Here is a 144,179-nt window from a genome sequence, read left to right on the forward strand (position 1 = left end):
GCACTCTACAGCGAACGTGCGTACAACGCACTGACTCCGTGCGTTTTTTGAAATTTTCCCACCGTCACTTGCTCGGCTGACTGCACACGTAGCACGTACGTGTTGAGCACGTAATAAGTGCGCAGCCCGTGTTTATTCGACACTTCCCTGAGTTCAACTGTTCCATAGAGCACGCAGTCTGTACCGAACTTGCCGAATAAGCACCTGCTCCGCACTTAAAACGTAAGTTGTGCGCAGTGATCTCTGCAAGGTACACGAACCGAGCCGACGGACGAGTATCATCATTTTCGTCTCCAAGATGTCATGATGATGGCAATTATACATTCATACTGTTCTATTTCACCTACCGGGCAGAAATTCCCTGTAAGGATTATAGGATCGAAAAAATCGCATACACAGTAAAATGATTGTTATATCACTTGAAAAGGCTTTCAAAACTCTTTCGAATTGTGTCACAAATTGAAATAATTATGTTATAGGACCCTTCTGCATGGTAGGCGATTAGTAATATATCTATATATATGTATATACACACACTTGTATACACTTGTACCATATTTTGTGGCACATAAAACAAAGTAAAAAAACTTCTTGAAGAAGCAAAACATATAGAAATCTTGAGCTCTGAATGGTCAATGCATGAAGTGACAGGATTTTTGGAGTTTAAAAAAAAATACATTTAAGATCTGCACAAGCGTGGTTAAAAGGCATTGATCATCATTGTATATGCAGAACAGTGATAAAGTCAGTACCATTCTCTGAAATTGAGAATGTGTATATTTTGAAATTAAGGAAGGAAGAATTTTTTATGACAGTATTACCTTATATAGGACCTTAATTGCAAACGTGACACCTTTTAGTCTCAGATGAAACTGCAAACTCATAGGCCTACATTCATTGTTCTATTAATATGCTGATAAATCTAGCTAAAAATGCCTCCATGTCTGAAATGCCACCACCTCTGAAACTGGGTATAAAGATGGCAGACTTAATAACAGCAAATTATACGCATCTCACCTCAAGTGCCAATGTGTTAGGATGTTTTTATCCAAATAATGTTATACAATGTCATTGTATACCTGATATTGACATTAGCCTATTAGCCTACATCAGGTATACAATGCCATTTTATACGTGATGTAACCTAGGTCCTATACATAGAGCTGTACAGCTCTTTGGTCCTATACCTGATATAGCCTATTAACCCTTTCTCTGTCAATCAGTCAAATATGCACACATTCCACATATTTCACTTAGTTTATTTATTTCAATCTCATTTCTTTCAACAGAATATATAAAAACCTATAGACATGAAATGAATATGACACACAGAAGGTTAAACTACTATACATCCATGGAGAAGAAGTATGATTATACATCTGAAGAACCTTGGAAGGTGATCCTATAATTAGGCCTACCCTAGTAGCATCTGACGGGGAGAAAAAAAATCATCGCACTTGCACGCACTTACATCATGCGACAGAGTAGGGATACCTTACGTGAGCAGCACGTGTAATTACAGCCTCCGCAAGAGAACGTAGCAATCTCACGCAGATTGTAAGTTGTAAGCACGTACAACTCACTTACCACGTGCACAACGTACGATGCACGTAACCCCTCATTGCCAGGCGTGGCGTGCGGGCAACGTACTTACATCCTGCGCAACCGTGCGAGTGTCGTGCGTTGACGTACTTCCTCCCTGCGCTAGTCACTTCCTCCCCACGTTTTTAGAAAAAACGTGAACGCCGTGGCCTCCGCCAAGGACGTACGGACGAAAAGCACGCACGGCGAATTGTGACCAGGGCTTAACCCGTTGAGGACGGTTTGATTTTGCTACAACACGCATTTCCCATAGACACCTGCCCGAGTATACTCGGGACTCGTCCTCAACGGGACGCATTCTATCGAGCGTGACATCGTGTACGTTCATCATCTTTATAGGCAGAATGAGAAAAATTCTTCCAAACTGAATTTATTCATAATAATTTTATGTGTGTGTTGGAGGCGCATGTTAACATTATGTTTCACTCGCGTAAGAGGTTGCAGTCAGAAACAAAGATCCTATAATAGGAGATGCCCACAAATGTAGATCAAATGTCGTTAGACTGTTCCGAATCCAGTCCAGCGCAGACGCCAGATATTATGTTGGAATTTGCTTATTCATCACAACAATTTTGCTACCTACCTTCCTTTACCATAGTAAATCTGAGTATATAGGCATCGAAGGAATGATACATTGTGGGTTATTAACCTAATACAGAAAAAAAAAAAACCTTGTGAACAAAACCATGAATGCGCCATTGTTTAGTCCTCTTATTCACGAAACTTACATCTCCATCTTTCGACTCGTCCGCGCTATAACTGCCAATAAACATCTGAACATTGAGCAAGAGTTATTGTGTGACATTGCCTGAAGGTAATGAAACGCTAGGTGGCGCCATTTTGTTATTCCTACATTGACCTCCTTCGGAGAGGTCGACTGATGAACGCGAAGACGCAACTGCCGCTCTAATGTTGAGTACATGACACTGACGTCAGTGGTCCATCCACACGCATCACTTCTCCATCCACACGCATCAGTTCCTGGCCTGGAACTCGAATTTTCTGACATCTATGAGCTTTGGACCTCGGACCCCTATGTCAAGGGTCAGATTGCATTTATCTCGTCTCGGTTCCACGGCGGCGTATACTTACTCCTCGTTGAGTTTCCTGACGAGTTCGATGGGGTTCTGGAACAGACGGGCGAGAGCCGTAAGGTAGTTGAGAGGCCACGGGATCTTGATGGGCCCAGGAGGGAGGTTCAGCTGTTTCGATCGCGTCTGCTGCGGCATGATCAGCATGAGGAGGAGACTGACTACCACGCCCAAGAGTATGCTGCTGTATCCAACGTCGGAAGCGACGTCGACGAAGAAGCTGGCCATGATGTTGACAATGATTTCAAGGTTCAGTGGATGCCTGTTATAACTACTTTAGGTAGTCGCTGGAATCAACATAGACAGATTGCAAATACATGAATATAGAGATATCAACTTATAAACAGCAGCAACAGAGAGTTATTAATACACATCGATATATATTTTATCTTGGAATCTGAGGGTGAACGGAAAAGATTTAGAGAGTGAGAAGGAAGGACAAAAAAAAAAACACCGTAAGTATAGACTATAGGTTTAGAAAGGTCAGCAACATCTTCACCGCTATTATCTTCAGCTCCCTGGATAAAAATAGACAAATAATCGAGAGGGCGCTATGACATAGTGGATACGACTCACTACTCCTAATCCGGGGACCCGAGTTCGAATCCCGCCCAGTGCTTACGTCCTTGGACAAGATGTTTTTACGCACAATGTCTCTCTCGACCAAGGTGTATAGATGGGTACCTGGCAACGCTCTAGGATAATAATAACTGCAGGGCCCTCTGGTAGAGCAGTGGCAACACTGAAGAGGCTACCCAGGATAAAGAAGACCTTATTAATATCAATACGAGGACTATTGGGGGGGGGGAGGGTGGGGACGGGAACTTAGGCCATTGAAGGAATGCATCCCCTAATCTTTCTTCTTTTTTTCTTTTTTTTGATATTCCAGCATAATCGTCCTCCGCTTTACTCTCTTTCACTCCATTAGTTTGTGTTAATGCATCTCAAACGAGATTTGTGAAATTTCATGGATTTTCTTGTGAGAGAAACCTAGATTATAAACAAGTAATCAATATTACCAATGAAGAGTTTGTTTGCAAAAACCGATAAGTCCATTTTTGAAGATTTTGAAGTAAGATCTCTGTCATAAAGTACAAAATAATACCTTTTAAATGATATATTGGTCACTACATATAAAGGTACATTTTTGAAGTTATGCTCTAAAGAAGCAAAAAAAAAATCTTATTATTCTCTTTATTTTTCTTGACCTTTAATCGCAAATATCTCCATTTGGCAAATATGGACTTATCGGTTTTTGCAAACAAACTCTTCAAATATTCTATAGTATCCTTAAACATATATATCTTTTTTCTTATTGTTAAAGTGTAGAAGTAGTCATTATCATAAGTACTAACACTGGTTACCAGGAAAGACCAGCTGGTGTAGCCGAATAATAGCTATCCAACAATCTTTTACAGATGGAAAATGAAATCAAAACTTACATCATTGCAGATATTTGCATTAGTTTTACTGAAGCAAGAATAGTTCTCTTTAGCCGTATGGTTTACCATTGGCATGATTGGGAGGAGTGATCTAAGAAATTTGATAAAATATTAGGAGATATCACTATTTTTGTCAATAAACCATAACTGGAGACGGTTTATCTTAGAAACAATTTCTATTGTTCACATTTTGTATATCTTAAATACTTAACATCGATTATACTGATTAATATTGTACATTGGTTGTTTCATCCCTAACTCACATTTTAGGGCTAGTTTGAAGCACTATAATACCATTATGGTATACAGCTGGGTTTTTGTTTCATGTGTAAATGGTAAATAGTGCCTTTTGCTTCATAATAATGGTGGTGCGTTTGTTTCGAAATGACGACTTAGGGTGCTCCGAGAGTGTGTGTGCGTGTGTGTGTGTATGTGTGTACGTAGTTATTGCGGTCAACTACCAGCATATTGTACATATTGTAAGTTTGGGATCCCGCCCATTGTTAAAGGGATGGCACAGTATTGGTGTAGATGAGAATTGGGCTTTTAACTTTTTGTGAGATACCAATAAAACATTTATGATATAGTACAGAGCATATTATTTTAAGTAGTGTTAAGAGGAATACAAAGTTTATTTGATGAAAATCTGGTTTGGAATGACTGAAACATCCAAAGACAAAGTAAAACAAAGCGATCGTAATAAAGTGTGGGTCCCACACTTTATTAGAATCGCTCTTTTTTGGATATCTCAGCCATTTCAAAATCAATTTTCATCAAATAAATGTTAAATTCCTCATAGAATTACATGCTCTTTCATATTATTTCATAAGAAGTTTCTCATTATCTCACCAAAAAATGTTAGAAACCTGAAATTAAGTCTCTACCAAAACTATACGATCCCTCTAACAACAAGCTTCAAGAAGAGAATGGGGTCGTAGCATCAAGCGTATCAGTACAGTATTTGAACTTGTTAATATTCGGGTGTCACGCGCGCAATATTACTTCGCTCAATGAGCATGAACAATACCTTCGTATGATGCAGGCACTGCCACGTCATTTGACAACCGAACCCCGCCACGCTTTTATGACAGTCGCTGCATACCAGATGCCAATTAAACTTAGAGGCAGCGAAATTTTTTATTTGATCAATCGGCTATTAAACTGTAAAAAACAAAGTATTCGTGTCTGTTAGCTTCCCTTCATTAGTACCTGGTAAACAAAACATCGTCATCTTGACTTAAAGGCCCGGTCCCACTGCACTTACGGATGCAAAGAGGATGTTAAGCGTACAAAAAAATCTTGCCATCCGTTGGAAAACGCTACGAATCCGCTGTGTACCCATCGCATACGTGTTTCATCCGCTCTATCCATCGAGCATCCGTCCACTGTGATTTCATCCGCGCAAAAAGTTTTAAGCTGCTTAAAACTTTTAGAACGGATGAACTTTCCGCTGTGTACGATGTAAATCCGCGACATACGAGCAACAAACGTTGTATGTCCGTGCGGCATCCCTTAAACATCCGCTGCATCCTCTCTGCATCCTCTGGGCATCCTCGCAACTCACATCCGCTGCAGCTAAAAACGGAAAGAGGGAGGAAAGATATGGTACATGGAACGTCTTTACATCGTTAATAGCACGGAAATAGAAAGGATGTAAGCGTATGCATCTCGTATATAAAGCATTTCGAAAGCATCCGCTCTGCATCCGCTCTGCATTCGCTCTGCATCCACTCTGCATCCGCTTTTTCCACTATGGTGACTATGCGTCCGTTTCGCAATTATCCCCGGTAACCCCTTCGGAGCTGTCATCCCCTTCCATCCGCTTTTATCCGCTAGGCTTCCGATGAACATCCGTTTAACATCCCCGCTACATACTACCAACGCCCGTTCTATTTCCGTTCTGTTACCGCCAATTTTCGCCAATTTTGTCAATTTCTGGAGCGGATGAAAGCGGATGAAGCCATCCCCAAAATTTTGCTCGTCCGCTGTGTCCTTTCTGCATACGCTTTGTGTCCGTCGGCCAGTGGGACCGGGCCTTAGGCTAAAAGCACATAGACAATAAAATCTCCCAAGTAAAGAGATTCTTTTCCTATTCTCTTTGATTATTTTGTAGTTTGTCAGTTGTTGTTTTTGTGTTTGTTTGTTTTTTTCGATTTGTTTGCGCGGGTACATAAAGACTGTGCAGTCTTACAATCCGTACGTTTGCAGCATGGCCTGTAATATTCCCGGATCGGAGCAATCCTTCACCATGTTTACAGGAGCAAAGAAATCCTTAATTTCACTGGATGAAAGACTTCGCTTCTTATCAAAGGCACCGTTACACTAAGCGTATCGAGCCAACGAATGACCAAAGAATTAAAAAAGAAAGGAAGGAAGAAAGAAAGAAAGAAAGAATGTGAATATACATTCACATCCGTTGCTAATACATCGTATACTACAATAGTTCGTGATGTCTTCGACTACAGCTATTCATATGGATTCGCAGAGATAGGAGCCGAGTTATTATTTTGAACCTGTTTATTAGTGGACTGTCATTTCTGATAAGGCTCACCAATAAACGCTGAAATTGCACTAAATCTCGGCCCCTAAACAAATAAGAAATCAGTTTTTAATTAAAAAACAAAGCCACGAACTACAATGTATGCTCCAATATGAGCATCAAGTTTTCTCGTGTAGTTTCAAACATTGTATTATCTTGAATCAAGGCAACGGATGCATAATAGATATCATGCGCAAAACAGAACTTAGAAACCGAAACACATAGCACATTGGTCCTGCAAATGCATTTGAAGGTTTCAAGTCAACGTGGGGACAAGCATTATAATTTGTGACATTATAGTGTCTTTTCCAAAGGGTAAACAGCGCTTTATATGATAGGTGCTTATTATGACAATCACTATAGGCATGATCACACTTATACAACATACAAGATAGAAACAAACAGAAATAACATTGTGAAATATATGATATTTATACCCAAATAACTGGGATTTCAAATGCTTTGGCGCAGTTATTGGATGATTTATTCACTAATGAGGGGGTAATGAATAATTCCGAAGTTTGGGAGCAATGTATACGAAAACTATCCCGAGCTTATTTTTGGGTCTCCTGAACAGTCTGCTGAAGGATTTAGGAAATTCTATGAGAAGATTGTATAAGCATACGTACGTTCATGACAATGGATCACTTTATTAAAGGGAAGATAAACCCTAAGAGCAATGTGGGTTGAGTGAAAGCAGCAACATTAGTAGAACGCATCAGTGAAAGTTTGAAGAAAATCGGACAATCGATGCAAAAGTTACGGATTTTTAAAGTTTTGGTGTTGGAACCGCTGGATGAGGAGACTACTAGAAGCTATGACGTATGAGTGGACAACAATACAAAGAAAATATAAAGAAAATTCTACAAAAATCCATTTTTCACGAAAATTACAAATTCCGTCAACTTGATACTGACATATAATTAAGGGTAGCAATTATTCCCCATGCTTTCTGAAAGCGGTTAGTCAAGTGCTCTTTCATAATGCTAGAAAAATGAATTTTTGTTGAATTTCCTGTATATTTTCTTCGTATTGTTGTCCTCTCATACGTCATAACCTCTAGTAGTCTCCTATTCCAGCGGTTCCAACACCAAAACTTTAAAAATTCATAACTTTTGCATCGATTGTCCGATTTTTCTCAAACTTTCACTGATGTGTTCTACTAATGATGCTGCTTTCACTCAATCCACATTGCTCTTAGGGTTTACCTTCCCTTTAATGCATTGGTGGTCTCTTTAATTAGGATAGATTTGAAAGTAAAGCGTTAGGTCCAAACATGAATTTTTCGGGGGATTCTCAGTATAACCGAGCAATACTGAGGGGAGATGGTGTGTTTCAGAAGTCATGTATAGACAAGTCTGGGTAGATTTGGTTTGCAGGGATTGAAGGCGAACCATGTATGTTCTTATTTGTGATGTCATTGAGAAAAGATACTGTATCTAAAAATGATGTGCTGCAGTAATAGCTAAGGCCGAATAGCAGGTGACTTTATTGATATGAAGCCATATTACTCTCAAATTGCGGAATAGATGAAAGGAGTGACAGATATATTGATGTAAAATCTTCATCCATATTCTTAAACTCATTAAGAAAATAAACTACACAAGATTTCGTACAAAGCGTGATGGGTGAATATAACTGTATTTGGGTCAATACCTATAGATTATAGCATTATGTTGCTAAAATAAACCGACGACCATTATGAGGATAAGGAGATAATATCAATAAAAATTCAGTCTGCTCCTGAGTTATGTTGAAGTTTATTGATAAACACTTTTTGTTGGAATACGCTATATAGAAATACAGTCTTTCAGTTCGGCTAGAACTGATACTGAATTTTCTGGAATTTGAGGGTGGAAAGGAATGTACATATTTGAAGGGGTCTAGGGCAATTACCCCCTGGGCAATTACCCCAGACCCTTCCCCTGACCCTAACCCTAATCCTAAACCTAAAACTAACCCAAACTGTAACCCGAATGCTAACCCTAAACCTAATCTTTACTCTAACCTTATTATCACTAACCAGTATTTAGCCAGGGAGGGGGGGGGGGGGGGGAATTGCCCTGATACGATTTGAAGTTCACTGGCATACACGTGGAACTTCACGCCATGCTTTCCCATATCACCGATTGGCATATGCATAACGAGTTAGAGCGGTCATATGACCACAAATCTATCCTTCAAGATCATAGTCTTAGCTTTTATACAACCACACATATTATATGGTATTGAAGTATGGGGCAGTACTTATAAATCTCACTTAAATTGTATACATATTTCTCAAAAAATGGCTCTGAGAGCTATAACATTTTCGACTTTACGAACACATTCAGAACCATTGTTCCAACGATTCAAACTTCTAGATGTTGTTAGGTTACATAAGTTCTCAGTTTTAACATTTATGTACGATCTCTGCAATGGAACTATTCCGCACCCTCTGTATGACTATTGCCAAATTGTGCATCATACTTACAGGACAAGAACAAATGAAAAAAGAATGTTGTACTTACCAAAATTTAGAACCACACAGGGACAATTTTCAATTTCTTACTTAGGACCAAAACTTTGGAACACATTGCCAGGAGAAATGCGTGAACAAAGCAAAAGATCTACATTTCGTAAATGCCTTGCAGATTTCCTTCTCTAATAGATATTGTATCAAGTATAATTAGTTTTCTATGTTAGAAAATATATGATGTACGTTGTATTTAAATATTAACAGCCATTTCAACCAACCATGTAATAATTTTTCGTTTGTGTTTAGCTTTTAGTATGAAGATCAAGGTGACCAATCTCGACTAGCACGTGTGCTAACTTTTGGTTTCCTTGTTAACAACAACTTTGTAGAATTACGCTACATGTATCACATTTAAATCTCAAATGTCTTCATTTAATCATGTTATTGTAAAGGAGTAATAGATAAGTATTTTTTTTCATATATGTATGTAAATACAATTGTATAATGATTGAAAATGTACATGATCAAATGTTGTTGCTAATAAAAACTTCAAACTTCAAACTTCAAAAACTTCAAACTTCTATTCAGGCTCCACTTCGAGGAAAACAATAAACACTAGTAGCGTGAGCTACCTGTGGACACGTTGCAGCGAAAAGGAACAGTGCGCTCAACTTTAGCTACAGGTGCAATATTTACCACTCAGTGAATAGGGCCTATACACTTTAAATAACGCATCCCCATTCGTGAGTCAAATATCGAATGTTATTTCGTCAACCATGACGTTAACAACAAGACTCTTGTTGCAACGGTGATTAATGGTCCATATTAAGCGCCGTCAAGTGTCGTACCCTTTAATAATTGAAACAGACACACCAGCATCTATTCTAAGTCTGGTAAGATGGGAACCTCTTTGGATGAATGTGTTTGAAGTGCGCTAGCTACACAGTGGTGCTCACACCCTAAATACGCATGCTGATTGTTTACATTAATAATTGCGCTTCTTTCCATGCCATCAATGTGAATTGCGGTACGTTGAATTAGGATAGAAGCCATAGAGATCTATATAGCTGCGAAGACTTGGTAATCAAATGGTGAATAATACTGTATATGTACGATAAATGCGAGTCGTGTGCTTCTATGCTGACGCGTGCGCTGCGGCTGTATCATAAATGATTGTATAGTCACACTGTGAAGCTACCGTGTTGTAGCTCCATATCATGATAATTTTATGGACCTTGGAGTCGCACCTGTTACATGGTCTCTTATACGTATCCAATCTTCTGTGTTTAAGGACAGATAAAAGGAAAGAGTGAGCAGTGTCACATTTTCCTTCTATGATGATATCTTGATGTTAGAATTGATTGCCACCCACAATACAGATCATCCACAAGCTCTTACATGAAAGACTTACCATTAGTGACTGAGGCAGGAATTGTGTTCTTATTATTAAAACGCACAATATAGGACCAGCATCTGCAGTGACCACTGTCTCGCTTCTGACTGTACAGATCAGCTCATCGGTGATAACAACGTAGGACCCGAATGCGAAGCTATTCACGCGTGCAGATCCTTATAATCAAGATAATAGGCTCTGTTTGTCGAAGTCATGTGCCTCCTCGCCCAAGTAAGGTAACAAATGAGGAAAAAAATCATCGATCCCTACCCGCGGGGGATTGTTTGGGCGTCACTCTGATTATTCGGAAGTATAACGCCTGAGATGGCGCCAGGTGAGGAATGGATTTGGGGTGATTTGGTGGTGGGGAGGAGAGTTGGAGGATTGCAGGAAAGTTACTATTTTGGAACATCGTCTTTTGCCTTTCACTGCCCTCTCTTTTCATTATATATTGATAAAGATCTGTCCTTAGTTATTGTCGCCCGGCATGGACCTACAGTGTATACCTCTTGCCCCCATTTCTCTCTTGCTGGCTGAACATACGCCACAAAATTCGCCAAAAAGAACTTTTCTCAATTTTTATCCAGAATGTTATGATGTAAAAAAGAAATAGCTATGTATAGATTAAAGGGAAGATAAACCCCAAGATTAATGTGGATTGAGTGAAAGCAGCAACATTAGTAGAACATATCAGTGAAAGTTTGAAGAAAATCAGACAATCGATGCAAAAGTTATGAATTTTTAAAGTTTTGGTGTTGGAACCGCTGGATGAGGAGACTACTAGCGGTTATGACGTATGAGTGGACTACAATATCAAGAAAATATAAAGAAAATACCACAAAATTCATTTTTCATGAAAATTACAAATTCCATCAACTTGATATTGACAAATGTTAAGGGTAGCAATTATTCCCCCTGCTTTCTGAAAGCGGTTGGTCCACTGCTCTTTCATAATTCCAGAAAAGTGAATTTTTGTTGAATATCCTTTATATTTTCTTTGTATTGTTGTCCACTCATACGTCATATCCTCTAGTAGTCTCCTCATCCAGCGGTTCCAACACCAAAACTTTAAAAATTCATAACTTTTGCATCGATTGTCCGATTTTCTTCAAACTTTCACTGATGTGTTCTACTAATGTTGCTGCTTTCACTCAATCCACATTGCTCTTTGGGTTTACCTTCCCTTTAAGAGATTTCGGCAGTGCGCGACTTATAACAAAAGCAAACACACACACACACACACACACACAAACACAGTACTATAACAGTTAATAAATTTATATCAAGGCTCGACACTATTTACATTGTAGTGGAATATATGAATATTGATATATCATATATCAATTTCATATATATATATATATATATATATATATATATATATATATATATACGTGTGTGTGTGTGTGTGTGTGTGTGTGTGTGCATGGTCATATACCGAGAGAGAGAGAGAGAGAGAGAGAGAGAGGGAGGGAGGGAGGGAGGGAGGGAGAGAGCAAGAAGAAAAAAGGAGAGAGATTAAGAGAGAAGTAGGAATTCAATTAACTTCATGATATCGGATACTTTATCACTCTATAGGCATTGACCTCGTAATATATCTGTATTGTTGCGTAATATATCTATAACGTCACGTCTATCAATAGCTTTTCCGTATGCACGTACCAAGTCTAGTGACAAACTGCATTCTTTTGTCATGCATGACGACGACCTGTTCATACATTAAGGTATTTCGTGCATTCACGATGACGTATTTTCGCGTGATGTTTGCATTCAACCAGTCTGCAAACAGTCAATCACGAGACAACATGCGACAAAAGGCTTGCGAGGGAGAAGCGGGGGTGGGGGGTGGGGAGTGGTGAAGGGGTAGGGCCTACTAGTTTTGTTGGATGAGGTGGGGTGTAATATGAATGGGTATATGGGGTGACAACGGACTCAGCTTCTTCCTTATTTGGCATCTACCATAACATAATATTTATACGCATATCCTATCAAGTTCTCTTTTTTTTTTTTTTTAGCATGTCTACGCACACACACATCACATACACGCACACATACAGTCATGTATATTATACACATAAACACGGTATAGTACATCGCCGGACACAGAAGATGGACTAAACAAAAAATAACACAGAATTATCTAGGTCCGTATTTTTGCTGCAGCTAGCTATTGTGTACAAGAACAAAAGGGGCCCAGAAACGGATCGATCGGGGATGATCCAAAAAAGAAAAAAGAAAAAAAAAAGTGCAAGACGTCTGTAACAAAGGATCAATGCCGGGTCTGTGAAACACTTCCCTCAAATAACCCTCGACCAGGGAGGTGACGCTATCACCTCCCTGCCTCGACGTTGGCAAAGTAATTTGACAAGGGTCCTTATTCCCACCTCCCTGTTCACGACTGATGCCATTTACATTCGGCGTTAGAGCCTCGCAAACTACACACTCATTCAATCACACCTGCAGAACACTGGCATATTAATGTACATTACGTATATACTCAGATCGTTAAACCGTATCTTCATTAAATAGCACCTCACAACCGTGACAGTGTGCACTGTTGTTCCTATTGATCGCTGTTTAAAGCTGAGCCCATCCGAGAAACGATACGCTTAAAAATAGCAGGGGTTCATCTTGGAACGTTGAGGAAAAAAAGGGGCTTTATTCAACAGTCGGTGAGTAGCAACTGCATACCCGTCAAATGTATTATACGTATCGCACATTTACAACTGACGTGCATGCTTTGTATTCTAGTAAGGGTGAACGCTGGTGAACTTGGTTGGGCTGTTAATACGCGTTGCATGTGCATTTGGTGTGTATAGGCCTTGTGGTGGTTCAGATTCAGAACATGATGCATTGTGTGGCTCTAAAACCTTTACCGCTATGTATAGTGCCATCACCACCACCAGTATCCTAATTATCGTCAGTACTCACAAGAAGTACACCTGCCTGCATGCGGAAGACAGCCTGCTCCCAGGGCAAGGCTGAGATCCTCGTGTGAATAAAGCAGGTCATTATAATAGCCACAGTACTGGCTAATTTTCGATCTCTCGATGGGGATGGGGTGTCTATACTACAGCAATACCCTTCTTTTTCCTTGTATAACGTTTATTAGCTAGATGTAGATGAAGATTAGATGAAAATGGAAGAGAGAGCACTCTTACACAAAACACACACGTACACAAATGCATTATGATGCCCGCATGCGCAATATGCACTTTGTGTATGTAGGCATAAAATACTTCACATAATTACATACATCTACGGCCGGGATCTACGGTCTATTATACTCTGTATAATCATGCATGGTTGTATGACTATGTGGGTGTATATTTTTATGCCAATAGTGGCACCGCTGTTTGCATTGATAGGTCTAATCACAATTGTTTTTCCTGTGCAATGTACCGTACATCACCACGATCAACCTTGAATGGAGATTCTTTCCAGTGACGTAACCTGTCTAAATGTAGCGACTTTGTTAATAATCATAGCTGGTTCGGGCGTGTAGTATAGCGCGTGAGTTCATTACAGTTGTATTTTCTATTACACCACGTATTGATGGTCTACTCGTGCCATGAATCAGAACAATCACGTGATAAAGAGTGGGAGCAAAGACCGGAAAGCAGGTCAAAGGTTCGAGTTTTTTTTTTTCATCATACATCCGTTTCCGGTTTTTCTTTCCGCTTTTTGTATGTTTTCTTTATCTTTCTGGTTTTTCTTTTTTCATGCTTAAGCATTTCTCATTTTCTTTCATGATTTATTGTCTCTCAAACATGCCTCACCACCCTAAGTGCTGATAAAGTAACAAACTGTTAAGTGCAGGGCACTAATGCATCTTATACAAATCAGAATAAGTAGAGTGCGTAAGTCGTATTCTAAATTTCTAATACTGATGTAAATAATCCTGTACGCTTTTTTTTAATTCCGTGATTAATTGTAATAAAGAAAACAATATCCGTATCTTCAATGGATTTTTTTTCTGTGTCTCTGCTTTGCTCATGAGTATACAGTAAAAGACGAAAACTATGCGATGAGTGGATATTCAAGAGAAATTCAGGGAAATAACAAAAGAGCCAGATAGTATGAAAAAAAAATGAGCCAAGTCCGATGATCAGTAAAGTTACTGGGATGTGGATATCGAATCAGCCAATTCTAGCTGAGTTGCCAATGATAAACATAGTAACAAGTATTCAATGTGTGTGAATGGGCCTGGGCAATTACCCCAGACTCTTCTGACACTAACCCTAATCCTAATCCTGAACCCAATCCTTACCCTCACCCAAACTCTAACCCCAAACCTAACCCTAAACCCTAATCTTCACTCTAACCTTATCACTAACCAGTATTTAGCCGGGGGTAATTGTCCTTGGGGAATAATTGCTATGATGCGATGTGAATGTTTCATTTTCAGATTTCATGTCACCGGGTCCCGTTTCATAAGGCTTGTTATCAGTAATAACTGCCACATTTCTATGGCAAATTTGCTCTCAGCCAATCAGACGCAATGATTTCAGTAGCTTATAACAACTATCGTAACTTGTTATTGATAACAAGTTTTATGAAACGGGGCCCTAGGATTTTCTCATATCACTTGGTCAGATTCATCCGTTCATGACAGATTTTCGCAGGACTGACGAACTGCCCATAAGGTATAAACAATATGGCGGCGACGTTGCTGAGTTTGGTCCAGTACGTCGGCCTCGTCAATCTTGTGACCGCCGTGACCATCTGCCTGGCGATCTTCTGGTTTCTGAGGTCAAACCGGAAGTCGTACTACAACCTTCCTCCCGGACCTCCAGCCATACCTTACCCGTTTGATGCTCTGATGGCGCTTTTCCCGTCCAAGAATCGCTTCGGGCGTGTGGTCATGGTCAACAGGAGGTAAGGGCTGCAATAAACCGGCTCGTAATTCCACTTTGCGCATGAGCAGAAAAAAGGTCGTTTGTACCAACAGGCACTTTGGTTTGTTAATTCACTGAAATATGCATCTGTGATGTGACGATCATTCATGCGAGCCTTACATTAACATAATGTAATATAATGTAATATAATGTAATATAATATAATGTAATATAATATAATATGATATAATATAATATAATATAATATACACTCTGATATAATATATCATATCATATTTGTACATAATATCATGTAAATGGAAGATTTTGTATCCTTGATGTCAGGTATGGCGATCTGGCCTGCCTCCAAGTGGGAAAGCGAGTCCTGATCTTCATCGCCAGTCCTGCTCTGGTCAAGGACCTGATAGTCAAGCAGGCTGACGTGACGTCGAATCGTGAGATCCCGCCCTTTTTCAGCCTTATGGGATACACAGGTAGGGCAAAAATCGGGCTTGCTTCTGTCGCCCTTCTCTGGAAGCTTTAGGCCACCGCAGACTATACGACTTTCGGTCGCACGACTGATCGACTTTGGATCTGAATTAAGCAAGCGTATTCATTCTGACGCTATTGTGATTTATGTCGGATCCAAAGTCGGTCATTCGTGCGACCGAAAGTCGTATAATGTGCGGTGGCACTTTACCGGTTACTGCTCGGCTTCTGTTATCAATGATGTTATTGTCAACATTGAGCGTTTGTATCATGCTTTTGTATCCATCGTCCATATAGCAAGTCAGCATGGTCTGGCAGTTGCGATTATTATAATGATGTTGAATGGGGAAAAAATCGTTGCAAGCTTTTGCTGTTTGTCGTGGAGCAATACCAAAGCATGAAGATTAACAACAACAACAACAACAACAACAACAACAAAAATTAACCCACACAGAGAATAAGAGAGGACGGACACCAGTCCTTTTGAGAAACAGTGAAAAAAGTTCCATGTGTGCACCTGTGCAAATTACTTTAAAAGAATTATTTCACCAAAGACGAAAACTTGTGATGCAGTTAACGGTTTGTATGGTTGGGCGTGACACAACACCGGTTTATATTGGCCAAGGTACGGGACGCTTACATGAGACAATATTAACTTTTTTTCTCTGCAAGCAGATGATAAACTATTACACTTAAAGCTGCAATGTCATACGAATCAATGAAAGGAAACTCAAGTGCATTTGTTATAATTAAGGGGGTGAAATAAGGGTATAACTTCTGAAATTATCACGCATAGCAATCTCATCTTTGTTAGTATGTTCACGTCAGTGCCTGGAATCGTATGTGAACACATAACGTATCGTCTTCAGGTGGAATCATATTCAGCGATGGGGAGCCGTGGCAGGAGATACGGCGGTTCACTCTCTCCGCCCTCCGCAACTTCGGCATGGGCAAGCGTGGCATCGAAGAACGCATCGTTGAGGAAGCCGACATGCTGTGCGAAGCGTTCGACGCTCTCGACGGCAAGCCTTTCGACGCCGTCGCACTGCTGAACTCCGCCGTCTCCAACATCATCTGCGCCGTCACCTTCGGCAGGAGGTTCGACTACGACGACCCCGTCTTCCAGGACATGATCAAGAGGCTCCGGAAGATGACCTCCGGCTCGGATATCAATCCGATCATCAGGGAACTCTTGGGGAGGATTCCGGCCGTCATGAAGACATCATTCTTTCGTGAGCCAAGAGACAACGTGATTGGCATCAAGGTCAGTGGACGTTAACGATAAAGTGCGTCATTCAACGAACGAGTTTTCTCTTCAAAATATCTACTTTTAGACATGCTTTTAACATAAAAACAAAACAAAACAAGGATAAAAAACAGACTGACAGGAAAAAACCACGGACGAAAGAGCAGCCTCACCACAAAAGGTTGAAGTGTGGAGTGTCTAGCGGCTGAACATGATTATCAATTGATGATCGACTTCTCACTTTCAGTTGCTAAGTCGTCCTGATTTTCCTGCGTAGTTATGTTTCTATGTGATCTGTGTGCCTGCTTATGACCCCAAACCAGAATTTTATCAACAAGGAGCTCGACGAGCACCGTGCGACCTTTGACCCCACCGACATTCGTGACATCATCGACACCTACCTGGCCGAGATTCAACGGGAGAAGAAAGTGGGCGAGAAATGCCACCTGGACGACGACTACGTGTGGACGTGCGTCTTCGATCTCTTCCTGGCGGGCACGGAGACGACGTCGTCGTCGCTGCTGTGGTTGCTGCTTTGCTTGGCGGGAAATCCCGACATCCAACAGCGGGTAAGCTGAAGTAGATTGAGCTTTGATCTTTCGAGGGAGCTGGCACCGAACGGCACGAGAAATCATATTGAGCGCAAATGAACCTTGCGCGTATACCACGAAGTATCGCTGGTTCTGTGGCAAAAATTGTACCTTGTGATTTGGCGCCTGACAATCACAACTATATATTTTTTGTTCAAAATCTCTTCGATCTTTTCAAAAATTATTTGTCTTTCAGTTTGTTTTTTTTTTACTGTGATACTAAGCAAAATTGCAAGGATGCTTTTTCTATCTTCGAGATCTGAAGAAATTTGTTGGGTGACAGGCATGATTCTCGATATCATCCTATAATGAAGTGAATTTCTTCTGATAGCTTCAGAGGTTTGAATGAAATGATACCTTGTACACTTATTAATTCTGCCACAGTCCAAAACTATCTGGGAATATTGATTATCTGTCACAGTTTATTTGAGTAGATGATGAGATATATATCTCTTTAGGAAGTTGATCTTGGGAAACATGCATATAGATTAGGTTTTCCATAGATGAGTATGACCTACACACTTAGTCATAATTAAACGTATGCTACAGGATTCGATTTGCTATTTAATATGCTCGAGTATTAAGTCAAACATAAGGGTATCTTCTTTCGTTTGCCATACAGCGAAAGGATTGTTACGTCATAGAAGTATACTAATCATCCATATCAACAAGCTCCGCCTGTTTTAAATATGCATATTGATTGTCACTCACTCAATGGTTCATCTTGACGTCACAGATGACCGACGAAATTGACGCCGTCATTGGACGAGAGAGAGCGCCGCGCTTCTCGGACAAGAAGGACATGCCCTACACTGACGCGACGCTGCTGGAGGTACTTCGCTTTCGTCCTGTCGCACCGGTGGGGGTGCCCCACATAAACGCCACAGATATCCAGGTCAGAGGTCATACGATACCCAAAAACTCTGAGATGATGATCAACATCCTGGCAATTCACCATGACCCGACACTCTGGGACGACCCGGAAGCGTTTAATCCCAAGCGCTTCCTGAATGAGAGCGAGACTGAGGTTATTAAGGCTGATGCTTTTACAGTTTTCGGAGCAGGTGAGTTCTGCTACAAGTCTTCATCCACATTTTGCTTATAATTTGGTGACTGCTAAAAACTGAAACGCGATCCTAATTTTGACAGCTTGAACAGATCAAAAAGGGAGATACAGAGAGTTAGTTAAGTGGTTACAACGAAAAACAGAAGAAAAAACATAGAAACAAGCACGACTATAGTTACCTGGCGTTACTCATCAATCTGTGATCAGCTTTTGACTGGAGGCAGCGCATTCTTCATTCAAAATAGATTGTTGCATATTCATTTATTTCACTGCAAACGAGATACATACATGTAGTGTACATTGTCCCACCTCATCCTCTTCCGAGCGCTTACGTGTGCATTTGTTATCTGCATGTACAGTGGTGTATTTCGTTTTATTCCTCTCTGTTACCAGGGCGACGAGTTTGCCTCGGAGAGCAGCTGGCCCGGATGGAGTTTTTCCTCTTTGCTACCACGCTCCTTCAGCGCTTCAAGTTCAGAATGCCAGACGGCCAGACTGCCGATTACAGCTGGGACCACTGCCTCGGCACTCTGACGCCAAAGCTGTTCAAAGTGATCGCCGATAGGCGATAGTGCCACGTAGTGGGCCTACTTCGTGATTTCGATATTGGAATAGAAATATCGATATTCACGCAAGGAATCGGGGATGGGCGATGAACGAACTATGGTTTAACCATAGAGCTGTATATAATCCAACTCTATGGGTTTAACTTACAAGCTTCACCATAGTTCGAGAACACTGCTGAGAATATTTTAACACTGCCCATAATCCTGAAATATTTCGTTCTGAAAATACTTTAGCAAGAATGCGAATATAACATTAAGAATGATTACATTTAAAGTCGCAGGATCCCTTATTCATTTATTGATGATAAATGAGGAAGGTTACATGTATGACTTATCACTAAAGAAGCTTTACTGAATACGATTTCGAAAATTCCAAGCCAGGTAATGCTTTCCTTGTCTGTAATTGCAAGTGTGTTACCACCCGTCTCTTAGCTAATACGTTTGCTCCAATTTCGAAGCTATTCCTCTAATACGCTTTGTAGTCCAACGTTACTTCATTTTAACATCCAAACCATAATAGCTCTAAGGAGATATTTGTGGATGGTTTTGAGATTATGCAACTATTTTTTTTTTCTGAAACGTCACAATGCCAAAGTAAAATCATGATTCAATGGCATTTACCCCATCTTTCCAATTTACACAGACAATGCAGACTATATCAATTCCTCTTTACAAGCATTATAACCTTTGCTTGGGTACATTTTTTAAAGGAAAAGTATGGTACCATTTTAAATACTTAGTAGAGTCACGCCGTGTCTAGATGGCGTCATTCTACTGTAGCATTTGAGCTGAACAGTAGACACAGTTGTGTGCCTTTTCATTCATTACTGTTACTACCTGCTCTTGCAATAGCATCATGTGCTATTTTTCATGCTAATATTTTTGACACATTTTTGACGTAGCAACAAATAGTATATGATGCATAATTATGTTTATGAAGTATCTAGTGATATGGCTATGCAAACACCAAAAAGGCATCAATAGAGGTCAATATCTACACTTAGATTGTAGGGGCATTTTAACAGTTTAGCAAGTTAGGGCCTGGAAGAAGATTGATATCTGCACTTTAATGACCAGAGACTGTGAAAACTTAGAGACTGGTACAATAACGAAGTCTAGGGCAAAGTGTGCTTCCGCGTCTCAAGTTCAGGCTGAAATTTTAGTATATAGTCAGTTTATCACGTCATAACTGTCGAGACAAATGAAATTTTTATGTGATGATGGTGGCGTTTGGCTCTCCATAAATATTTGAGCTACAGAGCTAGGTTATTTTCATTGACAAGGATTAGTCCAGCGGGAATGGATTTATGAAGGCAGCCGTTACGAAACTAAGTGAATTCTATTTTAAGAGTAGTCGATTCTACGGCAAAAGATGTAAGAGGGGACCTTAAGTTGCATCATTCTCGGCACATCCGATCATGTAATTTGCAATGGAAGCGATGAACATTGTTATCATTTTTCTCTAGAAAATGCTGCAGACATGAATGGGAGCAATGTTTAGGATGGAGATACACTATGCATAATGTATGATATTGATTCATTGTGGAATTTGCACTAAGTTTTCTGGATCTAATGGATCTGGACATTTATCATATTTTGTTGCTGTTGATTTTATGCGTTCTTGTCTCTATTTTTCTGTATCTGTTGCTGCAGGATAGTATTTGAACACAATGGAGCACCGATGAGGCATACCTGTTCTAGGCCTATTGTTATTGCATTTTTATGATTTCTTAAAAGTAAAGCGCGCAAGCTGAAAAAGCGTCAGATATTTTTGGTAGGAAATAAATATCGTTTTCATGCGTTATAAACGATTAAATGTGTGAGTAAAGCTTTAATTTTATGATTCTTGCATTTGACTCTGTGGGCATCTTGTGTGCGATAGAGTGGCGATGATGGATTCATTGCAATGATTCATATCATTTCGTGACTTGTCGACTGGTTTCCATCACATTATCCTTTGCAGGTTTCCATGGTGAGGAAACGTTGTTGTTGTTGTTGCTGTTGTTGATGATGATGTTGTTGTTGTTGTTGTTGTTGCTGCTGCTGCTGGGTTTGTTTGTTTTTTTTTCCTCTGGAACCCAAGTTCCTCGGATCCCTCCTGAGTGTGTTACAGCCTACCATTTCCACCTACCATTCATTTTTCGGAGGGTGGTAAGACCACTCAATACCGGAACGTCGAGAATGAGTAGGTCCTGGGGGTGTTTCATAAAGCTGTTCGTAGAGTTACGAACAACTTAAGAACGACTGGTGATCAGTTCTTGTGCTGAATTATGGAAATTCTGATAAGTATAGCACATCAGATCTGATCACCAGTCGTTCTTAAGTCGTTCGTAACTTTACGAACAGCTTTATGAAACAGGACCCTGCCGTCAGCATCATGTGCACTCTCACATCCGAGAATATAATGATGTATATACCTTGAAACCACAATGACAATGACAAGAAGAGGAACAGAAGATGAAGAAAACGAAGAAAAAGAAGAAGAAAAACAACAACAAGAGCTGGACACGTGGACTGACGATAAAGTTTCGCTATCAACAAAAAGAAAAGAAAAGAATAACATAGTACAGCAATGGGAGAACACAGATCTCCTCCATATAAGGAGCTTATTTCCACCCATATTGTGATTCACATCCTATAATCCTGCACTCATATCATCTGCATTATCAGATTCCATGACCATCAAAACATACCCTTAACATTTGGAATCATATCGATATCATTCCTAATTCAATAGCCTTTCGCAAGATCCTTCAAAAATTTTAAGAGCATTCCTGGATAAAGACGGTATTTCGGATCGCTACCAAAATCTAATCATCGGTTTCCTGTATCTATTTATTAACCTTCCTGAAAAGTTCATCCAAATCCGTTCATAACTATTTCTAAAAGATATTTTGCGAACAGACACCAGTGAGAGCAACATATTTGGCTGTTTTGACGTCACTCCAGCTATTTAGCAAACCCGACCACGACCAAACTTGGACGGCATTACTGTGGACGTATCGAGATGGATGACGAACGGCGAAGGAGGAAAAAATAGTGTCTTGCTAATCACATCACTCCCCAGTCATGGTCAGATTGATCTCTAATTGTATACTTAGGCCCATAAACATTTTCTTTGAATACCAGGGGAGCCTATTTTAGTCATTGAGTAATGCAGTCGCGGCACAGCCTGTGTATATAGGGATCAACTTGAATGAGATTGTGGTCACATCATCCAAAAGATTTGTTGTTGTTTTTTTCCATACTTTTTTTCATGACTAACTCTTGCTTTGTGTAGCTAAAGGTATAAGCAAGGAGGCATGTCACGTACCTCTTCGGGGTATAGCATTATAGGCATACAAATCACAGAGCCAGACAGCAAATATCGGAGCATAAATGTTTGGTCACCCCAAACGAAACCTTGCCCCTCCTCCTGACAAGACACTGGAGGCGCAGTTGCTGTTTGTGAGAGCATGATTTATCAGTGATATTCCTAAACAATTTTCAATCAATATCTTGGTTGTCTGCCGCCTCTTCGTTCTACGTGTTCTATGACATTCCGTTTCTACCAAAGATATCAGATTACTGAAATCGATAGGATTAGACTGTCGATTTCATGTAGTTTTGGGTGTTGTTTTTTTTTTTTGGGGGGGTGGTTTTTTTTGTGTGTTTTTTTTTTTTTTTGGTTTGTATTTTTGTGTTTTTTGTGTTTTTTGTGTGTGTTTTTTTTTTTTTTTTGGGGGGGGAAGGGGGTGGGTTGTCTTTGTAATCAAGCCAACAACAAAAGATGAGGCTATTAAAGTCATCACGTGACTTCATGTGTTTGATAGAGCATATAGTTTTCTGCCGAAAGTGTGCGCGAACTTTGGATATCTCCTCATGGAAATGTGCTATTTGCCTTTGCAATGTATTTGCTATCACATTTTCCCCATTTATTCTCATATCGTTCTAGCAAACATGATGGCTAGAATGATATTCCCAGTGGGTTTAAATATGCACACGACAACCGCCATAGCAAATAGATCTAGGCGATTTTATACCTGGAGTTGTAATTTGTCTTCAGTGTCTCTGTATTAGACATACACACAAATGTGGTACGATATGATAGCATTATGGTGACAAGACGATAATATGATAATTTGTATGATAAGAAAATCGTTGTAAATCCATTACTATTGGACCCCTCCCTGCGTCCGCAGTCCCCCCCCCCACCTGAAAAACGTTCCACAAACCCTGCATATCAACTGTAGTTTGCAACATAAACATGATGAAAATTGATTATAACTTATGACTTGAAGGAACCATTATTTTGGTAGCACATTGCAAAATGTGCGTTGGCACTAAAGTTTCTAGTTCATTCATTTTTTTTTCTGTCTGATTATGTGTTTGTTTGCTTGTTTGTTGTTGTTGTTGCTGCTGTTGTTTAATTTTCACTCCCTGTATGTTTCTTCATTTATTTTGTTATTGCTGACGTCATAATACTGACAGGTTGACAATCAAAAGCTGAACTACCATGCTACCTAATTCCTCCTGTCGGTTTACTCTTCTACCGAAGAATTTTTGGGGGATGTTCCTATATCAACATCTTCCTTTAAAAGTTTGCGTGACCTTTGATCACGTCATGTTCCGCCAAAATCATTCCCATATAAGGTTCCAATATGTTTGCTCGTATGATTGGCAACAAAACAAAACGAAGCAATACGAAAGATTCTCAAACTTTGAAAACCCGATCATTGGTGAACATAATGCGTTTGGTGGTCTACAACAAACGTGACTCAAGAGCAAGCCTCTTACCCTTGTTCAATTTGTTCAAGGCAAAGCAAAAATGACGCGATGTATGGCATGATGCAATAACGCCCCATGTGACAAGCATTCGATAACTTGTTATCATAACGACCATAGCCTGAAAAAACATACAATGTTTGGTGATGAGACAATGAACCAAAATCTCATAGAGATAAAACATGTATGATAGATTCTCGTCTTCTCATTCTGCCGGATTTGCGCGTTTTGTTGAGAAATAAAAACTCGTGTATATACACATACATGGGCACCTCTCTGCGTGCCAATCAGAGCATAGCTAGAACAGCTCTCATGTTGTAAGTACAAATTGCATCTTCATCATTGTATCAAACCTTACCCTAGGATGGTTTACGTCAGCAATAAATAATCTGCAGTATTTCTGTGGTCCTTAATGACTGTATAGGGTACGAGATTGTCCACCATTAATGAATAAGTGAATTGTTGTTTTGTCATTTTTTTAAGAGAAGAAGAATCGACTTAAGCGATTTTCATCGATTTTCATCGTCAGAGAATGATAATAACATTGTCACACATGTCTGTAGGCAGGGAAAACGATGAGACGTCTGCTATCTATTAAGTGGTCTGAGCAGGTGTCTTTACAAATATTTATTCAGTCTGGTTAGAAAAATCAAACTGTTTGCTCACAATGCATGAATTTAAAAAGCAAAAACGAGAGTGTTCATCAAGAGTTAGAAATCACAAATCTTGTGTTTTGCGTCGAAATATCTTCAGAAAAGCCCCCCTTGTCAGCATGATCAGTTTGGATGAATTTAATTTGACGCGGACAAAGCGATGATGAATGTAGAACTATGAATGGTCTGATTTTGCCTAACTAATTACTGCAAATCATTCTAATATGTAATCGGTTTTGTATTTTATCTATGATTGTTTTCCAATTTCGTACTCGGGGCCCTGCGCCCGCGATGCGTTTGCGTAAGTTCTCGATAGGTAATATGGTACGACCTATACTATTAGATTACCATGGAAATCCCATGAAACAACGCATCATTATCTCTCAGTTTATTGGTTGTCGTCTCCGATCCTGATATCGCTTGTGTAGCTTCCACAAATTCTAAACTATTTGCACTCTATCTAATATTTTTTGTGCAATATGAAAGCTCTGCGTCATAGTCCAATGCCTACAGTTTTGACACGATTTATGCGAACGGAAAATCAAGAACATCGGAGAGGTTTGTATATTGGTTGTGATTATAATTCCATGCTGTATTATATTGTTCATTTTTCTTTACTCAAGTTGTGCAAGTTGTGGAAATAAAGGAAATGAAAAGAAAACGGATTTCCCTTTTAAATCCCTCAAAAAGCAGTACAAATCTTAACTTTTAGAAAGGTTTATTGCTACGTGTGAACGCAGGTTCAAACTTCACTATTAGCCGCATGTTTAAATGGGTCTATTGTCCGCTTTACGGATACACACGGGGACTGGGAGCGTTATAGTATCAATCATCCATTTTATACATACTCACACACATATAGAGCCAAAACAGTCCCTAATATGGACTGGAAATGAACTCTGAACCTGAATCCCACGAGCTGGATAATCCATAACGCTTTATAACCCTTTCTGTACCAGATACTTTGGACACCGTGTACATTGCTATGGGGTTTTCCTGTGCCAATCAGCGCTCAAAACACACAAACAGGTAATAGCATAACCTGCACCGGGTTCCACTATACTTTCTTCAGTGCCTCGAGTGGTTCTGTGAGATCATCATTGGCACCATTCTCAAAGCCCGTCTTGCAGCCTAGATGCCTCTCAGCTTTTACAGCAGTCTTCGTCTCACCTGAAGTGAGTACATGTAGGCCTACTAGTATTAGATTACAAATACACGCACTCTCATAAATTGCTTAAGTCACTGATATAGGATCGTTTCTCTAGTAAGTTTTGTTATCGAGGCTCTGTGTTTGCAATGTTTAAAAAGTAGGGACCTTTTGCAAGTGCATCTCGGTAGGCCTTAATTATTACAATGGCTATTGCTACAGAAGATGACCATCTCATTTCGAGAAATGCCTAGAACATGAATGTTTATTTTTTCCCCCTTCCACAGGGTTCCTTTATTGAATAATATCATGCACACAAATATATACAAAAAGAGATATGTATGTACATGCAGATTTAACACATGATATTCTTGGCCATTCTAAATACAATAAGAACAGCAAACAGTTACAAAAATCAATTACAAATTGCAAATTCTTTTCAAAGTGTCAGAAAATTACCTGACAAATCATTTCATACGAAAACACAATCAGAAACATTTAGTAAAATGTAACCACTTTTTTATAAATTTCTTTTCTTTCAGATTTGTTTTACATATATACTTTTCCATATCATAATAACTTTTTATCGCTGACTTGATTTGTTCAAAAACTGGCAAACAATTTTTGCATTTGGCTGTAAAAATTTCTTTCCTTACTATAATCATAATGCAATTGAGGGCACTGTTATTACGTCCATAAAAACCAAATAATTTATTTTGATTTGTAAGCTTAATATGAATAGCATTACGGGACAGCCAAAGCTCAAGTTTTGACCATATCTCGTTTGAATATGTACAAGAACAAAATATATGCATAATTGTTTCTTCGCTGTTATTACAAAAAGAACATAAGTTATCTGTTACTAATTTAAATCTCAATAAATCGTCTTTCATATAAAGAATTCTATTTAGCATCTTGAACTGAAACCATCTCATGTTTACAGTTGAATAAAAGGGAATTTGGTAATAAAAACTCCAAATGATATTGTCAAAATCAAACTCCTGTTTCCATTTTATAAGACTTTTACATTCCTTTGTCTTATGTTTCAAGAAAGCCTGATAGATATGTGCACAACCTTTTTTCACTTTCAGTATTAAAAACAATGTTTCAGGGATAATACATGTAGGTTCCATAATCTTAGGTATGACATTTTTATTATAACCAAATCGAATAGCATTACACAAACCATAATATTGAAGAAAGTTTACTTGTACATTGTATTTACGTTGAAAATCAAAATATGAAAGAAATTTTCCATCTGTTTCTAGAACATCATTAACAAAACGTACCCCCTTAGCACACCATGACTTATAATAAATTACATTATTATTAACTTGTATTATAGGATTGTTCCAAAAGGGTTGACATGCGATATTATCTACAATGGACTGAGTTAAATCTGAAAAGGCTAATAATATCTCTTTCCAAAATGGGTTGCGCATTGAAATGGCTAATTCTTTGTAATGTTCAGCCCCCATGAATAAGTGGAGAGATGTGTATGATGGAGGCAAGAATGATTGGAACATATGTAAAATGAAATTTTCGTTACTTGGATAACAAAGGAATCTTCTTATCCATGATATTCTGAGTGATTTAGAATGTATAAAAATATCTGTCATTTTAACCCCACCATCACTGTATAATTGGCACATCTGTTTCCTACTTATTTTATCAGGTTTATCGTGCCATATAAATTTATAAAAAGATCGGTTAACATCATTCATAATTTCTAATTTTGGTTCTGGAAGAGATAAAAGCAAATAATTCAGTTTGGGTATCAATAAAGATTTTACTATCGTTACTCTCCCTAAGGGAGTCAATGTTCTTTTCAGCCATATCGCTATCTGACGTTTTATATCTTTAACCTTTTCTTGATAATTGTGATTAACCATTTCAGATAATTTAATTGAAAAATCAATGCCCAGGTACCTGAAATATCCTTCAGATATCCAGTTTAATTTGTACTCGTGTAAAATCTCTTTTTTGAAAGTTCTGTTCTTCCCAATCCATATTACTTGAGTTTTAGTTACGTTAATTTTGAGGTTGGACATATTTGCAAATTCATTAAGTATTGTAAGAGCACTTTGTAAATCAGGGGTTGAACCGTTGAGTGTCAAAAGGGTATCATCTGCATATTGCAAAAGTTTAAGCGATTTCCCATTCATATGCAATCCAACTAAAGAATCCGAGTGTCGTATTAGGATACCAAGTATTTCACTGACTAACAAAAAGAGGTAGGGGGACAAAGGATCTCCCTGGCGACACCCTCGTCCTATTTCAAATCTATCTGTACAGTATCCGTTAACTAATACACAAGAGGATGCATTTGCATAGAATAACTTGATCCATTTCTTTACAGATGGACCGAAGTGAAAAAAATCCAGGACCTTGAATAGAAAAGTATGCGATACGGAATCGAAAGCTTTTTCGAAATCGACAACAAGAAGCATGCCTGCTATATCATTTAATTCAGTATAAAGTAGCGTGTCATATAATAGACGTATATTTTCGCCAATGAAGCGACCACTCAAAAATCCTGTTTGATTTTCATGTATTAAAAAAGACAAAACGCCCTTGAGTCTATTTGCAATACAACCGGATGCCAATTTGTAAACTACATTCAGTAAAGTGATCGGGCGCCAATTTTTTAACAAATGTCTAGGTTTATTTCCTTTAGGAATCAAAGTTATTATTCCCATTTTTTGTGAGTTTGACAATTGTCCTGAAAAATACGCATAATTCAGTGATCTTACCAGAAAGTATTTAATATCTTCCCAAAAGTAACGATAAAATTCTACAGTAAAACCATCCTGTCCGGGAGATTTATTATTTTTCATGAGTTTTAAAGTGGAATAGACCTCATCAACACTAAGTGGACCTTCCAATAAAGAGGACAATTGTGAAGACAACTTAGGAATGTCAGAATGATTTAATAACATTTCCAAATTAATTTCATCAGTTTCTTTTTCTGCATAAAGATTAGAGTAAAAATCAAACACTTCCTTAAGTATGTCATTTTGTCTATCTAAAATATCACCATTTTCAGTCGATAACTGACGTATTTCTTTATTGATATTATTTTGCTTTTCCAAATTTAAAAAGAATTTAGAAGGTTTTTCTCCAAACTCCATCCACTTTATCCGAGATCTAATCACACTTCCTTCATTTGATTTTAAACGGAAAGCTTCCAGTTCTAATTTCAATTTATCAATTTCCTCTAATATGGAATTCTTATCATTTAAAATTGTCAATTTTCTTTCTAACTCTTCAATTTTCTTTTCTAAATCCTTTTCACTATTCACACTTTGTTTTTTAACGAAAGAAGCATATGATATTGCTTCTCCCCGTATTATCATCATTAAAGTTTCAAAAAATAACTGATCATTTACAATGAATTCACAGTCACCCACTATGCAATCATTTTGATCGAACTGTACTCCGTCTTTTGCATAAAACAGAATAGTATCTTTTATTTTTTTCTTAATATGTGAAACAAAACCTTCGTTTTTTAACAAAGAATTATTAAATTTCCAAAAGCCAGGGCCTCGCTGTAAGTGATTCAAACTGAGACTTAAAAGAATTAAAGAATGATCTGTTCGATAACCTGGAAGAATATCAACCTTATGCACTAATGAAAGAAGTTCTGAGGATATCAAAAAGAAATCTAATCTACTCTGTTTAAAAGGGGTAGGTTGTCGCCATGTATAATATTTTTTATCTGCAAATCTAATTCTCCAAGGATCACATAAATCTAATTCATCTTTTATGTTATTTACTTGTTGTTTTGCTTGCGGGTTATTAACATGCAAGTAGTTATATGTATCAAGGTTTGAATCTTGTACTAAATTCCAGTCTCCACAAACAATACCATGTGGGTTCTCAAAATCTAGTATAATTTGTTGAAGATCTGCAAAAAATGTTGGGTTGTCTGTATTTGGCCCATACAACGACGCGATAGTAATATTATATTCGTACAGAGTTACATCTAAAACCACAAAGTTCCCTGCATTATCTACTTTAAATTTATTTATATTTACTGGGACAGCGTTCTTAAAAAGAATTGATACTCCTCTTGAGTTGGACGTATTGAAAGAGAAAAAACATTTACCTTCCCATTCCCTACGTATATCGGTCTCTATTTCCCGAGTAAAGTGTGTATCCTGAATACAACAAACATCATATTGTTTAGCTTTTAAATACAAGAAAACATCTTGTCTTTTGCGACTATCTCCTAGGCAGCGACAATTCATTGAAATAAACGTAACGTTATCCTGCATCATGTACGAAAAGAATGAAGGAAAGAAAAGAGGAACAACCTGTGGAAGTTTTCATTTTATGTACACAAACAGTAACGACACAAACAAGACTGTACTGTGACGAAAACATTACAATACACACAACACAAAACAAAACACACAAACGTTTGGACGCAACGCAACGCATCAGAGCTGACTGACGACAGCTGCGAATAGCAGATCAACCCCCATAATTTCCGGATCAATGTATGGAAATCAGTCCGAAAAAAATCTATGCCCCAGACCATCACTGTCTAAAGGTAAATATTCATGAATGTAACCGTGAAAAAAAAAATGTCTATAACAAACAAGCAAAATGTTTTTAAAGTCAAGAAGTATGACTATTAAACACGATGACCATTTCGCACCAAATGTTCGTTCAAAATGAATGTCTATAGTCAGTCTCTCCTCTGGATCATACTTATTCTCTCATTTTCGTTTGCGAATTGACAAGCTCCATAATTATGTCAAAAATTAACTAAAACATTTCACTTCCCGTGATTTAAGCTCTTTTTTTCCTCTCTCTCTCTATTTTTCTTTTTTTAATTTTTTTTTTTTTTTTACAAACGAGATATATAAAAAACAAAGATCGTGTAAGGATTTTAGCACATCAAACGGTGATAAAATATCACGGATGTAAAAATCGCCACTCAAAAAAGTCCAAAATAAGGCGTCTTATGATAATTCACTTCACGTGAGATCAAGGTTCAAAGCTTTCCATTTTGATTCATCCAAATGAAGAAGATTTACATCATTCAATCAATAGCAATACACCATGCTGACGGAGATCCTTCTCCCTCTGCACTCTAGATGCAGATTTACACCATTTAACTTGATTTTGTAGATTTGCTTTTTTTTTTCTCACCATATTTCTAATCTTGGACCCAGTAGAAGCACTTCCAAGAAGTGTACATTAGAATTATCCATATACATGTATAGAATTCGTTATATGCACTTTTGAAAATTCAGAACAAGTGCTCAGGCATTAATGATAAGAATTGTGAAAAAAAAAAACAAACAACCAACATGTCGCGTAGGTTATGACCTCGCTTAAGATAGATACTCTTTTCACTGCATATAGTGATAACCCTGACTTTACTAAACCAATTTAGGTCGCACATTTCTGTGGTCATGACATAGTTATTTCACACATTGAACCAATCTGAAAAATATTCTTTAATTTCAATTTTGTGATTACAAACTAGCTATAAGTTTTACGATAAAATGGTTTGGTGGTGTTTTCCCACTTTTGGCTGTTTCTTGTTACAAACCACACACACACACACACACACACACACAAATTACTCCGTCTTGAGTTACTACATTTGAAAAACTGAACTATACAAAACGCCATATAATTATGTCCTTATACAGGTAGTATCATAGGAACTGATTTGTATCATTAAAAACAATAAACTTTTGTCCAATCCAACAAACTCGTTTAACAAAACCCAAAACATTTTTCTTTGTCGAAAGTATTTTTCTTTCCTTTTTTTTCTCTCTCCTAATGATGTATAATAATCAAATATCTATTATCTCTGCTGAACAGTCTCTTTTTTTTTTTCAAATCCGTAAATGAAAGTTTTAACAGTTTCTGAGAGATCTCAGTATCAATTTCTTTTCATCACATTTCAATTATGTCTTCTTTTTTACCTCTATGGTTTTCTAACAACAGATCTTAAAGAGACACGATTCATACATTCGCTTGATCAATATGCACATTTGCATCTTTCTCGATCACGGGCAAAAAGCGATGATCGCGTAAGGGTTTTAACACATCAACTGCGATAAGATAACATACTGTAGACTCGACCACCAGAATCAGAAAAAAAAAAGCGTTTTATAATAATCAACTTCGGGACTGGTGACGTGTACATTCAAAGCTTTACATTTTTGATTCAACCAACTGTAGAAGCTTTAGATTACTCAATCAGTGACAATACGCCATGCTGACGAAGATCCCTTCTCCCTACACTCTAGATGCAGATTTACACCATTCAACTTGATTCTTGCGGATTTGTTCTCATTTTTTCTCATCTGATACGCTTTTTGCTCGAGTAAGAAACGCTTCCTCTTCAGTGGTGCAGGTAAGTCGGTCACAATGCGGAAAGCGTGACGGACACCAGTTTGACCTTCAGAGGTCATCGGACGTACTTGCGCTCGTAGGTATGTATTTAAGACGGCATCTCTATCCAACATGGCGCCAAACCGTACAATGATTGGATTGTGACCACGCCTACTCTGCTCATTTCCGGGTATAACACGTCGTGGAAGCCGGTGTGCGTTAGCAATGAACATACTCTGCGCCTCCTCCTTCGAGAAACCCAACTTCTGAATTATGTTTCTCACAACTTCTACAACTCTTTCATCTTTCTTTTTCTCCACTCCATATATCAACAGATTCATTTTTCGGTCATGTATTTCCATAGCCATTATCATTTGCTTCAATTCATTTTCGAGATTTTCGTTCGTTTTTTGCATCTTAGGCAAAACATCGTCTTCAATCGCAGTGAGTCTTGCACTAGAATCTGCAACTGCGGCTTGTAAATCCGACATTTCTGCCCGCATTTCCGAGACTTCAGTGTTTAATGTTCCGGGAGATAAACTAATGTTTATCTCCCGGAAGACAAGCATTCATAGATATCTCCGTATGAAATGTATGCACAGAGACTATATCAACAAAGCGGTGATAATTTCTCAAAGATAACAATCTATACAGCATTTTGAAAGCTATGTTTAAGTTCGTGACGTTCTTGAGCATACCGTTCGATGGCCGCCGCAAGATTTGGTCATGTGACTGTTTTTCGTGCTGATGTCCATTATTTGTTTTATGAATGAATAGGTAATGGATGTCTTTTTTATACATTTTTTTCAATGGGCATTATTATATATCTTTTTATTCTGCATAATGATATACGGCGAATATTATTGCCAGTACATTTATAATTACAATGTATTGTATAGTAGATCATTTTTCTTCTGTTTTAAGACTTAAAAGGTAAATGATATCTACACTCTGCATACCATAATTATGCTCCTACTTCTAGCCGCATGATTCGAAACCGGAATGATCCATGGGAACCTGGACAAATTCACTTCCTAATAGGACAGGGCTTTTAAAGAATCTTTTGCAGAAACAATGTTCCAACCTTGAAGGACAGGGGCATTTTGTCTATTTTGATGACGCAACTCCTTGCGTCACACACGTTTGCAATAATGAATTTCTTTGCCACCGATGACAGTTCTGATCAAGTCATCGATATGTCAGCGATGCCGCTGAATTTGATCCAATACGTCGGCGTTGTCAATCTCGTGACCGCCGTGACCGTCTGCCTGGGGATCTTCTGGTTCCTGAGGTCCAACCGGAAGTCGTACTCCAACCTGTCTCCAGGTCGCGTGTTTTTTTTAGACGGCACAGATTGGGGAAACTAAAAATCTATCGGTGACCCTATCCCTAAACCTAACCCTAATCCTAATCCTAACCCTAACCATCAAACCCTAACCCTAACCCTAACCCTAACCCCAACCCTAACCCTAACCCTAACCATAACCATAACCAAAAACCATAACCCAACGTTTTTCCCATAGGTTTAACACGCGCCATGCCCCAATCTGTGCCGTCTTAAAAAAAAAAAAAAACGCCTCCAGGTCCACCGGCCATACCTTACCCACTTGATTCGTTGATGGCGCTGTTCCCGAGCAAGAATAGATTCGGGCGCCTTGTAATGATCACCAGGAGGTATTGTGCCTTATCTTTATTATTAAAACAAAAAAAAAAAAAAAACCTCAGTGGAGAATAGAAACCACTGTGGAAACATCAAAGGTTAATAACTATACATTAAACGGGACGGATACTAAAATCTTGTCGATAATTGTTGTTGTTTTGATATATTCCTTTTCGTAATGCATCGTTGGTAGCATTTAAACTCATTTGGTTATTTACCGGAAATGCCGTATGAACTAAGAGAACAGTATATACACGAAAGAATTTCAGAGGGAGGGCAATATTTATATAATATTGACTGGCCTCGAGGGAAATACCAGAAAATATTGCCCAAACTGAAAGAATATTACCCGAGTCGAAGACGAGGGCAATATCCTTTCAGTGCGGGCAATACTTATCTGGTATCTCCCTCAAGGCCAGTCAATATCATAATTATTACCTATCCCCTAGGTAAATTAGGAAAATACGTGAATACGGCTATACACTATGAGATAGATCAAGCCACATTTGACTACCTGTAGATCATCACCAACATGTCGAATAATTGAAAAATTGTTCATCAATGTATATCATTCAACTCCAACTTCACAGATACATATGTAGTTGTAACATGCGAACTTCAAACATCTGAACGCTTTTACACTTTATTTTTGCTTCTGTTTCAATTTGGAGAGTTGTAAGAACTGATGGTCACTGTTCAGATATTGAGCACAAATGGACTAGTCATTGTTTGACGCGTAGTGCTGCTGGAAGTGATCTACCTTGTACGAGTTGATTTATCGGCGTTCTTCTGCGGTGCGTGTAACCGACACACAACGGCGTCCTTGAATATTTTCTCTTCGTGGTCGATCGGAATGTTTACATGTAAAGTGAATGGCGAAACCCGGAAGAAGCAAAATACCAACGAATATTGACCGCTGACCTACATAACCCTGCAAAATACCAACTGCAATTGCCTCGCAAAACTACCTCGTATAGGTAATAATATACAGATATTGACTTGACTGAGGTGGAATATAACATTTGAGATGCTCGCGGGAATTATATTTTTGTCGAGGATTATTATATTTTTCCGAAGCGCGTAGCGCTGAGGAAAAATATAGTATTCCGAGACAAAAATATAATTCCCCAAGAGAATGAAAATGTTTTATTGCTACCGAAGGAAAAAGTCAATATCTGTTATATTATATGATCTTCACCTTCACAGAATAAAGGGTGGCAAAAAGCGAATACGAAGCGACTGTCGGGTTTCCGAGCCAGCCCACACGGCCAGTACGCGCGTAACGCGCAGTAAGTCAGTGAATGCGCAATCGAGCCGGCCACACTGCTACAAAGTGTAACGTGAATCTGCAATTATACATGTATCAAACATCGTATAGCTTGATTGGAAAGAGAGCATCAAGAGATAACTCTACCTCTGATCGATGAACAGGCTCTGTCCTCCACCATCGTTCCGGAAAAGTAAAGTAAGTAAGATCTAACACGTTACACCTGAGCTCAGATCTAGGGCCTATACTATGATGCAAACCAATGTTAAAAAAAGAAAAATGCAGAAAAATGTACAGAAAATACTTGTGAAAACTTACCATTGACATTGTAGATTATGCAGATTGCTGTTAGACCCATTGATCATCAGTGTCAGAATACTCAGATGTTAAGAAATCCAACAAGTTTTGCAACGTTTTTCAGCTGGTAAACAAACACTCCAAACGCATAGAAGTTTCTGTAAATCCAAATTCCAATGTCGACTTTGCGATGACCGTCGCAGTAAGGTGAAATCCAAGTAAGAAAATAGTCCACTTGAAGTTGATGTCAATTTGAATTCCAACTCCACAGTGAAAAAATCGAATTGTAACGTTAATACGAACAGTTGAAATAGGAAAATGCTGAAAATCTGACCACCGTCAAGTAGACCATCAACGTTGTGTAACAGTTAGAAGCATAGCGTTGGGATGTTTAGGCCTACAGCTAACAGACAAGTCTCTGTAATTATTAATGCAGACCTAACGTAACGTTAGATGATAGAGTTCTAGATCTAACGGTTAACAGTTCTGTAACTTATTACGATCTACAACAACGTCAGATCTAACCTTAGATCTAACATTAGACATATAATATAGGTCTGTCTAGACCTAGATTGACCACCGATATTTTGTCATGACCCTGTAAACGTTAATTGTAAAAGTTTACCGTACAATGATAAAAATTGTACTGCCGCTTCTTGTCTAAGGCGAGCTTGTTTGACACAACATTGATTTGTGGGGATGACTGAGTCTGACTCTGCTGAGATTGAGAGCTCTGCGACAAAGCAGTCTCTTCTGCATGTTGTATATACTGATACGAGAGCTGTTGATCCTTGTCCCGCGCTAGTAGACAGTGTAGAACTAGAACTAGGCTTATTGCTAGGAGGAATTAAAGTACTAGTCGAAGGTGCCTCATCACTTACTGATGAAAGGCATCTACTCATCCGTCTTTTTTTTTTGCTTCATCGACGTAGGCATAGTGTTTGATGCTACTTTCGGACTTGTGTCCGGATACTGACATAATGTGTCTGGCCTCGAATCCACTGCTGGCGTCTAGGACATGAATCGATGTTGCGCGTAGGCAGTGATTCGTGTAGATTTTTGATGTTTGTGCTTCAAGGGATATTTTCCTCATTTTGTCACCCAAAGTGTTCTTACCGACGGGAGCATTGCAGTACCACACTTGCTCGTCACTTTCCGCGTTCACTTTTGGACGTTGAAAAAAATCGTCATTACCTGGATTGAGATGGGAAACATAAACTTGAAATGCTTCAACTGGACAGTCTGGTTTGTGGGTTTCATACATTCTTCCTTGCTGACTACGGGAGTCATCCAGTGATTCTCCACGATGATTTTTAGTCAGTTTGTCACTAGCAAGGTAAACGTATCTCTCATTTGTTGAATCAGTCGCGATGTCAAAATCTGTTTTTGAAAAAATTGCGTAAGTTTTCTCTACCGCGATTGCAAAGGTGCAACATTATGTCAACGAACACTTTGTTCTGAAGGCCTCTGGGAGTACTCACATCCAGTGCTGATGACGATTTGATTTTCAACATGTCCTCCTGTGTAATAGGATCTTTGTGCACCACAGATCCTTTGCCTTCCTTCTTTAGTTTAACGAGAATTGCATGAAACATTTCATTTGCCTCCTTGAATTGAGGGTCATTTACAACATCGAAAGCACTCACTTTCTTGAAATGTCTCTGTAGTCCATATCGCAGAGTTATCATCGATCTCTTACTGTAGAATTCCCCATTCGATCTGCGAACTTCAGCGTAAAATGAACGGAGAAACTTATTCAGTTCTTGCGCTGTTATCGTCTCGGAAATGCTTAATCCTTTGGCTTCTGTGTAAGCTTTCAAAATATTCTCCGCTAAGTTGATGACTCTTTTAGTAGATTTGGAGTCTTTTTCATCTATTAATTGGTCCAGATCATCCTCTCCAAGAGATGCGAAACGATTTGTCGAACACGCCATTTTGGCGAAAACAAATCGTCGGTCGCATTACGAACCGGCGAATGTTCGAATTTGCGCGGAAACACGATTACGAGATAATCGCGTTTAAAGAATCGGGACTTCTTTAAACGTATAAAAACGTGTCTTATAACCGCACATTGATGATGATATTAAGAGAGTGATGAAAGCGGAATTTTCTGCTTTGTCTGATACTAAATATTATTTTGTAGCTGCACCTGGGGCTCTGTGGTAGTGATGCAAAGTGCGTTTGCCGGTTCGTAAAACCCCCCATTTCAGCGTTTTACGTACATCGCGTACTAAAGAGAGGGCATTACGAACCGGCAAATGTATACATTTGCCGGTTCGTAAAGCCCATGCTCAATACGTGTGGACGTAGCGAGTGCGCATTACGAACCGGCAAATGTAACATAAAATGGCGCGTATCATCACACATTCCACACGCTTAGGTGGTACGCGCACAGTGTAATGTATACATTCGCCGCTCTAGGTAGTGGGATTGTGATTCATTCATGTTCATTCATGTTACCTGTAGTTGTATCATAATCATGGATATTAGGAAAGTGTAACAAACACCACAGTTATTTTCTCAAACTATACAACCTACATGGTACCTGTACTTTTACACATTAATTGTTGATGCGAGTAATGTTATCAAACTGTGCAATGGGTTTTTGATTGGATGAGTACCGTTCTATTAAAGCGTGCCTGGTAGTCACTCACTATCTATAAATATTACAAGTTTAAGTCATTATCAGTATTGAGAGAATATAATTACACCCATACAAACACAAACATACACAAACACACATACACGCACATATTATACCAGTAAACACACTCGAACCCACACACACAACCTACTTTCTGACACATTAATTGTTGATGCCAGTAATGTTATCAAACTGTGCAATGGGTTTTTATTGACTACTGGATGAGTACTAAAAGTGCGCCTGGTAGTCACTGTCTATAAAAAAAGTGTAAATTCATTATTGAGAGAATATAATTACACCCATGCAAACACAAACATACACAAACACACACTATACATGCACATACCAGTACACACACTCGAACAAACACACACACACACATACCCTCTTACAAAGCAGTCATAATCACCTTGTTCTCCCAATTCTAGGTATCTGTGTCTCTCTCACTCCTCTTTTTTTTCTTTTGTTCTTTTTTTTTCTATTCACCAGTCCCCAAGTTTGTGAAGAATTCTGCATTTTATTAATTCAAAATGCACCATTCCACATGTGTGTTCATAATTACATACAGTAACTACAAAACAAAGCATTCTTCTCAAACTTCCAGATATAACCTGTAAATTCAGAGAGTGATTTTTTTTTTTTTTCATTTTCGACAGCTCACAATAATTACACTGCACACTATTATTACAATACATTAAATTACAATTGATACAAAATAAATGTGACATTCTCCATGATACTTCACTATGTAATCTCACTTGGAATGAGAAGTTAGGCATTTGTTGCATTTCAGAATTGTGTTCTGACCACCATAAAAGTGGTGCAATAACATGTACAAAATACAAAATTCTCCCAACACTTCACGAGGTAATCTGACCTGTAAATTGGTGAGAAGTTCTGCATTTCCTTGACTTTAATGTATTACAGTAGTATGCGTGTTAGTCACAAATAGTGCAATAACATGATCAAGTGTACCATTCTCCTCACACTTCACAAGGTAATTTTGCCCAGGGTTGAATTAATGAAAGTGATATCCAATGTGTTTATAAACACGAGTCTACAAACTTTAACAGTCTGCCAACTACTGGACTGCTGGGAGGAGAGTAGTGTACGTCATTTGTCTCTTTTTGCTGTCCTTAGGATGGGGGACAACATGACAACATGTTAATAACATGTCTGGCTAGCCATTCTCTTTCTAGGACCAGAATTTTCAAGGCATGATAATATTGTCTGATAGACATTCTGCCATTTTCACTGAGGCAATCATAGCCAAAAGATTGATATGGTTACGTGTTAAATCACATCTTTGATGGTTAAAATGTGTTCTACCATCTACAAATATTTCTGACTTTTTGTAGGCTTCCCCACTGTTCAGCTTTTTTTTTGACAATTCTGTTTTAGATTCCATTAATTTTTTCATGACAACTGAAGATCTATCAGGAATAGAACTGATGTCAGTACCTACATATTCTTCCACATGAAAATCTTCTGGCTTTGCACTGACATCTATCTTCCACTCCCTCAAAAGCCTCAATGGCAGTAGTTTCCAAATTTGCAATGAAGAGACAATAAATTGAATACATACTGGAACACTACACTTTATTTCTATTGTTTCTTTTATATTTGAATAAGGTCCTCCCGAAGTGATAAAAATTGGTCGATTTGTGTGAAACTGTGTTGAAATTATTGAAAGCATGTAGCAAATATGTAACACTGAAGATAAAATAATTACCAGAAAGTATTACAAACTTGATCATGCATCAAGTCTATATTTGTACAAGGCACTATGAGCAAGAAATTCACCAATAATTCCCTTTCCTTTCCTTACAAGAAACATGTACAATAGTTTGCCTAAATGGTCTTTATTTTAGGAAAGTTGGTCAACAGTTAGTGCACTACATATAATAATGTAAATACAACCAGATGTATACCAACAAGACTAGATAAAGGGCGGTATAGAATACATACAGCATAATATGAATATGCTGTACTTCCATTACACTTCACAAACAGTTTTCTATTGCTTTCCTGTGTCCGGTTACCATCAAAATCGGTTCTTCAATGTCTGACAGGGACATTGCTTTCTCGAGATTTAACAGTTTTCCATCATCCAGCAAGGTTCAGTATTCTTTGTTATCTGAAATAAGAGTGGAGGACTTAGTCTGCTTTCAAATTGAAATCAGGTACACCTAATGCAAGGAAAACAAATACATAATTTGATGAAACTGCCAAGTCTGGTTGAATAATTGTTACTTCATTTACTGTTTTTTTTTTGAACTATTCTTTGCAGAAGACAAACTATTTTCTTTAAATTTTACAGGTTGCCTGCCACAAACTTTTTCTTACAAGAGTGAAGGATAAAAGAAAAAAAAAAGATAATCAAAGTATTTATCACATGTTTAAATTATTTTACATTTGTTATTGGAAAATTAAGTTTTGGCTCATAATTGCTTTTTTAGGAATTTGCACTACACAGATAGATAATGCAAGAAATACAAACAACAGTTATACAATGCCCTGAACTTCTCAACTCCAGTTGAATTACCTTCAGCTTCAAAGGTAACATTGCTGCGTTGTTTCTTAGAATGCGGACACCACAGTTGTTTGTAGAGGCTCTGCTTCTGTTGCTGCTGCTGCTTCTAGCAGTGTTGCTAATGTTCCTGGAAGTGCAGATGCTAAAGTTGCAAGTAGAGGCTCTGCTGCTACAGTGGTAAGTAGAGGCTCAGTTGCTACAGTTGTAAGTAGAGGCTCTACCACTGTTGTCGTACTTAGAGGCTCAGCTGCTAGGGCTGTATGTACAGGCTCCGCCGCTGCTGCTGCTGCTCCTGCTTCAAGCGGTGCTGCTGATGTTTCTGGGGATTCAGCTGTCACAAATCGACGTTGAGGCTCTGCTACTGCTGTCGCAAGTAACGATACTGCTGGGGAAGTTGTAAACAATGCATCAATGAAAAAAATTATGTGACCATCCTGTGGGTAGAATCAACAAGATTTATACTAGATATACTTGCAAACATCTATCATGGACACTAGAATCTACAGTGTATTACATGCACATAAAGCAAATTATCAGTAATTGATTTTGTTTTGGGACTGAGAAGAGACGTTGACATAATAAATTGTAAGTAATAATCAATATCAGACTTTTAAAGAAAGGAAGTGGAAAGCTAACAGTCTTCAGCATCCTACAGTCATTACAAACTGCAATTACGACATTTGTTTTATTCATTACACAGAATTGAACATTTATATTGAAATGGTAATGCAATGAAAGTACATTGTACCTACATGATACTATGCATAAAAATCTCTACATCATTTTAAAATGAAAAAAGACATAATATATCTTGATAAACTTATTGATGTAGAACAAATCAGTAACTATGTATTCAAATTACCTCAGGCAGAAAGAGGAATGCCCTCGTCATCTGACATCCTACGTCCATCCATGGGCATGTTGAAGACTTGAAGCACCCTCCCTTTCCACCAGCCATTTTCACTTCTCATATGTACGCAGGAACCTTGTTTTGGTTTAGTCCGTTGAGCATGATAGAGGTCACTTGAGCTGACAGGATTCATAGAACCATCCCTCTTCCACTTGACAAGAATATCTATGCCTACGGTGGTTCAAAAACACACAAAATTGTATGGACAATTTCAGTGAGAAATTTGACAGTTGTGTCATACACTATGTGATAAAACATTACAAGTACCTGCAGGTTGAAAAATGTGAAGAAGAGTATTTCTTACAGCTAAAGCACAATTTCAGAAGAAAAAACAAAGTAACATAAGGAAATTCTTTACAGGCAATCACCTACGACATTTTGTGAGACAAAATGAAAATAGCTACAGCCAGCATACCTATTTGAAATGCAAAAAAAAATTGTCATCAAAGTCTGCTGATCTCTGAAGGGCATAGTAATTCAGGTGCTATTGGTCGAGCTTTTACACCTTGGGGTTGGCAAAGGTAAATAATGATAACTGCTACACATTCTTTGATTAGAAATGTGATGTCTTTCACATAAAAACCTAACAATCTTATACACAGAAGTGTTAGTGCTTGCTTTTTTCTCTTTTAATACATTGAGTAGCAGTCAACATTGATATACATGTATGAAATAATTACAGTAAGGCCATTAGAAACTTCCCCCAAGTATGCTCAAGCAGGTGCCTAGGGAAGAGCTTGTAATATCAACATGAGCCTGTCCTCACCAGGTTAATATCTGCATAAGATACTTGACAGTAGAGTTAGATAAGTTCGACATTACAGAAAAGGTATGACTACATTACCTAGTACATTCCAGATATCAAAACAGTGATTTCTGTCAAATGACATGGTATTGTTCAATCATCTATTCCACTGAAAGTAATAAATGACCTATTCCATTCACCGTAAACTGAGAAATGTTTGTGAATACCTGGTTCCCGGTACACTTTATGGTCCACAAGTACCGGTACCATAATCACTTGTTACGAATCAAACTTACCATTATAGGCAGAAGGAAAAACATCCTCATCACCACTACTCTCTGCGGTTGTACGTAGAGGCTCTGCTGCTACAGTCTGAAAGGCTCAGCTGCTACAGTTGAAAGTTAGGATCATGCTGCTACAAATGTAGAGTTTTACAGTAGCATACGTAGACGCTCTGTTGCAATAGTACTGTCGGTAGGCCTACTGTAGTACATAGAGGCTTCGCGACTACAATTGTATGGAGAAGTTCAGCTGCTACAGTTGCACTTTACAGGCTCTGCTAATGCTGCTCCTGCGCCGAGAGGTGCTGCTGATGTTCCTGGGATGCTAGCTGCTACAGTTGTAATGATAGCGGTGCTGCCTTTGTTTGTGGGGACTCGGCTCCTGCTTGTAGTGGCCTGCTGCTCCTAGAATTATCCCCAAGATATAAATAAGGAAAATCATGTCAGTGTTATCAGGGCACAAATAGGATACCGCGGTAACTTATATAGAATAAAAATCCCTGGATATAGGCTTATACTTGTACCGGTACATGAGTGTTAAAAAAAACTGTGAGTACCGGTACCGGTAATCAACTTCGTTTAATTTTTCTGAAAGTTCATTGATATCTGTCCCGGTAATCAAAATAAGTAACATACCGGTGAATACAACCTCGATCTAGCCTATAAATTTACTGTTTATGCAGGATTTTAGTTAGACAGTAAAGGCCAGAGCAGCTATTCTTGCATGCTTAAGGAAGCTATATGTAACTATAACTGACTTAACACTGACGCTAAACAGTCTCATCATGCAATTTCATTCTTACTTAGGGCCTAAATACTATTTTTTTTTTTTAATGCAACAACATGAATCTTTGAAAACAATGATAATCATTTATTACTTTGGGCCTATTTTCAGTTCTACCTGGGTATTTGCAATTGCTACACGATATTTTTTTTTTCAGTTTATAGATTCTACTATGCTTTAGTTTAAAAAACAATGCATCCGGGTTGTATGGGAGGATTGCTTTATCTCTGACCAAGAATAATCAAGGACCACCTTCGACAAAAATGGTGGCTAGGTGTACGACTGTGTAGGATCTACAACTACAAGGAAATGAAATACACAGGAAAGCTACTTTTACATGATAATGTCGAGCAATTCTACTTCTCTGATGTAATATTTTATGATTACACATTAACCTGCCCCGATTATCATTACTTTTGTTTTTAAACAGAAGATTAAATAACAAATGAGCAACAAAATGCACCTAGTAGTTACATACCAGCACAATTCCGAGTGCATGGGACTGATGGTGATGACGCGCCCTCGCTCGCGGCCTCGCAAGCTCCTCGATTCGCCCCACATACCTCACGTGTGTTCCGTCTGAACAGGGATTTTACGAACCGGCGTATACGAACATTTGCCGGTTCGTAATGTCACAAATTGCAGCATTTGGACATTTTGAAAATTCGTCACTACCAAAAATACATGTTTTCGTGAATTTTGCGATTTGATATTTTGGGAATAGATAGAGTTTGGTATGGACATTCAAAAAATGGAAAAAAGTGAATTTTGAAAAATTGACCCAAATTCGAACATTCGCCGGTTCGTAATGCGACCGACGAAATGTAACTAACGTATACATGTACAGTAAGTTTCCTTTAGCTTAGGTCCCTATTGCAATTTCATATTTCGCGCTTACGCGCTTATTACATTGGACATTATACTATAGTAATGTGCATGTTACTGTACAATTAGTACATTGTACTGTAAGTTGCAAAGCATCTGCGCGAGAGCAGACGTTTGTTTTTGATTCTATTGTTTACGTCACTTCTCGTGATATAATACGCCTGTTGTTTACATACGGGGTTATATTTCATGATTGTACGTAATTTACGTCATGTTTTGGAAATATAACGCTTCTCATCCTCGTAACCGTGGTCACGTGACAGCATTTTGACCAATCCCGCATTGGTATCTATATAGGTCATATAATATTGAGGTATATTGCCCGCTTCTCCACAGTATGTTTACCGTAAACAATGATTTATCACCCCATGCAAGATACGGTGATGTGGCTTCCATCCGAGTTGGGAAGAGGTTGCTAATGCTTATCGGTAGCCCTAGCTTGGTGAAGGATTTGATCGTCAAGCAGGCAGACGTAACTTCCGGTCGACAGATCCCACCCTATTTTGCCACGACCATGGCCTACAAAGGTACATGGACATCACACGATATGTTATTATCAAACGCTTTTATTTTCCGTCAATGCCAACACGATCATAGAATTGTAGCGTTGACTCGGACGTGATGTCAAGATTCGAAGAGACCCATTGTAACGCATGTGATATTCTTAAAATGACTGTACATATGATGTAAATTATCGGTGGTAACACGATGACCATGATCATTCCAGCGCTTTTATTTCAAAGGTACTGTTTAACCATTGGAAGCAGTATTAAAAAAATGTTTGAGTTATCAAATTTGATGAATAGATGTTTAGGTCAGTTGTATCACAAAAATCCTATTCGCAATAAAAACTAAATTTAAGGAGACATCACTGTGTTTCTCAACTATAAACGGATTATTCTAGAAACAATTTTATTTTAACTCTTGTTCACATTATGTATATTTTACAATATTTAACATTGATTATACTGATCAACTGATCCGATCGACATCTTTGGGTTGGTTGTTTCTATCCCTAACTCACATTTTAAACCTATCTTGAATCACTAAAGCTGGATTTTTGTTTCATCTGCAAATGATAAACAATGTCTTTCATGTGGCAAACTTGGAAAATTGTAAATTTTCGCATATAGGTGCAGATTCCTTTGTTCATGTCTCGTAGTGCCATCTGCCTTTTCCCAGAATTACTCAGCAACGAATCATGTTAATCATACACTAATCCACCTCTCCCTCTTCAATTCATTCTTCTGCCATCTCAATGTATAGGTGGCATCATATTCAGGGAGGGTAAACCATGGCAGGAGATCCGGCGATTCAGCCTCTTGGCTCTCCGCAACTTCGGCATGGGCAAGCGCAGCATTGAAGAACGTATTGTGGAGGAGACCCGCATGCTACGCGAAGCCGTCGCAGGGCTCGCCGGCGAACCGTTCAACGCCGTCGCACTGCTGAACGCCGCCGTCTCCAACATCATCTGCGCCATCACCTTCGGTCGCAGATTCGACTATGGCGACCCTGTCTTCCAGGACTTAATCTCGAGGATCAGGATCCTTACGACGGGGGCTGCCAGAAACAACGTGATCCTTCGGAACCTGGCCCACACATTCCCCTTCCTGTTGAACACGCGGCTGTGCAGCGCGGCAGTGAAGAACATGAGGGGAATACAGGTGGGTATTATCATGCGTCCTCAGGATAAAGGGGTGGGCTTTGATACTAGTCTGCACTAGAACGTCCTCCCTCGTCACGTCTTTCAGGATAAGCAGGCATCAGTCAACCTGGTAGCCTTTTGCCAAGGCCCTCTCGCTGTATGATGGCTATAACGGACGAGCGAAGCGCCCCCAGTCGAGCGCTGTCCAACTCAGCTTAGCTCGCTTCGTTCACGCCCATTCGCTCACCCCATACAGCGCGAGGGCCTTGGCAAAAGCCTACCATTCTGGATGCTGGGAGCGCACAAGATGGCGGTGTGAAGGGAAGAGGGATGTGGCGCTCTGTAAAGAGAAAACTCTCGGTTTTCAGGCGGAAGACCAGATATTGAACCAAGTGAATACGCGCTTGGACAAGACCTTTTTTTTAACCACAATGACGCTATTGTCCCATGTTGATTGGTCCATGGCTAAGCTAAGGTATAGATAACAACGATCATGACGGTCATTGCGTCATTTTATGACTTACCTCCAGTTATGAGATATGTTACCGTATACATGGAAACAAACCAATCCCCTCTTTACCTACTGAATGTCCTGCCGTGTTTCCAATCTAATGCATCACTTTCTAAGAGATACGGAGCATGATGATCGAATAGGGAGGCCAATGAGACATAAACGATGTCTAATTCTCATTACCGATGCTCAATGTTACAATTTCTCTACTGCTCCATGTACAAGACGATGCTAGGAAACGGATTAAATGTTCCTCTCTTTAAGTATATCACACCCATACACACACATACACGCACACTGCATTTATATACACCAACAAACAAAATTGAAGTCTTCATTTATGTCTACATGATATATTATACGTGACAAAACCAGAGTTTAATCAACAAGGAGCTCAGCGAGCATCTTTCGACCTTTGACCCCGCGGACATGCGTGACGTCATCGACACCTATCTGGCCGAGATGCACCGGGAGAAGTCGGCAGACGAGAACGTCTACCTCAACGACGACCAACTGTGGGCGTGTGTCTTCGACCTCTTTCTGGCGGGCACGGAGACCCGGCATTGATCCTTTGTTACGGACGTCTTGCACTTTTTTGTCATCCCCGATCGATCCGTTTCTAGGCTCGTTTCTTTCCTATTCTCTTCGATTATTTTGTAGTTTGTTAATTTGTTTTCCTCGATATTTGCGCGGGTACATAAAGGCTGTGCAGTCTTACAATTCGTATACGTTTGCAACATGGCCTACAATATTCCCGGATCGGAGCAATCCTTCACCACGTTCACTGGATCAAGAAATCCTTAATCTTACCGGATAAAAGACTTCGCTTGTTATCAAAGGTCATGCCAACTAATGAACAACGAATTAAAGAAAAAGAAGAATGTGAATAATTATACATACCCATCCGTTGCTAATACATCGTCCTATAATAATTACGTGACGTGTTCGACTATAGCTATTCATGAGGGATTAGCAGAGATACATTTCAGTTTCAGTTTCAGTTTCAGTTTATTTACACACAATCGTGTGGAGCCGAGTTCTTATTTCGAACATGTTCATTACAGGGGCGGATCCAGGAATTTTGTAAAGGGGTCGCAACTAATATTTCTGGTGCCACTTCCGGGTTTCATTTCATTATTTTTTTTTATTTCTTTTGTTTTTAAAGAAAAATAAAGGGGGCGCAACTAATATTTCTGGTGCCATTTTCGGGTTTCATTTCACTATTTTCTTTCAATATCTTTTGTTTTTAAAGAAAAATAATGGGGGGGGGGGGCGTGTGCCGGTTGCGCCCCCTCTGAATCCGCCACTGTATTAGTAGACTGTCGTTTATGGTAATGCTCACCTATAAACGCTTACATGGCACAAAATGCCGGCACCTAAACAAATAAGAATTCAGTTTTGAATATGATAACAAAGCCACGAACTATGCCCCAATATGAGCATCAAGTTTTCTCGTGTTATTTGCAGACATTGTATTACCTTTAATCAAGGCAACAGATGCATAGATAATTATCATGTGCAAAACAGAACTTTAAAACCGAAACACATACAATATAATTATGTAGCACATTGGTCCTATTGAATGTATATAAAGGGTTTCAAGACACCGCGGGGACAAACATACTTTGTGACATCTTTTCCCAAGGGTACACAGCGCTTTATATGATAGCCGCCAATACATAAATGACGCTCTTACAACATACAAACAGACAGAAATAACAGTGAAACATTATAATTATAGCATTACTCAAATGAATGGAATTTCAAATGCTTTGCCACAATAAGGTTCTTGGATGATTCAACTGGAAGAGTACAGGATAAAGTTTGGGGGCAATGGATGAAAACAATCATTTCCATCCGTTTTACGTGTCTTCGGAATTATCTAGGAAATTCTATGTAGCAGATTGTGTTTTTCAGTATACGTACGTTCATGACTATGGACAAGTCTGTTAATGTATCGTGTGTTTCTTTGTGATAGATTTAAAAACAAAGGTTTACACATGTATTTTACACTGAAATCTTTGGGGGATTCTAAGTCAGTATAGAACTGAGTAATACCGAGCGGGAATGGTGTGTTTCAGAAGTCATGTATAGACAAGTTTGAATAGCTTTGTTTTGCAGGGATTGAAGTCGAACCATGCATGTTCTTTTTTAATTGTGATGCCTTTGAGTGAGATATATAAAATAATGCGATGGCAGCAATAGCTAAGGCCGTGACAGCACGCGTCTTTATTGAATGAAGCTATATAATACACAAATTACGGAAAAGATGACAGGTGTAATAGATATATTGATGTAAAGTCTTCATCCATTTTCATGAACTTATCAAAAATAATCTACACAAGATTTCGTACAAAGGGTGATGGGTGAATATAACTATATATTGGGGTCAATATACGTATAGATTATAGTCTGTTGCTGAAAAAATGACGACATTATCGAGGATTTGGAGATGATAACTTATTATCAATAAGGATTTAGTCTGCTCTTGATTATGTTGAAGTTTATTGATAAACACTTATTGTTGGAATACACTATAGAAGTACAGTCTTTCAGTTCGGCTAGAACAGATTTTGAATTTCTTGGCGTGCTTAGGGTGGAAAGGAATCTATGCATATTTAAAGTTCATTGGCATACACGTGGAACATTACGTCATGCTTTCCCAAAATAACACCTATTGAACGTGCACATACACGAGTTGAAACGGTCCTATAACCAGAAATGTATCCTTCATGACCTTTTTCTCAGCTTTTCCTATTCAGGCTCCCCTTGAGGATGGAAAGCAAACACTAAAGCTCTCTGGACACGTTGCAGCGTATAGGAAAAGCTACAGGTGCAATATATACCACTCAGTAAATAGGGCCTACCCTGTAAATAACGCATCCCCATTCGTGAGTCAAAAATTCACTTGCTATTTCGTCAGCCATGAGCTTACCAAGGCAGACTCTTATTGCAACGGCAATTAATGGTCCATATTAAGCTTAGTCAAGTGTCGTACCGTTTGATGATTGAAACAGACATACAGGTCTATTCAAAATCTACAAAGTGTGCTAGAACTCATGTATAGCTACACAGCGGTGCCCCAGGCCCGTAGCCAGGATTTTTCAAGGGGGGTGCGGTCACTAAAAAAACGGACCTTCGGTACCAATACCAATGATGACACACACACACACACACAATTATATATATATATATATATATATATATATATATATATATATATATATAGCAGCACCCGTGGAAATCCACAGGTCTGAGGGCCTCATATTTTTTTTTTGAATTTATTCATATTATTCGCCGCGTTTTTAGTAGTCAAAAAGAAAGAACTTTACTATTTTCTCCTTTCTTCTTTTGCACCCTCTTCTATATACCCATGGCAATCCCCTCCTAACACCTGAGCTGAGGAGCCGGTCCATGGAATGGGACTTTAAAATAACCCCGCTTGCTGTTATCACAGATCAACTTAGCAGCACCCGTGGAAATTCGAGGATTGTCTTCTTTGCCCAAAGATTCTTCCCGTCGAAGCACGGGGGGGGGGGGGGGTGCCATTGATATTTTGCACTGCATATCTCCCCCTTCCCCATGCCATTCGCCCTCAGTCTCGACGCCCGTTGAAAAAAAAACAGAAACAATTCATGAGCCCTTATCTGTCCCCAACGCACACACATATTTTCTCTTCATGACAAAGCTGAAAAGTGTCGTATGTCATGAATAATATTCATTTTACCACGTACGTCATTTAAAAAAAAAAATACAACCCACACAACGACAATATGTTTACATATCCTCGCCCGTTTATCTGCTTCAGACTGTACATTATCATTATTTTATGAATACTATATTTGTAGCATCATTTAATAAATATTATTTTGGGAGGGGAGATGATATAGTCATTAAAGGTTTAATAAGTAGGCACCCGTGGGTATTTATTCATATTATTTTTCGCCGCGTTTTTAGTAGTCAGAAAGAAAGAACTTTATTATTTTCTCCTTCCTTCTTTTGCACCCTCTTCTACCCATGGCCATCCCCTCGTAACACATGAGCTGAGGAGCCGGTCCATGGAATGGGACTTTAAAATAACCCCGCTTGCTGTTATCACATATCAACTTAGCAGCACCCATGGAAATTCGAGGGTTGTCTTCTTTGCCCAAATATTCTTCCCGTCGAAGCACGGGGGAAGGGGGTGCCATTGACATTTTGCCCTGCATATCTCCCCTCCCCCATGCCATTTATCCTCAGTCTCGACGCCCGTTGGAAAAAAAAAATACATGAGCCCTTTCTGGCCCCAACGCACGTACACATCTTTTCTCTTCATGAAAAAGCTAAAAAATGGCGTATGTCATGAATAATATTTATTTTTTAACACATCGTTTAAAAAAAAAAAACCCACACAACGACAATATGTTTACATAATCCTCACCCGTTTATCTGCTTCAGACTGTACATTATCATTATTGTTATTATTATAAATACTATTATTACATCATCATTTAATAAAATTATTTTGGGAGGGGAGATGATAGTCATTATAGCTTTAATAAGTAGGCATCCGTGGGAATACATGGGTCTCAGGGCCTCGTATTTTTTCTTTAATATTTCTTTTCCCACGTTATGGGAGAAAGAAGAATATTTTTGTCGTCATTTGCTCCCTCCTTCTTATTTCTATCACCAAAACTTGGTTCGATGCACTATAGAATCACCCATTTGATGTCCACTTGTAACTTCAAAAATTGGCGGTCATCAAAGCGAGGGTTTCCCCCGCGTCCGCTCATCTCATGAATATTCATGTTTACAGCAGCCATGAAACTAATGAACAGCGGCGCGTGTACTCTGATATGGAATGGTACGATCGGCAAGGACAAAATTGAAGTGGATATTTAGCCGTCCTGAACAGTCCGAGTACAATGATACCCGACTTGAATGCAAACTAAATGACGTACTTGAGCTGCATAGTATCCTGCAGTTGTGAAAAATACAATAGAATAACAGCATTCGTTGTTTTCATTTGGGCACGCCAGTGGCGAACGTCGCTGTACGTAAATGCCCTTGTACTTGTATTATGACCGCGCCGTGTATACAGTATACCAGTGTCCAGATCACGCGCACGCAGATAATGTTTCGTGTAAACCATCGTCAATACATACACAGGCGCAGGCCACACAATGGCATACCGTACCCGAGAGTACATTGTGTGCGTGCGTTCGTGTCCGCCGGAATATGACAGAGATTTCGCTGCACGCCATCATCTTTTTGACTTCAGTATCCCCACTGTCTCTGCAAGCTAAAAGATGGACGATCGACAAAGGCAGGAGTCCAGCGCAGGATCGATGAATATTAAAACGCTCGGCTCTGTCGTCACGCACAAAAATGCATCATGCATCTATCTAATTAATTTTTCTTCTTCGTCCTCGACGTCGACACGGAGGCGGAGCGCGGACGAAACCCGGTCGAAGGCACGTAAGAGACCCTCCCGCTGCCGACGGCACCGGTCTCGGGGGCCCGGAGCCGACGGCTCGGGAGGAGATAGACAAACCAGCAACGCCGGAATAAAACAGGAAATACATAAGGCCCCGACAACAACAACAACTTCGCCTTTTACTGTTATACTAGCAGCACCCGTGGAAATCCACGGGTCTGAGGGTTTGTTTGTTGTTTTTTTCTAATAGATACGATTTTGCACATTTTTATTGATGAAATAAAAACTAAAAAGACTTTTTTTTTTATCATTCTTTCGTTACTTGTGCTCGATCTCCTCTACCCATGACCATCACCCCCCCACACACACACACATTTCCACCCCCGCAGAACAAAAACAAAACAAAAAAAAAAACACAAAAAACAAAACAAACAAAAAACAAAACAAAACCCAAAAACAAACATTCAGGGAAAAATTACCAAAAACGCTTATGAGATTCTCCGGAAGTTCTGCCCACAGATTCTTCCCGTCGGAATGGGGAGATACTATTGACACTATGACTTTGATATTAATTACACCCCCTCCTCTTGCATCCACGCAGGCACCCGAGGGACTCCACGGCTAGTCTCAAGGCCTAGCATTTTTTTTTTTCATTCCTATTTCTTTTCCCACGTTATGAGAGAAAAATATAATATTTTTGATCGTCTTCAATTGCTCCCTCCTTTTTGTTTTTAATCACCAAAACTTGGTTTGATAGATCATAGAACCATCCGTTTATCTGTTTCAGACTATACATTATCATTATTGTTATTATATTATTATTCTCAGGCCCCTATTGTTATATTGCTATTATAATTATCATTGTTATTTGGGGAGGGGGATCATAGTCATTAGGTTTTATAAGTATTAGGCACCGTGGGAATCCACGGGTCTCAGGGCTTCGTATTTTTTCTTTAATATTCCTTCAACCACGTTATGAGAGAAGAAATACACAAAGAATATTTTCGTCTTCATTTGCTCCCTCATTTCTGTTTTCATAATCATCACTTGGTTTGATGAATCTAGAACCACCCGTTTATCTCATTGATACTGTTCATTGTTTTTATCATCATAATAAATAGCATTATTATTATTATTATTATTATTATTATTATTATTGTTATTGTTATTTTGTGGGAGGGGAGATCATAGTCATTCGGTTTTATTATTATTTTATATTATTCATTGCATGGGGATGAATCAAGGGAATTAAGGAAAAAAGTTTATCGATCAAGGATAGTGAATATCTTTTTTTCCGTCATGTCAAGCTTTCTCTACGACTGATAGACGTTTCAAATAGCTTTATCATCATTGCTATTTCATTTTAAACATCAAAACAATCCAGTACCTGTTTGTGTCTCTTCCGCCCACTCTTAAGTTATGGATCATAGCACCCCCTCCCCATTCATTATTGCATTGGCCTATTGTATTATTATCATTATTTCAGTGTATTATTGTTATTGTTATTATCATTATTATTATTACTAACATTATTATTATTATTTACCGGAGAGGAGAGAGTAGAGTCATAATACAGGGATGATCAACCAAGGGAGGCGGAAATGTTAATTTGTTAGGAATTGTAAAAATCTGTTTCCCCCATTTTTCTGCTCTTGATAAAAAGCATTTCCGAAGACAGTCCTGCGCAAACTGTCCAAAACTGCTTCCCTGCACTAACATACGTAATCTTGTGCTGAGTAGGACTACTTCATATGTAGACCCCTAGTGTTTTTGTAACTATTGTGCTGAGAGAAATAAAATATTTTCGTCTTCGTTTGCTCTCTTCTCTTTGTTTTTATCACCAAACCTTGGTTTGATGGATCATAGAACCACCCGTTTATCTGCTTCAGACTGTACATTTTTATTATCATTATTATCATAATCATTAATGTCCTTCTTAATCTTCTGCTTCAGGCTGTACATTATCATCATTATTGTTATTATTAGTATTATAACTATCACGATTAATATTGTTATTATTATTTTTTATTATTATTATTATTATTATTATTATTATTATTATTATTATTATATCATCATTATAATCATCATTGTCATATTTGGGGAGGGGGAGATCATAGTCATTTGGTTTTAATAAGTAGGCACCCGTGAGAATCCAAGGGTCTCAGGGCCTCGTATTTTTTCTTTAATATTTCTTTTCCCACGTTATGGGAGAAAGAAGAATATTTTTGTCGTCATTTGCTCCCTCTTTTTTATTTTTATCACCAAAACTTGGTTTGATGCACCATAGAACCACACATTTGATGTCCACTTGTAACTTCAAAAATTGGCGGTCAGCAAAGCGAGGGTTTCCCCCGCGTCCGCTCGTCTCATGAATATTCATGTTTACAGCAGCCATGCAGTAAACGAATGAACAGCGGCGCGTGTACTCTGATATGGAAGGGTACGATCGGCAAGGACAAAATTTAAGTAGATATTTAGCCGTCCTGAACAGTCTGAGTGCAATGATACCCGACTTGAGAGTAAACTAAATGACGTACCTGAGCTGCATAGTATCCTGCAGTTGTGCAAAATACAATAAGATAACAGCATTCGTTGTTTTCATTTGGGCACGCGAATGGCGAACGTCGCTGTACGTAAAGCATGCCCTTGTACTAACAATGACCGCGCCGTGTATTGTACCATAATGAGTGTCCATATCACGCGCACGCAGATAGTGTTTCGTGTAACCATCGTCAATACATACACAGGCGCAGGCCACACACTGGCATACCGTACCCGAGAGTACATTGTGTGCGTGCGTGCGTGTCCGCCGGAATATGACAGAGATTTCGCTGCACGCCATCATATTTTTGACTTTAGTATCCCCACTGTCTCTGCAAGCTAAAAGATGGACGATCGAGAAAGGCAGGAGTCCAGCGCAGGATCGGTGAATATTAAAACGCTCGGCTCTGACGTCACGCACAAAAATGCATTATGCATCTATCTAATTAATTTCTCTTTTTCGTCCTCGACGTCGACACGGAGGCGGAGCGCGGACGAAACCCGGTCCAAGGCACGTAGGAGACCCTCCCGCTGCCGACGGCACCGGTCTCGGGGCCCCGGAGCCGACGGCTCGGGAGGAGATAGACAAACCAGCATCGCCGGAATAAAACAGGAAATACATAAGGCCCCGACAACAACAACAACTTCGCCTTTTACTGTTATAGATATATATATATATATATATATATTCTTTGGACGACCGAACTACAAAAGTTGTATAAGAATTTGCGCGCGAAGCGCGCCGCAAATTGTGAATTTTGACTGCTTTAATGACGTTTTAAAGTCTCGAGGAAATTTGTATTTTTGTCTGTTGCATGCAATCGCGTTACGGTATTTCATCTTGGAAATAGTAAAAACTCATTTTGCCAGGAAGTTGCAAAGTCTAATTGTGTTCGAGACTCTGCGCGCGTAGCGCGCCGCAAAATTGAGAATAGTGATTTTCCTGGTGTTGTTTTAACTTTTATTTTTTCTATTGTATACCCGCGTTAGCAGGCCTGAAGCCAGGATTTTTAAAGGAAGGGGGGATTGCGTTAATTAACAAAACGGTCCTTTGATACTGTCCCGGGAGGGGTAGCGACAATTAAAAGGTGGACACCATGCTCATACATGGACTTTCAAAATGGCCCCTATAAACGAGTAATGATCATATGATTTTTTCGGGCCTTAAAAACAAGTATTCCTTAAATGTTTCCTGCACCCTAAAGAAGTACTTCATCATGATTGAACAATATACCATTTTCCCAAATTTCGGCCTTTTTGATATCCTTTGATTATATACGCTCGTACATCACACTTTCCATCTAATCCGTGAGAAAAAAACGACCCCTATTACGCGTTTTCTTTAGCGAGTATGGTCACGGTGTCCACCTTTCAGTTGGAGTTTTCCATCCCATTGGATGCTGTTTGGAAGATGAAACATTCACTTTACTATACAGTATATCAGCCGTTGGTATGCGAGTTTGTCAAAAACGAAAATAAATAAGAAAATTTTTAAAACAAAATTAATTGTAAATGTGAACCATTTATATTTTGCCTCCTTGTGGTAGGATATTTCCAGCATTTCCGAACTTTCAAATAATCATTTTAGATTTAATAATATTAAAGGTAGTAGATCCGATTCGCAAACATCTCCAATATCAGTCAAATGTCATATTAACCATCATGCTAAGAAGGTTTTCTTTGTGAAATTTGGAGGTCAGTGAAATTCAAAAATTAAAATCCGTTAGGCATTGGAAGAAGTTGAGTGCAACTTCAGACCTCAGGCTTAGTGCTCAGATGTTTTCCTATTTGATTTGATCTGTCTTACTGTGCACACTAAGATACATACTTGAATGGTTATTTCTTATTTATTAAATTATAGTAGCATATTTGGTTACTAGCTGTCTCTAGGCATTTTCGAATTTGGGCTGCAAAGAGATCCACTACCTTTAAGTTAGAAGAGAGATAAGTAAATAATGATAAAATAAACAAACAAAAAAGAATGAGTTTCTTTTGTAATACTATCTGACAAACTTTTTACTTTACCATTTTACTTCATAGCTCAGCACTTTCCATTCTCTCTCATACCCTCTTACCCATTACATTTAAATGAAATACAACTAACATGAGTTTGCGTGCCTGCATAATACTCTTTGGAAATTGAGTATATGAATATAAGAACGACCCAAGTCCATGGAAGATCATTTCGAGTAAACTAAAAAAAAACTTCATATCTTTTTTATTTGTCCAATAATATGCTATTTAACTGTGACGGGAAGGCAACATTGTATATACAAATTAGAACATATATTATTATGACAATTAACATTTACATTAATTGTGGAGAGGCCATTTTGTGTGGTGGACTTGGGTCGTTCTTTGATTCATATGGACTTGGGTCGTTCTTTGATTCATATGGACTTGGGTCGTTCTTTGATTCATATACATGATATTCTGCTATAGAGATGGGAGAAGGATGAGAGAGGGCGCTATTATATGAATTTAAGAATGACCCAAGTCCTTCATTCTTACATTAATATAAGATTTAACTCATTCATTTCAGGCACTTCCGGGAGTAATTAGGATTTATCATTTACACACAAGATGAGTCCATGCATAAGCTACAATTTCCCATGTCAAACTAAATTTGGCCAAAAATGGACTTGGGTCGTTCTTATATTCATATACTCAATTATAAGTGAGAATGTTCTTAGGTTTTGGCTCACTTTAAAATGAGAACCAATAGAACTGTCACAACATGAGAAAATGTATAAGTAATAATCAACAGTACATTTCCGAATTTGGCCTGCAAAGAAATCCGCTACCTGTAAGTTAGAAAAGAGATTAGTAAATAATGATAAAATAAACAACAAAACAGAATTCTACAAAGCTGTAAGTGAGAATTGTAATCCAATCCGACTCAATACCTGAGATATTTATGAAAATATATCAATAAAGAATGTAAATTAAATAACGATGCGTCACAATGCAGTCTAACGTTCTCACAATGCTATAGGGTTTTTCACTGACTGTTTTTACTCCGGAGCTCTTGCAATATTCAGGCTTTTGTAATACTATCTGACAAACTTTTTACTTTACCATTTTACTTCATAGCTCAGCACTTTCCATTCTCTCTCATACCCTCTAACCCATTACATTTAAATGAAATACAACTAACATGAGTTTGCGTGCCTGCATAATACTCTTCGGAAATTATAAGTGAGAATCTTCTTAGGTTTTGGCTCACTTTAAAATGAGAACCAATAGAACTGTCACAACATGAGAAAATGTATAAGTAATAATCAACAGTACATTTCCGAATTTGGCCTGCAAAGAAATCCGCTACCTGTAAGTTAGAAAAGAGATTAGTAAATAATGATAAAATAAACAACAAAAAAGAATGAGTTTCTACCGCCGTATCCAAAACAGAGCCTGAAACGGTGCAGGCTCAAGAAATCGTTTGTACTCATACGTCTTGAAGTATTGTGTGATACTGTTGACTCAGACTTCTACAAAGCTGTAAGTGAGAACTTTAACCCAATCCGGCTCATTACCTGTGTTTTTTATGAAAAATATGAATAAAGAATGTAAATTAAATAACGACGCGTCACAATGCAGTCTAACGCTCTCACAATGTTATCATACATAGTGTTTTTTCCTGACCGTTTTTACTCCGGAGCTCTTGCAATATTCAGGCTTTTGTAATACTATCTGACAAACTTTTTACTTTACCATTTTACTTCATAGCTCAGCATTCTCTCTCATACCCTCTTACCCATTACATTTAAATGAAATACAACTAAATTGAGTTTGCGTGCCTGCATAATACTCTTTGGAAATTATAAGTGAGAATGTTCTTAGGTTTTGGCTCACTTCAAAATGAGAACCAATCGAACTGTCACAACATGAGAAAATGTATAACTAATAATCAACAATATATTGAGACAGGCAAGTAATCATCCAAAATAGAAAATGATGATTACATAACAGGAGTAACCTGTGTACAACACGTGTATATAAGCGCCCGATTGCAGACAGCAGGTGGCAAGGTGACCGTTGCAACTACTTACATCATTACCACCTCCGAAGGAAATGCACCAGTCCGACTACAGCCATCATCGAAAAATGAGATGGAATGTGGAATGTATTTGGTCGTTTTTGCTCCCAAACTGAACAGTTATGTTGTCAATAAGGCTGCTACGTATCTAGATAATGTCTCACATACAACTGTATCTGGATATTGCGTTGAAAATGATATTTGGCGAGAAACAAAAGCTTGAAATCACAGGAATTCACACTGCTGACAACGGCAGACAGTGAAGGTCAACGGCTCAAATTTTCGTTGGTAGTCTCGTCACGTGATAGTTCTGTATGGATTGTACACGTTCCCTATGACAGCAATTGTGAATGGGTAGTCCAGGTTTACTCCAAATTTGCGTCAGGACTGCTCAACCAATGGACAAGATTCTTATGTCACAAAAATGGGCAGAACCTCTACTTTCTGAAACCGTGCGCCCCAAGTTTGTGCGATCTTCCGTTCTCGAGATATCCCGTCTGGAAGAATTGCAAGACGGCAAAATATGCTCAAATTCGTCAAATTTGGACTGTTCGCCATAGACAATTCTCATAAGGTACTTTTCTGATCTAATTTGCGTCACTGCTACAAATGTTACAATAAAGATATATACACATAAATAATCCCTAAAGTGTCCACTTTCAGAATCCGGGCGCCCCAAGTTTGCTTCTTAAACAGTTTAAAAGTTATGGCAGATTTTGTGGAAAAATGCGTCGATTTTTGACCCGTTTTACGTGTTGTTAGCGTTCGCAGATGACCGAAAGTTTTCAATATGTAATAGCTCGCACAAATTGATACATAACATTTGTGTTTGTGTGCATGGGGACGATCCGATGGTTCATACAACAAAAGGGTTTCGTACAATTATTTTTAACATTGTTAAACGTACTCTTCCACATTTACGTAGCATATAATGTGTCTTTATATTTATTTGGATTGTTATCTTGAGAATTGCTAAAAACCGTTATTATGAAAAAGTGGACCTTTCAGAATTTGGGGGGGGGGGGAGGTGCGTACGCACCCGACGCACCCCCCCCCCCCCCCCCCCCCCCGGCTACGGGCCTGATACGTGGGCACACTGCATGTCAGTGTGTAATGCTACGAATACAGTCCAGGAAGTGGACTAGCGTTACTCTGGACGAAGTCGTTCGGAAGTACGCCTGAGATGGCGCCAGGCGAGGAATGGATTTTGGGTGATTCGGTGATGGGGAGGGGAGTTGGAGGATTGTAGGGAAAAGTTACTATTTCGGAACATCGCCTTAACTGCAATTCCTTGTCTTCTTTTTTTTATTTCTTTCTTTTTATTTGATAAAAATATTCCCGTATTTATCGTCGCCGGGCATAGACATACCTCCCCCCCCCCCCCCCTCTCTCTCTCTCTCTCTTGCTGGCTAAACATCTTATAACGCCACAAACAATTCGCCAAAAAGATCTTTCCTCAATTTCTAGCCAGAATTTATGTGGAAAAGAAGTAGCTATTATAGTTTAAGAGATTTCGGCTGTGTGCGACTTATAACAAAAGCACACATACACACACACACACACACACACACAAAACACGACTATAATAAGTAATGAATTTATATCAAAGCTCGATACTAGTATTTTAGTATATGTGAATAAATAAATACAAATATATATATTATACATGTATATAAACACATTTAAATGTTCATTATAATAATAGTGTGTGTGTGTGTGTGTGTGTGTGTGTATGTGTATGTGTGTGTGTGTGCGTACATGGCCAAATACCTCGAGAGAGAGAGAGCAAGAAGAAAAAAAGGAGAGAGATTAAGAAAGAAGTGGGAATTCAATCAACTTAATGATATCGAATACTTCATCAAACTAGGCATTGATCTTGTAATGTATATCTGTATTGTTGCTATTACGTCCATTAACCCTATAAAGCCCAAGCTATTTTGACCCCTTCCAGACCCAAGGGGGGGGGGGCACATTGTGCCCCCCCCCCTATATAACTTCTTTATTATATGATGTATGACCGTCATATTTGGCACATGGGTAGAGCAACTCATACTCTACATGAGTCAACTTTTGAAATTTCTCAAGGTCATCCACTGAGGGCGCTATTTACCAAAATATAAAGAAATACATAGGAAATACGCTAAAATCATGTTTTTCCGTTTTATTTCTTTATCCCCAGTATATATGTTTTTTATTTTATATCAATCATTTTCATATTCACCACAAAGGAAAAGCAAGTCAACCTTGACTATTAGTTATGGTTGACATTTCTTAAGGTCAACATGTGGGGGCGCCATTCATTACAATATAAAGAAATATAATGAAACCCATGACTTATTGCTTGGAATGGGTATCTATATTGGTATCACATTCCATATTTCCAAAATATTGAATTTTGAGTTTGCAGATTGATAATATTATAAACAAATGATATTACAGGCGAAGCTTGTGTGAAGATAACACAAAATAAAAGGGTAGTCTTTGAAAAATGCTGTATTTTCGAATATTTCTTTTATATCTATTGTGTATGCCTATGTCATATAAAAATAAAGGAAATAATAAGAAGACCATTTTCGGGTAATTCTCAACCATAATTACATCACATTTTGGTCCTTCAGCAAATTAGAGCCAAGAAAACCCCCATTTCATCCATTATTATGCTGTTAACTAAAATTGGAACAGAAAATCATGCAAAATTTGACGAACATCGTTGTCAGTTTACGGTTGCCATGGCAACCAGCAATATCGGACGTAGCTAAATTATGTATCAAAATGTTCGTAATAAGATTTTAGCAAAAGTCACCAAATTTGGTTGAAATCGGGTAAAGGATGTAGGCATGGCAAACGAAAATATGGTAGGGGCTAGGGGGGCACAATGTGCCCCCCTTGGGCTTTATAGGGTCAATAGCTTGAATTCCGTATGCACGTATCAAGTCCAGTGACAAACTGCACTCTTGTGTCATGACTACGACCTGTTCAAGGATATTTCGTGCATTCACGATGACTTATTTTCGCGTGATGTTTACATTCTGCCAGTCGGCAAACAGTCAACCACGAGACAGCATGCGACAAAAGGCTTGCCAGGGAGAAGGGGGGGGGGGGGGGTGGTGAACGGGTAGGGCCAACTAGTTTTGTTGGATGAGGTGAGGTGTGATATGAATGGGTATATGGGGTGACAATCAGGGGCGGATCCAGGAATTCCGTAAAGAGGGGGCGCGTTTACAAAATTAAAGGGGGCACACGCACCCCCCCCATTTTTTTTTCTTTTTATTTCTTCTGTTTCAACAAAAAAAAAATAGAGGGGGGGGGGGGCGTGCGCAGGTTGCGGTCCTCCCTCGATCCGCCCCTGACAATGGACTCAGCCTCTTCCTAATTTGGCATCTACCGTAACATAATTTTTATACGCATATAGGTCCTATAGTTCTCTCTTTTTGCCTCTCTAAGCACACACACACATCACAACCACGTACACACACATGTATGTTATACTTATTAACACATTGCAGTATAGAGAAGAAGGACTAAACAAAAATTAAAACAGAATTATCTACTAGGTACGTATTTTTTGCTGTTAGCTTTTGCGTACAAGAACAAAACGACCCTTGAAACGGATCGATCGGGGATGACAAAAAAGTGCAAGACGTCCGTAACAAAGGATCAATGCCGGGTCTGTGAAACACGTACTTCCCTCAAATAACCCTAGACGTTAATTGGCAAACCAATTTGGCAAGGGTCACGACTGATGTCATTCTCATTCGGCGTTCGAGCCTCGCAAGCTTCACACTCACTCAATCACACCTGCAGAACATTGGCATATTAACAAACGTATACTTACCCAGATAGTTAAACCGTATCTTCATTAGCACCTCACAACCGTGACAGTGTGCAGTGTTCCTATTGATCGCTATTTAAAGCTGAGCCCAACCGAGAAACGATACGCTTATAAACAGCTGGGGTTCATCATTTAGGAACACTGAGGAAAACAAAGGGCTTTATTCAACAGCCGGTGAGTAGCAACTGCACACCCGTCAAACGTATACATATCGCACATTATACAACTGAAGTGCTTTGTATTCTTCCAGGTGAACGCTGGCAGTGGCGTATCTAGGGAAAACGGCGCCCGGGACAAGCGCGAAAATTGCGCCCCTAATTTCTGCAAAAGACTATTGTTCAACCCCAACCCCATCCCGGTAGGGACTTTAAGTAAAGTCCACATGATATGCTTTTCAAGCCCTTAAAAGGGGTCTTTTGAGGGTGATTTAAATGTAATGAATTTTGCTAAATTTTAGCGAGTGAGCGCAGCGAGCGAGCCGAAAATTTGTGTATTTCAGCTGACAAAACATGGAATTCTTGTCATTTTTTGCTTATCAAATCTTACAATTCTAATCAAGATAGTGACGGCCTTATAGATAACGATTTATCTATACCAACAAACTGAGTACTTTAAAAAGTATTCTGAATCAGAGGGGCATTTCATGAAGCATTTTGTCCGACAACTTGTCGGACAAAATTTGCTTTCAGCCAATCAGAAGCAAGGATTTCTGTAGTTTTTAACAGTTTGCCAGACGAAATATCTGACAAATTGCTTCATGAAATGCCCCCGCCGTGTACGCGCGAGTGAGCCGAAATTTGTACATTTCCGCGTCATCATCACGTTGTGTTCTTATCTCCTTTTTAATTTTGATAAATTTTGGCGAGCGAGCGCAGCGAGCGAGCCGAAAATTTTTGTATTTCAGCTTACAAAACATGGAACTCTTGTCATTTTTTGCTTATCAAATCTTACAAATTCTAATCAAGATATAGTGACGGCCTTACTTTATAGATAACGATTTTTACCAACAAACTGAGGGCTTGAAGAAATATTCTAAATTAGTACGAGCGAGTGAGCCGAAATTTGTATATTTCCACGTCATCATTACGTTTTGTTCTTATCTTGTTTGATTTTTTTGGCGCCCCCCCCCCCCCCCGTATGTTCGAAACCGTTGGCGCCTTCTTTTGATCCAATTGGCGATCGCTTCAGAACGAAAGAAATTGCAGCCGCTGCTCAGTGAAACATTTTGCCTGCTAAATATAAAATGACATGTGTGAACACAATAGACATTGTCATTTTGTCCGCTTCATCATCACATTTTGTTCTTACCTTCTTCTTCTATATAAAATTTAGAGAGCGAGCGCAGCGAGCGAGCCGAAAATTGTATTTCAGCTTACATAACATGGAATTCTTGTGTGAACACAATAAACATTGTCATTTTGTCCGAGTCATCGTTATGTTTTGTTTTTATCTTTTTTTGATTTGGTTTTCTGCCCCCCCCCCCCCCATTCTTCCTCCCCCCCCCCCCTTTCCGGTGAGTTTCTTCTTCTTCTTATTCTTCTTCTTTTCTCTTTTCTTTTTTTTTTCTTCTTCTTCGGTTTTTTTTGCGCCCCCAAGGAGTGGCGCCCGGGGCACGTGCCCCCTTGCCCCCCCCCCCCCTAGATACGCCACTGAACGCTGGTGAACTTGGTTGGGCTGTTAATACGCGTTGAATGTACATGTGATGTAGGCCTTGTGCTTTAGAACGTGCATTGTGTGGCTCTAAAACCTTTAAGGCTAGTAAAGGCCTACCAGTACAACTACCATTATCTTATATCGTCAGTACTTAAAAGAAATACACCTGTATGCGGAAGCAGCCTGCTCCCAGGGGCTACGAAAGAACGGCAGGTCATTGTAATAGCCACAGTATTCTGTAGGCCTACTAATTTTCAGATTTTCAGATGACAAGGGAAGAGAGAGCACACACAAAAACACACACGTACACATAACTATATAATGCATAATGACGTACGCATGCAACGTACAATGCTATTTGTGTATAATGTATATGCTTAATACTTCAAATAATTATCAGCAGCTTCTTTGCTACACATAATTATCACATAATACATCTACGGCCGTTATCTACGGTATACTGGTATACACTGTATGTGCATGACTACATGTATGTGGGTGTATGTTTTTATGCCAATAGTGGCACCGCACCAATAGGCTCTAATCACAATTGTTTTTCCTGCTCATGTGCAAAGTACATCGCAATGATCAACCTTGAATGGGGATTCTTTCCAGTGATGTAACCTGTCTAAATGTAACGACTTTGTAAATAATTCGTTTTTTTTATGTAGTAGCGCCAGGGTTCATTACATTCTATTACGCCACGTGTGGTCTACTCGTGGTATGAATGAGAACAATCACGTGATAAAGAGTGGGAGCAAAGACCGGAAGGCAGGTCAAAGGTTCGAGGGTTTTTTTACATCCATTTCCGGGTTTGTTTTTTTTTTTCTTTCCTTTTTTACGTTTTCTTTATCTTTCTGGTTTTTTTTTTTTCATGCTTAAGCATTTCTCATTTTCTTTCATGACTTATTTGCCCTTAAACATGCCTCACCACCGTAAGTGCTGATAAAGTAGCAAACTGTTAAGTGCAGGGCAGGTATGCGTCTTATACTACTGAGTAATTAGTAGACTGCGTATGTCGTATTCTGATATCAATGGTAACATTACTGCACGCTTTTTTTTTTTTTTTTGTTAAATCCCGTGATTGAATAATAAAGAAAACAATATACATATCTTCACTGGGTTTTTTTTTTTTTTTTTTTGGTGTGTGTGTGTGTGTCTGCTTTACTAATGAGTATACAGTAAAAGACGAAAATTATGCGATGAGTGGATATTCAATAGAAATTCAGGGAACAAAAAAAAGCCAGATATTATGAAAAAAAAAATGAGCCAGGTCCGATGATCAGTAAAGTTACAGGGATGTGGATATCGAATCAGTCAATTCTAGCTGTCTTATACAATGGCAAAGATAGAAGGACATCGTAGGAAGACGATCATTATTCAGTGTGTGTGAATATTCTATTCTCAGATTTCATGTCACTCCAAGATTTTCTCACTATATATATATCACTTTCACAGATTCATCCGTTTATGACGGGTTTTCGCTGGACTGATTATACGAACTATCCATCAGGTATAGATAAGCAATATGGCGGCGACGTTGCCGAGTCTGGTCCAGTACGTGGGGATCTTCAATATCGTGACCGCCGTGACCATCTGCTTGGCAATCTTCTGGTTTCTGAGGTCAAACCGGAAATCGTACTACAACCTTCCTCCCGGACCTCCGGCCATTCCTTACCCGTTTGATGCTCTGATGGCGCTTTTCCCATCCAAGAATCGTTTCGGACGTGTGGTTACGGTCAACAGGAGGTAAGGGCTGCAATAGACCAGCTCGTAATTACCAGTTTGCTCATCAGCAGAAAAGGGTCGTTTGTATACCAACAGGCATTTTGGTTTGTTAATTCACTGAGATAAGCATCTGTGATGTGATGATTATTCATATGAACCTTACGTGAATATAATTGAATATAATATGATGTAATGTAATACAGTATGATATGATATGATATGATATAATATAATGTGAAATATAATATGTGATATCATATTTTTACATAATATATAAAATGGAAGATTTTGTATCCTTGATGTCAGGTATGGCGATCTGGCCTGCCTCCAAGTGGGAAAGCGAGTCCTGATCCTCATCGCCAGTCCTGCTCTGGTCAAGGACCTAATGGTCAAGCAGGCTGACGTGACGTCGAATCGTGAGATCCCGCCCTTTTTCAGCCTCATGGGATACACAGGTAGGGGCAAAAATCGGGCTTGCTTACTGTCACCCTTCTTTGGCAGCTTCAGACCACCTCACACTCTACGACTTTCGGTCGCACGACTGACCGACTTTGGATCTGAATTAAGCAAGCGTATTCATTCTGAGGCTATTGTGATTTATGTCGGATCCAAAGTCGGTCAGTCGTGCGACCAAAAGTCGTATAGAGAGTGAGGTGGCCTTCTACCGGTTGCTGCTCGGCTTCTGTTATTAATGATATTGTCAACATTGAGCGTTTGTATCATGCTTTCGTATCCATCGTCCATATAGCAAGTCAGCTGCAGGGTCTGGCAGCTGTCGAAAGTAAGCAAGTTGTGATGATTACATGATGTTGAATTTGGAAAAAAAAAATTGTTGCAAGCTTTTGCTGTTTGTCGTGGACATGATGGAGCAATGCCGAAGCATGAAGATTAACAGCAACATACAACAACAAATTGACCCACACAGAGAATAAGAGAGGACGGACACCAACCCTTTTGAGAAACAGTGAAAAAAGTTCCATGTGTGCACCTGTGCAAATTAGTTTAAAAGAATTAATTCACCAAAGACGAAAACTTGTGACGAAGTTAACGGTTTGTATGGTTGGGTGTGACACAACATCGATTTATATTGGCCAAGATGTGACGCTTACATAAGACAATACATTGACCTTTTATCTGTGCAAGCATGGCAAGCAGATGATAAACTATTGTACTAAACTATTACAGTTGCAACGTCATACAAATCAATGAAAGGAATCTCAAGTGCACTTGTTATAATGAAGTGGGTGAAATAAGGCCATTGCTTCTGAAACTACGTATATGGCAATCTTATCCTTGTTAGTATGTTCACGTCAGTGCTTTGAATCGTATACGTGAATACATAATGTTCTTCTTAAGGTGGAATCCTATTCAGCGATGGCGAGCCATGGCAGGAGATACGGCGGTTTACTCTCTCCGCCCTCCGCAACTTCGGCATGGGCAAGCGTGGCATCGAGGAACGCATCGTCGAGGAGGCCGACATGCTGTGCGAAGCTGTCGATGCTCTCGACGGCAAACCCTTCGACGCCGTCGCGCTGCTCAACTCCGCTGTCTCCAACATCATCTGCGCCGTCACCTTCGGCCGGAGGTTCGACTACGACGACCCCGTCTTCCAGGACATGATCTTTAGGCTCCGGAAGATGACCTCCGGCTCGGATATCAATCCGATTATCATCGAACTCTTGGGGAGGATTCCGGCCGTCGTGAAGACATCGTTCTTCCGTGAGCCAAGAGACAACGTGATTGGTATCAAGGTCAGTGGACGTTGACGATAAATTGCATCATTCAACAAACGAGTTTTCTCTTCAGAATATCTACTTTTAAGAGAGACATGCTTTTAACATGAAAACAAAACAAAACAAAACAAGGATTAAAAACAAACCAGACTGACAGGAAAAAACCACGGATGAAAGGGCAGCCTCACCTCAAAAGGTTGAAGTGTTGAATTTCTAGCAACTGAACATGATTATCTAAATTTTGATGATCGACGACTCACTCTCAGTTGCAAAGTCGTCCTGATTGTCCTGCGTAGTTATATTTCTATATCACCTGTGTTTCTATCTATGACCCCAACCAGAATTTTATCAACAAGGAGCTCGACGAGCACCGTGCGACCTTTGACCCCAGCGACATTCGCGATATCATCGACACCTACCTGGCCGAGATTCAACGGAGGAAGAAAGCGGGCGAGAAATGTCACCTCGACGACGACTACGTGTGGACGTGCGTCTTCGATCTCTTCTTTGCGGGCACGGAGACGACGTCGTCGTCGCTGATGTGGTTGCTGCTTTGCTTGGCGGGAAATCCCGACATCCAACAGCGGGTAAGCTGAAATAGATTGAGCTTTGATCTTTCGAGGGGGCTGGTACCTAACGGCACGACAAATCAGATTGCGAGCAAACAAAGGGATTTTAGGGTTAATCTCTTTGCGCGCAAATGAACCTTGCGCATCTGTCACTAACTGGCACTGGTTCAGTGCACTGGTTCAGTGATTGTATGTTCTCATATGACGCCTGACGCGTTAAGAAAACTTTTTTTTTCATCTCATACTTATCTTCGATCTTCGAGATCTGAAGAAATCCTACTTGCGAAATTTATTGAGTGACAGGCATAAATGTTGATTCAATCCTGTAATGAAGTGAATTTCTTCGGATAGCTTCAAAGGTGAGAATGAAATGATAGCACGTACACAAATTCTGCCACAGCTCAAAACTATATTTTGGAAAATTGATTATCTGTCACAGTTTATTTGAGTGGATGATGAGATATAATTCTCTTTAGGAAGTTGATCTTTTTGAACATGCATATAGATTTGGTTTTCCATAGATGCATGTGACCTACACACTTAGTCATAATTAAACGTATGCTACAGGATTCGATTTGCTATCTAATATGCTCCAGTATTAAGTCAAGCACAGTATCTTGTTTCGTTTGCCATAAAGCGAAAAGATCGTTATGTCGTATAAGTATATTAGTCATCCATATCAACAAGCTGCGCCTGTTTTAAATATGCATATTGACTGTCACTCACTCAATGGGTCACCTTGACGTCACAGATGACCGACGAAATTGACAGCGTCATTGGACGAGAGAAATCGCCGCGCTTCTCAGATAAGAAGGACATGCCGTACACTGACGCGACGCTGCTGGAGGTACTTCGCTTTCGCCCAGTCGCACCAGTGGGGGTGCCCCACATAAACGCCACAGACATTCAGGTCAGAGGTCATACGATACCCAAAAACTCGGAGATGATGATCAACATCCTGGCAATTCACCATGACCCGACACTCTGGGACGACCCGGAAGCGTTTAATCCCAATCGCTTCCTGAATGAGAGCGAGACTGAGGTTATCAAGACTGATGCTTTTACAGTTTTTGGGGCAGGTGAGTTCCGCTGCAAGTCTTCACCCACACTTTGATTGTAATGTGTTTGGTGACTGCTGAAACCTGAGCAAGTTCTGCAGACAAATCTGTTGGAAGAATCATCACGCAATCCTAAATTTGACAGCTTTCGCAGACTAAAAAAGGGGGAGTTAGAAGAGTGATTGCAATGATAAACAAAACAAAACAAGGAACAAAGAAACAAACATATGAAAGACCCAACAACCATCATAATTACCCAGTGTTAATTATCAATCTGCTCTATCAATCACCTGTGGACCGGACGCAGAGCATTCTTCACTCTAAATAGATTGCTGCATATTCATTTGTTTCACTGCAGACGAGATATGCACTCTGTACATTAACCCACCTCTCCCCTTCCCCAGGGCTAACGTGCATCTGTTATCTGTATAGTGGTGTATTTCGTTTTACTCCTCTTTGTTACCAGGGCGACGAGTTTGCCTTGGAGAGCAACTGGCCCGGATGGAGTTGTTCCTCTTTGCTACCTCTCTCCTTCAGCGCTTCAAGTTCAGAATGCCAGACGGCCAGACTGCCGATTACAGCTGGGACCACTGCATCGGCACTCTGACGCCAAAGCTGTTCAAAGTGATCGCCGATAGGCGATAGCGCCACGTAGTGGGCCTACTTCGTGATTTCGATATTTGAATAGAAATATCGATATTCATGCAAGGAATCGGGGATGGGCGATGAACGAACTATGGTTTAACCATAGAGCTGCATGATCCAACTCTATGGGTTTTACTTACAAGCTTCACCATAGTTCGAGAACACTGCTGAGAATATTTTAACACTGCCCCATAATCCTGAATATTTCGTTCTGAAAATACTTTAGCAAGAATTCGAATATAACATTAAGAATGATTACATTTAAAGTCGCAGGATCCCTTATTCATTTATTGATGATAAACGAGGAAGGTTACATGTATGACTTATCACTGAAGAAGCTTTACTGAATACGATTTCGAAAATTCCAAGCCATGTAATGCTTTCCTTGTCTGTAATTGCAAGTGTTTTACCACCCGTCTCTTAGCTAATACGTTTTCTCCAATTTCGAAGCTATTCCTCTAATACGCTTTGTAGTCCAATGTTATTTCATTTTAACATCCAAACCATAATAGCTCTAAGGAGATGTTTGTGGATAGTTTTAAGATTATACAACTATTTTTTTTTTCTGAAACGTCACAATGGCAAAGTAAAATCATGATTCAATGGCATTTACCCCAATTTTCCAATTTACACAGACTATGCAGACAATATCAATTCCTCTTTACAAACATTGTAACCTTTGCTTGGGTACATTTTTTAAAGGAAAATTATGGGACCATTTTAAATACTTAGTAGAGTCACGTGTCTAGATGGCGTCATTCTCTTGTAGCATTTGAGCTGAACAGTAGACACAGTTGTGTGCCTTTTCATCCATTACTGTTACTACCTGCTCTTGTAATATTGGGTAATTCCATGGGGTTGGGACTGAAATTGTGACATACAAGTTGAAAATTCAAGTTGGGTAAATTGAAATTTTCTTTTTTCCCCCTGATTTGTTACTCCCATTCTTCAACTTATTCCACTGGAAATCTGTTTATTACTTCGCACACTTTCAGTCAGCATGGGTAAACAGGTATGACAAATACCTACGTTACATGGACTTCATTTTGTGACATCCTCAATAATTTTGTGTTCTGAAATGATAACAATGAACATATCCCAGTTTTTTTTTCCACCATAACACATCAACATGTTATCTGACAGGCACATGAGATCATTATTAGTAAGATTGTCCATTCTGATATCAACTGCAAGACACTTTTATTAACATGTTTTTTCTACAAACCATTTGCAATTTTAACAAAAGGTTTAACTTTTTCCTCAAGAGTGACACAATAACAATATTCTTTAAAAAACTACAGTCGAAGCAAGTGAGTTGTATGGACATAAAACATGATTTTATTGTTATCATCAGGGGTTTTCGTACTACAACCTTGTCCACAGTATACTACCTATGTTACACGGACAGTATGTCTTCGTAACATAGGTACATTGCGACATATCAACTGATTTCCTTTGTTGTGGTGTCAGATGTTAAAACCCACACACATAGATTTTATGTATGTTCCCATGAATAACACTAATGTAACAGTTCTTTGGAATTATACCTGCTGTATACCTTTGGAACAATACCTAGGTTACACAGACTTCAATTCTTTGTAACTCTGGTATGAAAGAAGGTAGACTTAATAATAATAATAAGAATGATGTCGAACCTTACACAATTTGACCTTATATACTCTGACTAACAACATCATCAATTGTCAACTCGACTATGAAAACTAATAAAGAGAAATCATACAAGTTTTCTTGTCTTCTCCATGTTCTTTGTTTGAAGTTAATTTCTGCTCTTTTCTACAATGTCCATTTTCCCTCCGTGCAGTTTTCTTTTTGTCTAGTTTGTTATGTTCGCTCTTCTTTGGTGTTGCTTTGTCAGCTTCCTCTCTCTGTTTGTGGAGTGCTGTAGCTGTGCCCTTTTCACTCTTTCACGTAGTTTAATCACGTAGCGGTGGCAGAGGAGGATCAAGAGCCATGACAGATTCATCGACAAACTGGACAAAAGGTGTGAAGAGAAATAAAATGAAAGAATTAACAGAAAATTTGTGTCTGTGTACTCTTTATATTCCTGTTGATGTATCTGTGTATATGAATGGAATTAAATAATTTGGACAATTTTGCTTACCTTTCTACCTCTTGTCATACCAGTTGGCTAGAGTTCCATGTGTACCATCCACCAAAAAAAAAAAAAAAAAAAAAAAATATGGGTTACGCTTAAAATGATGTACAGCTGTAATGTTAATAATAATAATAATAATAATATAGCATGTAAAAAATCATTTTCATATTCTACGCTATTTTTTTTTCAGATGTAATCTAGCAAGGCCAAGGGCAGGGCGCTGCCCCCAGTATCATAGCTAGGGTTAGGGATAGGGTTAGGTTTATGGTTACGGTTCTAAATAGACCTCAAACAAAATACTAGGCCCCCCCCCCCTTCTTTTTTTTTTACTCAATCCCCATCAAATTCAAAATTTTTGCCCTCTTTTAGGATGATAGGATAGACCAATAATAGGCCAATTTTGATTGGGGTACATATGGAACTATTTCCTACCAATTACCCACCCAAAATGAATACGAAACTGGCATTTTAGCTTTGAGACTTTACAGTGGGTGAACGTGGAATGGAAACAGTGAACCCATGTGAAATGTTACGGCTTCATCAGAGCACCGTAAAGCCATCTAACACTATTAACAGGTCAGTGAAATCTTGAAAGGAAAACACTGACATTGTAAATCTGTTCAAGAGAAAGAATCTAACAGCTCTTAATTCCCAAAATATCAACAACAAAATTGGGCAAACTCTTTCTTTAGCTCAGACGCAGTCTGGACGTCTACGTATTCCAACTTCATAGTACCGTACTAACGTTCAGCACATCTACTTGGTAGTTACGAATGACATAAGGTCCAAAATTCACAAGAATCGGGAGGTAAAATAATGTTATATTGCCGTGAAAATACACTGGACATACTTTTGTTCGGTTTTCTAAGAGAGGAATACATGCTCCTTTTGCAGAGACGGGCATAAAAGGGGAAATTTGGCGATCACAATTACGAACATGAACAAGTAACAAATATCTCAGTATGTGGGACTACAGTGTGTTAACAGCATCATCGTCCACCGTATATTTGGCCAGTTCAGTGGTTTTAATATCGTTTTTTCCCTCCAATACAGTATACAAAATGTGACAAAAGTTGTTTACTTCGTAAAATAGCATACAAGCTTACTGATTGACATCGGAAACATTGAAATTCCCGATCGGAAACATCGAAATTCACGTACCGATGCTACACGGACTGCAGCAGAAAAACGGGCTTGCGCCGTCCAGGTAGGTGTGAATGGGCTGTAAGTGGTCTTCCCGCCGTTGGGGAAGAACTGCCAGTGACGTAAATACGATTGCAGAAGTTATAGTAGAGGCTACTATGTAATCCCGTGAGATTTTTGTGCCAAAATTGATTTTTTTCGCTAACTTTGTCAATTTGGGGGTGCTGAATCCAAAAAACTTTGGTTCCATTTTTTCTGACCACGTCTTCAGCCGCCATTTTGAATTTCAAAATGGCCGCCCTAGCAGACTGTATTTTGACACATATTTCATAAAGTGAGCATTGTAGAAGCTTAAAATTTGGTGCAAAATGCATGGGAGTGATGTCAGACACTCTGATAAATCTTTGTCTAATATTGTGGATTGTTTTGATACATATAGGCTGCCATTTTGAATTTCAAAATGGCTGCCATAGCAAGCTGTATTTTTACCCATATCTCATAAAGTGAGCATTGTAGAAACCTCAAACTTGGTGCAAAATACATCGTTATAATGTCAGACACTCTGATATATCATTATCTGATATTGTGGCTTGCTTTGTAAAGTTTGTAGGCTGCCATCTTGAAATTCAAAATGGCCGCCATAGCGTTTTTTTACCCATATCTCAGTTTGCAATTATTGTAGAAGCATCAAATTTTCAAGAATGCACATGTTTGTGGTGTCCAACGGTCCAGTACAGCTGTTTCCTAATTGTGGATCATTAGATAGGCCACCATGTTGAAAATCAAGATGGCCGCCATAGAAAACATTTGTTGTAAGCGCCTTAGATGAATGTGCCAAAATTGTCCTAGTTAGACAGAATTTATTTCCAGTTCACGCAGAATGACAGCCATCTCTCAATTCAAAATGTAAGGATGAGGTTTTAATTACGTCATCAAGAGATGCTGAGGGGCAAAAACTGCGTAAGGGGGGAGGGGGCATACCACTGTCCGATAGTGTGGGCAAGCGTGTAAGCGTTACATCCCGTATAGCCAAAAATCGCTAAAACGATTCGTTTTTGCCTCTCGGGCAACACGCTATTTTGCATTGTGGAACCTCGTTAATGATTATATTTAATCCCAATTAACGAATATTTGTACGAAAGCAAGCATTGATGCAATTGAAGGTGATCCTCAAAAACTTGATGTTGCCTCAAGAGAATGAAGACAAACAAGGAAAAGTCTCGCAATAGCAAGAAATGCTATGGTCACCCTACCAGGCATCCCATTCACAAGCTTGTTTGTTGGCCATAAACTGAAACACCTGAGGTTTGCTTGATATATTTCTGGAATAACACAGAATAAAGAAGGAATAAGCAGGCTTTTTGCTGATTGCCCTTGAGTGAGTCATCTTCAATCATCAAGACTTGAAGATGCTTACTGCTGTACAGCCAATGATTCTAAAACTACAAAGGAGTAATGATAGCTCAGTTCTGTGGTGCTTGCATCCATCAGAATTCCTCCACAACTTGGAAGATCATCACACGAGGGTAATGTAAGAAATTGTCACTGCCTTGAAGCTGATGGATGTGGTGTTTGGCAGTCAGGTATCAGAAACATTCAAGGGAGATACTCTAGAAAGAGATGAAAAGGGCAGTTTTAATGTTCTGTACTAAGAATTTGTATCTGAGAGAATTAGAATATATTAATCTCTGGATTATTGTGAGAAAGGCCAGACATTCATCTCGTGAAAAAAAAAAAAAAAACACACTTTGTAAGATTGGGTCCAAAGTCATTAAGCTTAAGGGATCACCAATTTTTCATAACATTTCTACAGGTTCTACAGCCTGATAAACTTGTCATTATTCAGTCATTTCTGAATGATACAATTATTGAAATGATTGAAGTTCTAAGCAATTCCACAATCACTCTTCATCTCATTGTTTCATGGCCTTCTCGTCATTCCTATCCATGCCTTAGAAACTCACAAAACTGAGCCAAATAATCAGCCTGAAAGTTGAAATACTGAGCAGTAAATTCCATCTGACACAGAGACCACATCATGGAAAGAAGATAAAAGAGTTCATCAAAGATGCCATGGGAGTTACTGTCACCCGTCACTCACAACAGATAGCCTCATACCATTGTATGTATTAGAGCAACGGGAAAATAAGATATATTGATGATTATAACGTAGACTCTAACATTTCAATTATACTGATGGATCTTGGTGGTTTGCTTCACTTTCTGCATTGCATGTTGTCTGCTCCATCACTGGAAAATTAAATGATAAAGGTACTATTGAAATTTTTGAGAGATTATGCTCTGCAGTTTGTTGAGAAAAAAACAGGAACAACTAAAGGTCTGCTTTTTCATGCCTTTCATGGTGCTGTCTGAAGTTGAAAATTTGAGGATGTCTCCAAGAGCAGATGGACCAAGAAGTCTCGTACCTCGAACCTCGTAAACTCTCACAACCTTATTTGTGCCTCTAATACCTATAAATATGATATATTAGATTGTCGATATTTCCAAAGGGTATGCATAAATCGTTCAATTATTATAAAATGCTTCGAGCTTCCTACACCAACGGTAGCCACAAAATTCATTATCATGCTCAAAAGCAAGAAATGCAAAAGTCATTATTTCTGAAAGAATTTTAGAACTGGTTCTCCCCTGTGTACAGCTTTATAGTGCTGTTTCTTTAAAATCACGTGCAGGGAATGAGCCTAGAAAACATTTGATTACAAGTTGTATGTAAGTGACTATCTCACTAATCATTTGAGTATATAGGGCTAATATTGTAAGTTCTTACAACCAAATCGTCTAAATGGGGCAATATTTAGTCAGACACAGTTCTTTTTTTAAAGTAATTTGTTCTTAACATCAAAATCACATGATTTCCCATTCACAAATTTTACCCAAACGCTTTGCTTTTAAAAAATGTTTCACATGGCAGCCTTTTTGCATTTCAACACAACAGTGTACCTACAGGACAGGAAACACTTCCGCTCTCGCAATATTCAATGAAGTGATTGACTTATACATGATCGTTTCACCATGCTTGGGTCATTACAGATCTTACAGCACCAAATATGGTCAAAATACTTCTTGAATTTCAAGAGTGGCGACCAATACAAATAATCCAATATTACAGAATGTATAGGCCCTATGTGTGTGTGTGTTTAAAGAAATGTACACTGTGCGCCATCATAAACACTGATATGTTTAAAGGTTGCTTGTAACCAGAGATATTAGCTGAAAAGCAGTCATTTTGAATTTTAAGAAGGCAGCCTTAATGTGATCTGCAATTTTAGGGAGGGGAAAAGTGCATCTGCATTTTTAACATCATGAGCCCGGTTTATGCCCGAAATATGAACTGTCTGTATTGCGTACAACATGAGATATGGGTCAAAATATACATTCAGTTATGGCGGCCATTTTGAATTTCAAAATGGCCACCTTTGATATCAAAATGAACCATTGTTTCAGAAAAAGATGTTTCAGAATGTCTGACAACATATGCATGCTCTCTGCCCCAAATTAAAACCTTACACAATGCATACAATGTGAGATACCGGTCCAATTACATTTGTTATGGTAGCCATTTTGAAATTCAAGATGGCCGCTAAGGAAAATGATCCATCATTAAATAAAAGAATGTATATATTAGCATGACTGACATCAATGCATGCTTTTTGCCCCAAGTCTATACTCTACAAAATGCCTACAACTTGAGATATGGGTAAAAATGTATTTTAGCTATGGCGGCCATTTTGAATTTCAAGATGGCTGCCTAAAAATTGTATCAAAGCTATGTACAATATTAGAAAATGGTGTATCAGAATGTCTGACATCACAAACATGCTTTTTGCATCAAATCTGAACCTTCTATGATGCTAACATCATGAGAATTGGGGCAAAATATGGTTTGCTATGGCGGCCATTTTGAAATTCAAAATGGCGACTGAAGACGTGGTCGGAAAAAATGGAACCAAAGTTTTTTGGATTCAGCACGCACCCCCAAATTGACCAAGTTAGCTAAAAAAATCAATTTTGGCACGAAAATCTCACGGGACCCAATATTTCGACATATTAGACTGTACAATTAGTAGCTCTTCTTTTTGTCGCGAGATGCGATTTCTTATCCGATGTTACACGAAGAGGCCGGACTTCGGACGGAAGTACGGTAATATGTTCTGTGTTTTTTCTTTTATTTGGAGGATTTTGATGCTGATTTTTGGACAATAATACTCCTAAAATATGAGTCTAATTATAGAAATCAAGTTTCTGATCATATTATGATTATAAGTGTATGTAAAACCATGCAATACCGATGTTACAACAAAAATCGCCGCGGACTTCGTTTGTAACATCGGTATGAGGTTGCTTCAAGATGCTCTGGTGTTCTTATTTTGTGACACATGTTTATGTGCCTTATAGTCTTTGTAGAAGTCACCTTGCCTCTCTTAATTATGATAGGCATAATGCTGAAAGGTTGTGTATTTCTGTATTAGATTGCCATGAAAATGGCATATATTTTTGTCACAACTGGTACCACGAAAAAACAACAACCATGAGACATCAACAATGAAACAGTCACAGACAAAATAAATTTGTACACAGGCTTGTTTTTTATTCATCAAATAATTCTTCACACATCTCTCTCCAAGAATAACCACAAACCACAAGCAATTATTTGATAAAATTTTCAGGATATGACTTTTATTCCCTGCACAACATGAAAATCTAGAGCAGACCCAACCCCATGGAATGACCCTATTTAGCATCACGTGCTATTTTTCATGCTAATATTTTTGACACATTTTTGACGTAGCAACAAATAGTATATGATGCATAATTATGTTCATGAAGTATCTAGTGATATGGCTATGCAAACACCAAAAAGGCATCAATAGAGGTCAATATCTACGCCTATATTGTAGGGGCATTTTAACAGCTTAGCAAGTTAGGGCCTAGAAGAAGATTGATATCTGCACTCTAATGACCAGAGACTGTGAAAACTTAGAGACTGGTACAATAATGAAGTCTAGGGCAAAGTGTGCTTCCGCGTCTCAAGTTCAGGCTGAAATTTTAGCATATAGTCAGTTTATTACGTCATAACTGTCGAGCCAAATGAAATTTGTATGTGATGATGTTGGCGTTTGGCGCTCCATAAATATTTGAGCTATGGAGCTAGGTTATTTTCATTGACAAGGATTAGTCCAGCGGGAATGGATTCATGAAGGCGGCCGTTACGAAACTAAGTGAATTCTGTTTTAAGAGTAGGCGATTCTACGGCGTAAGATGTAAGAAGGGACCTTAAGTTGCATCGTTCTCGGCACATCCGATCATGTAATTTGCAATGGAAGCGATGAACATTGTTATCATTTTTCTCCAGAAAATGCTGCAGACATGAATGGGAGCAATGTTTAGGATGGAGATACACTATGCATAATGTATGATATTGATTCATTGTGGAATTTGCACTAAGTTTTCTGGATCTAATGGATCTGGACATTTATCATAATTTATTGCTGTTGATTTTATGCGTTCTTGTCTCTATTTTTCTGTATCTGTTGCTGAAGGATAGTATTTGAACACAATGGAGTACCGATGAGGCAAACCTGTTCTAGGCCTATTGTTATTGCATTTTTATGATTTCTTAAAAGTAAAGCGCGCAAGCTGAAAAAGCGTCAGATATTTTTGGTAGGAAATAAATATCGTTTTCATGCGTTATAAACGATTAAATGTGTGAGAAAAGCTTTAATTTTATGATTCTTGCATTTGACTCTGTGGACATCTTAAAGTTGTGTGCGATAGAGTGGCGATGATGGATTCATTGCAATGATTCATATCATTTCGTGACTTGTCGACTTTGGTTTCCATCACATTATCCTTTGCAGGTTTCCATGGTGGGGAAACGTTGTTGTTGTTGTTGTTGTTGTTGTTGTTGTTGTTGTTGTTGTTGTTGTTGTTGTTGATGTTGTTGATGATGTTTTTGTTGTTGTTGTTGTTGTTGTTGTTGTTGTTGTTGTTGCTGCTGCTGCTGCTGGGTTTGTTTGTTTTTTCCTCTGGAACCCAAGTTCCTCGGATCGCTCCTGAGTGTATTACAGCCTACCATGTCCACCTACCATTCATTTTCCGGAGGGTGGTAAGACCATTTACCGGAACGTCGAGAATGAGTAGGTCCTGGGGGTGTTTCATAAAGCTGTTTGTAAAGTTACGAAGGAGAAGGAGGAAAAAATAGCGTCTTGCTAATCACATCACTCCCCAGTCATGGTCAGATTGATTTCTAATTGTATACTTAGGCCCATAAACATTTTGTTTGAATACCAGGGGAGCCTATTTTAGTCATTGAGTAATGCAGTCGCGGCACAGCCTGTGTATATAGGGATCAACTTGAATGAGATTGTGGTCACATCATCCAAAAGATTTGTCTTTTTCCATACTTTTTTTGTCACGTACCTCTTCGGGGTATAGCGTTATAGGCATACAAATCATAGAGCCAGACAGCAAATAGCGGAGCATAAATGTTTGGTCACCCCAAACAAAACCTTGCCCCTCCTCCTGACAAGACACTGGAGGCGCAGTTGCTGTTTGTGAGAGCATGATTCATCAGTGATCATTCCTAAACAATTTTCAATTAATATCTTGGTTGTCTGCCGCCTCTTCGTTCTACGTGTTCTATGACATTCCGTTTCTGCCAAAGATATCAGAAATCGATAGGATTAGACTGTCGCTTTCATGTAGTTGTTTGTTTCTTTGTTTTTTGTCTTTTTCATCAAGCCAGCAACAAAAGATGAGGCTAAAGTCATCACGTGACTTCATGTGTTTGATAGAGCGTATTGACCGATTCGGGTTCGTTGAGGGCAGCAGACATTTTACGGCCCAGGGCGCAGCCATAGTGGGTGTATCAGCCGACCCCCCCCCCCCCCCCCCCACTGCTCTCCCCCACCCCGGGGCAACATGTTTATCACGCACTTGTAACAAAGGTTCGCGCACTAAGCAAGCATTCGCGCACTCAGTACGAGACGCCTATTGGCTAAAGCAGTTTTTCATTCTGCGCGCGTGCTAATGTAGGGAGAGGGGTGGGGGAGTGCGGAGGGGGTCGGCTGATACACCCACTATGGCTGCGCCCATGCCAAAAATACACATAGCGCGTCACAGAATCAGTCAATAGTTTTCTGCCGAAAGTGTGCGCGAACTTTGGATATATCCTCATGGAAATGTGCTATTTGCCTTTATAATGTATTTGCTACCACATTTCCCCCATTTATTCTCATATTGTTCTAGCAAACATTATGGCTAGAATGATATTCCCAGTGGGTTGAATATGCACACGACAACCCCCATAGCAAATAGATCTAGGCGATTTTATACCTGGAGTTGTAAATTGTCTTCAGTGTCTTGGTATTGGACGTACAAACAATTGTGGTAAGATATGATAGCATCATGGTGACAAGACGATAACATGATAATTTGTATGATAAGAAACTCGTTGTAAATTCATTACCATTGGATCCCCCTCCCGTCCTCAGCCCCCTGCAGCAACCCTGAAAAACGTTTCGCCGCCCCTGCATATCAACTGCAGTTTGCAACATAAACATGATAAAATCATAACTTATGACTTGGAGAAACCATTAGTTTGGTAGCACATTGCAGAATGTGCGTTGGCACTAAAGTTTCTAATTCATTCATTCTTTCTGTCTGATTATGTGCTTGTTTGCTTGTTTGTTTTTGTTGTTGCTGCTGTATGTTTCTTTATTCATATTGTTATTGCTGACAAGTTGACAATTAATTACTGAACTACCATGCTACCTAATTCCTCCTGTCGGCTTACTTGTTTATATACCGAAGATTTTTTTAGCACTGTTCCTATATCAACACCCTCCCTTAAAAGTTTGCGTGACCTTTGATCACGTCATGCTCCGGCAAACTCATTCCCACGGTTCCATTGTGTTTGCTCGTATGACTGGCACAAAACAAAATGATACGAAAGATTTTCAAAGTTTGAAAACCAGGTCATTGGTAAACCTAATACTTGTAGTGTTCCTTAACAAATATGACTCAAGAGTAAGCGTCTTACTCCAGTTCAAAGTTGTTCAAGGCAAAGCAGAAATGCTTTAGCACGATGCAATGACGCCCTGTGTGACGAACATTCGATAACTGTTCATAATAACAACCATAGCCTGAAAAAAAAGATACATCATTACTATCTATGGTGATGAGACATTGAACCAACATTTCAGAGAGGTAGAATAATTTATGTATATTCTCGTCCTCTTGTTCAGCTGGGTTTGTGCATTTTGTTGAGAGATAAAACTCGCGTATATACATGGGTACCTCTGGGTGTCAATCAGAGCATAGCTAGAACAGTTCTCATGTTGTAAGTACAAATTGCATCTTCATTGTATCAAACCTTAGCCTATGATGGTATACGTCAGCAATTAATAATCTGTAGTATTTCTGTGGTCCTTGATGACTATATAGGGTACGAGACTGTCCACCATTAATGAATAAGTAAACTGTTGTTTTGTCATTTTTAAGAGAAGAAGAATTGAGCGATTTTTTTTTTCATCGTTAGAGAATGATAACATCGTCACACAATCATGTCTGTCTGACACATGTCTGGCAGGGAAAACGTCTTTGCATGAATTAACTATCCTCGCGTGTCTGCTTATGTTTGTGAATATTAGCGTGCGTAAAAGTTGTTGTATTATCATAAGTGTGAGCGCTGCAGGTCTTTATATAATCTATAAGCATCATAAAAGAATCAAATCTAGGCCTACCTCTATATTTGCTCCTTTTCATCACTGAGACATCAGGGCTCCATTTTTTTTAGAAAGCTGTTTTGATGTCAACTCTTGCGGTGATGGCAAGAATATTGGGGAAGTTTCAGTGTGCCACTAATTTCATGCGCCCGTTGGTACAAGAAATTACTCTTTTTTTTTTTAATATACCAGCAGGATTTGTTTTCCTGTCATATTTGGAATAAGATCTATGGCTTCCATTGTTATATACCCGATGTCTGACTTGTCAGTCATGCGGTGTTGCTCCAGTAGAGGCGTGTCAGTATACCACCGTATGGACGCTCATTATCTTACCATTTGTGGTCTGAGCAGGTGTCTTTGCAAATAACATTTACTCAGTCTGGTTGGAAGAAATCAGTTCTTGCTCACAATACATGTACATAAAAAAACAAACAAACGAGAGTGATCATCGCTCAAATCGCTCAGTTTATTGATCATCATCTCCTATCCTGATGTCGCTGGTGTAGCTCCCCTAAATTCAAAACTAATTGCATTTTATTTCATATTATTTGTGCAATATGAAAGCTCTGCGTCATAATAGTTCCGCGATCCCAGTGCTTATAGTTTTGACACGATTTATGCGAACGGAAAATCAAGAATATTAGAGAGATTTTGATTTCATGGTGTATTCTTTTATCTCAAGATGTGCAAGTTGTGGAAATAAATGAAATTAAACAAAAAACGGATCTCTCTTTTAAATCCCTCTAAGAGCAATGACAATCATAACTTTTGGAAAGATTTATGGCCGCGTGTGAACGCAGGTTCAAACTTCACTGTAAGTCGCATGCGTGATTGGGCGCTTCATGGCTATACGGATGCACACGTGCATATATGGACTGGGAGAATAGTATCAATCATTCATTTTATACATACTCACACACATAATAGAGCCAAAACAGTCCCTAATATGGACAGGAAAATAAACTCTGAACCTGAATCCCACGAGCTAGATAATCCATAACGCTTCATAATCCTTTCTATACCAGAGACTTTGGACAGTGTGTACAATGCTGTGGGGTTTCTGTGCCAGTCGATACTCTAAGCATACAAAGGGTTAATAGCATGACCTGCGCCGGGTTCCGCTATACTTTCTGCAGTGCCTCGAGTGATTCTGTGAGATCATTATTGGCACTATTCCCAAAGCCCATATTGCAGCCTAGATGTTTCAGCTTTTAAGGCAGTCTTCGTCTCAGCTAAAGTGAGTACATGATATTGTGGGCCTAGTAGTATTCGACTATAATACACGCACTCTCGCTATAATCACTGATATATGTATAAGGTCGTTTCTCTCGTGTTGTTATCAAGGCTCTGTGTTCAAATGTTTGAAAAGTAGGGACGTTCTGTAAGCATGGTAAGGGTATCTCGATCGGTAGGCCGTAATTATTACATTGGCTATCGCATTTATAGAAGATGACCATTTCATCTCGAGAACTACCTGGAATGTGAACGTTTATCTCGCTGAAGACAAGCATTTATAGATATCTCAAAATGTACGCGGAGAAACTAAATCAACAAAGCGGCGATAATTTCTCAAAGATAACTATCTATACAGCATTTGGAAAGCTATGTTTAAGTTTTGACGTTGTTAAGCATACGATTCAATGACCACCGCAAAAGACAAGTCTCGGTCATGTGACTGTTTTTGTGCTGATGTCCATTATTTGTTTTATGAATGAACAACAAGTAATGGATGTCGTTATACATTTTTTTCGATGGGCATATTTTTTTTTTCTATTCTGCATATGATATACGGCGAATATCATTGCCAGTGTATTTATATAATCATTGCATAGTAAATCCCTTTTCTTCTGTTTTAAGACTTTACAGGAAAATTATACTACATTCTGCAAACCACATGCTCCTGCTTCTAGCCGCCGCGCTGGTTCGAAAACGGAATCATCCATGGGAACCCAGACAAATGCACTTTCTAGTAATACAAGGCGTTTAAAGAATCGTTTGCAGAAACAATTATAATATGATGTTCCAACCTCGAAGGACAAGGGAAGTTGTCCATTTGATGTTGTAACTCCTTGCGTCACACATATTTGCAATAATGAATTTCTTTCCCACCAATCACCGTTCCGATCAAGTCATCGATATGTCGGCGATGCCGCTGAATTTGATCCAATACGTCGGCGTTGTCAATCTCGTGACCGCCATGACCATCTGCCTGGCGATCTTCTGGTTCCTGAGGTCAAACCGGAAGTCGTATTCCAACCTGCCTCCCGGACCACCGGCCATACCTTATCCACTCGATTCGCTGATGACGCTGTTCCCGAGCAAGAATAGATTCGGACGCCTTGTAATGATCACCAGAAGGTATGTCTTATCTTTGTTGAAACCAAAGAGTGGAGAATGGAAACTACTATAAAATGAAAACATCAATTAAAAGTTAATAACTACATTAAACGATATAGTTTAGCTTGGCTTATAGTTGATATAGTTTGCTTGGCTTAATTTACCGTAGGCAACATTTAAAGATAAAAGCTTTGGTACCTCAAAAGTTTCCCTGAATTTCCGTGTTTCAGGTTAAAGTACCTTTCAAATAACTAACACTGTGAGACTTACTCGCCCCAAAGTGCTCTCATTTCTTAGTAATCATGCGATTAACTGCAACCAGCAGCCCATACGCATAGCGTAATGGGGCTTCGCATTGTAGCTTTCAGGATCATGACAGATGTAGTATCGCGGGTAAATATCAACTTAAAATCCAAAAAATTCTTCAATTTGAAGACTTACCAATTAAGTTGAAGTCTTGAAAACAGGCTTCGGGCAACGTTTGGTTCCGCCAATAGTCCCTTTCTGTTCGAATTGATGACTGAATGTGACTCTGTCGAGAGGACCTTGGGAGAGCTACATACACTGATTACTACGGCCAGCGCATACGCACACATTAGTCCATGGGCCAGGCCAGATATTGGTATCATCTGAGGTGGCAATACCTTTTTGGTGTTATTTTGTTTGTCGGGCATAGATATGCTTATCAAGCTATGATAGCATTTCCAAATGAGTAGCTTAGTCATAGTAAATGAATTTTAAACCAATTTGGTTTCGTTGTTATATCCCTGTAGTTCTGAATCGAGACCAACCGCTATACAAAGAAGAGCACTGTCTTCTGTATGTTCACAGGTGTTCTGTTGTAAACGCGGTGCGCTTAGTCTTTATTCAAGGCAGCGAAGGGAATATCCAAGGGTTATGATGTCCACAGCGCTTAGTCTAATATTCAAGAAGGCGAAGGGAATATCCAAAGCTTATGATACAGTGTATATCCCTTTATCTAAAAACAACAACCACAAAAAAGCAATTTCTCGTGAATTTTAGCGTATTTTTCAATTATTTATCATTTTCCGGTGAAAACGCTACGTTGAAAACGCTAATACCACGCCAATGTCGCTTTATTTCCATCCAACAATGAAAGATTATGCAAAAACAATGTACCGGTACACTACAATACATTATAATTAATAATGTTGTAAATGAACAGAGTGATTTTTTGTTTAAAACTGATGCATTTGTTGAGAGGGTGGTATAAAAACAGTATAGATAAACTCTTTTATTAGGAACTTTAGATATGATAACGGTACATTGTTCTAGATAAAGACTAAGCGCACCGCGTGACAGCTGGGGACATCATAACCCTTTGGATATTCCCTTCGCTGCCTTGAATAAAGACTAAGCGCACCGCGTTTACAACAGAACACCTGTGAACATACAGAAGGCAGTGCTCGTATTTGTATAGCGGTTAGTTTCGATCCAGAAGTATAGGGATATAAAAACGAGACCAAATTGGTTAAAAATTCATTTATTATGACTAAGCTACTCATTTGGAAATGCTATCATAGCTTGATAAGCGTATCTATGTCCGACAAACAAAATGACACCAAAAAGGTTTTGCCACCTCGGGTGGTACCAACAACCCATTTTTCGGCTCTTGGCCCATGGACTACATCACATGCGAACAAATTTCAAATCCACGAACGGATAAGATGTTTGTGTGCGCATGCGCTGGCCGTCAATTTAGTGTAGCTCTCCCAAGGTCCTCTCGACCGAGTCACATTCAGTCATCAATTCGAACAGAAAGGGACTATTTGGCAGAACCAAACGTTGCCCTACGCCTGTTTTCAAGACTTCAACTTAATTGATAAGTCTTCAAATTGAAGAATTTTTTTGGATTTTAAGTTGATATTTACCCGCGATACTAAATCTGTCATGATCCTGTAAGCTACAATGCGAAGCCCCATTTAGCTATGCGTATGGGGCTGCTGGTCGCAGTTAGCTACTCAGTATGCGTATGGGGCTGCACGCTGCTGGTCGCAGTTATCATGCAATAATGGTTTCGTACAATACGTGTACTACCTCGCCGCCGTACGGCGGCGGCTCTGGTACGAAACCATTCTTGCATGATTACTAAGACATGAGAGCACTTTGGGGCGAGTAAGTCTCACAGTGTTAGTTATATGAAAGGTACTTTAACCTGAAACACAAACTAAGACAAGGAAATTCAGGGAAACTTTTGAGGTAATACCAAAACTTTATATTATCTTTAAAATTACCGGGAGAATTTACTGGAAATGCTGCAAGAGCTACGAGAACAGTATATACATCATTTCCGGAGGAGGGCAATATTTTCTTATCTCACCAACAACGAGAGTCCGATCAGGCCGTCAGGCCTGTCTTTCATTACCATGATTATGACCACCTTTTTGCTGAAAGTGAAAATAAAGAAACGATGAGGGGAAATATTGAAGTATATTGCCCGCGTCTCCTCAGTATATGTTTACCGTAAAAAAATGATTTATCACCCCATGCAAGATACGGTGATCTGGCTTCCATCCGAGTTGGGAAAAGGTTGCTAATGCTTATCGGTAGCCCTAGCTTGGTGAAGGACTTGATCGTCAAACAGGCAGAGGTAACTTCCGGTCGAAGTATCCCGCCCTATTTTTCCACGACGATGGCTTACAAAGGTACAGGAACATCACACAATCATATCAAACGCTTTCATTTTCCCGTTAAAGCCAACACGATCATAAAATTGTAGCGCTGACCCTGACGTGATGTCAAGATTTGAAGAGACCCATTGTAGTGCATGTAATACACAATATCAGTGGCAAGACGATGATCTGATTATTCCAAAACTTTTATTTTAACGTGGCAAACTTGGGATATTGTAAAATTTTCGCTTATTGTTGCAGATTATAATGTTCATGTCTCGTCGTCGCATCTGCCCTTTCCAGAATTACTCAGCAACGAATCATGTTAATCATAAACAAAGCCCCTTCTCACTCTTCAATTCATTCCGTCGTCATCTCTATAATAGGTGGCATCATATTCAGCGAGGGTAAACCATGGCAGGAGATCCGGCGGTTCAGCCTCTCGGCTCTCCGTAACTTCGGCATGGGCAAGCGCGGCATTGAGGAACGTATTGTGGAGGAGACCCGCATGCTGCGCGAAGCCGTCGCAGAGCTCGCCGGCGAACCGTTCAACGCCGTCGCGCTGCTGAACGCCGCCGTCTCCAACATCATCTGCGCCATCACCTTCGGTCGCAGATTCGACTACGGCGACCCTGTTTTCCAGGACTTAATCTCGAGGATCAGGATCCTTACGACGGGGGCTGCCAGGAACAACGTGATCCTTCGGAACCTGGCCCTCATATTCCCCTTCCTCTTGAACACGCGGTTGTGCAGCGCGGCAGTGAAGAACATGAGGGGAATACAGGTGGGTATTAGATGTATCATGCGTCCTCAGAACTGAAGAGATGGGCTTTATAGTACGACTTTGTACTGGAACGTCCTTCCTCGCCACGTCTTTCAGAATGAACAGGCATCAGCCATCCTGGTCATTACTGGTAGCCTTTTGCCAACGGCCATCCCGCTGTGTGATGGCTAACGGGCGAACGAAGCGACCCCAGCCGAGCGCTGTCCAACTCAGCTGAGCTCGCTTCGTTCGCCCCCATTCGCTCACCACCATAAAGCGAGAGGGCTTTTGGCAAAAGGCTACCGGGATGCTGGGAGCGGGCATGGCGGAGGTGGTAAGGGGGGGGGGGGGATTGAACTCGCTATAAAGAGAACACTCTCGGCTTTCGATCAGGAGGAAAACCGGATTTCGAATTCGGACAAGACGTTTTTTTACCCACAATGACGCTATTGTCCCATGTTGATTGGTTCATGGCTAAGCTAGGGTTTAAGATAACGACGATCATATGACAGTAATTACGTCATTTTATGACATCTTTAGAGTCATGAGAAATGTTGTATACTAGTACATGGAAACAAAAACAAAAATCACTTCTTTACCTACCGAATGTCCTGCCATGTTTCCAATCTAATGCATCCTTTTCTAAGAGATACAGAGCTTGATTATCGAATCGGGAGGTCAATGAGACATAAACGATATCCAGGACTCATTACTGAGGCTCAACGTTACCATTTTCTTGCCGCTCCATGTACAAGACGATGCTACGAAACGTATTCAATGTTTCTCTCTTTAAGTGTATCACACACAAACACTAATACACACCAACAAATTCGAAGTCTTCATTGTCTACATGATATATCATACTTGACAAAGCCAGAGTTTCATCAACAAGGAGCTCAGCGAGCATCGCTCGACCTTTGACCCCGCCGACATACGTGACGTCATCGACACGTACCTGGCCGAGATGCACCGGGAGAAGTCGGCGGACGAGAACGTCTACCTCAACGACGACCAACTGTGGGCGTGCGTCTTCGACCTCTTTCTGGCGGGCACTGAGACGACATCGTCTTCACTTCTCTGGTTTCTTCTCTTCATGGCGGGAAAACCTGACATCCAGCAGAGGGTAATATAAGGGCAAACAATTTGAAAACTTTATGTTCATAGAGAAAACTAATGCGTTGGTAACGCGTTTAGAGCTTAGAATAGAGTGAAAAAAAAAGATGAATAAATCATGCTAAAGTATACAATATGGTATGTATATCAACACTGCGGGGATCAAGAAAGTAGGGATAGGCCCTACTTTTTCTTCAGAGTTCTTGGGATGACAGATTTCTTCAAGGAGTTGTAGAGAAATAAAACAATGGCAAAATGTAAGCAAGGTATATACGTTGGAATGGTTTACCTTATTTTCGTGGCTAATAGGTATAAATGAGGCTTTTACCGTTGTCATTGCAAAGCCGAAGCAGTCTTTTAGTCTGTGAGGGCGTAAAACTTTCCAAGCGGAATAGGCCGGCAATAAAACGTTACAGAGATTACAACGTTGTAGAAAATGAGCCGAAATCCGCGGTAAATCTTAAGTACAAAGCAATAATATAATATTCATTTTAATTGATCGGTTGTGTGGGTGCCAGAGACTGAGCATTGCTTTTAAGTGTACCGTAACTTTTTTTTTCTTTTTTTCTTTTTTTTTTATATATGGTTTTACTTATTTCGAAGGTGCTGAATCCTAATATGCATCATGCATACTAGGATTCAGCACCTTCGAAATAAATGGCCTCCAGAATGGCCTCAAAAATCTGAAATTCCTATATTTTTTCTTATGAATTGGGAAAAATGGAAACAAAAGTGAAGTTATATCCTATTTAAAGGATGGCGAATCCGAATCTGGATGATCCAACTTTTGCATTCTTAAGGATTTTGAGGTATTCAAGATGGCCGCCAAAAATTGAATGTCCATACCTTTTCTTATGAATTATGAAAAATTTGATGATTGCAAGATTTTTCGAGGATGCTGAATCTGAATCTGTATGAGGCAACTGTTGCATCGCTGAGGGTTTTTACATATTCAAGATGGCTGCCAAAAATAAACATTTTAATGTAAATACATATTTCCTTAAATGGAGAATAATTTGAAAATGAACTCACGGTTTACCCTGTTTCGAGAGTGCTGAATACAAATCTAGTTGATGCAACTCTTGCGTCCCTAAGTAAGGTTTTGAAATCTTCTAGATGGTCGCCAAAATGGTTATCCAAAACCTTGAATACTTCAAAATCCTCAAGGATGTAAGTGTTGGATTCGGATTCATCATCCGCGATATACAGTAAAATCATCAAAACTGTCAGGCGGGCGGTTAAACAAGGTTTTGCCCGAAATATGACTTCGGCACCCACACCTTTCTTGTTGATGCCACTGGTAATATTTATTGTAGGTGATAGAAGAAATTGATCGCGTCATTGGACGAGAGAGGGCACCTCGTACATCGGACAGACAGGATATGCCTTTCACAGACGCGACGCTGCTAGAAGTCTTTCGCTGCCGCCCCGTCTTACCGACCGGTGTGCCCCACGTGAACGACAAGCCCATTCAGATCAGGGGCTACACAATCCCGAGCGAGACGGAGCTCCTGATCAACATTCTGGCTATTCACCACGACCCCACACTCTGGGACGACCCGGAGGAGTTCAACCCCGAGCACTTTCTGTCAAATGATGGGAAAACACTCGTCAAGAACGAGGCCCTCACGGTATTCGGAGGAGGTATAAGTCCGCGGTCTCATATCGATCGTATGCATGTCCCATCATCTGTGACTGGTATACCCTGTACATGGTATAGGGCCTACACATGACTATTCGAGTCAGTTAATGAGGTGGTTGATAAGCGGCAAAGTGCAGAATAAGAACAATGCAGGTGTTTTCTGATAATTATAACAACAACTACAATAACAATTGTAATTATGATGATAGAAATAATGACAATATCAATAATAACGCTTTTAATCACAATAAGAAGAAAAAAAAAATAATTATGATGTTATTGTTGATATTACAGTTATTGCTTTGCTTGTTATCATTATTATTACAACAACATCTTTTCAACTTCTTTCAACCGGTAATGCTAAGATATGAATACACCAGTGAGGTTGTTGCACTAAGAATTGATGGGTGTCAAGCTTTTAGAAACAAGCTCAGCATCATAAAACACGCACGTGCACACACACACACACACACGCACTGAGTACTGCAAGGTCAGTTTCCTCTACTATAGGCATCTTCTTGATGATGTTGTTTTTTTTTTTTTTTCCTTGTTTCCAGGGCGACGAGTTTGCCTTGGAGAGCAACTGGCCCGGATGGAGTTTTTCCTCTTTGCTACCTCTCTCCTTCAGCGCTTCAAGTTCAGAATGCCAGACGACACACCAGCCGATTACAGTTACGATCACTGCGTCGGAGCTCTGGTACCGAACCCGTTCAAGTTGATCGCTCAAGTGCGTTAGTTACATGAAGCATCGTTGGCTGTCGTTGATATCGATTTGTGATCGATATGCGAGAATCTAAGCAGGAAATCGTGAACTCTGAAGGGAGACTGCCGCAACGACAGGAACAACAACGACTGCGATCGCTTCACGACGTCTAGCAAAACCAAAGACATTTGTATCGAGTCGTTTACTCTTGTGTGTACAACAGAAAGTACTCTGATATGTGTAATGAGAAAGAAACACATAATATAGGCCCTACTCTTTCTTCGTTGTTTGTATTGTTTCTTCACAGCGACAGGTAATTGTTCTGAAATCTTTCGTGCGATTGCGATTAAAGGGATTGTATAGTTTTGGTTGAGACCTAACTTCAGGTTTCTAGCATTTTTTTTTTTTTTTTTTTGGTGCGCTAATGAGAAACCTTTTATGAAATGTGAAAGAGGATGTAATTCCAAGAGGAATTCAAAAAACTGGTTTTGCAATGGCCGAGATATCCAAAATAGAGCAATCTTGATATACAAATAAAGACAGAATAAACTGACCAGAAAGAATATAAATTATTAGTGGAAAAGTGAGCAAAGAAAATGGGATTCCATCGGGATTCGAACCCGAGACCTCCGGATTGCTAGACCGGTGCTCTACCGACTGAGCTATAGAAAGCCCTAGTACAGTGTTCGTCCCAGAAACCCTTAATTCTCAATGCTCGGGTGGTCAGAAGCTATATCAGTGTGTTTGTGTGTGACACACACGCACACACTTGAACCTGGCATAAACCCGAAGGATAATTCAACTTGGGGATAAATGCGAGGGATCACCGAAGTGATGCAGCTTTTTGAGTGTGTAACAAATAAAGACAGAATAAACTGACCAGAAAGAATATAAATTATTAGTGGAAAAGTGAGCAAAGAAAATGGGATTCCATCGGGATTCGAACCCGAGACCTCCGGATTGCTAGACCGGTGCTCTACCGACTGAGCTATAGAAAGCCCTAGTACAGTGTTCGTCCCAGAAACCCTTAATTCTCAATGCTCGGGTGGTCAGAAGCTATATCAGTGTGTTTGTGTGTGACACACACGCACACACTTGAACCTGGCATAAACCCGAAGGATAATTCAACTTGGGGATAAATGCGAGGGATCACCGAAGTGATGCAGCTTTTTGAGTGTGTAACAAATAAAGACAGAATAAACTGACCAGAAAGAATATAAATTATTAGTGGAAAAGTGAGCAAAGAAAATGGGATTCCATCGGGATTCGAACCCGAGACCTCCGGATTGCTAGACCGGTGCTCTACCGACTGAGCTATAGAAAGCCCTAGTACAGTGTTCGTCCCAGAAACCCTTAATTCTCAATGCTCGGGTGGTCAGAAGCTATATCAGTGTGTTTGTGTGTGACACACACGCACACACTTGAACCTGGCATAAACCCGAAGGATAATTCAACTTGGGGATAAATGCGAGGGATCACCGAAGTGATGCAGCTTTTTGAGTGTGTAACAAATAAAGACAGAATAAACTGACCAGAAAGAATATAAATTATTAGTGGAAAAGTGAGCAAAGAAAATGGGATTCCATCGGGATTCGAACCCGAGACCTCCGGATTGCTAGACCGGTGCTCTACCGACTGAGCTATAGAAAGCCCTAGTACAGTGTTCGTCCCAGAAACCCTTAATTCTCAATGCTCGGGTGGTCAGAAGCTATATCAGTGTGTTTGTGTGTGACACACACGCACACACTTGAACCTGGCATAAACCCGAAGGATAATTCAACTTGGGGATAAATGCGAGGGATCACCGAAGTGATGCAGCTTTTTGAGTGTGTAACAAATAAAGACAGAATAAACTGACCAGAAAGAATATAAATTATTAGTGGAAAAGTGAGCAAAGAAAATGGGATTCCATCGGGATTCGAACCCGAGACCTCCGGATTGCTAGACCGGTGCTCTACCGACTGAGCTATAGAAAGCCCTAGTACAGTGTTCGTCCCAGAAACCCTTAATTCTCAATGCTCGGGTGGTCAGAAGCTATATCAGTGTGTTTGTGTGTGACACACACGCACACACTTGAACCTGGCATAAACCCGAAGGATAATTCAACTTGGGGATAAATGCGAGGGATCACCGAAGTGATGCAGCTTTTTGAGTGTGTAACAAATAAAGACAGAATAAACTGACCAGAAAGAATATAAATTATTAGTGGAAAAGTGAGCAAAGAAAATGGGATTCCATCGGGATTCGAACCCGAGACCTCCGGATTGCTAGACCGGTGCTCTACCGACTGAGCTATAGAAAGCCCTAGTACAGTGTTCGTCCCAGAAACCCTTAATTCTCAATGCTCGGGTGGTCAGAAGCTATATCAGTGTGTTTGTGTGTGACACACACGCACACACTTGAACCTGGCATAAACCCGAAGGATAATTCAACTTGGGGATAAATGCGAGGGATCACCGAAGTGATGCAGCTTTTTGAGTGTGTAACAAATAAAGACAGAATAAACTGACCAGAAAGAATATAAATTATTAGTGGAAAAGTGAGCAAAGAAAATGGGATTCCATCGGGATTCGAACCCGAGACCTCCGGATTGCTAGACCGGTGCTCTACCGACTGAGCTATAGAAAGCCCTAGTACAGTGTTCGTCCCAGAAACCCTTAATTCTCAATGCTCGGGTGGTCAGAAGCTATATCAGTGTGTTTGTGTGTGACACACACGCACACACTTGAACCTGGCATAAACCCGAAGGATAATTCAACTTGGGGATAAATGCGAGGGATCACCGAAGTGATGCAGCTTTTTGAGTGTGTAACAAATAAAGACAGAATAAACTGACCAGAAAGAATATAAATTATTAGTGGAAAAGTGAGCAAAGAAAATGGGATTCCATCGGGATTCGAACCCGAGACCTCCGGATTGCTAGACCGGTGCTCTACCGACTGAGCTATAGAAAGCCCTAGTACAGTGTTCGTCCCAGAAACCCTTAATTCTCAATGCTCGGGTGGTCAGAAGCTATATCAGTGTGTTTGTGTGTGACACACACGCACACACTTGAACCTGGCATAAACCCGAAGGATAATTCAACTTGGGGATAAATGCGAGGGATCACCGAAGTGATGCAGCTTTTTGAGTGTGTAACAAATAAAGACAGAATAAACTGACCAGAAAGAATATAAATTATTAGTGGAAAAGTGAGCAAAGAAAATGGGATTCCATCGGGATTCGAACCCGAGACCTCCGGATTGCTAGACCGGTGCTCTACCGACTGAGCTATAGAAAGCCCTAGTACAGTGTTCGTCCCAGAAACCCTTAATTCTCAATGCTCGGGTGGTCAGAAGCTATATCAGTGTGTTTGTGTGTGACACACACGCACACACTTGAACCTGGCATAAACCCGAAGGATAATTCAACTTGGGGATAAATGCGAGGGATCACCGAAGTGATGCAGCTTTTTGAGTGTGTAACAAATAAAGACAGAATAAACTGACCAGAAAGAATATAAATTATTAGTGGAAAAGTGAGCAAAGAAAATGGGATTCCATCGGGATTCGAACCCGAGACCTCCGGATTGCTAGACCGGTGCTCTACCGACTGAGCTATAGAAAGCCCTAGTACAGTGTTCGTCCCAGAAACCCTTAATTCTCAATGCTCGGGTGGTCAGAAGCTATATCAGTGTGTTTGTGTGTGACACACACGCACACACTTGAACCTGGCATAAACCCGAAGGATAATTCAACTTGGGGATAAATGCGAGGGATCACCGAAGTGATGCAGCTTTTTGAGTGTGTAACAAATAAAGACAGAATAAACTGACCAGAAAGAATATAAATTATTAGTGGAAAAGTGAGCAAAGAAAATGGGATTCCATCGGGATTCGAACCCGAGACCTCCGGATTGCTAGACCGGTGCTCTACCGACTGAGCTATAGAAAGCCCTAGTACAGTGTTCGTCCCAGAAACCCTTAATTCTCAATGCTCGGGTGGTCAGAAGCTATATCAGTGTGTTTGTGTGTGACACACACGCACACACTTGAACCTGGCATAAACCCGAAGGATAATTCAACTTGGGGATAAATGCGAGGGATCACCGAAGTGATGCAGCTTTTTGAGTGTGTAACAAATAAAGACAGAATAAACTGACCAGAAAGAATATAAATTATTAGTGGAAAAGTGAGCAAAGAAAATGGGATTCCATCGGGATTCGAACCCGAGACCTCCGGATTGCTAGACCGGTGCTCTACCGACTGAGCTATAGAAAGCCCTAGTACAGTGTTCGTCCCAGAAACCCTTAATTCTCAATGCTCGGGTGGTCAGAAGCTATATCAGTGTGTTTGTGTGTGACACACACGCACACACTTGAACCTGGCATAAACCCGAAGGATAATTCAACTTGGGGATAAATGCGAGGGATCACCGAAGTGATGCAGCTTTTTGAGTGTGTAACAAATAAAGACAGAATAAACTGACCAAAAAGCTGCATCACTTCGGTGATCCCTCGCATTTATCCCCAAGTTGAATTATCCTTCGGGTTTATGCCAGGTTCAAGTGTGTGCGTGTGTGTCACACACAAACACACTGATATAGCTTCTGACCACCCGAGCATTGAGAATTAAGGGTTTCTGGGACGAACACTGTACTAGGGCTTTCTATAGCTCAGTCGGTAGAGCACCGGTCTAGCAATCCGGAGGTCTCGGGTTCGAATCCCGATGGAATCCCATTTTCTTTGCTCACTTTTCCACTAATAATTTATATTCTTTCTGGTCAGTTTATTCTGTCTTTATTTGTTACACACTCAAAAAGCTGCATCACTTCGGTGATCCCTCGCATTTATCCCCAAGTTGAATTATCCTTCGGGTTTATGCCAGGTTCAAGTGTGTGCGTGTGTGTCACACACAAACACACTGATATAGCTTCTGACCACCCGAGCATTGAGAATTAAGGGTTTCTGGGACGAACACTGTACTAGGGCTTTCTATAGCTCAGTCGGTAGAGCACCGGTCTAGCAATCCGGAGGTCTCGGGTTCGAATCCCGATGGAATCCCATTTTCTTTGCTCACTTTTCCACTAATAATTTATATTCTTTCTGGTCAGTTTATTCTGTCTTTATTTGTTACACACTCAAAAAGCTGCATCACTTCGGTGATCCCTCGCATTTATCCCCAAGTTGAATTATCCTTCGGGTTTATGCCAGGTTCAAGTGTGTGCGTGTGTGTCACACACAAACACACTGATATAGCTTCTGACCACCCGAGCATTGAGAATTAAGGGTTTCTGGGACGAACACTGTACTAGGGCTTTCTATAGCTCAGTCGGTAGAGCACCGGTCTAGCAATCCGGAGGTCTCGGGTTCGAATCCCGATGGAATCCCATTTTCTTTGCTCACTTTTCCACTAATAATTTATATTCTTTCTGGTCAGTTTATTCTGTCTTTATTTGTTACACACTCAAAAAGCTGCATCACTTCGGTGATCCCTCGCATTTATCCCCAAGTTGAATTATCCTTCGGGTTTATGCCAGGTTCAAGTGTGTGCGTGTGTGTCACACACAAACACACTGATATAGCTTCTGACCACCCGAGCATTGAGAATTAAGGGTTTCTGGGACGAACACTGTACTAGGGCTTTCTATAGCTCAGTCGGTAGAGCACCGGTCTAGCAATCCGGAGGTCTCGGGTTCGAATCCCGATGGAATCCCATTTTCTTTGCTCACTTTTCCACTAATAATTTATATTCTTTCTGGTCAGTTTATTCTGTCTTTATTTGTTACACACTCAAAAAGCTGCATCACTTCGGTGATCCCTCGCATTTATCCCCAAGTTGAATTATCCTTCGGGTTTATGCCAGGTTCAAGTGTGTGCGTGTGTGTCACACACAAACACACTGATATAGCTTCTGACCACCCGAGCATTGAGAATTAAGGGTTTCTGGGACGAACACTGTACTAGGGCTTTCTATAGCTCAGTCGGTAGAGCACCGGTCTAGCAATCCGGAGGTCTCGGGTTCGAATCCCGATGGAATCCCATTTTCTTTGCTCACTTTTCCACTAATAATTTATATTCTTTCTGGTCAGTTTATTCTGTCTTTATTTGTTACACACTCAAAAAGCTGCATCACTTCGGTGATCCCTCGCATTTATCCCCAAGTTGAATTATCCTTCGGGTTTATGCCAGGTTCAAGTGTGTGCGTGTGTGTCACACACAAACACACTGATATAGCTTCTGACCACCCGAGCATTGAGAATTAAGGGTTTCTGGGACGAACACTGTACTAGGGCTTTCTATAGCTCAGTCGGTAGAGCACCGGTCTAGCAATCCGGAGGTCTCGGGTTCGAATCCCGATGGAATCCCATTTTCTTTGCTCACTTTTCCACTAATAATTTATATTCTTTCTGGTCAGTTTATTCTGTCTTTATTTGTTACACACTCAAAAAGCTGCATCACTTCGGTGATCCCTCGCATTTATCCCCAAGTTGAATTATCCTTCGGGTTTATGCCAGGTTCAAGTGTGTGCGTGTGTGTCACACACAAACACACTGATATAGCTTCTGACCACCCGAGCATTGAGAATTAAGGGTTTCTGGGACGAACACTGTACTAGGGCTTTCTATAGCTCAGTCGGTAGAGCACCGGTCTAGCAATCCGGAGGTCTCGGGTTCGAATCCCGATGGAATCCCATTTTCTTTGCTCACTTTTCCACTAATAATTTATATTCTTTCTGGTCAGTTTATTCTGTCTTTATTTGTTACACACTCAAAAAGCTGCATCACTTCGGTGATCCCTCGCATTTATCCCCAAGTTGAATTATCCTTCGGGTTTATGCCAGGTTCAAGTGTGTGCGTGTGTGTCACACACAAACACACTGATATAGCTTCTGACCACCCGAGCATTGAGAATTAAGGGTTTCTGGGACGAACACTGTACTAGGGCTTTCTATAGCTCAGTCGGTAGAGCACCGGTCTAGCAATCCGGAGGTCTCGGGTTCGAATCCCGATGGAATCCCATTTTCTTTGCTCACTTTTCCACTAATAATTTATATTCTTTCTGGTCAGTTTATTCTGTCTTTATTTGTTACACACTCAAAAAGCTGCATCACTTCGGTGATCCCTCGCATTTATCCCCAAGTTGAATTATCCTTCGGGTTTATGCCAGGTTCAAGTGTGTGCGTGTGTGTCACACACAAACACACTGATATAGCTTCTGACCACCCGAGCATTGAGAATTAAGGGTTTCTGGGACGAACACTGTACTAGGGCTTTCTATAGCTCAGTCGGTAGAGCACCGGTCTAGCAATCCGGAGGTCTCGGGTTCGAATCCCGATGGAATCCCATTTTCTTTGCTCACTTTTCCACCAATCTTGATATATTATGATCGCTTTGTTTTACTTTGTTTCTGGATGTCTCAGCCATTCCAGAACCAATTTTTATCAAATAAACTTTGAATTCCTCTTAGAATGTTAAAGGTGTACATTTCACAAGTCTTTTCTTGGTATCTCGCAAAAAGTTTAAAGCCCAATCCTCATCTCCACCAATACTATACCATCCAGTATACGGTCCAGGGCAAGAGGCTTTATGATTTTGAATGAAAGTTAACCTGCTCTTCCCAGTTCATGGTATTCAAATTGACACCCTTCATCTTGACTCGTATCTGATTGCCGTCTTTTTAAAGGCAATCATTGGCATAAACTTGAAATTCTTCGCTACGCATTCCCACAGTATTGTTCAACATGACACAAGAGAAAAATTCGATAGTAAAGAACTCGCCTCTTATTCTATTTTGTGTGAGCAGATGTGATGAGGAAAATGAAGTGGACATGAAAGTAACTACACTTGTACTATTCATTAGTGCTGGCTCTACTCATTTTGTCACTGGGTAATGATATCCTCAGACAAATTAATGTGATATCCACGCGCTGGTTAATCACAGATTGTATTTCCTATATTCAAACATTTTGTTGACTGATATGCATTGCGCATCTGTATTCTTAGTATAGCGTCTGTATACTGTATATCAAGTTATTTCCTCGCCAAATTATATCTTTTTGTGAGCAAAATGTTGAGGTACATAGCTCTCCTGAATGAGACCACGTGGAAACATAGTAAGATGAAACCAGACTAAGGCTGTTTTGTTTTGTTGTAGTAAAAAGAAATGTTAAGACGTGTCAATATGTCAATATCATTCCATAGACCTGAATGGTATAATTGCTTTGCTTGCAGCTTTAGAGTCCGAGTTCTGCAATATCCATTGAAAAGCGAAATATACACTCTGGAGGTCTCAAAAAGAGGGTTAAAAAGACACGCAATGAATATGATAACATTGGATCCCATTTATCGGTAAACACACAAAATTAATTTACATTTGCAGAAGGGTTTGCTAGCTGTTATAGATTAGGTTATTTGCAACTGAGGCTTTCTTGGTAGTATTATAGCAAGACTATTGATGATGATGATGATGATGATGATGATGATGATGATGATGGTGATGGTGACGACGAAAATGATGATAACGCAGTTTTTCTTCTATTCTTAACTGTAAGAAATGTACAAATTTAGTGAAGGTAAGCAATTGACGTGAAGCAAATGAAAAATTCTCCAGCTTTCTTAAAAAATAATCGATTCAAAACACCATCACTCTGTATTTTTTATTAGTATTGAAATGATGTTTACTCCAACAGATATGGAATAGATTTTGACTAAGATAACAAATACATCAGAACATTTCACTCTTTCATAAAAATCCTTGTCTTCTGTGTTATCTGTCTTATTGTTGACAGTACTATTTATTTTCTACACCAATTTTCTATAACATTACTGTAGTTCTTTTTGTTGTTCTTATTTCTATTTCACTCGTTTTCGTTACAGTGTATTAGTAATTCGAAATATAACCATATTATCGACGTCAGCTGTGGTAGAAAACATCATCATGATTATGTTCACAGAATTGCACAGGCTAGCAAATAGGAAGTTGTTGAATAAGTTTTTTTTTTTTTCTGCAGAAAGATATACATGTAATTTGATTATCCCAATCTTAACCATCAACGTTGTAATATGGATTATAATATCGAAACGTGATTTTAAGATAAATAAGATCAAGACATCTGGTACTCACTTTAAATAAAAAAAGTAAGTTACTTAGAACTAAAATAGATATTCAGTGAGCAAAATATACATTGAATTAGAATATATTGGAAAATAAGATTGGTTATATCAATGTGCCGTTATCGCTATTATCAAAATACAAAAGTTGCAATAATTTCATATTTTATACAAATAATGGAACGATATACAAAAATTATAATAAGAATTCCAAATCATTTCATTTTCATGAAAACGTACTTTCTCTCGAGTTGTTACTGACATAAAATGTTGGGGGTAATATCATACCTTGGGCCTTCTGAAAGAGGTTGGCCCAATTGTTCTTCCATTATGCAACGAGGCCCAGTTTTAATACACACTCATTGAAATAAAATGATTAAATGATAATATTGATAGTAGGGTTTAGGGCGCAATAGAACACTTCATTCCTCCTCACACACCAGGACACCGTTTCATGAAATTATGGTAACTTTACATTAATGGAATAATAAATAATTGTAACTACCATAGCAGCACTATTCCATGATCAACCAAAGCCTTTAAATCACTGATGGCCACCGTTGATCGCAGGGTTACTTTTAAAGTTACCATGGTTCAATGCAACAGCGCCCACATGTTTGCATAGACATGAAGATTGTATATGCTCGTTATTGCATAGAATAAAAGAGAATTACCAATAATCAGAAAAGTTGCAATCATGGTACAGAGCAAAAACCCAATGCAAACAATTTGGATTCTAGAAGGTGAAAAGCGATGCTTATAATATGCGTAGATGGTTGTAATACATAGGTTAGCTGATTCGCAAATGCAACACATGCACATTATATTCGTTAGTGTAAACCTGCCTATATAACTGCTCATTTGAATCAAGTTGATGTGATTAAATTCAGTATTGCAAATCTACCGGTACGATGTACTGTATTCAACATCACAGTTCTTAGCGCCTGCTTAGACATACGTTGAAATCTTTGGGCAGCAGAGTCAAGACTCGGTGACCGATGTTGTAGTCCGGGAGAGCTCCGGGAGGGAGTCGGATGACAAACCGCTGTAAGATGCTGGTAGCGAAGAGAAAGAGCTCCATCTTCGCAAGTTGCTCTCCCAGACAGCTTCGGCGACCTTTGAGGTATATTAAAGGGGAAAGCTTAGGATAGATGGTCTGGACAAAGATGACTGGGAATTACGTATACAGGAGGTGTTTTGTTTTTTGTTTTTTTGTTTTTTTTTTTGTTTTTTTTTTGTTTTGTTTTTTTTTAGGTATTCCTAATATCATCATTCTAAAACCCGTACATTATCCGACATTTAACCAATAGCATGACCCTGGTATCATAATTAGTGTTTCAACCTTCCCTATTATTGTTCAACCACAAGCGAGAATTAGTGAACACAATTAAGAGCCGTAAGAGCCAAGAAATCGAGCCCCCAGCACAAAGTGTAATGGAACGGCACATATAATATTAAGGTCTTCTTTGTCCAAAGTAGCCTCTTCAGTGTTGCCACTGATCTACCTGAGGGCTTTGTCGTTATTGCTGTAATAAGTATTATTGTTATTACCATAATTATTATTATTGTTATCGTTATCATCATAAACATTTGTTTTACTTAACAATAGATACTACCTGTCATAAAAGGATAAATACCAAAATAACATTGACTGAGACATACAGCTATAGAAAGTTTGACAGATAAGCAAGAGGGTAGACAGGTAGGCAAAAGTAAACTATCTAGCTAGATGGACGGATGTTAGGGATGTTAGGTAAGCAGGAAACAGACAGATATACATATTATGTTGTCTATAGATAGATAAATACATTGAAGATAGAAAGATCAAAGATAGATAGATCGATAGATAGCGATATCTGACATGTATAAAATAGCCTAGAAACTTTTAAAAGACAGCAAATATACTTAGGGATGAATAAGAATGAGTGACAACAAGAAGTTGCTTTGATTTTCTTTTAAATCATAGTCGTGTTCACATCTACTAGAAATAAACTAGAAATAATCAAAACGGACACGCTCAACCAAATACCCTGTATATACTTCAGACCCCATGGACACTGTCATGATTATGGACACATATCAACTTGTAAAAATTAAGAATAATTATTTGCTTCCGCTTTACAGGGTCAAATGTACAGCTATTGTCATGTGGAGATGGTTAATAACTAAAATTATATTGGTGTCTTTTCTTACCCAAACCAAAAGGTATAAAGGCATCCATCTTTGTAAATGTCTGCCCATCTTGACCCAGGAAGCGATTCGGGTTGAATTGCTCCGGTGAAGCGAACAATTCTGGGTCGTGGTGAATCCCAATGACGTTGACCCACACTTCATGGCCTTTAGGGATGATATAGTCTCCCGCATGCACGTCTTCGCTGGTAAAGTGTGGCAGTCCGAACGGGGCAACAGGACGAAAACGTAGTATTTCACTGAGGGTGGCCTGAGTGTAGGGCATCCTTTTTCGATCTTCATACAAGGGCGCCCTCTCTTGCCCGATCACAGAGTTGATTTCGTCAGCCACCTAGAACGAAAATTTGACATACTATTATTCATAAGTATATAGTTCCATCGCTGAAAATATCATGAAGTTTGTCGCCACCAATTCTCGTGACTGATAGAGAAACGCGACAAAACTGACAAAAATCAATATATTGAGTATAATGATAATGATAATGATATAAATGAGGTCTTATTAAATCTATCCGGGGTAGCCTCTTCACAGCCTTACCAGATGGCCTTGCCATTATTATTACCCTGGTGTTGCCAGGTACCCATTTACACACCTGGGTCGAGAGGGACATGGTGGGTAAAAACATCTTGTCCAAGGGCATAAGCACTGGGCGGGAATCGAACTCGGTCCTCCGATTCGGAATAGGGAATCAAATCCACTATGCCAAAGCGCCCCCGCTGTGGTATAACACAGTGGTAAAATGAACATATAACCCATGTGTGGTAATGACTTCTCCAAAGTGACTTCTAAGTTGGTGCTATCTTCGGCTCTCGAAATTTGTGTGAGATACTTTGCTGTGTCGGATGTTTCTTTTTCCAAAGACTGGACTTGCTACAAGCAGAATAATGTTCTATTTCCAATACCGTTGTTTCACTATCAAAAATCCATTAAAAAACAAACAAACATATTCTTATTAAGGAAACTTTTAATTCCTCATAGAATTGTATGGACTTCAATATTTCTTCTAAATCTTTTCTAATTATTTCGCAAAAAGTGAAAAGTTTAGAAAAATATAAAGAAAATATCAAAAAAATCAACACGCTTTCACTTTTCTAGCGCAATAAAAGAGGACTTGAATAACCGCTTTCAAAAAAGCAGGGGGAATTATTACTACCCTTAACATATGTCAGTATCAAGTTGATGGAATGTGTAATTTTCACAAAAACTGATTTTGTTGTTGTTGTTGTGGAATTCTCTTTATATCATCTTTACACATGATATCATGAACTTCAGCAGTCTCCTGATCCAGTGCCTCCAGAACCAAAACTTCAAAAATTCATAATTTTTGTATCGATTGTTCAATTTTCCTCAAACTTTCCCTGATTTGTTCTACTGATGTTGCTGCTTTCACTCAATCCACATTGCTCTTTGGGTTTTGGTTTCATTTAAAATCTAAATCTCCATCGCAACCAAATCTATACCATCCCCTGAAACTTACATACCTTCATCTGAATCTCGGGCCTGCTGGCCATGATTAGGAAAAACCACATTAAGGCGGTGGACGTTGTCTCCGTGCCGCCGATAAAGAGATCGAAGACGCACATCCAAATATTCCCCTTGCCCAGGTACGGTTTGACGCCGTTGTCGTCAGCTTCGAGTCGACGGGTCTCGGCCAGGTACATGTCGATGATGTCGCGGATATCGTTCTCGTCGAAGCTCTCGTCGTGCTTCTCGACCATGGAGACGATAAAGTCCTTCAGTCCAACTATGTTCTCCCTGATTATTTTGATCTTTCTCGGCCAGTTGGACCTCATCAAGCTGGGAAACTGCCGGACGAGCAGGCGAACGGGGGCGGCGTTGCCCCCACCGAACAGCATCTTCACCCTCGTCACGATGTCCAGGAAGGCGGGGTCGTCGTACTCAAATCGCTCGCCGAAGGTGACCGAGCAGATGACGTTGGACACCGCGTTGTTGAGATAGTCCGCGGGGTTGATCCCGTTGTCTTCCTGACGGGCCCCGAGAACGTCGAGCAGCATGCGCGCTTCTTCGTTGATCCTCGACTCGATGGTCCGTTTTCCCATGCCGAAGTTTCGGAGGGCGGAGAGGCTGTAGCGCCGCAGGGCGAGCCAGTCTTGGCCGTGACTGAAGGCTATGCCACCTGTCATTAGTCGATTCAGTTGAAATAACTTAGAATAGATGAAAGAACAGGTAACAATGACTAAGGAAACTGTTCACTCCGCATTTCTTGCATGCTTAGTGACGGGAAGATGACAATTGTATGAAAGTTTTATTTCATGTTTCAGCATTATACCTTGGGCGATCCAGATTGCTCTCTCAAAGAGTGGAATAGACGGGGGTACGGTCCTACACCTTTAAAAGGCCAACCGGCCCTTCCCCTCCATCTTCCCCTTCCCTGGGACTGCCGGGAAGGGGGCGGGGGGGGATCCCTGGAAGGAAAGTTTGGATGTCAGTGGGTTTTTGTAATTTTATTTCTTCTTCTTAAGGCAAAGTGTAGGGTTCCGCGGTTCGTTAGGGTTGGTCAAAGTTACTTGTAATATCTTGACAGTGATGGGTGCAGAAGACGACTACTCACCGCTATACTGGATAGTGTCAACGAACAAACGTGGCACGAGGCGATTAGAGGTGACCTCACCAAGCTTCACGAAGAGCTCGCGGGCGAGATCGGGGCTGTTTATGATAACCTTTGCCCTACCATCGATGTCGACGCAACACAGTTCTCCGTACCTACATACCAAAGGGAGAAAGTTGAGTGATCGTACAAACATACGTGCATCGAATCGAATGTTATTGAGTACGCAGGCGAGCTACAATTCTCGAATAAACAAGGATATAAATGAATTGACTATATACTGCGGCCTATTTTAAAATGTCTGATCGAGGGAAGTGCACACATAACTGCATAAGCATTTATCTAGTTGATTAGCTATTCATAATTTTGGTAATGTCGACATATTGTAATGATTACTGATTGTAGATTTTGAACGTATTTAGAGAATTAGTACTTTGATTTGTAGGATAATGATTTTTCAGGAATTCAACCGTGCGGTACAGAAAGACATGATAATAAGCAGATCTCGCGGATGTTAATGACATGAGTGCGTTTAAAAAAGTATGCCTGAAAGATTATGCCTTAAAGAAGTTAATGTTTTCAAACGCTAATGAACTTTCACATAAAATTATCCAGTATGTTTTGTCTATATGCAGTTACATATTTTGGCGATGGTTCTGTGCCTATTATTACTATGTTGTTGCATGTGCACCACTGCAGTTGATGAACTATATATCTCATACGTGAAAAAAAGAGCATAGGTCCTACGGAATGATACTTCCGAAAGGCTTGAAACACTATTGAAGGAGGTTACAATGTGTACCTCAACTTCGTTGCTAATTTGTGTGCCTTATTCTTTTATGACGCGCTGCTCCCCTTTGTTTGCAGTTAATGTTTACTCAGAATTTTTTTTTTCTCCAGTGGAGGAACATGTTTATATCCCTTCCTGTGCTAGTGACTTTGAACATTGTTTACATTGCTATGGAGTTTTCTGTATACCAGTGGGCATTCGAAGAACACTAGGGGTTAGTAAGTATATTATTCTGTCCATGTGAGGGTATTGAAATGCTCGGTCATCCCGTGGTCAGTATTTTGTCCAACCACTGACTGGAATGAGAAAATGATGTATAAAGTGATGCAGAATCAGAGGAACAAAAACACAGCAATATACAACACTTTCTTCTGCTTCAACGTCATCAATAGCTCCATACGATTTTCACGAGGAGACAAAATTAGATGGACGAGGTTTAGCGGGAAAGGGAGGGTTCGTGGGCCCGGTGGCAGTCTGGCCCGCTCTCCTGTAGAAACCCATCGCAAGAACTCCACAAGAAGAACGACACAGAACGTCAATGCGACAGCAGTCCGAGCGGTCGAGAGGTACTCCGTGTCAGTAGACGATATATTCGCCATGATGAATGCAGTCTGAAAAAAGAAGAAGAAATGTGTGAAAAGAATGAGACAGTCCCTCAGAAAAAGATAAAAAATGGTGTTGGATGGGGTCTGGCACAAGCAGCGACGGATGACATGAGATTCCACAGGGGTGTATAAGAACCTGCAGATCACTGTCGAACAAAATGATTTGGTGAGATGGTTTAATAATATTCAGCTGCAGAGAGTACAGGTTCATTTAATTTGCTTAAGAGAAAATCTAATTTCATTTTTCATTTCATTTCATATCATATATTTCATTTCCAACAAAGTGTGATTACAGCATAACATTTGCAGATACATAGATATAGGAAATCACAGAGGCTCATGTCTTATAACGAGGAAATGTAACGAAATACAATCATACAATGCGACTTTATGGTATGAAAGAAAAGTTGTGGGAAACGGAAAATTCTATATTTCCTACCTGGACTATGCTCGCTTCCCGTTCCCCAGATCGACTGTTCGCAAGCTGTCAGACGTTATGTCAATGTCGAGCTCAAATATGATCAGACAGGAAGTACACAACGTGAAATCGTATGTCAAGCAACACTGCTATACAGAGACTGGCGATCATTCCAATGCTTCTTGTGCAAATATTTGTACGTGATTGTGCTACACTCTTCCAAAGAAAGATATCATTTTTTTTTTTTTTAATCCGGGTGCGGCATGCAGGTCAGTTTTCTTAAAGTCAATGTACGTATCTCTGTCTCTCCTACCAGCCAATTTCTACTTTTATTTTTCTTTTTTTTTTCATTTCATATTTACGTGCTTGCGTGCTTGCTTGCTTCATCCAAGGGTCCATCCATAGCTATTTAATCTCGCATTCATTTATTCGTGCACGTAATTGCAATTTATTATTCGTTTACTTTCTCTATATTTTTCTCTCTTGCCTTGTTTCCAGTCTTTGAATCCTCTTACAAACAAACGAATAACAACAAACAGCAACCAAACAAAACATGAATGGCTCCTCTGTCAAAGTCCCTAACAGTATATCCTAATATATAGGAGAAAGTACAAGAGAATAAAATGTGTGTAGCGCAAAGAGCAAGACGAGACACTAAGGTCGTTCTATGACAAAAGAGAGGGTTCACGGTACACGAAAAAAAAAAAAGAACATTATATTTGTCAGTACCTTTGAGAAGTTGTTCGCACTCAACGTCAACACCACTTTGAAGAGTTAGGCCCGAATTCACGTTTGAAGTTGGTACAATTGAAACCATGGTTTAAACCATGGACAAAGACCGTACTTTCTTATGGGGCGCCAAGTGTCGCATCGCCTATTTCGTTACGAAATCAGTCATTTTGTCAACAAGATGACCATTTCTTTATCGGAATGATCATTTCGTCGACGTAATGTTAACGTTTCGTAACGAAATTAACATTTCGTCAACGAAATCGACGAAATGACTGATTTCGTAACGAAATAGGCCATGCGACACTTCGCTACCCATACAAAACTGCAGTCTTTGTCCATGTTTTTTTTTTTTCCTCAATTGTAGGCCTACCATCTTCGTGAATTCGGGCCAATGTGTCTATAGACGATCAAAGCTACGTCTGCCAACGGGTCTCAAAAAACTTAGTACGTCTCGGAGCATGGGTCAAAGGGGGCATATTATAATGTCTCTCAATGGAGATGCCATGGTTACGGGGCTTGTCGAATCGCAGACAGTGTTATATGCAGTCCATGGCAGTGTAGGCTCTAGAATAAGAAGAAGTTACGGTCGAGACTCCTTCGAGCCGATTCTGGCCGACATATTCTATGATTAGTAATCCGTTTTACAGTAGTTTTACGCTTGATAGGGGTACATCAATTCTTTCCATCGACTCGTTCAATGTATCACACTTTTTGTCGCACACCACGAGATGTGATCAATTCTACTTCAATGAGTAGAAGTTCTCTTTGTTGCTTTATCTAATATTGGGCCCTTTAGAGGTCAAGTATATATATTCGTATGTTATTTGTATTTGCTTATATAATGGAATCGATTTCAACACTTGCGCAGATTCATAACAGTCATACGTCGTACAGTAGGACCGTTGAAGCATCCCTACTACGCTAACGAGATTTGAATGCCAGACCTCACAACTATAGTGTCGAACATCCAAAACCGACATACCACGACGTTCCGTGATGATAAAACAACTTTAACCAAGCTGGGAGACGCGGGCGTCACTTTTCTACTTAGCATACTTCCCGAGTGCAGTTTTAGTCTATTTTTTTTTTCTCACTATAATGGACTTAAAAAAAAAAAAATTAGCAATCAACCTCCAAAGGTTGCACACCTAAACCTAACTTAAATTAGACCAAAAAAAAAAAATGCAGTTGATTTGTATAGGTAAACATTAGCTCCTATGAAACTGAAATTTAATCTACTTTTTAAAAATTTCATTCAAAAAATCTATTTTTTTCAGCAAAGTTACTTCATGATGTTATCTTAATATTTTGTAACTTTAACAAAAATCCGTCATGTATTTTGGAGTTATGACGATTTTCCATAATTCAGTTTTTTAGTTATCACTTTTTTTCACCGAAAACTAGCGGGTATTTCCAGCTTTAATGTGCTTCCAAGATTATTGATACCAACTGATCATAGTAGAGCAGCATCAAATTAATACTTTAAGAGAATTACAGCTTGCAGCGTCATTTCTTTTTTAAAATGATAAACATAATTTGGTAATATTTTACAAAAAAAGGCACAATACTAGTGATAGCACTGTACACTATATCGAATGGGATGTATCAAGCCAACGGCTTTGCTTGTTAACTGATATGAAATTAGTGGCTTGGACAAAGTTGGAAGAGTTGATGTAGAATACAAAACGCACCTTTAGATGTTACAGGAAGAGGGGAAATGTGAAATGTGAGTCCGGTTGTTGTGTAACGAGGGTAACCAGGTTCGAAATCTTTGCACCCTCGTTCCACCGTATACCCGACACATTCATGTTGATGCGCCTTTGCCCCTTGCCCTCCTTTGTTTTAAGTACATATTGGATATTTATGCAGTTCATTTCAGCTTGGCTTGACATTAAGTCTATAATATACCACAAGTCAAATTGCCAACCTATGTTAGCTTTATAGCAGACCTTATTTCTCAACAAGCAAATATCATATTAATATGCCTTGTTATCTTCACAATATAATAGGAAGTCGAAATTTACAACGCTTAATCATGCCATTAATCATGCCAATTTGGGTTGTAATATTGTATAATCATTGGCACAGGGCAATAAAAGAGCTGTTATGAAAGGGTTATGTTTGAATAACCAGAAAGGGAAGAAACCAGAGAGTTTTCCAACATTGATTCCTGTCCCGTACATGGACTACAGTCAGTATCAACACAAACGCCCTTTTTCTAAGCTCGTGCTCGTCAGTCACAATACAGTTTTTTTTTAAAGATCAAAAAGGTATGATACACGAAACTTCAATACACGTTATAGTAAATACTCACTCACGCACTATGATTTCTAAAAACAAAACAAACGAAAAAAAAAACGAAAGAGGGTTCTCCAACTCCGAAAGAATTGTTATTATGGAAGTGCTTGCATGCCTGTATAAACGATAAAAAGACCAATGTCAGGTTTTTATTCCCTTCCCCTGATGAATGACCCCTCGTCCTAACTCTCTGTAATGTAAACAACACTTGGCTTTTTTTTTTTTTTTTTTTACTGAGCGCATTAAGTTATCATCGCATTCCCTCTACAGAATGGCGTCATAAACCATCTCAAGAGCAGAAATTATTGTCGATTTAAAATGTCTAATTCACTTTAATACCTTAATAGAATTTTGCTTTCAATTGCGTCAAAGAACACGTTATTAGAAAGAAGAAAACGTAAACTAAGTACTTTGATTCACAGGAGGTGAGAATGCTCGGTTAATGTTTGAAATGTCATTAAGACACAATTCTTCTGCATAGTGTATATCAAACTTGTCGTCTACAAAGTCAACTAAAAAGGACATCTTCCAAAGAAAAAGAGTCTCAAGTTTGACTTCAAAAGAAAAACGCCTTGAAAAAAAAATATTCATACTCCATATGCATTAATTGGGTTTTTTCTGTTCATCACAAATCTATCTTTAACGGTAGACTTTCATGTGTTCTTTTGTAGCAATCTTCTATTCTGCGTTCTTTCTTTATGTTTACGAGACATCTTTGACATTTTGAAAGAAGTCAAGAGCATTTGCTGACTTTGCGATATTGTTTTAGGTGTGATGATTTATTCTAGTAATCATCTTCCCATCACGAAATATTTATATTTGACCTGTGTCACTCTATAACTTCAGTAAGCCTCTCCCTAATCAAATAAAGTATGTATTGACATCATTGAATAAGTTACTTCGTACTGCTGACATTCATAAATTGCAGTAAACGCAACATAGAGACGTGGTCCAGACACCACGTACGCACCCTTTAGCTGTACCTGCCTTTGAACATAATAGCATTTATATGACCTACTCGACAATTTTTTGGGATGACCCATTTCGTAGTATTTGTGTTTGAGTCTAAAGTATGATAGCGATAGCGGTTTTTATTACCTGTCAGTCATCAGTTCACATTATATCCATGTAACGTTCTCGCGATAATGATACAATCACAAATTATAATGGTTATGACTTAGACAATTTGTACTTATTGTAGTGGTTATACCACGCCCTCTTGAGTTATGATTCAACACGATCCCTTCCATTAATCCTCTCTGAACGACTGCCTTTAAAATGACACTGACTTCCAATCTCAACAAGCGAACTGCCTCCGTTAAGGAAAGGGTTAACATTAATTGGTAGAGAGGAATACACAACTTACATCTATATACAAGTACTTGGAGGCATATTGCTTTTTGTCGGAAAGCAGGGAGGTATTAGGCCAAGTGCGTTCTACCCATGTATCATCATTACTGTTGTAGTCTTCTAATCCAGCAGTGGCTTCGTAGAAACTTTAAAAATATATAACTTTTAAACGGATCGTCTGATTTTCCTGGAACTTTCACTAATGAGTTCCACTGATATTGCTCCATTCACTCAACCCACGTGTTTATCAAAGTGAGCTTCTCCTTTAACTTATGGAGCTGCAAAAAATACAAAACAAAAACAAACGACACACATATATACCTATAAATAATAATTTCCTGTTTGTGTCCAGTATCAATAATAATATTTATGTATGAATACATGTTTTGCGGAACGCCAGTTTGATTACACGTGTACTTGACAAGGAAACATTGATAATGCTGTAAGACATAGTGTTTGAACAAATACGTATAGGTTGCTTTCTATCATGTACAAATTCTTAAATTCTTTATGGAAAAAGAATAAGATAATTCAGATATTTATTCAATGAAATCTTAGTTTTCAATGTCTTGCCGGCCTCGTGAAGCCGTACGCGTCTTCTCGCATAATATCGTAAAGACATATTTTAGAAATCTTTTGGCGAACCAAAGAATGGGACGGAAGCATAGGGTGTTGTTCGTTATTCCGAAGGTTCGCTATTCCGAAGGTTCGTTGTTCCGAAGGGTCGTTAATCCGAAACACGCAAATTCCCTATACCTAGAGGTTCGTTGATCCGAAAATGAAAAGGGGTTCGTTAATCCGAAAATTTGTGGCGTTATTCCGAAGGTTCGTTATTCCGAAGATCGGTTAATCCGAAAATGAAATTCGGAACAATGAACCTTCGGAATAACGAATCTTAGGAATAAAGAGCCTTCGAAATAACGAACCTTCGGAATAACGAGCTGTAACCGAAGCATATGTTGGTCACCACAGCAACATTTCTAGATTGGTTAATTTTCATTATATTTTGTATTCTGAATGCATTGTCATTACCATAATTTATGTTAAATGAATATGGTATATAAGTAAGTTGAAATTATAGTAGGTGAAAGCTACAGGTTTTGTAAGTTGTATTTTTGTTAATAGCTTATATATTTCAATGTACAAAATTTTGACTTTTTTGAAGTAAAGTTGTGACCAGTCACCCATTGATGTATAAACTTTATTATTATTTTCTTATAATGATATGGTTCCTAGTGGTTTTTCTTTTTTTTCTACATTAAAGGGATAGTACAGTATTGGTGGATATGAGAATTGGGCTTTTAACTTTTTGCGAGATACCATGAAACCAATTATGAAATGATACAAAGCATACACTAAGAGCAATTCAAATTTTATTAGATGAAAATCGCTTTGGGAATGGTTGAGACATCCAAAATCAAACAAAAACAAAGCGATCCTAATAAAAGGCGGGTCCCACTATTAAGAGGTTGCTCTGTTTTGGATATCTCAGCCATTTCAAAACCAATTTTCATCAAATGAACATTGAATCCCTCTTGCAATTGCATGCTCTTTTATATTTCTTAAGAGATTTCTCATTATCTCACCAAAACATGTTAAAAACCTGAAGTTAGGTCTGAACCAAAACTATACGATCCTTTTGATGGTATTTTTGTATATTCTATTGGCATGCTGAAAATGAATTGAATCATATCATATTTTCTTTATGTTTATAGTATCATTAAGTATTTCAGGGCTTATACTGTAAAGATTAATTGTCACATTTTATTCAATATATCTTTCTATAATAATCTGTATTTTTGACACATTATTTCTATTCCTTAAGCTTCCATGTTCTAATGTATGATCAGGGACGTGGAGCTCCCTGATATGGTGGAATTTTACCATTTATGTGTATATGTATACTGTGTACATACATAAAACCATTTGTAATTCAACATCGGGCTGCAGTGAATGATATCATTAGAGGAACTAAAGACTTGGATCCGATCTCATTTCGATGAGTGGACGAACGCAAAGACAAGACATGTTAGTGACCGATGAGGAAAAAATATATATCTCTTTTAAATTTGGGGTATTAGTCAGCTCCCTAAAGCTTTATTCTGCAGTAACAAAATGATTGCATATTAGTGCATGTGTGGTTCAAATGCACGGATTCACAGTAATAAACCTTCCGGTGATTTTATGTCTTTTCTTACGATTTATTTCATTACAGGGGGTCAAAAAGCCTAATCTATACAGATGAATTGGTAACCTCACGTGTTAACTCACTGTGACAGATATAGACTGAAGGAAGATGGGTTGTCATGGTGGGGGATGAATAAGAAAGAAATGGCAGTTCATAAAGAAAGATATGGCTCCCAACCTCCTCCCTCCTCCCCCCCCCCCCCCCGCCTTCACACGAAGACTAGTTACAGTATAAATGAAAATAGCTATCATATAGCAGGGTCACTCTCCGCCTGTATTACTCAAGTGACTAATGCGAGGGGAATACCCGCCTTGTCCTGCCCTGACGAAGTGTTTCTGGGAATACCATTACCCCGACCGCTCATGTTTGGTCTCTCCCAAAGACGTTTCATGTATATTATTATCGCGGCCATTCCATATAGCATGTTATGATTCGCCCTGTACCAATCTAATTCTGCTCACCCAATTTATCAATGAGGGATGATATTAATGATTGCCTGATTTTATGCTGATGTTACGGACACGGTCTTATTTTCTTAATGTAGGCCTACTTTGAAGGAGAACTCCGGATGTTCAGACTTTTGCACTTAAACATCTATAAATGATATTGATTATAGAGGGTACAGAGTTGCAGAATATATAGTTGGAATATGAATAATTGGGATAGGGAATGTGTCTGTTTTCAAAATTTATAGCAAATCACAGTGAACGAGGATGATGACGTAGCTGCTTCGGATAAGAATGCATGATTGGATGTTCACCATGGCAACAGAACAAAGGGAGAAAGCATGCATGAATTCTGCACAGGTGCATTGTTCAGCAAGTAGTATCGTAACAGATAGACATTGCCCACATTATACTGGAATAATTTGGGCCTCCTATGTCATCATCCTTGTTCAGAGTAATGTGTTTTAGGTTTATCAGCCTGTCGATTTTTCTGCTCAAGAATCATAACAAATTCCACATGCACACTTGTAAAATACACGGTACCATCAATTTGTGTAGCCTATTACAGTACTACAATGTCTAGCATAATATAAATTGTCTGGAATGTACCTTAGAATTTTAGGTAAAATGACTTCTTTTTTTTTTTTTGAAAAACAAGTAAAAAGAGCTGGATAACTTGAGTTGTCTGGCAAAATTTGTGACGTTAATTGAAATGCAATTATGACTACCTTTGTTAAAGGAAACCAAAACCCAAAGAGAAATGTCGATTGAGTGAAAGCAGCAGAATACATAAGTCACGTGTCAGTGAAAGTTTGAGGAAAATCGAACAATCGATGCAAAAATTATGAACTTTTAAAGTTTTGATGTTAGAACTGCTAGCTGGATGAGGAGACTACTAGAGGTTATGGCGTCATGTGTGAAAACAATATAAAGAAAATATAAAGGGAATTCCACAAAAAATTATTTTCTAGCAAAATGAAAGAGGACTTGACTAACCACTTTCAGAAAGCAAGGGGAACAATTGCTACCCTTAACATATATCAAGTCGGTATCAAGTTGATGGAATGTGTAATTTTTATGAAAAATGAATTTTTGTGGAATTCCCTTTATAATGATTATTTTCGTTACATTGTTCTCCACACATGACGTCATAACCTGCTGCAGTCTCCTCATCCAGGAGTGGAAGCTTATATTTCTACAGCCCCATCTCTCTGGAGCGCTCTTCCACTGAGGATCCGATTAGCAGAAACCATTGAAACATTTAAAAAGCTTCTGAAGTCATAATTATCATAATCATCATTATTATTATTATTATTATTATTATTATTATTATTATTATTATCATCATTATTATTATTGTTATTATTAATATCGATATTATTATTATTATTAATTTTCCAATACCAAAACTTTAAAAATTCATAACTTTTGCATCGATTGTCCGATTTTCCTCAATTTTTCACTAATGTGTTCTACAAATGTTGCTGCTTTCACTCTATCCACATTTCTCTTTGGGTTTGGGTTTCCTTTAAATCAAGTCGAGTTTCACTTCTGGAAAAGGGTTGAATTCACATGTGCGGCCGGACTTCACACCAAACCCCAAAGTAAGCATGATCATGTTTATCTATGTCATTGATACAACGAATGTGGTTGTTCAAAGTAGCCACACTGTGTCAAAATTGCAAAAGTGGCAATTTGGCTCCGGCAAGGTATTTTCCCGCATTATTTTGTTCGCATCATAAAATTGCACTTTAATATTTACGGGGATGATCACCAAGTCGGAGAAGATTTATGCAATAGACGTTGGCTTTACATTTGTGACTCGTTTATGACGTGATTTTACACATGAATCTACATGAGTCAACGAATATGATCATACCAATCATGCGCACAAGTCTGCTTACTTTTTTTCTCTCTTAAAGGTAAGGGATACCTTTTACAGACCTCCCAAAATGCAGCAAAACATTAAATATGAACTTGAGGGGACTTGTTTAGGCCACTGCTGAGAAATTTGGAAGTCAACAGTTATCTACAATTTGAATAATGCACAAAACTCAACTACTCAGTAGTTCTGTGTGTCAGCCACACTTAAGCCTTTTTGTTGCAGTCTTCTGTATTTTTTAATCTATAAACACAAATCTAAAAGTATAAGAGCTGATGTGATAACATATAGAGTGTGTGGCAAGAATGTATACAGAAATGTTTCTAAGTTTTGATGAACTTTCTTCACAAAATATACATGATGGACAAACATGCAGTGCATGGGTCTGCAAAGGTAGCCTAGTAATGTACTGGAATTTACGGTGAGCCCCGAAAAAAATTCAATTCAAAATCTAACGGTCAATAAAAATGTGCTAAATGTTACCTTCCACTTTCAATACTTTATGGGAGTTTCTAAAATGATACTCTCTTCAACATACCACTGTATTTATACAACTCTTCATTTAAGGCATGCAAATGGGATTCCCTACCTTTAAAGGGACATTCCAGACGATTTTCATAATTTCACATCATGTAGTACATAAATCAACAACTCCATGTACAGATTTGTGGAATTTATTGTGGTTCTGGAGCAGAGAAACAATACTTTGAAAAACCTTAGACAAATTACACCGAACAAGGATGATGACATAGAAGGTTCACATAAATTTCAGAAATGTAGCAGTGTAATTTCATTACAATACCGCTTGCTTGCGAGTTCACCTGTGTATAATCTATGCATGTCTTCTTTTTTGTTCTGCTTCCATGAGCCCCAACTCTTGCATTCTTATGGTGACTCTGTCATGTCATCATCCTTGTTCATTGCAATTGTTCTAAATTTTGAAAATATTCTTATTCTTCATCAGAATTATCATGAATTCTGAAACTCTGTCCTCAGTATAAGTAATTTATAGTTGTTCAAATGTACAAATCTGAAAATCATCCGGAGGTCTCCTTTAATATGCAATCGCTTCAAAAATACCGCTTGCATCCATTGCACACCAAAAGGTCCCTCCGATTATATTATTTCATGAAAGCCAATTACATGTAACTAAACATCTTCAAGCATTTGGGTTTGCGCTATGATGTCGGAATTTATCTCACCATTAGACCTATTGTAGATTTTCCCCTCTTTACCACATGCACCTCCCAAGCAAAGAAAAAAAAAGAAAGAAAGAAAAGAAAAGGTGAATGAATGAATAATTAAAGGGATAGTACAGTATTGGTGGAGATGAGAATTGGGCCTTTAAGTTTTTGCAAGATACCAGGAAAACACTTATGAAATAGTACAGAGCGATATACCATTTTAAGAGGAATTCAAAATTTATTTGATGAAAATCGGGTTTGGAATGACTGAAACATTCAAAAACAAAGTAAAACAAAGCGATCGTAATAAAGTGTGGGTCCCACACTTTATCAGAATCGCTCTGTTTTGGATATCTCAGCCATTTCAAAACCAATTTTCATCAAATAAACGTTGAATTCCTCATGAAATCACATGCTCTTTCATATTTCATAAGAGGTTTTTCATTATCTCTCCAAAAAATGTTAGAAACCTGAAATTAGGTCTCAACCAAAACTGTAGATCCCTTTAAAGTAGCTTCTCGCACGAAGTCGAAAATATTGTAGATCCAGGCAAAGGTTGCCAGGGAGAGGGTAAAACGAATGACTCATTCCAGCTCCTGCACAAAGTCAAACTCGCAACGTATACACACACACACACACACACACACACACGCACACACACACACACACACACACACATACACACACACACACACACACACACGGAACAATGCTTCTGTGCATGTCAGTGGCACACTGCCTGGTTCACACTGATAATAATCGTGATCAGTTGCCTTCCTGTCTTTGTTCCCAAGTATAATGATTGAACCAGACAGAGAAGTGCCAGAGAAGTGGAAACTTCAACGGCTCCACGATTGAACTGGGCCACGGATACGTGCTGTAAAAACAAAAACCAAAACTAAACAAAACAAAAACAAAACAAAACAAGCAAACAAACAAAACATAGTTTTGTATACTCCACAAAAGTTTGGTATAGTAATACGGATCAAAAGAAATCATGAGCCATATACCGAGGTACCAACGTGATTTCATTTTTTTTTTAACCTCAACACTGGTTCTGCATTCATTGTCACACTACAAGCGCCTGTGAAAAGACACATCCAGAACTTAACTCCCATGATACGATGCTATTATGCATTACTTTTCATGCCATGTGTAAACAGTTTTGATTGAAACATGGACCTAGATCAGGGACGTGGAAAGAGACTCTTTCCACTTGCCTGCAAATAGACGAAGCTTGTAGTCATGTAGAATAGCTCTTTCCGTTCACGCATGAACTATATGTTGAGTTGAAGGTCGGAACAGGTTTTGTGAAGCCTGCGAGTGCATGAGTTCTGCGCTGTACTGAGCTCGACGTAGTGTTTGTTCCGTCACAAAGGATAAATATATGGGACGGGGAAAACCGGGAAAATGCTCAAAGCGGGGAAACCTACGTCTGGGTTGCTGTTCTACAGCTGTATAAAACACACGCAGACGCAAGTGTCGCTCAGTGCTCTGAGTAATGATTAGATGCCTCTCCATCGCGTTTTAGAAGAATTCCTAGTGACAATTCTCTGCCAGTTGGGTTCTGCACACACTAAATGTGTAGGCGGCATATTGCTGTTCGACCTCAATCGCTGGATACATCCATTTAGTCATAGACGAGATAACTTCACCATCATAGTTAAGTATCTCTGCACTACACCAGTCCTGCACGGAGGTTTTCCATTTCGTGAAATATAAACCAGAGGTAAGCAATGAACTTATTTAGTATGTAAATAGCCCATTATATAGGGATTATAAATCCCGTCGATTTGCAGGTGGCACTTTGTTTTCGTTATCAAATTTTCATGAGCACGCGGCGATAACGTAATTACAAGCTTGATGTATCCTCACTTCATTTTCATAGCGCATGATTGGCGCCCACACAGAACTAATTGAATTTAATAGTTTCTCTCTTTTCTCTCTTTATAGTTAAAAGCATAATGTGTATGTGTTTGTGTGTGTATGTTATATTTGTTTATGTGTTTTTGTATATCAATGATTATTATGAATGTGTGTATGTGTATTATACACGTGCGTTGTGTGTGTATATGTGGAAGATGCTTCCTGCCCTTTTCTCGGTTCCGTGTGAGTAGAATATTATTTACAATTAAAATCGCAATAAAATAGTACACCTGTACTTGTATCCACTCGGGTCGTATACAGGGCCGGCGCAGTGTTTTCAAAAGTGTGGGGGCCCACTTCCGGGTTTCATGAGCTAACAAGCAAAAAAAAAAAAATAACAAAACAAAACAAAACAAAACAAAAAAGGTCCTCAGCTCATCTCTCCCCGTCCACTTCCGGGTTTCTTCAGCTGACAAGCAAAAGAAAAAAAAAAAAGGTCCTCAGCTCATCTCTCCCCGTCCACTTCTGGGTTTCTTCAGCTGACAAGCAAAAAAAAAAAAAAAAAAAAAAAAAAAAAAGGTCCTCAGCTCATTCTCTCCCCTCCCATTTCCGGGTGTTATAAAAAAAAAAAAGGTCTTCAGAGAAAACACATAACCCTACCGCCGCCATACTTCAAGATCTCTATCTATTTCTATTTTAGTGCCACTTACGTACTTCCGGGCTGAAAAAAGTGTGGGGGCCCAAAGTGATGACACCTTATGTATTCCTTTGTATGGTGCACAAAAAGTGTGGGGGCCCGAGCCCCCACGGCCCCCACGGCCGCGCCGGCCCTGGTATACATAACGTCGCTTTTTTATTCCACTTATCCAGGTGGCATCGTTGGCACGCAACATAACCAAGTTAAGTCGAAGACAGAGAAATCGAGACGAGAGGTTGACTTCGAATCTGACGTCGAGGAGTTCATTCGAAGATGGCGTTCCTCGAAAAGCTGGGAGCCATCATTGACGCTTATCAAAAGATGACGAACGAAGAGTTTGAGGTAAGGAGCCATTTCGTACTTCCACTTTGCGCATGAGCAGAAAAGGGTCATTGTACCAACAGGCATGTTGGTTTTCAAATTCACTGAGATGAGCATCTGCCATATAATGTTATTCATGCAATCCTTGTAAGTGATACTTGCCAGTACATCCACCTGACAGCAAGCCTTGAACTTGACAATATGAATTGAAAATAGTTTTTAATGCATTCAGTGCTTCCCCGACGGTTGATTGACGGACCATTCTGGTCACCTGGTCTAGGCAAGTTCATTCTTTGTTTGAACACGAATTCGATAAATTGGTACGTCGGGCAAACTTGATACAGGTGTCGCTTTAAAAACAAGTGAAGTCCCTAACCAACTGAGAATAAAGAAAGGTCATTAGGGGATGTACCAACGTGCACATGAGCTAATTACGAACTGGCTTATTATGTCCGGTGACACGTGTCCGTGTGTGTTTCGATGGTGTTGCTGATGTTGTATTACGTGACCATGATGCGAGCAGTACGTCACACATGCATGTCTCAAGGATAGGAAGGATTTTGTTGAAGAACTTATGATAGATCGACTTATTGGCCTAATTAAATGTCCGATTTACCTTTGGGAACAGTAATTCAAACATTTTTTTTCAAGGTATCACATTTGATGCATATAATGTAGGTCTGTTGTATCACAAAACATCCTACCATATAAAATGTTCACAACAAAGCCTAAAATATAAGGAGATATCACTATTTTTGTCATTAAACGATAAGTGTAGACGGTTTAGTCTGGCAACATTGTTATTATAACTATTGTTTACATTTTGTCTATTTAACAATACTTAATATTGATTTCAAATACGGATTCAAAATTTTACAATGGTTGTTTCTATCCCAAATTCACATTTTGGAACTATTTTAAAGCAGTGATGCTAGGTTTTTGTTTCATCTGCGGGTGGTAAATTATGCCTTTAATGGTTGTTACTCATTTTGTTCATCATATGTGAGAGCGCTGTGTGAAAATGGTGCACTGTGTGTGTCGGTATATGTTTGATTGTGTCTGTATAATAGCTGGATACGGAAAATAATACATGCATCTTTATAAATGTATTTTGTGAATGGTGTATTGACAATAATAGCGATTCGGAATTATTTTGTGTGTGTGTGTGTGTGTGTGTGTGTGTGTGTGTATGTGTGTGTGTGTGTGTGTGTGTGTGTGTGTGTGTGTATGTGTGTGTGTGTGTGTGTGTTTGTCTGTCTGTCTGAATTCTCTTCTTTCTGATATGTTGGGACCGTCATTTTTCCTTTGTAGCTTCACATAGTACTAGAAGTAGTTATAAAGTAAGAAACAGTAATAGTGGAAGCTCTCTAAGAGTGATAGTATAGTTGTAGTATAGTAATGTTGGAAGTATAGTTTAGTGAAGTAGTAGTGTAGAAGTAGTAGTAGTCATAGTATTATTATTATCGTTATTATTATTATTATTATTAGTAGTAGTAGTAGTAGTAGTAGTAGAATGTAGTAGTATAATAAGTAGAAGTAGTTGTAGTAGTAGTAGTATACCATTCTAGTAGCAGTAGCAGAAGTAGTAGTGGTTGTCGTGCTAGTGTATGAATTATAGTATTAGTAGAAGTAGTATACAGTAGTACAGCGGTTATAGCAATAGTTAGAGTCACGGTAGTAGTAGTAGGCATAGTAGTAGAATTAGTCGGTACCATTAATTATAGTCAAGGGCGCCGGAAGCGGGGGGGCAGGGGTGGCACTTGCCCCCCCAAACAAAACTCGTTTTGCCCCCCCAAAGTGCCCCCTGTAACAAATAATTAATCACTTATTTAAAGACCAAAATGAACAATAAAGGCATATTTCTTGTCTAAATGTTGTAATTTCATGACTGAAAATGCAAAATTTTCGCCCCTAACGGGGCGAAAATTATAATACACTAACAACATACATTATTGTATCTATACACTAATAGTAACTTAATTATGAGTAAAGTGTATAGATGGTAGCCTCGTGTCCTCGAGTGTGCCCGCTGAAACATACCTTAAGTAAATCTTACATTTTTCATTTTCTTCTTTGCTTTCCAGCAGTATAAGAATATTTTTTATTGTTCGAACAAGCTTTTAATGAGTACATTTCAGATAAATGGCAAAGTGAAAGTGGCTCGCTCGTTCTGCCCGTACTTATAGTAAAATGAAAAGTTTTCATAAGTTATTATCATAGTCCTTCGCAGTGATTCCTTTTACTATGTTTAATTCCTCAGAAATTTAATTCAAAATGCTCTATAAAAGCGACTTTTATACTCTGTTTTTACAAAAATTCCCTACCGCGGGAGGGGGTATCCCCCTCCCACACCCTCCCCCCGCTCGGTCGCTTCGCTCCCTCACCGAGGATCTCACACCATCACATTATTATGTACTCCCATATGTTATGATCATAGTCCTTCCAACTGATTTTTTCAATATCTTAATTCCCTAGAAATTTGCTTTTAAATGCTCTATAAACGCGACTTTTATACTCTGTTTTTACAAAAAGTCCCTACCGTGGGAGGGGGTTTTCCCCCTCCCACACCCTCCCCCCTCTCGGTCGCTTCGCTCCCTCGCCGAGGATCTCACACCATCACATTATTATGTACTCCCGTATGTAATAATCATAATCCTTCGCACTGATTATTTTTTACTATGTTTAATTCCTTAATTTTTTTTTAAATGGTCTATAAACGCGACTCTGTTTTACAAAAGCTCCCTACAGTGTTGTGTGTGTGTGTGTGTGTGTGTGTGTGTGTGTGTGTGTGTGTGTGTGTGTGTGTGTGTAGGAGGGGGTATCCCCTTTCCACCCCCCCCCCCCCCCGCTCGCTCGCTTCGCTCCCGCGCCGAGGATCTCACATCGTCACATAATGTGCCCCCGTCGAGATTTTGCCCCCCCAAAACCAGAAGTGTTCCGGCGCGCTTGATTATAGTGGTAGCAGTTATGGCATATCGTGTATAGTAGCAGTAATCAGTACAACGTGTAGAAGTTGAGGTATATAGTCGTTAGTAAATACGTAAGTTGTAGTATAGTATCAGGTATCAAGAAGAAGTGATGGTAATAATTACTATCATCGTCAACATTGACTACCATCGTCACTCTATACTCTTCGTCATGTGACATGGCAGGTTGAACACGGCGGCCGAAAATTCAGAATGAATGTGAGAGGTCGCGTCCACAGCCTGGACGAACTCTGGGTGTACGACGTCACTGCCACCGACCTCCACACGGGCGTGTCCGAGCAGGTGAAGCACTTCGAGCGCAGAGACGACGGCGTGCAGGCCGCCATCCGAGCCGTCTTGAAGATCCTCGAGGATCGCGGTCTCGTCGGAAGTGCTGGGGGCGTGGCCCAACGCGGCGCGGGAATACCCCTGCCGGCATCTTCCTCGCCTCTCAGCACCATAGCGGATAATCAGGCCAATCACCGCCAGGCAACATCAGGTATACACGCTCCAGCCATTTACCAGCGGTTTACATAATGGAAAAAAAAAAGACATTGACCCTATGATAAATCGAGTAAAACAAGACGGATAGCATTAAAAAAGGTCCCAAAATATCGATGATAGGTATAGAATAAGAAAGTCGCGTAATTTCACAGTTTCATATGTTTTTCGTCAAAAAGTGAACTGGTTTGTTACTACACATGCAAATGACAAGAGGCTATGATAGCATACAACTCTTCTATCGTTTATGCTAAAAAATAATGAAATGAAACACCCTTTTTGTTGCTTATAATGTATTATACCCCCCCCCCTCAATCGATGAAAGTTTTCTGTATCAATTCTTACAATCGTATTAAGAATGTATTCATTTGCCTAACTTTGCCTTGCAGTATGGACTGAATGTGACTTAATAATGCAACTATCTGAGGCTGATACATCATCAGTACTTCACATGCAAGACCCCAGAGGAAAAGAGCCAATTATAAATCATTGCTTATTCATGATATCTTTCCAGACAAATTGTTCCAGACGCTGCTGAATAAAGGTCTCATATCGGAAAATGACGTCAAGCCCCGCCCTTCACCGTCATCCCCTCCTCCGCCTCCTTCCAATCAGAATCATCCAGGTAACCATAGCGACGGAACACCCCGCCTACTTTCTTTCCGTGATCCCGCTATATGAATAGACAATGTTGAGCTGACTGACTCAAAATTGTCGTAACAGTACAGTAATGTTAAACTAACAGTGACAGTATGTATGGAAGGATGTGCTATTGTACATCAGCAAAATGAATCATAACCAATAGGTTATATCAATGTTACAACAGTGATATAGCTTCTAAAAGAGACTACCCCCCCCCCCCCCAAAAAAAAAGGAAGAAATGGCCGTTCTAAATGTACTTGTGACTATGTTATTTGAGATTTCTGTAATGTGAGGTTGAATAGATTGAAAGCTCGTAAATTCCAAGTATTATACTAATTCGACATTACAATGGCTGTGTCAAGTCAATGTATACAATCAGTGCTTATCTTTGATTGTTGCTTTATCTTGAATTCAGTAACTGTTGAACAGTCTGATAAATGAGACAGAAAATTTTTGATTAGATTTCTGTTTCAACTCCCAAGAATGACGTCGTTGAATAAACCACACCATGTGTATATAGTTAGAAATGTTCTCTTATGTTGTCGAAAGTCTCGCAAAACAATCTAATCTCGACAAGCGCGTATAATAGCCACTTAAACCTACTTGACGAATTGAAACGGCGTAGAAAATGCGATCATGGCGATGTATCAGGAAAGATATAGTTGAACTATTTAAAACACGTTTATAAATGTTTGTTTTGTAGTACTTTATTAGGTATTACACTAGTGTGTAAACGTCAGGAAAATCACTGTTCATCATGAAATTGTAGAGACAAAATGTCTTGTGATTAAAACAAAATATCGTCAATGACAGAGCAGAAGATTCCATTGAAACACACCTGCATTTGCAGATTTGAGTGACGTTGATACTTAGACAGTGAGTCTGAAACACGGAAGCAGACGAAAGAGGTTGGTTTAAAAACATTTTCAATCTTTCTGCCCACTTTTATGATGGATTGATGCTCCTGACTACCACAAAGCTGACCCTATGGTTGCCCAGCATAGCACTAATTGATGCGAGGAAATAGGATTCTTCGTTTTGAAATGTATTCAGAAGAAACAAATGCAGTGAATAAGCACTTCACTCAGTCACCCTAGACACATAACAATTGACATGATTTAATTGACGTGAATACCATATTTTCATTGCTCAGTTCAAACGACAACGGCAACCGGCCAACGACCCGGTAATCGCATCGAAATCGAGCCCGACGTCGATGGTCTCTACACAAATACGATACTACCAGCGGCCACCCCTCTTCCTTCAGACCTGGACAACGAAAATGTAATCTTTGGTGAAAACTTGACACAGCAAAATGAGAAAAAAAAAAAAAACGTTATTAGACATTGCAAATCCCTTTTTTAGCCTATTTCCTGTTATTTCGTGTGATTTCTTCTTAAACAATTGGAGACGGCAATATGCTGTTACGTAAGTTAGCGTAGAGTTGTAATGAAGATAGGCTGTGAAAACAAGGCAAACAGTTTAAAGCAAAATCTCTCAGGCTTTCGTTTTTCTTTGGTAATCATATTATATCAAAGTTGCATATCAAGGGAGTTCAATGTTTTGGTTATTATGCTCGATTATTTGGGTCTCGAACACTGTTTGTTACAAAACGCAAACAGGTCTTATTTTACTCTCCCTCTCTCACCTTCGATCTTAAATGAAAACTTGACAATCTGACTCATCTCATTAAACAGAAATCCTGTATTACCTCGGTGAGATGTAGATGTGGGATTGTTAAGTCCGTAAGATCAAACGTAACGTTAAAGGCCTACTGTGATTTCAGGCCTGTTAAGAACTGTTCAGAGCAGTTCGGCCAATCTATTTCACGATACATTTGCTATTAGGAGTTGTTTGAAACAGTCGAGCAATGAGGACAGAGCGATTGGAACCGAGTGATTGGGAGATACCAAGCAAGAGGAATCCGTCAGGGTGGTTTATGGACCAGAATTTTATCGCAATGAACATAAAATTGATGATATAAGAATATCGCAAATAACAGGTCAGGGATGATGTCTTTGTCATCGCGTCGCGTATATTGTTTCATCAATGTCCATTGTTAATTTGAAAACTATATTGTTTAGAAACTTCTCGGTTATTTGTCTCTCTAGTGGTAAAGGTCATTCCAAGTCGACTGCACGCCTCTGTTAGGCCTAAGTATGATTTATTTGTGAAAACACCTATCGATGATTTCAATTGGATCCATGATTTTCACTCTCCCCTCCCCCTCCCCTCCTCTCTCTTTCGTTGGACATTGCGGTGACTGGATGTCTCCGGGGTTTTTAGATGTACGTCACGTGGACGTCATCGTACAAGGGCGTGGCCTACATACTTAACAACAGCAATTTCCCTCACCTTCCTAAGGACAGTAGAGGAATGAGAAGAGGTTCGGAGATCGACGTCCGCAACGTTGAACACGTCTTCAGCCAGCTCGGCTACGAGCCTCTGGTATATTGCAATCTGACAAGAGACGTGAGTTGAACAAAGGGGTTTCCATCTCTGGTTTTTATTTCGCCCTAAGTAGAGAAAGGGCTATTTCTGCCAAACTAATGTCAGGTTTTGTTTTGTTTTGTTTTGTTTTTGAAACCTGTCTTGCTATCGTGAGCTGGTGCACCCGGCTACAGCACGGTGTATAATGTCGGTAGGTAGGCCTATTGTCGTGCTTTTTCAGCTTTCTTTACTGTCGATGACATCACGAATGAATGATTAAAACACGTATGTATGTTTAAAATGAAGTCAGGCCATAATTTGTTACATATTCTTTTTGTCCTTTTTAAAATTTGGTAGTACTTTTTTTTAGGAACTGTCTCAGTAGATAAAATTTTGGAGTTGTTTTGTTTTGTCTTTTGGTTTGGTTAATATTTTCTTTTTTCCTTGCTACAGCAGAAATAAAAATGACTTTTGAACTGTTGTCTTCGTTTTCAGGAGATCTTGTCATCTATCGAAGAGACTGTTCAGAAAATTAACGCTGAGGGCGAAAGACACAGTTCGGCTTGTTTTGTGCTTATGAGTCACGGTAATGAACACGGCGTGAGCGGCACAGACGCATCCCCGTACGACCAGCGGATCGTGTCCCGAGACGAGATCAAGGATAGGTTGACCGGGCGACGCTGCAGGGCCCTGCTGGGCAAGCCGAAGCTGATCTTCATCCAGGCATGCAGAGGAAGTGAGTAATTATTAAAATATATACTTTGGAAAAAAATCGCGACGTTTGGGTGAAGAAAACTACCAAGCAACTGGGCCAGACGTTACCCAAAACATTATGCTGCGTTTACACCGTGTTCCCGGCAACCAAGGCAGCCACGTTTCAGGCCACCGTGGACAAAACGGGATGGACGAGAAACAACGCATTGAGACGGTAAAGACAATCGTGACAGGCCGCGATTGCCGTGGATGCCATGTCAGATTTTTAAAAATGTCACATACACACACACACACACACACACTCACACACACACACACACGCACCCACACACACACACACACACACACACACACACATAAAAAATGCCTTAGCAGTCCCGGTGCTAATGAGGAATTTTGTATGCCGTGATAAAACTGGGTGACGCAACGAAGCACGACAGCACGTAATAGGCCGTAGCAAAACATAGAGGCGGTCCGTAGCCAGTGGTAGCGGGACGCGACGGAAAATATTGATAATCTAGCCTGACCAGACGCCGTGAGAATAGCGTCTGATAGCTATATGTTCACCGGGGTGAGGACTGGAACGAACAAGACTACAGAATGCGAAAGGAGGAAAACAAGAGAATGTCTCATCTACCCACGGCGCACTACACTTCGGGCAAGCAAGGATGCCGTGGCCGCCGGGAACATGGTGTAAACGCAGCTTTACCAGAACAATTCCAGAGTTGAACGTCAATACTAGTATTCTAACTTGGCATTAAGTTCGTGACAGTTTGACATCGCTGACCACAGACTCCACCCCATAAAAGAGACGAATATCGTAAAAATGCGTCATGAAACTTCCAGATAATTAAGTGGACTCCTCATTGTTTTCCTCCGAGCATTGATAATGTAACAAGTTTGGCTTGAAACTAAGTATACATGTTTTTAATTCGTAAATTCGTTAAGTTTCATCGTACAGTTAACCACCGTATACTCAAGATAATTTTTGCAATGTTCTTATCAAATGTCATGTTCTGGGAAAGTCGAAGCTGAAAGAAATCAAATTTCATTTCATTTCGTTTCGGATACAGCTGAAGCGGGCAGCTAGTCACCTTGTCCATTGATGGCAGTAAACTCCATTTCATTTTCAAGGGCAGTACATCGAACATGGTCGAAATTTGGGGGCAAAACTCATTACGTTTTATCATGTTTTAATCATCCAACATTTATATCATTTTAAAACGCCATAAATGATGTTCAGGATGGAATAAATCACTACATTAGTGATGGTAGTAGGAGAACTAGTTGTGATAATAATGGAATAATAATAATGATTTTCTCGTCGATATCGACAGATCAATTTACCCTCAACGCAGAAGAGCTCGACGCACTGATGTCGAGCGCGAAGACGAGGCGTGAAGAGTCAGACTTCGAGGTCGACTTTGTGCCGAGTTTCCGACCAGCTCCCTCGCTGACGCTGAATCTCGATGCGTCTAGAGTGGTCAACGACTTCGACGTGGACGGCGGAGGGGAACTGCCAAACAACGCCGATATGTTCGTGGCCAATGCGACGTCGAATGGTAAGGAACGACGTTGTGAAGTAATCTCCACATTGTAACCTGTGTCCCTTGAGCAACATGGTCCTGTCTGTTGGTAGTGGGGACTCTATGGTGTAGCGGATGAGGCCTTAACGAATCCTACCCGTTGCGCGAACGTTCCTGAAAGATGTATCTCCACGACACCCTGGTTGACCCAAGGTCATGAAGGTGCTAACGCGATGCTGGGATAAAAATAAGCTCGAAATTCAGGGACCTATGGCAGGATGATGCTTACAATAGGAAGGGGCTGCCACTTGTCAGAAAGACAATGACCATCAGAATAAAATCTTAGAAGCAAGATGATATCATGCCTCAATTTAAGCTTGTCACTCCATTCTATTTCATAATCAGAAAATAAAAATGACTAAATACATAATCTTAATGTATAAATCAATAAATCAATCAATATTTGTTCATTTGTTTATTTATACATTCACATCTAATAAACAGAGAGATAGAGAGAGAGAGAGGGAGAGAGAGAGAGAGAAATAGACTCAACGTAAAATATACACGATTTGATATCTAAAGCATACTTTTGGCTCTTTTTTATCCCCTTAAACATTGGACCGTGACCTCAGGTTATTACTCGATTCGGATGCGGCATGACGGGTCGTGGTTCGTCCAGGCTCTCGCCGAGGTCTTCCTCGCCAATGCGCACGTGGATGAACTCCACGAGCTGATGAGGAAGGTGGGTCGTGAATATGACTTAGCTATACATCAATTAGATGATAAGGATCGGTCCAGGGCAATTCCCCCCTGGGCAATGCCCCGGATCCTTCTCCTGACCCTAATCCTAATCCTAAACCTGAACCCAATCCTAACCCTAACCGAAACTCTTACCGTAGTAAAACCTAGTCCTAACTCTAATCTTTGCTCTAACCCTAAAACCTAACACTAACCATAATCTTTACTCTAACCTTATCACTATTGGGCATTTAGCTGGGGGTAATTGTTTGGGGGAGGGGGTAATTGCCCTGATACGGATAAGGATATATAAATGGTCTTCTTTACCCTGCGTAGTCTTTTCATTGTTACCACTGCTTTTCCAGAGGGCCCTGCCATTATTACCCCAGCGTTGCCAAGTACACTGTACCCGTCCTATATTAATACTCCTTGGTTGGGAGCTACATCATGGGTAATAACAAGCGTGTAATACGAAGACATAGGCATTTGATAGTCTCGAATTCGGGACCTCCGTTTGAAAGTTCTGCCCTCTGAACCACAGTGCCCCCACAGAGTCCTAACGGATGACAGTGGTGTCCTGATTTTTGTATGAAACTTCAGCAGCTACTCATGGCTGGGGCGCGCATTTATGAATGTGATGGCACACTGCGTAGGTCTCCGTACCTTTTGGAGGATAGATCAGTTTGTTAACGGAACATACGGAAGAATGCATCGGTATGCTTTGAATGTTATCGAGAGAGGTCGATTATTGACGAACAATCAGGCCACCAAGTGGACTAAGATGTCACACAGTACTCGTCATGGAAGTTTCTTGTTGTTCTCGAATTTAGTTTCATTGATATTTTGATTTCTCGTATGTATTGCAGCTTGATATTGGAGATGTAAGATCAAGAAAAATAACATCTTTATTTTCTTATTCTCCTCCTCATCCTCTTTCTTTATCTTCCTTCTCATTCTTCCTATTCTTCTTCACCTACTGCTACCACGAAACCCACTAACACTGATTACCATAACCTCGATATTTCGTTTTCTTCTTCCTTCTTCCTTTTCCCCTCCATCTTTTATTCCTCCACCAATCTCACCATCCATCTCGCTCTCTTCCTCCTCTTCATCATCATCCGTCTCAAAAATTCTACCTTCCATCCATTTTCTAATCTATGCTCCATACAAAGGTCACTCGCCTTGTTACGGAGCACTTTCAGTATACGCATGAACCTTTAGAGGCTGGAGCTCGCTCGTTCCAGGTCCGGCAGACGCCGGCGTATGAGAGTCAGGGGATGCGAAAGCGCTTCTACTTTTTCCCGAAGTACCCTCCGCAGTGAGCCGGGAGTATCTGGCTGGGAGATGGAACGATACTCATCAATCAGAATCTTGCAGCTAATAAAATACCAAGTGAAAAGGGGATATAGAGTGTAATATTCGTACTGCGTCATCATTCCCGAGAATGGGGAAATGAATTATAAAAACTACCTTTATGAAATGTATATCAGCCTGCATGCTCGTGATAACAACCATTATCATGAATTTGATTTGTAAAGAATTAAAGCATTGGGAGTTGAGATCTCATATTTCATTACGATTTCTGTGGATTTTATGTTTTATTCTTAAGTGATAATAGCGAGCTTTAGATCTGCGACGCGAATGCTCAGACGACGCTAATTAGGCAAGAGTGGTGTTCGGCACATGCGCGAGACAGGCTGTTTCCATTGTCTAACCTGGGAGGTGGCGTCGCCTTAGCGTTCGCGTCGCAGATCTAAAGTTCGTTATTTTCACATGGTAACGCGAATGTGTGTATATTCAGCACCATTTGGACCCGAAGGCTGAAGTGAAATGTGCTGAACCCTACTTAATACAACATGAGATGTATTGGCCAGAGTCATATTTCGTACATTCAAGAAAAGAAATATGTGTGATATTGAATGCTTGAAAAGTGACTTCAGTCGATACATCAAATACGTGTCTGACTATACATTATTAAATTTAGTGTGGTATGATACAATGATAAATGCAAAATACATGTATACAGAAGAGAACAATGCAGTTCTCCATGTCAGAGTACACGAAGAAGAATTTCTGAAATTGCCAAACAAAGAATGAATGAAAGGTGAACGTTATCTTCTCTCTACTACCATACAGAGAAAATTATCGTAACTATTTTCTTCATTGGTAACTGTTATATCTCATCCAATGTCCTGCTGATTTACTCTCTCTTTGTTCATTGAAAACAATAATTAAATTCTTCTTTTTGGCATTTAATCATATTCCACACAAGTCTTGTTTAGTGCAATTCCATCTAACATGGCGGTTACGCGTAGTCGACTTTGGTAATGTCAGATTTTTTTTTTCGAAAGAATCCTTTTGTGAGAATAAAAATCATGATTTTTGTATCATTTGTATTGAACAACTCATGAATGTATGAAATATATTATATATCTTGTATACAAGAATAAGTGTACTCGAGGTCAATACTTACCTTGTTCTTTGAAGGAATTCGTGTCCACGTAGTTCCCCAGTAAATGTGTGATTCTGTGTGCCACGTGTGCATGAATAATGCACTAACTGTACTACAATGTAGTATATATTTGAGCAGAGCAGAAATTAGTGTAGTACTGATTAAGATAGCCTCCCTTTTTAATAACTTTTCTCTCTACAGGTATTATTCTTTATCTCCACTGTTCTCTACCTCTACTAATTTCTATCTTCACTCTGCTAATCTTTATCTCCACTATTCTCTACCTTTACTAATCTCTATCTCTACTAATCTCTATATACTCAGTAATCTGTCCCCACTTATCTCTCACTAAACTCTCTTTACTAATATCTTTAATCACAGATCTCTATCTCCACTAATCTATCTTCGCTTTAAATATCTATCTTCACTAATCTCCACTAATCTTTCTTCACTAATCTCTATCTCCCTATCTCCACTAATCTCTAGCGTAAAGGAAAGACAAAAACACAGAGCTTTATCCATTGACTGGTTTCACAAGATTTGTATTTCTTTAAAATCAATACATCGATTTGTAAGATTCACTTTATTCATTATAATTATCTCGGCTTATTTTTCACTTGATATGACTTTTTCTTTTCTGTCTTGTTTTGAACGAAAGCACATACTCTACAAAGATGACGACTGTGAAATCAACACACCATAACCCGTGAAAATATGCGTCCAAGTGTTGTAAAGTACAAACAACGGAGAAACACACAAAAGCATTGTGTCCATTCGATACAAGTCACAGTTTAAGACACACAATCCATATTGTTACAGATGCTGCTACCATTAAAACTATTTAAAAAAAGATAAAAACAAAAACAAAAAATAATCAAGCCATTACATGCAATGTTCATCAACAAAATTCATCTGCGATTTGCATATGGAAAAAAAAAAGAGAATATGGTAAATAAACCATATGTCTGTATACAGAGAATATATGAACATAACAATCAAGGTATAATGACTGTATTCTCACCACAGAGAGGAGAAAAGAAACTGGTGACTTGAACAAAGACTATCAAATAAAGCTGTGACATTCACATGTAATGCTGCTGGTCGAAGATTTAAAAACCACCGATTGTGTTGGTTGGTGCGGGACAACTGACAAAATTGAAAAAGCAAATGTTGCAGTCGTAACAGATCATGACAGGAATCTTAGTATGACGTGGGATTTCTTTTGAAGACATACAAGAAACATCTTAGAACCACATCAATTTTCAGCAAAAAACAAAAAACGAAAAAAAAAAAACATTTTAGACGCATAAAAATCAAAATCAGGCTCATTAAAATTACACGCTTTTTTCTCTGTATCCCAGATAGGTTCCATTGCCTAAGACAGCTGTTCCGGGGCGAAAATCGGTGAATAATCGATCAGTTTTAACTCGCGATTTCTCATGGAGCGAATATCTTTTAAAAGTCACATTGATAATATGTTTCAGGAGACATTTTCATAATACTATCATTTTCCTGATCAAAATCTCTTGTTCTTTGTTTTTTTAAGGTCCTAAATGCGATCCAGAGAATTATCGATCTGCACGCCTTACCATTGCTCTCTGCAAAATAATGGAAGTACAACGCTTATTTGGGAATCACTAATGGCCCATCTCAAAATCAATTGTCTGAAAGGAAACCAAAACGCAAAGAGCAATGTGGATTGATTTAAAGCAGCAATATTATTAGAACACATCAGTGAAAATTTGAAGAAAATCGGACAATCGATGCAAAAGCGTTTTTATATATTTATGTGAGTGCACTACTGTATCGGTAAGTGTTGGTAAATAACTTTCAGCAAGGACCTGTCCAGATTAAGTTGTACAACTCCACTGACAATTCTGAGCAGATAACCACTGCTACAATGATAAAGAAAATACACACAAACAAACATACAAACAAAGGAAACCAAAAAAAAAAAAAAAAACATTGATATGGTCTTCTTTATCCAAGGATGGCTCTTTAGTTTAGCAGGGGAGAAGTTGGGAGGTATAAAACGGGGATAAACCAACGGTTCAAATCTTTGAAAATACTTCTGTTGATATCCTGATTTTTATTTTTCTTGCAAGTCATGTTTACATCTAACAATGAATGGTAAAAGTTTTCCATGACATTTAATGACAAAATTACGGGTTGTGAAATGTTCCTAACATGAATACAGCTTAATGGGACTGGATTATAGACGGCTCTGGTGACGCGTGTTGTAATGGCGCCGCCGCGTCATAACAACACACGTCGCCAGAGCCGTGGCAATTATAATTCATCTATTCATTAATCATCTACATTCATAGCCACACCAAAGTAGGACCCACGACATAAGCACCCATAAAATTACGCATCCAGAACTGTACTTCCATGATATACATAAATATAATGTAGTTTTGTTTGCACATCGAGGAGCTTCAAGATGAAGCTATTAACAGTAGTTCATGCGTGAGCTTTTAGTGAGGTCACAGAAGTTCGGGCAGCTGTGTTCAGGCAGAGTGTCGTCATGAATGGTTATATAAATAGCTGCTGGGGGTGAGCCTCGCCTTCTTCCATACTCCGCGAATTCACATCATGATAGCATCGTTGTCATGTGGTTGTCGCAGCATATAGTGTCCTAGCTGCACACTTTGGCGGTGTGTTGCTGTACGAAGTCGATCGCTGGAGACTTCATTCTCCACACACTTCTTTTCCCATTAAGTTACAGCATTAATGCCGCTGGTATTTTCCATTTTGCAGATTATAAGCCAGAGGTAAGCGATGAAGAGCCTTTTTGAGTTTGTCACTTTTTAATTCTATGCTCGTGACCCTTTGCTTTCGTGATCAAATATTATGAGCGTGCAGCGACGACGAGGTGAAATGCATCATCATTTCATTGCGTACGTAGGTCTACTGCGTACTGGTACATTACTTTTTTGTTCTGACCCCTGCTTTTTTGTTTATCGTTGTTGAGTGAGTGCGCTATCCAGCCGTATTTATCATGTGTAATTACATCATAATTATAGTAGTAATTCACGTTTGGTTTTTATTTTGACGGAAATATCACCTAAACCTTCTAGCATCAGATTGAATTTCTCTCTCCCTATACCTCTCTTCTGCAGTGCAAGTAGTGGTTATGGCGCATAAACGTGAAACGGCCGCAGGACGTCGGTTGTATGCGAGGAAGCATCGAGATATTAACTCCTTTGGCCAATATTGCTTTAATAGCATGGTAGTGGTATACCCGAAGCCACTCCGCGCCGCTATCTTACCGCACATCCATACACTTGCATACTATACGGAGAGCCCTATGCACATCAAGCGATCTTGGTGACAGCTTCTTTTTTTTTTTTCTCGAAAATTATACATTGTAGTTAAATACTTGCATGTCTTATATAAAGCGTGCGTGTACTGCAAAAAGTCCGGTGTTAGATATGAAACACCTCGGTGGTGTTAGATTTCCGGTGCTCATTTATGGTATAAGATTAACACCTCCGGGTGTCATTCAAAAATATAAAATTGTGTTTTGAAAAGTTTCTTAGTTACCATTCTTCTTGTTGACTTTGAACTTCAACAAGACGATCAAGAATTTTCCGTTAAAGTAGGCCCCACTTGATTAAAAAAAAAAAAAAAAGGTGTGAAGACATTTATATACACCAAAGTAACACCTGTTGGTGTGGTCTCCTATTGAAGTTGGACCATTGACATTAACACCAGCAATATCAAATCAACACCATGCGGTGTCATTGTTGAATTAACACTAGCTCAGTGTCAAAAATTTCACCGGCTACAGTGTCAAATTAACACCACAAAGTGCCAGGTGAACACTTTTCAACACCATCACAACGTAATTTCTACACATGTGGGTATTGTATGGTCCTGTATTGACACTTGGTCGGTGCATGGAGCTAATTTATTAGCTCCATGGTCGGTGTTACATTTAATACCCATGGTGTTTTTAAATCTAACACTGATGTTTTTGCAGTGTGCTAACATGGCGACCGGCGATGGCTTGTGTACAGCGTGAATTGGCCAATGCGATGTCTAAATACTTTCTCTGGCACCGCGGGTCTGGTACCTGAGGTATGATAGTCTAGTTCTGGACCCTTTTTATCGATTCTTTTTTAGCTGACTATACGCGTTATTCCGAGTGAGGGCGCGATCCCGAGAACTGCGCAACCGAAGAAAAAGGTCCTTTTTCGGCGAAAAAAAGAATCGATAAAAAGGGTCTAGAGCTAGACAAGAGGTATGATAGCGCAGGACCCGTGGAACTGGGGGAGAAGAGAAGAAAAGAAGAATAGAAGAAAAGGGGGATCACAACCTCCAGGAAGTTCAATTTCCATAGATTCCGCCCTTAAGTTTAAGCGGGGGCGGGGATGGGGGTGGGGTGACCATAATGCCCTCCCCCTTGTAGTGATCTGTTGATGTGGTCCCCATTTATAAGAAAGGTCCTAAATGCGACCCAGAGAATTATCGACCTGACGTACGCCTTACCATTGCTGTCTGCAAAATAATGGATATGCAACCCTTGTATGTAGGGTATCAATAATGGTCCATCTCGAGACCAATTATCTTAAAGATATCATATAGTTTTGGTTGACACCTAATTTCAGGTTTCTAACATTTTTGTGTGAGATGATGAGAAACCTTTTATAAAATACGAAAGGGCATGTAATTCCAAGAAGAAATCATTTTTTTTTAATGAAAATTGGTTTTGAAATGGCTGAGATATCCAAAAAGTGCGATCCTAATGAAAAGGTGGAACCCACCTTTTATGGCAATCCCTTTGTTTTATTTTGTTTTTGGATGTTTCAGCCATTCCAAAACCGATTTCCATAAAATTAACTTTGAATTCCTCTTAGAATGCTATGTTCTGTACTATTTTAAAAGTGGTTTCTTGGTATCTTGCAAAAAGTTAAAAACCCAATACTCATCTCCACCAATACTATACCATCTCTTTAACTCTTATACCCCTCATTAGCATGGGTTTAGGATAGGGAAATCTTGTGCTACCCAATTGCTGGAAGTTACTAGTGACTGGAGTGCTACCCTTAAAGTGAAAAAAAAAAGTTTTTATTTTGATCGTAGAAAAGCCTTTAACAGTGTTCCAGCTTAGGATCATTCGTGGATATGGAATTAGAGGGAAAATCTGAAAGTGAATTAAAAGCATTTCCCCTTCATCGCAGTCAAAGGATAATCATAATAATTATAGCAGATGCAGCCGTTTCACGTGAAAGTAAAGTAACGATTGGAATTCCTCAGTGAAGTGCTATATCGGACCACTTCTCTTTGTCATCTTTCAATGATATCAATGTCCTATATACAAAATATGAAATGTGTGTGTTTGTGGAGGGAGAGGCTGGAGGATGCAGCCCTCACTGAGCAACCACCCTCCTCCTCGTTTCATGATCCATCCCTACTGGAAAGATCACAGTGTCCCACAGTGTGTTCATAGTACTGTCACATAGTCGACTATGTGAAAACGTTCGAATTTAACAGCGTGGAGATGATATCACACTGTGGTTTGGCTTTCACAGAGTGTTCACATGGTAATGTTCTGTGTCACACTGTGAATTGATGATTCCCAATGTGTTCAAACTGATAAAACGCTCGAATTTAACAGTGTGAAGAGATTTCAGAGTGTGTTCACATTGTGTTCACACTGTGTTTCTCACACTGTGGGACACTGTGTTCTTTCCAGCAGGGACTGCCCATGGATTAGAAATCAGATTGCGATTGAAATCACAGTAAAAATAGTAAAATGTATATGGCACTCGGGCCATAATGACGTTTCATCAAGTGTTCTCCCATACTCAGGTGGCATCGTAATTGGCAGAATCCAATAATCGAGGAAAAAGAGGAAGTATAGTGTTGCAACGAGATCGAGAGTCCTTTTCAGACGTCGAGAAGATCACTTATAGATGGCGTTCCTCGGAAAGCTCGCTGAAATTCATCAAAAGATGACGAACGAAGAGTTTGAGGTGTGTTTCCAATGTTAAAGGTGAACTGGGAACAATCGATTAATTCATTTAATTGATTCATATAAAGGGATCCAAATTCGAGAGTGAATTTCACATTTTCATCTTCCATGTCTTCTTCTTGAAAACAATTACGATGGATTTTTACCAAACTTGGAAAGTAACTCTCCTAGGGGAATAGGATCTTAATGTGTTTGAATGGATACCATGCTCCCCTGGGGACCCCAGGGGCCCCAAACTTCCTAAATTAACGAACATTCAATAATATTGTCTAGAATCAAAAGTGATAGAGCTTTAAGTTTTTCAAACTGTATAGTTTTTCAAACTGTATAGTTGTTGTTTTGTTGTTTGTTTTTTTAATTTAAAAATATCAAACAGTTGACAGCGCTTCCGAACCTCTGCGCCGGTTTGGTGATCTTTTGTAGACTAAAATTCGAATGCTGAACGTTGCCATTTCTTTTCGACATTTGCATCCTTCGCAAGTATATTCGCGTGTTCCGTAAAAACAACCCTATATACAGGGTCACACTATCCTGAAGTTGAGCAAAGATGGACATAAAATACGATAAAGGAAATTATCAAATTTGGGTCTGATAGCACATGCATAAACATCGGGTTATTCATGAAGGGATAGTTTCTCAGGTTGTCAATAAGATATCGTAATTGCCTCGGTAGTTTGGGGCTAACCTGCGTGAAATTGAAAATTCCGTATATGCATGTTATCATCTTGTGTCAATTTCGGGACAGTGTGACGACAGCCTATCTTCATCATGCGACACTGTTTCAGGTTGATCACGGCGGCAGAAAATTTAGAATGAAGGTGAGAAATCGCGTTCATAGCCTTAAGGAACTCCAGGTTTATGACGTCACCGCTACCGACCTCCTCACGGGCGTGTCCAAGCAGGTGAAGCACTTCGCGCGCAAAGACGATGGCGTGCAGGCCGCCATCCGAGCCGTCTGGAAGATCCTCGAGGATCGCGGTCTCGTCGGAGGTGCTGGGGGCGTGGCCCAAGGCAGTGCGGGAATTCCCCTGCCAGCATCTTCTTCATCCACAACCGACAATCGGGCCGAACAGTCAACATCAGGTATACGCATTCCAGCCATTTGAAATGATTTGAAGTGGAAATTGACCCCTGAAAGAAAACTTTTAATGAAGCAAAACGAGCAGCAGAAAGTCCCTTGTTAGAATAGGAAAGTTGTGTAATTTTAGTTTCACGTGTTTTTTTTTTTTCATCGAAAGTGATAATTATGGTTCATAACTACACACGCAGATAGTAAAAACAAAACAATAGACTGAAGATGTTCTGGTTTGTTTGTTTGTTTGTTTGTTTGTTCGTTTGTTTTACGTCGGGACCGATCTTAAAAGCAGTACATGTATCGCGCCATTGGCTTGTTAATTATTTCAACCAGTAACTATAATATTACTAGTATTTGTATGAGCATTTGTAGGAGTATGAATATTTTCAGATGCTGTAACCAATAAAACGTTTGAATTAATCGATGGTTACTGAGTCGACTGTCTTCCTGTTTCATCTGAAGAATTGCTGAAGGAAAGAAACGACATATTTTCACCTAGAAAATATAAGCCGACATCATCATATCAAACAAGTCAAAAGCACTTGGGAATTCAATTGCGAGTTCAATCTCCAACATTGTCGGCGGAGAAAATGTCAGCAGAGAAAATGTTGGAGGATCAAAATTATGCCGGCGGAGCATCTGTCCGGGCACCGAGAAAAACGGTCATATTACTATTAAGAGTTTTAATGCAAGACCAGATAATCATCGCTTTCATTTTTTTTAAAGGAAAGGTCATCATAGAAATTGTATGTATTGTTATTATTATCATCAAGTAGAGACAAATTATTTTTTTTCAAATGATACCTATGAAATTTTTCAAATATATGGAAATGAATATTCTTATACATACCACGGATAACTGTTTTTGCATCCACCATCTTCTTGTCATTGCTTGTTTAACAAAATCCATCTAGACAAATTGCTCCAGGCGCTGCTGAAAAGGGGTATCATCTCAGCAGATGACCTCAAGCCCAACCCTTCTCCGTCACGCCCTCCTCCGCCTTCATCTAATCAGCATCCGCCAGGTAATCAGGGTAACTGAACTCCCCACCTGTCAATGCCTGTTTTCTTACCAAATCAGCTTCCACTAACAACTGTTTTTAGCCAACCAATTCGTTATTGTAGCAATACTGTAATGTTACACCAACCAGGGATTTCTAACCTCCCTGCACCAACAATAACCGATAACGGTTCGTGTAGACTGGAACGATGATTGTTGTGCATAATATACGCATGATAAATCGCATAATCAGTATCTCTCCTATCGCTTGCCTGAAACATTTCTTTATTTCACTGTCCTGACAACACAGTGTGTATCGAGTCATATGGAATAGTACGTCATTTTACTGACGACGAAGATATTTTTTTTCAACTACAAATATGGCTTTAATAGGAAAATATATAGAAGAAGTTTCTAGGTTGCAGTATGTCGAACGACTCATAGTGGACCTTTATTTCAAAGCCATTGACATAATACATTCAGGGCAAAAGGCAGGTTTCATTGCTGACGGTTATTGAGCCTTCTTCGTACAAATTGTTACGGCCAAACTGTACCACAACCTCGTCAGCTCGTGGTAGCAATGAACGCACATCATTGCCCTGTTCCCAGCGAAATTGTGCAACCGTGCAAATCCAGTTTAGCTCCATGGTATGGACTATCATGACCATTGAGTCAATATGGCGGACTACAATCATGGTATCACTTCATGTCGGTCTCATGAAAGAAACAATAACAAACACTTTGTTTGTTGGTTTGTTTGTTTGTTTTATTGTTCCATATTCCACGTTTCAACAAATAAACCCTAAACATAAAGAAATACATGGGTGAATGATTGCCAAATACAGTGATTAAGACAATTGAACATGTGAAATATGAGGAATCTACATAGAAACATAGCTTGTAGGGTGTAGATTCCCAATTGCTGATATGAGATAAACTCTCACTTGGAATTTACCAACTTGAAAGGAAGGACAATCTATGAAGTTAGGGAAAACAGACGTCGAAGAATATAAAAAAGAAAAAGAACAGAATAGAATGTCCCGTCACAAAACTTCGATGAATGGCGTGATTTGGTAAATCAGGAAGTGAGAGGAACGTTTTAAATGTGTGTTATGTCCATCATTCTTTTCTGACTTTTGTAGTTAGAACTTGATTTTAAGATAAAATGAAGTTTGGCAATAAATCATATGATATATTATTTCCTGGGTCTATTCGACTGACACACTGACGGAGTCGGTAGAAATTAATGTAAAGATATAGGCAACTTTTGTGTATTCTTTTGCGAATTCTAACATGAGGTAATGCGCCTGATAACCACAAAAATCTGGGCTTGCATGCTCAACATAGAACTAATTCACAAACGTATGGGATTCTCCGTATCGAAGTTTGCCCATAAGAAACAGGTGTACATTGAATAATGACTTCACTTGCGTCATCCGGGAAATGTTAAGAAAGCATTTCGATTGACTTTAGTACATTTAATGAATGGATCTACATAAACGTATTTATTATATAATCTTTATTACCGAATCCAAACGACAACGGCAGCCGGCCAACGACCCGATGTCGAGCCCGACGTCGATGGCTACTACACAGATACGTTACTACCAGAGGCGACCCCTCGTCCTTCAGACCTGGACCCCAAAAATGTAATCTTTGGTGAAAACTTAACACAACAAATTAGAAAAACGACACAAGACTGTAATTCCATATCTTTTGCAGTTTATTTCCTAATTCTCTCTTTTTTTTTTCTTTTTTTTTTTTACAATTGGAGATAGTAACATGTTGTTTCTTAACCAGAAACTATGATATGTCAACCTCAAGTTGTGATGAAAATCGACAGTGGAAACAAATCGAACAACTTAAATCAAACTAATCTAAGCCTTCGCTTTTTTCAAAGTTAATATCATATCAAAGTATTACGTCAAGGGAACTAATGTTTTGAATTAAGATTGGTGATTTAGGGTTTTGAATGCAAGTATAGTGTTTTTCGAAGAACGCAAAAAAGGGATTCTTCTTATCTAAAAAGAAAAGTCTAAAGTACTATAAGCCTCTATCTTATATACATGGAAAGAGAACTATCTCGCTCATCTGATACACATGTATGTTTATATTATCTATATATATATATATATATATATATATATATATATATATATATATATATATATATATATGTATATATACATACATAAAATAATATATATACATATTGTCGAGCACTCCTGTGTCTCTTGATATCGCTTGTTCCCACGGTTTTAGACATACAACACGTGGACATCGTCGGACAAGGGCGTGGCCTACATCCTAAACAACAAAAAATTCCCTAACTTTCCCGAGGACGAAGGAGGGTTGAGACGAGGGTCGGAGATCGACGTCTGCAACGCTGAACATGTCTTCAGCCAGCTCGGCTACAAGCCGGTGGTACACCACAATCTGAAGAAAGACGTGAGTTGCACAGAGGGGTTCCTCCCTTTTCTCGCCATAAATCGGGTATAACTTTTCAAACGAAACATTTCTGCCATGAATTGACGGACCACTGGTCACCTGGTCTACACGATGATTCCATAAACTGTTACGGCGAGCGCTTATGCATTACGTAGATTTGAAAACGAATGAAGTTCGTAATACCCTCATTCGATCCACAGAGATTTTTTTTTTTCGCATCGGTCACTCATCGGAAGCAATATTTGCAGCTTCCGGCCACCCAACGAAGTGTGTCGGACCGCAGTCTGATGAATCCAAATTGGTTGGTCGACTATTAGGTAGGTGTCAGACATCTCGCACGTGATCCTCATCGGACGATCTTGCCTCATTGGATCACCGCCCGACATGTCTGACACTGTCCTGATAGTCGAACAACACAGGTCGGATTCATCGGACTGCGATCCGATACACTTCGGTGGGTGGCCGGAAGCGATATACTCTGCTTCCGATGAGTGCATGAAGAGAGAAAATCTGTGTAGAATAGGGGTATAACCAACTGAGAAAAGGAAAGGTCATTCGTACCCATGTGTACATAACTTCGAACTGGCAAATCCTGAAGCGCAACTGAGTCAACACAGATTTAAAGGGGCATACCAGGCGATTTTCATGCTTTCAAATCCTGTAGTACATAAGTCAACAGCTCCATGTATAGATTTGTGGAATTTACTGTGGTCCTTGAACAGAGAAATCAGTACTTTGAAATCCCGAAACAAATTACACTCAACAAAGATGATGACGTGTAGGAGCCTCACATATTTCAGAAATGTGTAGAATTTATGCGTGCCTTCTTTTATTCAGCTTCCTTGAGCCCCAACTCATGCATTCCTGTTGTGAGGCTGCCATGTCATCATCCTTGTTCAATGTGATTTGTAATAAATTTTTAAAACACTCCTATTCCTCGATCATCCCAATCACTACAAAGTCTGAAAGTCTGCACCCATCGTGTAACCAATTTATACTTGTTCATCAATATGTAAAAGTCTGAAAATCATCCGGAGGCCTCCTATAAGATTCTTTTTTGTTATAATTTTTCTTTTCTCGTGTACGTTTCTTGCAGAAACACTTTTGACCAGTTGTCTTCTTGTTTTTTCAGGAAATCAAGGAATCGATTAAAAAGACTGTCAAGGAAATCAACAAAGATGGCGCAGAAAAACACAGTTCCGCTTGTTTCTTCCTGATGAGCCACGGTAACGAACGTGGTGTGAGCGGCACAGACGCAACCAAGACCGACAAATGTATCGTGTCCATCGACGAGATCAAGGATATGTTGAGTGGACGAAACTGTAAAGCCCTGCTGGGCAAGCCGAAACTGATCTTTATCCAGGCATGCAGAGGAAGTGAGTAAAATTGCCACATTTTTAAAGAAGAAAATTGCCAACAACTGGGCCAAATTAAAGCCATCGTAAATAATGCTAATATTCCACGCTTGTGACAGCTTGACATGAGAGCCCCCCCCCCCCCCAAAAAAAAAGAAAAAAAGACAGACAGACAGAAATTGTAAGAAAACAAACAAACAAACAAACTGTCATGTAACTACCGACCAATGCACTAAAGATTCATTCCAGATCAAAAGGACCCGGGTTCGATTCCCTAATCTTACTGATCAATGTTGTGTGTAATCATACCGTCCCCACTTTTGTAAGAGGCAACTTATATAGGACATTAACCCTAAAAAGACTGGGGGGGGGGCTTAAAAGGGCCCCCCCCCCTCGACATTTCGCGCGATTACTCTGCAACACGCAATGCTCTCGCCGCGATGCTCTATGACTTTTTTTCTTTCGAGTTTCCGCACATTTTGACACCAAATTTGTGACGCTCGGGGGTACGGTTCTGAAGTTACATAACTTTTTGTACATGCACGTGAGACCGAAAATGGCTCAAAAATATGACTTTGTGTACAAAGTCAATACAAATTGAGTTTTTTCACATGGTTCGTATAAATATGCTTATTTTTACTCTCAATGGCTAAAATTAATTTGTTTTAGTAGTACTATGCTTCAAAAATGGTCTGCCACAAATTTTGATGAAAAAAAACAACAAAAACAAAAGGTCAAAAAACAGAGAAATACATAAGAAATTCATAAAACAATAAAATGAATAAGAAATCAATTTTGATACTGATTTTTTTTCAAGTACATTTGCTAAGAATGCCACAAAGAATATCTAGACCCAAAATGAGCACTTTTGGAGCTTTATTTACTGATTTAGATCAAAAAGTCTGATTT

General features: G+C 39.3%; 8 protein-coding genes across 8 annotated transcripts in view; 6 read left to right on the forward strand and 2 right to left on the reverse strand.

The window, feature by feature from the left end:
• Positions 1–12,955: 12,955 nt before the first annotated feature.
• LOC140239950 (cytochrome P450 2J2-like) lies at positions 12,956–19,329 on the forward strand. Its single transcript, XM_072319766.1, has 7 exons — positions 12,956–13,197; positions 15,141–15,403; positions 15,709–15,857; positions 16,722–17,116; positions 17,422–17,667; positions 18,425–18,752; positions 19,148–19,329. Exons 2-7 carry the CDS (start codon positions 15,183–15,185, stop codon positions 19,324–19,326), a joined length of 1,518 nt encoding a protein of 505 aa, XP_072175867.1. The 5' UTR covers positions 12,956–13,197; positions 15,141–15,182; the 3' UTR covers positions 19,327–19,329.
• Positions 19,330–33,395: 14,066 nt separating this feature from the next.
• LOC140239822 (cytochrome P450 2J1-like) lies at positions 33,396–46,973 on the forward strand. Its single transcript, XM_072319643.1, has 5 exons — positions 33,396–33,570; positions 33,828–33,918; positions 44,626–44,777; positions 45,517–45,914; positions 46,782–46,973. The coding sequence occupies exons 1-5, from the start codon at positions 33,396–33,398 to the stop codon at positions 46,971–46,973; spliced, it is 1,008 nt and encodes a 335-aa protein (XP_072175744.1).
• LOC140240170 (zinc finger MYM-type protein 2-like) lies at positions 33,966–37,402 on the reverse strand. Its single transcript, XM_072319974.1, is given in 4 exon segments — positions 33,966–33,985; positions 36,325–36,382; positions 36,385–36,861; positions 36,863–37,402. Coding segments are annotated over 4 exon segments (1,095 nt in total).
• Positions 45,871–69,634, forward strand: LOC140239532 (cytochrome P450 2J2-like). Its single transcript, XM_072319367.1, has 7 exons — positions 45,871–45,914; positions 65,346–65,636; positions 65,922–66,070; positions 66,972–67,366; positions 67,690–67,935; positions 68,669–68,996; positions 69,442–69,634. Exons 2-7 carry the CDS (start codon positions 65,416–65,418, stop codon positions 69,618–69,620), a joined length of 1,518 nt encoding a protein of 505 aa, XP_072175468.1. The 5' UTR covers positions 45,871–45,914; positions 65,346–65,415; the 3' UTR covers positions 69,621–69,634.
• Positions 69,635–81,206: 11,572 nt separating this feature from the next.
• On the forward strand, positions 81,207–90,850 carry LOC140239533 (cytochrome P450 2J2-like). The gene is made up of 7 exons (XM_072319368.1): positions 81,207–81,241; positions 83,745–83,984; positions 86,478–86,629; positions 86,983–87,380; positions 88,237–88,482; positions 89,789–90,116; positions 90,672–90,850. Exons 1-7 carry the CDS (start codon positions 81,237–81,239, stop codon positions 90,848–90,850), a joined length of 1,548 nt encoding a protein of 515 aa, XP_072175469.1. The 5' UTR covers positions 81,207–81,236.
• A 9,993-nt stretch (positions 90,851–100,843) lies between these two features.
• On the reverse strand, positions 100,844–106,055 carry LOC140240135 (cytochrome P450 2A13-like). Its single transcript, XM_072319945.1, has 5 exons — positions 105,820–106,055; positions 104,670–104,821; positions 103,579–104,234; positions 102,100–102,427; positions 100,844–101,022 (listed from the first exon to the last, which is right to left on the reverse strand). The coding sequence occupies exons 1-5, from the start codon at positions 106,053–106,055 to the stop codon at positions 100,844–100,846; spliced, it is 1,551 nt and encodes a 516-aa protein (XP_072176046.1).
• Positions 106,056–118,235: 12,180 nt separating this feature from the next.
• On the forward strand, positions 118,236–130,747 carry LOC140240083 (cell death protein 3-like). Its single transcript, XM_072319891.1, has 10 exons — positions 118,236–118,288; positions 119,296–119,464; positions 122,596–122,908; positions 123,425–123,535; positions 124,706–124,836; positions 125,839–126,024; positions 126,478–126,718; positions 128,034–128,258; positions 128,855–128,964; positions 130,133–130,747. Exons 2-10 carry the CDS (start codon positions 119,396–119,398, stop codon positions 130,280–130,282), a joined length of 1,536 nt encoding a protein of 511 aa, XP_072175992.1. The 5' UTR covers positions 118,236–118,288; positions 119,296–119,395; the 3' UTR covers positions 130,283–130,747.
• Positions 130,748–138,204: 7,457 nt separating this feature from the next.
• The window catches only part of LOC140239823 (caspase-6-like), a 10,174-nt gene continuing 4,199 nt past the window's right edge, over positions 138,205–144,179 (forward strand). Inside the window, exons 1-5 of the mRNA XM_072319644.1 lie at positions 138,205–138,475; positions 139,382–139,492; positions 141,016–141,116; positions 141,730–141,915; positions 143,048–143,291. Coding sequence (XP_072175745.1) covers positions 138,205–138,475; positions 139,382–139,492; positions 141,016–141,116; positions 141,730–141,915; positions 143,048–143,291 — 913 coding nt within the window. The remainder of the gene's footprint in view (positions 138,476–139,381; positions 139,493–141,015; positions 141,117–141,729; positions 141,916–143,047; positions 143,292–144,179) is intronic.

The sequence above is a fragment of the Diadema setosum genome, chromosome 16 (genome assembly GCF_964275005.1).
Source record: "Diadema setosum chromosome 16, eeDiaSeto1, whole genome shotgun sequence".
NCBI lineage: Eukaryota > Metazoa > Echinodermata > Echinoidea > Diadematoida > Diadematidae > Diadema > Diadema setosum.

Coding starts and splice junctions, on each gene's coding strand:
- LOC140239950 (XM_072319766.1), top strand. CDS start 15,183: ATGGCGGCGACGTTGCTGAGTTTGGTCCAGTACGTCGGCCTCGTCAAT. Junction 15,858..16,721: donor CAGCCTTATGGGATACACAG/GTAGGGCAAAAA, acceptor TATCGTCTTCAG/GTGGAATCATATTCAGCGAT. Junction 17,668..18,424: donor ATCCCGACATCCAACAGCGG/GTAAGCTGAAGT, acceptor TTGACGTCACAG/ATGACCGACGAAATTGACGC.
- LOC140239822 (XM_072319643.1), top strand. CDS start 33,396: ATGAATTTCTTTGCCACCGATGACAGTTCTGATCAAGTCATCGATATG. Junction 33,571..33,827: donor GTACTCCAACCTGTCTCCAG/GTCGCGTGTTTT, acceptor AAACGCCTCCAG/GTCCACCGGCCATACCTTAC. Junction 44,778..45,516: donor CACGACCATGGCCTACAAAG/GTACATGGACAT, acceptor CTCAATGTATAG/GTGGCATCATATTCAGGGAG.
- LOC140239532 (XM_072319367.1), top strand. CDS start 65,416: ATGGCGGCGACGTTGCCGAGTCTGGTCCAGTACGTGGGGATCTTCAAT. Junction 66,071..66,971: donor CAGCCTCATGGGATACACAG/GTAGGGGCAAAA, acceptor GTTCTTCTTAAG/GTGGAATCCTATTCAGCGAT. Junction 67,936..68,668: donor ATCCCGACATCCAACAGCGG/GTAAGCTGAAAT, acceptor TTGACGTCACAG/ATGACCGACGAAATTGACAG.
- LOC140239533 (XM_072319368.1), top strand. Junction 86,630..86,982: donor CACGACGATGGCTTACAAAG/GTACAGGAACAT, acceptor TCTCTATAATAG/GTGGCATCATATTCAGCGAG. Junction 87,381..88,236: donor AGAACATGAGGGGAATACAG/GTGGGTATTAGA, acceptor TGACAAAGCCAG/AGTTTCATCAACAAGGAGCT.
- LOC140240135 (XM_072319945.1), bottom strand. CDS start 106,055: ATGGCGAATATATCGTCTACTGACACGGAGTACCTCTCGACCGCTCGG. Junction 104,822..105,819: donor ACGTTGAAGCAGAAGAAAGT/GTTGTATATTGC, acceptor TTTGGTATGTAG/GTACGGAGAACTGTGTTGCG. Junction 104,235..104,669: donor TGACACTATCCAGTATAGCG/GTGAGTAGTCGT, acceptor GACTAATGACAG/GTGGCATAGCCTTCAGTCAC.
- LOC140240083 (XM_072319891.1), top strand. CDS start 119,396: ATGGCGTTCCTCGAAAAGCTGGGAGCCATCATTGACGCTTATCAAAAG. Junction 126,719..128,033: donor CATCCAGGCATGCAGAGGAA/GTGAGTAATTAT, acceptor CGATATCGACAG/ATCAATTTACCCTCAACGCA. Junction 128,259..128,854: donor GGCCAATGCGACGTCGAATG/GTAAGGAACGAC, acceptor CCGTGACCTCAG/GTTATTACTCGATTCGGATG.